General features: G+C 48.1%; 1 protein-coding gene across 1 annotated transcript; it reads right to left on the bottom strand.

The window, feature by feature from the left end:
* Window positions 1–31,659: 31,659 nt before the first annotated feature.
* C7H14orf132 (chromosome 7 C14orf132 homolog) lies at window positions 31,660–85,760 on the bottom strand. The gene is made up of 3 exons (XM_047738863.1): window positions 85,502–85,760; window positions 33,227–38,842; window positions 31,660–33,191 (listed from the first exon to the last, which is right to left on the bottom strand). Exons 1-2 carry the CDS (start codon window positions 85,526–85,528, stop codon window positions 38,618–38,620), a joined length of 252 nt encoding a protein of 83 aa, XP_047594819.1. The 5' UTR covers window positions 85,529–85,760; the 3' UTR covers window positions 31,660–33,191; window positions 33,227–38,617.
* Window positions 85,761–144,179: the final 58,419 nt, after the last annotated feature.

Genomic DNA, 144,179 nt, shown 5'->3' with positions numbered 1-144,179 from the left:
GCCAAGATTAGTGCCTTATTGCCTTCCCGGATCCTGGCCCCACAGGTAGGTCTCTCAAGTGCTTGAAACTGTGTGAACATCTGTTATTCTATTTATGATTTCTGAAACCTTCTATGGCACTTCTCAAACATCTGGACAGAAAGCAGGACAAAGAGAATTGGTCCTCCTAGTGGAACCCTGGGTGGCACTGGAGACCTACAGTTCTCCCCAAATCCTCTCCTCATTGTCTTACTTACATTGCAGTTTGATGGCTGAGAAGATGAGGAAGGAGGGGGGCAGGAGGTTTTCTTTCTAGAAGTCAAGGCCTTTCTATGGCCCCCGTGGGGCTCTTTGTTGCTGATCTCCTTCAGCAGGCCACTGTTTCTTTCCACAGACTCCAGGACTCCTCCTCTGCTTCAGGACACCATCTTCTCTCCCCTTCATGTATCAAGACATCGGGACCTCAAATTTGGCTGGCAATGTCTCTGGGTGCAGCAGGGGGCATCACACACCACCACCCCCAGAGTCACTATGGTCATTCCCAATTGTGTCCTCAGCTCCTGTCAGCAACTTGTCCTTCTGGGGCTTCATGGTAGATCCTTAGCAGTCATGAATTCTACAGACTGCCTACAGACTCTGTATGGACTGGCATTTCTCCCTGCTCATTTTCCTTTTTAAAAAAAATTGAACAAAGAATCACTCTTGGGTGTTTCAGAGTTGGTATTGCCAACTCTCTATCTCTCACACATCTACCATTTCACTTAGGGCAGAGGGAAACCCACATCCGTATGGCTTAAGCTAGAAACAATCTCAATAGTTTGAAATGGAGGCCATGTTGGTTTGGGCTTATTTTTCCAAAAGATGTAAAGACAAACAGAAGGTGACCATGCAGCACACTCTGGCTTTTAATAAGACAGAATGACTTTCTCTCCCCACACTGGTGAAGGAGAATGGTATATGCCACACCATACTATGCCATTTTGGCATATTGATTATTTTGAATTAAAGGAACTTGAGGGGGCACCTGGGTAGCTCAGTTGTTAAGTGTCTGCCTTCGGCTTGGGTTGTGGTCCCAGGCTCCTGAGATTTAGCCCCATGTCAGGCTCCTTGTTCCATAGAGGCCTGCATCTCCTTCCTCTGCTCCTCCCCACTGCTTGTGTGCTCACTCTCTTTCTCTCTGTTAAATAAGTAAATAAAATCTTTAAAACAACAAAACAAAAAAACCTTGAGAAACAACCAGCACAAGAAGGACACCTTGACACTTTCCTTTGTCCCCCGAAAACAGGAGATGGATCCCTCTGTGAGAAGATTCTCCACATCTTCTCTTCTCCGCATACCAGGAGGGTAGAAGGCACCCTTATCACCAGAGGCATGGAATTTAAGAGCTAAAAAAATAAAGCTTATCACTTCACCAATTTACTACCTCCAGGCCCAAACCTTTTTCTTGTCAATATTCCACAGATTCATGGTTTTTTTTGTTTTGTTTTGTTTTGTTTTGTTTTGTTTTTGTCTAAAAGGCATAAAAGCTTACTGCTTTGGTCACCTCTTTGAGCCTCAAAGTAACTGTGTGTATGAAATTAGATTTGTTGTCTCCTATGAATCTGTCTTATGTCAATTCAATTATTAGACCAGCCAAAGAACTTAAAAGGGAGGAGGGAAAAAAATTTCCACCCCTATACTGACGTCCCTTCCGGGGAGTTATTTCTCTAAGATGTTCTTGAATTAATAATGTCCATGATTCTCCTGAGAGAAAACTTCTCACCCCTGTGAAAGGAGCCCATATCAGTAATGCTGGGGATGTGCCTATAGATTTCTGGTACCATAGCCTCTGCTGGGTCTGAAATGAGGAAAGGGAAGAAAGAAGACTTGCGATTAAACTGTTAACACCATGCTTAACACATAGTAGGCACTCAATAAATGTTGTCAACTGGGTGGATGGACCAGCATTAAGACATCACCCAAGAATATGTGACCCAGTGGTGCAAAAACAATGAATACTGTTATGCTGAAAATAAATTAAAAAAAAAAAAATGACATGGAGGGGCCCCTGGGTGGCTCAATGGGTTAAGCCTCTGCCTTTGGCTCCGGTCATGATCCCAGGGTCCTGGGATAGAACCCTGCATTTGGCTTTCTGCTTAGCAGAGAGCCTGCTTCCCTCTTTCTCTCTGTCTGCCTCTCTGCCTACGTGTGATCTCTGTCTGTCAAATAAATAAATAAAATCATTTAAAAAAAAAGAATATGTGACCCAATTTCTTTCTTTTTTTTAAAGATTTTATTATTTATTTATTTATTTATTACCAGTGGGAAGCTGAGCAGAGGGAGGGGGAAAGAGAATCCCAAGCAGACTCCACACTGAACGTGGGGAGCTGAACTTGGGGCTCTATCTTACAACCAGGAGCCAAACCCAAGAGTAAGACACTCAGTCAACTGAGTCACTCGGGTGCTCCATGTGTGATCCAATTTCCAGAGATTTTGTGAAAGGTCCACTCCCCACTCACAAACTTCCTATTACCTTCAGTGGTAAGCCTAGAATTCCTCCATAATTGCTTGTGGCTTAAAACCTTGCTCCTTATTGTATGTTACCAACACTCAAAATGAAGGAAGTCTCCAGAGGACAGGTGGGAGATAGGAGTAATTTTTCTGGGCTTGTTGTGTTTCTTGAAGTCTGCGTTTGGACCAGCGAAGTCCTTTGGGAATAAGAACCAGGTATTTCATCTTTGTGTCCTCTGGGTCTTGCACAGAATATGCTACCCCAAAATATGCCTCGTTGACACATGGATTATTTTGAGAGACAGAAGTTAAAGGCTGTTGAGAGGCAGCAGTTAGAGGCTCTGAAAACAGTAGAAGTTAGTTGTAAAGGATATTTGTTTTTGTAAAAGTAATCCTCATTTGCAAGCCTGTCTCCCTCTCTGTACCAAGAAGAGAAAGGTCATTCTAAATCACAGGATACTCTCCTCACTAGAGCAGGCGTGGCTTCAATGTGAGTAACACCCTTGCCCTTGTTCACCATGCTTTTTCTGGTAACTTTCCATACCTGGCCTCTCCCAAGCCCCTCACCACAAACATGCTTTCCTCTGTCTTTAGTGCCCATGTAATATTTAAGCTGGTGGTGTAGGCCACCTCAGAGGAATGGCTCATTCTTCTGTGAGTTCTCCTATGTCTTTATGAGGTATATGTTAATTATCTTATATTTATTTTCCTCTTGTTAGTCTGTCTTATTGCAGGGGGGTGGTCTCAGTTGAGGGCTCAGAAGGATAGAAAGAAAATTATTTTAATAGGCAGTCAAGAAATGTCCTTTGGTCCCCTGAATAAGTGACAGGGAGAAGGCACTCTTGACTTGTTAGTGGTTAGCATAAGAATTCGTGCACGGTGGGTGGTCACTGAAGGCTTACTCAGTGCAGGGCCAAACAAATGATTTTTCAGAACACTGGGAAGTGAGAAATATTTTGGCCTGGAAAAGTACAGATTCAGGCTGGCTTTTAAACATATTCCACTCACACTCAACTGCTGACGAACTTGCTTCGAAAATGTTAATTTCCTCCCTTTAACTCAGTGCCTCTCTGAGCAGATTAAGATGTTTATCAGTGAATCCTTAGAGGGACCCTGAAGCCAGCACTCAGGGCCTTGGGAGAGAACCAAGGAGTTGTGAAATGTTTGGAACAGGGCAGCTGGAGGCCCTGTGACTCTTGGCCCCTTCTTCCACCTTCTTCATCCCATCAGGGAAAAGGACATTAGACTTTGTTGAGCATTTACTCCACAAGGAATATTCCCTGTAGTATCAAACTTAAACCACACAACCACCCTAGACAGTAGGTATTATTCTCACTTTACAGATGGAAACTAACCATTATGAAGGGTAAATAACTGGCCCCAACTCGTGTGTGTGGGAGGGTAGACGGCAAGGCTGGAGTGCAAACAGAGTCCTAAAGCTTGTGCCTTGCCGCCATGCTGCTTCCTGCAAGCCTGCGGGATGTCAGCCCCACCCACCCCTTTTGCTTAAGCTGCTTTTCTGAGTCCCAGATCTGACCATGCCCGTGCCCATACCAAGCCCTATGACAGCAGCAGCCACTTCTGGAATATATGCTCTTTCCCAAGAGCAAACACAACCAGGAAAGCCATTTACCTTCAAAATTTAAAATTTTTTTTCCTTTTCAAAAAAATTTTTATTTATTTATTTTTATTTCTTTTCGGTGTTCCAGAATTCATTGTTTATGCACCACACCAAGTGCTCCATGCATATGTGCCCTCCATAATACCCACCACCAGGCTCACCCAACCTCCCACCCCCCATTTACCTTCAAAATTTAAAATTTTTTTTCCTTTTCAAAAAAATTTTTATTTATTTATTTTTATTTCTTTTCGGTGTTCCAGAATTCATTGTTTATGCACCACACCAAGTGCTCCATGCATATGTGCCCTCCATAATACTCACCACCAGGCTCACCCAACCTCCCACCCCCCTCCAAAACCCTCAGTTTGTTTCTCAGAGCCCACAGTCTCTCATGGTTCATCTCCCCCTCCGATTTCCCCCAACCCACAAATACCTACTTTTAAGTAAAATGGTCTCTTTTAAAAAATGTAATAAGCACTATTAAAAAACAAAATTCAACTGAGTAAATTTTAAAGATCTTTGTGACTTTGTTCAGACCATTCGTGAATCAGACAGTATCCCAGCAAGAGGATGGACGTTAGCGCCAAGGACTGTACAAATCAGAAGACTCTCAGAGGCAAAAGGGGGCAGGACAAGGAAGTAGCCAGCAAGGACTGGATTATTTCAGCAAGATCACCTTCCTCAGGCAGGTGACCTCCCTGGTGCTGACCAGGTAATTCCAGGTTGATGGGTTGCGATTACATTCCTGGGGGTGGGGGTGGGAGTGGGGCTGAAACTCCAGTTTGGTGACATGGGCTTAGCACAAGTGACTCCATTTTAGGCCTATTATCTCTTTGAAATGAGTCCCCCTTTGGATCAGACTCACAGTTTAACTAGAGGTGTGATCAAAGTGTAAGGCATTAGCACCACGCCTGGCTACAGTTCTGAAGTTCTTGTAGTTTTTGCTGATCCTTGGTGGTATCCATAGGTCATGAGATTTTTTTGCAGAATCTCTATGAACCTCACAGGTCATGACCTCAGGCTCACTTTTTTTTTTTTTTTTTTTTTTGAGATGGTCATTCTCTGTTCCTTTTTTGACATTCCAGTCCTGGGGAGATCATTAGCTTGGTGGTTAGCAGCTGCAAACATGCATCTAAAACTTTTGGGAGAACACAGTACACCAGGGAGAGCATTGTGATCATTATAAGCAGGATCATTCCCAATGTCTGGAGTACACTTTGGAAACACAATCTCCAACACCCAAACCAATCAAAATCAAATAGTCATAAAAATATTCCATTGAAAGAGTCACTTTCTTAAGCCAAATGTCTTGGTCAGTAATATGGTGGAACTGAGTTTAACTCTCCCCAAAGTGTTAACCCAGGTGCAGCAAGTGCTATTGGCCACAACACAGATGTCTCCTTGCTCAGTGAAAAGATAATTAAAGGCTATCATATTATCAAGGTCAACCATGGCTAGGAGTCCAAGGAATTTTGTTGGGCATCTACTGCTTTAGCAGAAGACTGTAATATCTTAGGAGTTATGGAGCAGTTCCTCATTATAGCTTCATTTGCACTCACTCCTAGATGGGGAGGTGGGGAAAGCCAAAGGAAGGGAATCCTGGATCAAAGCTTCTTCATAGGTCCCTTCTAACTCAATGATGTAAGTGCAGGGTTGCTGACTAATGAGGTATTTCAGTTTAATTCTGGACAGCTAGGGGCACAAATAAGTGAAGCTGCCTGGTTGTATGCTAGCTGTCAAGACATTCATGGGTTTAAGAAGAATGATAACCAGCACAGGCAAAGATAAATCCTATTGGGGCATGAACCACTCCTGCTAAGGGGGCACTGTTTTGCATCTGCCCATCCCAGCCAGGGGTCAGTTAGGTTTCTAGCCCTGTCAGGAAGTAAATCTCCTAGGCTGAAATAAAAAGGTGATCTAAATTCCTTGCAAAGATGGGTGCTGCTGGTGAGATCTTTTTGTGACTGGGGGCAGACCTGGTGTAGATAATCATAAGAATATGGGGGTACAAATGTACTATGGTCTACATAGGTATGTGTGTCTAGTTGGGTACAGCTGTAATTAGAGAAAGGTAAAAATGAGGCACTGGGATGTTCTAGTCATAAAAGATTCTGTAAATGGCTTCTGGCACAGGGGGTCAACAGTCGTTTACGGTGACATTGGGAATAGAAGAGAAATTGATAACAAGAAGGGCCAGTAGATCTTTAGCACCATGGACAGATTTGGATGACAAGTTCAGCAACCTGAAGGTTACCCTCATTGGCAATGGCCTGGGATTTAGGGATGATGGCATTATCTTTCCAGGCCAATGCCAGAGTGAAGGAAAGAAAGAGAAGAAGAGAGGGTCTTGTGTTTAGTTCAAGTGTAAAGTTTTGGTATCTTAGGAAGAAGCAGTCTACCTCCACGTCAGCTGCTTGTCTTCCTCATGAATTTGACTTGGAGGTCTCCAGTGTTTGCACAGGATCAGGTAACAGGTGGAAACTTCTTCCTGTGAGTTGTGAACCCAAGGTTCAATGCCTTCTAATTCTGCTACAATGTCAGTGGTCAGGAGCACTTGGTAAAATCCCTTCCAACAGCTCTAGGGCTGTCTTCCTCTGGTGACGTCTCCAGAATGCCTAGCCACTAGGCTCTAGACCATGACCAACAGGATTTTTTTTTTTTTTAAGATTTTATTTGTTTATTGACAGAGAGAGAGAGAGAGAGAGAGTGCATGCAAGCAGGGGGAACAGCAGAGGAAGAACAGGGGGAACAGAGATGAGGAAGCAGACCCCCTGCTGAGCAAGGAGCTTAATGAAGGGCTCTATCCCAGGACCTCAGCTTCATGACCTGAGTTGAATGAAGGCAGACACTTAACCGACTGAGCCACCCAAGCACTGCAACAGAATTTTTTGAATAGGGTTCTGGGGAGGTTTCTTCATCCTGTTGATGATAGATTTTAGCATAAGACATTAAGGACATACAGTAGCAGGTCACATTTGCAGACAACAGATGTTGGTCTACCAGTGATTATCTCATGAGGAGTGAGCTTATGTTTCCTAAAGGGGGTACCTCAAACACTCAGCAAGACCAAAGGCAACACTTTAAACCAACGGAGTCCAATGGTTTCAGCCAGTTTAGGGATTTTGAGTCTGAGGATCCCATCAGTTCTCTTGGCCTTGCCTGAATATGGAGGGTAACAGGGAGGGTAACAGGGACAAGTTTGCAAGGCTTTCCTTTAGGCTTATAGGATTTGCAATGAGGTGAGTGTCCCCATCACTGGACGTGGTGGTAGGTATACCCCAAGTGGGAATCACATTTTCTGAGAGCTTATTTGCCACTGTGAGGGCATCAACCTTGGGACAGGGGAGTTTCAACCCCTTCAGAAAACACACATCCAATAACCGGAACATACTGATAACCCATAGGAAGAACAGTTGAATAAAGTTTGGTTGCAGGCACTCAAAGGGTCCAGAGGGAGGAGGTTGGAGGGCTCTGGGAACACATAATAGTCTTTCCAAGATAATTAGCCTGACTGTCCAGACATCGGTGGCACACTGTCTTGGCGGTTTTAGGAAGTTTCCGCACCAGAGCTTGTTCATAGTTTGAGGGATCTTCAATGCACTGTGGTGGGGAAGATAGCGTCTGCCAGGGAGCCAGGAAGAGGCAAGGGGCTGCCCTGGGTTTCCAATAGCCCTGACTGTTCATTGATTTTATAGCCATTGTTTGCCCCTCATGGTTTCTCTCAGGCAGGAGCAGAATGCTGCCATGTGACAAGGACCAGGGGATGGCAGAAGTCTGGCAACTGGGGATCATTCTCTTGCAGAAGCAGAATGAACTTCATCCACAGGCTCCTCAGGTTTTGGAGATCCTGTGGTTTCCACCTTTGCCTAATAGCCAGGGCATTTCCCTGATATTCAGGCTCAGTTCTTCCAGCGAGAGCCTCAATTTTGATAACAGCAGCTTCAGAAGGTAAGAGAACAGCTGTGAGAAGCTGGTTTAGTGGTCCACTTACGACTGGGGTCCCGGTTGTTTCCACAACATCCCCAAATCATGGACAACCCCAAAGGCAAACCAGCCGTCAAGATAAATAGTAATTCATCCCTCTGATAAGTGGTCTGCTCCGGGGAGGGCACGGGGCTCTGTGGGTGGTGGACTTAGCTTGTGGAAGGTGTCCCCTCTCAGGTTGTTCACACGAGGCAACAGCTAAGGCAGCTCGGTAATTTCCTTTTCTGTCTTTACCGTCTGACCCACCAACAAGCAAAATTGGATCAAGATTAGTCAAAGGGATGCCTTGTAAATCAGGACTCAGTGACACGAAACGGGATGTTATTCACCATCATGGGGCTCGCCTTAGTCAGGCAGGGGTAGGAGAGCCCCAGGATTAAGAATGTTGCAACATCTAAGATAAAATTAGGTGGTGACAGGAGAAGGATCTCAGAGGAGGTCCCTCTGCTTGCCGCGAGACGTTGGGTCCTTTCAGAATTGAGGAGACTGGACAGCAAAGTTTGTAAAACAATGTCACTTCCCAGGGTTAAATAGGCAGAAGCTTCTGTTAACTTTGCAGCTATGGCTCTAGCCAGTTCAGATAGGCTGGAAGGACGGAATCAAGGCCCGTGCCGTAGAAAGTGATAAGCAGATGTTCCAGCTGTCGTATGAGCATCCCCAGGGCCTGCTTGTCTCTTTCCTGCATAAACTAGGTGAAGCGTTTTGAGGAGTTCGGTAGCCCCAGGGCAAGTGGCTCTCAAAGCCCTTATTCTAGTCGTGTAAAGACCGGCTCACCTTCACCTTCCTAAGGAGGGGGCCCAGGGACTGAAAATTTTAGTAAGTTCCCCTAGAGTAGGGAAGCCAGTAGAGAAGCAATGGGAACCTAGAGCTACGATGCCAGCCAGGCCTGGGAATCTGTAAAGCTGCCGTTCCGTAGGGCACCTGCAGAATTCTTGCATTAGCTTCGTTCTCTTCGGAGATACCTGGGTTCTTTCAGCACCGAGATTGTGACCTGGGTAGTGAAAGGTATCTAGAAGCCTTTGGAATTTTGATAGCTTAGAGCTGTTCTGCCCTTTTCAGTAACTTGCAGCAAATGAAGGGAATCTTTTATGGACACCTCTTGGGTAACAGAACACAGAAAGAGGTCATCTATATATTGTAAAAGGGTCGATTTCCCAGAGAACTGGACGTGCTTTGAACTTGGAGGGGCACTTAGGGGAAATAAGAAGGGGCCTCAGGGAACCCTCGAGGCGTGGCTATCCTGGTAGACTGTTAATTGCTCCAAGTCAGGGTGAGTTGGTACTGGCTGTTGGGTCAACAGGGATGCTGAAGAAGGCTGAACACAGGTCCACAGAGCGAACCTCTATGAGCTGGTGGAACTCATGACAAAAGGGTTTCCAGGTTTGGGACAACTGGGAAATGTGGAGCCACTCTCTTGTGAATAGCCCTTAAGTCCTGCACAAACTGTCATCGTGCCCATTAGGTTTCTGGACTGGCCAGTTCGGTGTGTTGGGGGACTGGCTCAGGGGATGATTAGCCCATGGGTGGTAAGGTCTTCTACGACTGGTGTGCACCTTTTGTAGTCCTGGGCTTTAACGGATGTTGAGGCAATCTGAGACAAGGTTTGGTCATGTCTCCCAGAATCTTTAGAGGCTCTGCACTTTTTATTCTTCCAAAGTCAGTGTTAGAAGTAGCCCACAGATTTTAGGTCATCTTGATTCAATTAGAGGACTTTCGCTGGAATTTGTCCTCTTCTACATCAAGGACAGATTGTAAAGCAGATAAAGGATCAGGTTGTTGTTGGTCAGGAAATTCAAAGGTGGGGCTTCCATCAAAGGTAAAACATATTAGTGCTTTTAATTTAGAAAGAAGATCTCAACCTAATCGAGAGCCGAATCACAGCAGAAAGGAAGGTTTTTCAGTGAAAGATACCAAAGTCATTTGTCCTGGTTGAGATAGAAAGTCTCTCTGAATTTTATGAGATACCCCCACTATGGAAACATCATTTTTCACTTCAAGTGATCTGTTGTCCTATCACAGTGGGTTGGAAGTGGAGAATACAGCTGTGGTATCTACCAGAATTGGAAAGGTTTCCCATTAATTTAAATTTTAGTTTCCTCTTGACTACTTAAGGGAATTACTGGTAGGAGTTTACTGGTGGATCCTTCAGGATCCCATCAACTCTGGGGAGGCCCCTGTGGGTGTTAACTTTGGGGGCAGATGGAGGGCATCTGAGTTGATGTATAAGGATTTGCCCAAAACTTTGCAGACAATCGTTTTCCAGCGTCCTAATTGACTACAAAGGGACCATTGACCCTTGGATCAGCATTTCTTAAAATTGACGTAGAATTGTCTCATGATATCCTTTTAGGCTCAGACATACGTCACAGTGTTTGATATTTTTATACACTGCAAAACAATCCCCTTGGCGAGTCTGGTCGTTGTGTGTGGCCATGTAAATTTATTACTGCTGACTATATTCCTTATGCTGTGCACTACATCCCCATGCCTTGTTTATTCTAGAACTGGGAGCTTGCACCCCTAATCCCTTTCGCCCCCTCTGCCTGCCCCCAGCCCCTCCCCACTGGTAGCCAACAGTTTGTTTCCTGAATCTGTACGTCTCTTTCTGCTTTTTCTTTATTCATTTGTTTTGTTGTTTAGATTTCACATATTGGTGGGATCATATGGTATTTATCTTTCTCTCTCTGACTTCTTTCACTTGGGTAATATCCGTTAGGTCCATCCATGCTGTCACGTATGGCAAGACCTCATTCTTTTTTATGGCTGAGTAATATTCCATCGTACATATACCATATATTCTTTATCCATTTTTCCTTCGATGGACACTTAGGTGGCTTCCCCAAGGACAGAAGTTTGATGATGGATCCCTAGAAGGGTGCCATGAAGGAGGCTCAGGTATTATTTGAGGTTTCTTGCCTTGCAGCTGTTACAGTTGTAAGGCTAATAGGTTGGTGATCTAGTTCCCAAGTCTTTCTACGTACTCGGATATGGTCCTGGGTTCAGCCAGACTGATGGCCTCCCACCCTATTTTCTTCCTTTTTATCAATCCACTGATCTCAGGAGATATTCCATGTACAAACAGGGCAGCTAGAACATGTAGAATGACTTCATTTATTATATAAATCCCAGTATGCCACAGGAAGAGAGCTTTCCAGACCGGCTTGAAAACCTGCCTCAGATTCATCTTCCGTGCTGCAGGTTTGAATAACAGACTGATCACCGTGGGCACAGAACTCTAGGAATGGCTTTTGAAAGCTCGATCACTATTCGCTATTTTATGAGCTTTTTCTGGTCCATGAGGGCCACAATCTTGAGTATCATCTTCAGAGTTAGGCCATTCTGCTTCCCACATCCATTTTGGGGCTTCACGGGGTCCTACTAGCAGGTGCACAGCTGATAAAGATCTGGAAACCTGGGGTGATTGACCTCAATAAGGACTCTAAGTTCTCCAGAAAACTTTTGGGGATCCTCCCTGACTTTAGGAAATGCTTTAACTATTCCCTTAGTTTGTTCAGTCTTTGGCCACCGTGTGAAAAATCCCCGAGGAATACCCGAGGAGGATCTCCTACAACCTTGGGTGGATTTATTGGAAGAGGTAACTGTTTCATAGTCTCTTCAGAGTGGAAGCAGTCCTGATAGAGAATTAGTAGACCATGAGTACTCCGGCGGAGGAGGATGGAGGGGAGGGGAGGGAGGGTCACGCCAGCCGTACTGTCTTTGTTTTAGGTACCTCTTGTGTCTTTTTCGTTAGTCCTTTGCAATGTCTTTTAATGAAGCAATTTTGGAATTTTTAAAGTTTGGAAGCTTCCACCTGCTAATTAAAATAGGCATCCCATTCTGTATATTTGATTTGGGAAAGCTTGTTCTCAAGTGAGCTTCTCAGGCCAATTAGATCTTATCTAATTGGAACATTTCCCACAATGACCACGGCCATCTTAGGTTGCTTCTAGTAAGCACTTGCCCTCTTTGTAGATGGCAGTAGCTTCTGGAATTATAGTTCTTGGCCATAAAATAAGTGGGTATGCTGGAAGGTGGCATAACCTACTTTTTGGAATTTAAAGATCCCCCTACCCCTTGCTTTTTTGTGCTCTAACAGTTTTTAAGTACTGGACCATGCCCACTAACATTTGTGGCTTTTGGCCTTCACATTTTCCATCAGCAGTAACATTTACTTCCCATGTTCCGTAACACGTCAGCAGTAAAGGAAGAGATGCTAAGGCCGCCTGGCTGAAAGAAGCCCTCGTGCACCACCAGCAGCTCTCAAGGTGGAAGTGGAGACTGGGGTTCCCCACAATGGCTGAACCACCGGCCATTCCACAGTGTAGGATCTGGGGACTAAACCGAGGGTCAGGGTTTCCGATCAAATGGGGAGTGTGGAGAGCCAATTAGATCAGGAGCTTGAAGCAGGGAGAGTGGAACTCAGAAGCAAGGGGGCTCACTCACAGCCCTCCGAAATAGCAAGAAAGGCAGAGAACTCCAGGGATGTGTGGGTCCCATGCCTGTGTTTCTTGTTGTCCCTGAAACCATCAGAATCTCCTACAGATCCCACTGCTGCCACAGAATCTGTTGAAAACAAACTTCAGCCGAGTACATTTTCCAGGTCTTACTAGCTTTATTCATGATTCATGAATTAGGCAGCTTCCGGCCTTGCGTAGAAAGTAGCTCCAAGGAGCCATGCAAAATGGAACACTCTGAGAGGTAGAAGAGGGCAGGACCAGGAGGTTACCAGCAGAACGGTTTGTTTCAGGCAAGGTCGCCTTCCTTTAAGGGAAGGTGGGGCCTATCAGGTGGGTGATCTCTCTGGTGCTGACCTGGTAATTCCAGTTCCCTCGGAGACTGAAACTACAATTAGGTTCGCTACCAGGTCTTGGTCTGGTGATGTGGGCTTAGCACAAGTGACTCCATCTGGGGCCTCTTGTCCGTTTTTAACAGCATTTACTGAGAGCCCAGCACTGTGGGGAGTGTTGGCACCTACAATGGCCCACACTGGGAGCATCAGTGACCTCACAGACATTGCTCAGTCTGCAGAGGAGGGACTGAATGTTTTCAAAGGCGGGTCTGTCCCCTTTTTCTCATGGTGAGCCCCAGGAAGGGGCTTGTATGAGGAAGGAGTTGGGGTGGGCTGAACAGGGCTGAGACTAGTTCCAAATGGGAACGTATGGTCCGTTGACTCTGGGAGACACTCCAGGATCCATTTGCCTCATCCAACGTGTGATAAAGATTCCTGGAATCAGAAACAGAGTGGGGAATCTGATGTCGGCCCCCAGTGGTGTAACCTGGGGCAAGGTGCTGAACTTTTCTCAACCTCGCTTTCCCCCCGGTCACATGGGCCCCCACACTTCCCTCTGGGCGTTGTGGTAAAGACGAAGGAGTAGATGTGTGCGTGTCCCTGCACACCTGGTCTGTTCCCTCATACAGGAGAGGTCCCTTTAGGGTCCCCTTGGGAGGGACAGGCAGGTGACCCCTGTGACTGGGTTCAGAGTGGGTGGCCCTGAGATGTGCCTTCCCCTCCAGCCCCTTCCTCCAGGGTATGCACAGTGGCCACACCTGTGCCTGACATGTGTTGCCTTCCTGGGGCCCAGAGTCTCCCCAGAAAGCTCCATGGGTGTTAACCCATTTGGTGCTGACAGCAACGCTGGGAGGGAGCTCCACAGTTATCTCTAGTTTACGGGGGCCGGGGGTACTGAGTGCTGGTGAGCTTGAGGGATATGCCAAATGTTACAAGTAAAAGGTGAGACCCAGGGCATGAGCCCAGGTGGCCTGGTGAAAGCACCACCACCGCCAACCACGCTCCACGCTGGGCTCTAAGCCCTAGGGTGGGAGGAGGGGAAGGTGTGGGAATGGGGGGCACCTGGGCACAACCAGGCCAGCCAGGTGGAGCTCCGTTCCCTCTCACTTCTTGGTGTCCTTGAAGTGGTCATGACAGACAATCCCCATCAGTCAAGCTGCCTTCAAACCCTTTCTCTTCCTGTCAAGACGTTGTCTTTTGACTCAAGACCTACCTATTGGGTCAAGCAGTCATTGCCAAACCTATGTCCTCCAAAAGGAGAAATAATAATAACAATAACAATAACAGTAACAATAACAGTAATAACAAAAGGCAGAGACAAGTGGGACTTGAGACTGGCTCTCCGTAGAAATGTGGTATTGAGGGAACTTCCCCTTGAAGTCTGGTTCACCGGGAAGGAGATTCACAAAGTGAATGACAGGTGCGTGCTGAGAAGTTAGGAAAGGAGGGTCACCATCAGCTCCGGGGATATTGCATTTTATGTTTCTACTTATATATCTTTTTATTTATTAAAAATTTTTTTAATTTAAATCTTGTTAGGTACATGCAGTGCAATATTGGTTTCTGGAGTAGAATTCAGTGACTCATCATTTCCATGCAATACCCTGGGATCGTCCCAACAAGGCAGCACTGCTCCTTAAAAGGGACCAGAGAGGTGTCCTAGTCTGCTTAGGCTGCCATCACAAAAGCACAGGCTTGGGGGCTTAGACAACACACGTGTATTTCCCACAGTCCTGGAGTCTCAGAGGTCCTAGATCAAGGTGTGGACCAGTTCAGTTCTGTTCGTCTTCTTGGTGGGCAGACAACCACATTGTGTCCTTACATGGCAGGGAGACAGTGAGCTCTCTGGGGTCTCCTTTTACGAGGAGACAAGTCAGGGCTCCACTGTCGACCTCCTTTAACCTTTATTATTCCCTTGTTCCCAAGGCTGCCCCTTGGAGGTTACAGCCCCACTGTATGGATCCCTGGGTGGGGGTAGGGAGTGGGGTGGGGAGACATAATTCAGCCCATAGCAGGACAGAATCAGCAGCGGTGACATTTCAGACATCTGTACGTGGGTTAAAGTCTTGGAGTCCGCAGGAGAGTTTTCCCTCTTTGACCCCGCCCCCCACCAGGGTACCTCAGTTTCTCCTTCCCTAAAGTGAGATTACACACCTTTCTCACAGGCTTGCTATGAGAACCTAATGAGAACACACACCTAAAATGCTTAGCACAGAACCTGGCACATAGGGGTGTTAGTATTGTTAGCTGGAGAGGGTCCAATTCCCAGCACTGGCACGTGGGCTGGTCTTAGCACTTGCTTTAGCCATGGAATGTGGTAGAAGTGACAAGGTGTGTGTTTCCGAGCCTGCACTTTGAGAGGTGTTGCATCTTTCAACATGATGCTCTTGGAACTCTGACCGCCCGCCCATCCCCTGCCATGGGAAGGAGCCCTGTTGCAGGAGGAGAGCCAGACAGAGAACAAGGTGTCACATACCTGACGCGTGAGTTCCATTCTTCAGGACTTTCTGGTTGCCAGCTGACCACAGACAAATCCAGCAAATGTCAGCCCAGCCGGCCCAGACCAGAAAAGTCACCCAGCTGACCCCAGAGCTGTGAACTAAATCAAATGGCTATGGTTTTAAGCCATATTTTGGAGGGTGTATGTGTGTGTGCGTGTGTGTACCCAATAAAATAAAAGCTAAGCGATAGGGTTCTCGGGCCATCGGAGCGACACCGGGGTGGGTGTGTACCCTGTAAATGGCAGGGATCTTGGCCAATATTTGGGCTTTTGTCTTTATTGTCAAAGTAGACAATGATATCTGAGCTGGGCTGAAGTGTACAAATTGGGGATTGTTCTATCACCTGCGTTTGTTTTTTGTTTTCTTTTCCTCCTAATGTTTAATTATACCAACATAATAATTATGCAGATAAGCCATGTGTAATTGTGTAGAAACTGGAACATCTGAGTCAGGCTGGGGCCTCTGATGGGGCCCTCTCTGCCGGTCTCCTTTCCAGGGGTCCCTGGTACCAGTTCTGTGTCCATGCCTTAAGTCATGTCTACGGACTCGGGGAGACTGGGGTGTGGGGTTTCCCACCTTCTGAATAAGACCATATCACACTTACTTTTCTCCACCTTGGTCTTTTACCCAATGACCCCCTCCTGGAAAATCTTCAGGGCAACTAGACCTCCTTCCTCCTTGTATTTTATTTTTTTAAAAATTAAAAAAAAAATATTGGTGGTGGGTATTATGGAGGGCATGTATTGCATGGAGCACTGGGTGTGGTGCATAAACAATGAATTCTGGAACACTGAAAAGAAATGAAAAAAATAAATAAAATTTTTTAAAAAAGATTGATGTATTTACTTATTTATTAAGAGAAAGCATGAACAGGAGGGGCAGAGGGAGAGGGAGAGAATCTTCCAGGAGACTCTGAGCTGAGCAGGGAGCCCGGTGCGGGACTCGTTCCCATGATCCTGAGATCATGACATGAGCTGAAACCCAAGAGTCTGTTACTCCACTGACGGTGCCACCCAGGCGCCCTCCTTCCTCCTTGTAAACTGTTAGTCCATATTCCATGGATCGATAGACAGTTTACTGCTCTTTCCAATGATGTGGTCATTAAAATGTTGGTCCATGTTTTCCCTGCGTAATGTAGAGCTTTTTCCAGAGGGGTGACTTGAGTTGGAAGCTCTGGGTGATAGGGCTGCGCACATATTTAAGTTTGATAGCTCTTTCAAAGCTGCCCTCAAAGGGGACTATCTAATTATACTTGTCTCCCATTTTCCCATCCCGTTTTTAGTATATGACACAATCTCTAATCTTTGATTATGTATGCCTTGGGGCCATCTCTTCCTGGCATGGGAGGAAGCCTTGGGGAATGGACTCATGGGCAAAAGTGTATCAGTCCGGATTTTCTCCTCATCATACCTACAGCTGGTGAGCTAGTTTATGTGATTATTGTCCTTCCTGCCTGGTGAGTGGCACCCAGCACACACACTCGGGACGTCTTTGCAAAGGGGACTCGAACAGAGAGCGGACGTGACATTGTGATCCCAGTCTGCATAGCACCTACTCAGGCCCAGCTATCTCCCAGGTGCACACAGCCATAGCCACATGGGGAGCCCCAGCAGCCACCCACCCCCCAGGAGCTCCTGAGGGATCCCCCATGCACAGCCTTGCATTCCATGGGAGAATGTACAGGACTTGGAAGCTCACAGTCATTGCCAAGAACCCCAGCATTAGTGTGCTTGCAAGTTGGGGAACTGGAAAGATAATTTTCATGACTTGGGGCAGGGGTATCTGGAGGGTCAAAGCTGGTGTGCACTGGCCTTTACAAGTGCACCCCGGAGCCTCATCTGGGTCTGGACTGGGGGCTTCTCAGCTGTTCCGTCCGGTTCACGTCCACGCACAGTTGCGGCCTGGTGTGAAATCTCAGTAGAGATCATTTTTGAGGACGGGTCTGTGTCTAGGTGACCTGAAAAACAGGCAGCCTATACTCCCTTGAGCTTCTGCTGCGTCCTTCAGCAGCTAGATCAGTGCACCAAATGGGGGCCTGTCTCCATGCACACCTGGTAAATGTCATGCAGGCTGTCATCTGCCCAGAGTCACATGGAGAGTTGTGATGATGAAGGACCCAGACGCCGTGGCTTCTCCCTCCTTCCCTCTCTCTTCCCTCCCTCTCTCCTTCCTCCCTTCCTCCCCTCCATCCTTCAAAAAAATATTTAGGGGCGCCTGGATGGCTCAGTCATTGAAGCATCTGCCTTTGACGCAGGTCGTGATCCGGGGATTCCGGGATCGAGCAGGTGTCCGGCTTCATGCTCAGCGAGGAGTCTCCTTCTCCCTCTGCCTCTGCCCCTCTCCCTCACTCGGGCTCTCTCTCTCCCTTAAATAATAAAATACAAAAATAAAATCTTAAAAAAAAATTTGCTGAGTGCCAACTGTGTGTGAGGCACTTTGGTGGGTACTGAGGGTTCGAGGTGACTAAAGCAGAAATCTAGGAAGGGAGACACACAGATGTAATTGCGAGGTGAGTTAAGGCTTATGACAGAAAGACACAGAAGCAGTGATAGCCGCAAGGTGGGCTTTGTCCCAGACAAGGTGGTCAGGGCCTTGGGCCGGCTGTGACGAATGAGTGGAAGAGGGTTCTGGGCACAGGGTCAGCCACTGCATTCACGGGACCCAGAGGAAACGAGGGTATCCTGTGTGCAGCAAGGGACCCCCAGTGCAGCAGGAGCCCCTGGGGGGGGCACAGAGTTGGGCTGAGTCAGGTGACCACCTGTCCCAGTTTGCAGGGTTCTGGGGACTTCCTTGGCCATGGGACCTTCAGCACTAGAACCTGGAAAGTCCCTGGCTGATGGGGAGGAATTGGTCGCTCTGGGGGGGCAGGGACCAGGCAAAGCCAGGGCAGCAGGGAGGGCTGGTGCAGTGCCGGAAGGGGTGGGGGCCAGCCTGCCGAGGGAAAGTGTACATGGGGTGACTTTGTTCCTGTGTGTTGTTTGTGGAGGGAATGGTCTGGCCTGCCGGTCACTGATGACCAGTCTGAAAATAACTCTTGCTTTTTCTCTGCCTTCTCTCCTTGAAACCTCTTTTGCAAGCCAAGCCTGTAAGTGATGACTTCAAGGCCATCCTGCCTCCCGTGGTCCGGCAGCTCTGGAAGGGACCAGAGGTGCACTTACTGTAATCTCTACCATCTGGCCGTCTTGGCCTCCTGCCCTTCCTCGTGTGGTCAGAGGCCACCCCTTATCTTCCCCCGGGGGCCTCCTGGGACAGCAGCTGTCTCTGGGACCAGGAGGGGTGGCAGGGAGGGCAGGGTAGAGTAAGGAGGCTAGGTCACCCTGCGGCAGCTCCCCCATGGGAGGAATGTTCAGAGGCACCGTCTCTGTTCTTAAAACCAGCCTCCTCTGGCTGCCAGAACAGGTGAACGCATGTAGGGGCTGCGACCAGCACAGTTCTGGAACGAGAAGTCCAAAAGCAGTCTCCCTGGGCTGAAGTCAAGTTGTCAGCAGGGCTGGCTCCTTCTGGAAGCTCCAGGGGGAAGAACCCTTCTCCCTGCCTTCTCTAGCCCCTAGGGGTGCCCACGTGCCTTAGCTGGGGGCCCCTTCCTGCATTACCCCAACCGCTTGCTTCCAGCTTTCCCTCTTACTGCTCGCTCCAACTCTCTGCTCCTCTGAGGACCCCTCTGATGACCTTGGGCTCACCCGGATAATTCAGGATCCTCTCCCCAGCTCAGGATCTTTAACCCAATCATGATGCAACATCCTGTTTGCCACACAGGTGACCCAGTCATGGGTCCTCGGGCCTAGGATCACACATCTCTGAAAGGCCTCTAGCATCCCAGCACTCGCTCTCTCTCTCCCTCTTATTTTTTTTTTAAAGATCTTATTTATTTATTTATTTATTTGAGAGATAGACAGAGAGAGTGAGCAAAGGAGGGAGCACCATCAGGGAGAGCAGCAGAGGGAGAGGGAGAAGAAGGCTCCCTACTGAGCAGGGACCCTGTTATGGGGCTCGATCCCAGGACCCTGGGATCATGACCTGAGCCAAAGACAGAACGTTTCACCAACTGGGCTCCCCAGGTGACCCCTAGCACTGCTCTTGTTGCCATTTTACAGGTGAGGAGACTGAGGCTCGGAGGATTTGTGTCTCTTGTCCAAGGTCAGGGCCAGGACCCGAATCAAAAGCCAGTCCCCCCCCACCGGCTCATGCAGGTCGTAGGCACCTTTATGAGAATTCAGAGGTGCCCTTTCCCCTGGGAAGGTGTAGCCCACGCCAGACACAGAGCCTGCTGGGCGGCACATTTGGACATCAGACTCCGGAAGCCCCGAGGCCAGACCCCTCTGTGTGGTGACACCCTGCATAGCCGCAGGCGGCCGCCAAGCCTGTCTTCATGTCTGCTCCCTCTTAACCCAAGGGCTGATGGGCGGGCTCCTTGGGGAGAAAGCTGGAAGCAGTGGCAGCAAGTGGATGTGGGGCCGCGCCAGGCACTCCTTCCTCCTAAGCTCCATGGAGGGGTTGCTGTTCCCAGAGACGACCAAGAGGAGTGCCAGGAGGAGGGGGCCTCCTGTTTGGTTGGCCAGGTGGACCTACCAGCTCTTTAGGAAGGGCTAACTCGGCCTGACCTTTTAATGCGGAGTTGGCAAACTTTTTCTGAAAAAGGCCAGAGAGTCGATGTTTCCCACTCCACCAGCCACGAAGTATCCATGGCAATGCTCACCTGTTCTGGTGGTGCTTGAACAGCTGTAGACAAGGTAGACACAGATGGGCATGCTCTGTCTCAATAAAACTTTATTCATAAAAACCAGCAGGGGCCGCTGTTGGCCCCCTCTCCTAGGGCATTTTCTGCTCTCTTGCCTCCCCTTGGAACACTAGCCAAAGTTCCCTGATGAACTTTAAGGCAGAACAGCCCCTGCCCCAACCCCTCTTATCAAGAGAGAACAGTTTTAAAGGGAGGCTGGGCTGAGCTGTTGAGCCTGGAGTCCTCAGAATGGTAGTGGCAGCTAGTGTCTGTGAATGTGAACCTCACATGAGGCCTGCTGTTGACATCATCTAAGGAAATCCATGGGACACTCCTGCATCCTATTCCCCAGAAATGGAGCCGTGAGCAACCTCACTGCTCCAGCCTCCACACCCAACACAATGGGAAGGGAGCAGGGCCTTGAAGGCAGCTTATCTATGGTCACAAGGCGAGGTCCGGTCTGACAGCAGGATGCAGGCTGCTAATTCCATCCTCCCCTACCCTTTTCCAAACTGATGTGTCTTCAATCGAGGGTTGCAAACCCAGTGCCTGGAGGGGTCAGTGGGTAAGGTGAGACTGAAGTTGGCTGCTATGAGACAATCTGGAGTGGTGGGCAGATTGCCCTTAAGACAGGCACACCAGACCAAAACATTTGTACCAACAAAGCCCATGTGCCATGTCCAAGTATGTAAAAGCTATAAACCAGCTAGTTAACTGTTGAATAAAATCTATCTTATTTTTCTCTCTTGACAGCTACACCTTCACAACAACCTAGAAGGATTTGATACAGACTTGAATACAGACTTCTTGGACCCTATTATGGTTAATTTTACGTGTCCATTTGGTTAGGTTATGGTGACCCAGTCATGTGGACGAACAGTGGTCTTGATGTTGCTGTGAAGGTATTTTGTAGATGTGCCTAACATCCAAATCAATAGACTTTGAATAAAGCAGATTGCCCTCTGAACTATGGGTGGGTCTTGTCTAATCAGTTGAAGGCCACAAGGACAAGGACTGAGGTAGACTCTTCTCTGAAAAGGCAGGAATCCTCCAGACTACAGCCTAGAAACCCTGCCTGAGTGTCCAGCCTGCTGCCCTGCAGAGTATGAAGTCAAGATGATGACATCGAGGCTCTTACCTGAATTTCCGGACCAACAGCCTACTTGGCAGAGTGTAGAACTGCCAGCCTGCATAATGGCGTGAGCGAATTCCTCTAAATAAATCCTTTTTCTCTATATGTGTATATCCTATTTGCTCTGTTTCTCTGGAGAGCCCTGCCTAGTATGGACTCTGTGGGGTTCTCTGCTGAAATGTAGTTCCCCTGAGAGAACTGGTTCTGACTTGGGGCCTGTCCCCGTGTTCTGCCCCCCACTACCTGCATATCTGAGCTCCATTCAATGCTCTCTTTCCCATCTCGGAAACAGCTGCCCCTTGGCCTGTCTGGGGCCTAAAAGCCAGTTCTCAAAACCTACAAATGGCCTAGGCCTTGAGGAGGGCAAGAATTCTGGTGTCCTGAGTCATGCAGTCTGACTCGAAGGAAGAGTGAAGGGTCCTTCTGGACACATGGCCTCTTGGGTCCCCCACCCTACAGGAAAGGGCCTGCAGAGGATGGGGAGGTGCCCTTTAAAATGTGTGGCCAAGGACCCTTCTGGCCTGGGCCTGATACGGACTAACAAGTCCATACTTCCCATAGTGCCTGCAGCCAACCTCACCTCCCCTCACTGCTGCAGGCAGACAGTCCCATGTTGGTCTTTCCATTTTGTCTGGACATCCAGATTTTTCTACTGCCGTTCTTGGCAATGAATAGAAATGAATCTTGCAACATTGTACAGACTGAAGGGGTTTTCTGGATGAGCTGAGGACATGTGGTCATGGACCTGAGTCCTTGGTTCATGGGTGTGATGATTTGGAAAAAATTCATGCAACCATACACATATGTGGGGTCTCCTGTCTGTACGTAGTACTTTAATAAGAAGGTTTATTGACAAAAGACAGAGCCAGGCCCAGGCCCATGGGAAGAGGGCTGAGGGCTGGCCTTGGGCCGTGGCCCACCAGTTTGGATCCCGGCTTTCACTCTGTAAGGCAGGATCTGGGTACATAACAGGGAGTTCTGCTCAATTTCCTCTGCAGTTTAGGGCTCCTCCCTGTTTGGGAACATAAACTCCTGATAAGAATCGGCAAGTCATGGTGCCCTCTGGGGGCAATTTTGGGGAATGAATTAATGCTCCGGAGTTTTCTGGGCAAAGCAGGAGTTTGAATGTGGGTTTTCAGGGGGTTGAAAAGTGTTAGCATAGGTGCAGACACACATAGGTCCTCCTTTCCTGCGGGAGGGGGCCGCCCGTGGGGGTGGGGGTCTGGAGAGGGAGTCGTGCCTCTTGCCAAACACTCCGGGGAAGGAGAATCACATTCCATGACAAGGTCATCCCAGGTCCGCATGCCCGGAACCAACCATCGGCAATGACACTCTATTTTCATCTTTATTTTCACCAAATAATGCTCCTGCCTCCTCTCCCCTCCCTGGCTAGAAGCAGAGTAAACTGAAACAGGAGGGGCAGGAGGAGAAGACTTGAGTGGACACAAGGAAATCTTCCTAAGTGGCTTTGTAACAAGAATGTTTTCGCCCCCTAAGTTAATGGAAACAAGTTTTCATTATGCAGCTTTTAAATACAGAAAATTAAATCTCTTTTTATTCTCTGTACAGCAAATACATAGTATTTGTGCTTTGTCCATCTTCAATGCCCTTTGTCATAGAACATATGGTTTTTAAACTCTACGCAAATGGAATTCTTAATCCCTTGGACCTTCCTGTGTATGCATAACAGATGAGTGCAATAAGATTGGCAAATCCTAAACTTTCCTCGGCTTCTAAATCACACGGGTTTGAACTGTGCGGTGTGCGAGACAGAGTTTTTCCAATAAATACAGTCCAGCTCTGCAAATGTCCTTTCTCTTCCTTATGATTTTCTTAATAACATTTTCTCCTCTCTGGCTTACTTCATTGTAAGAATCCAGAACACAATACACACGACACACAAAATATGCATCAGGTGATGGTTTATGTTATCGGTTGGGCTCAGTCGATGGTAGGCTATCAGGGGTTAAATTTGGGGGGAGTCAGAAGATGTATGCAGATTTCCAGCTGTGGGTGGGGTTGGTGCCCTTCACCCCTGTGGTGTTCAAAGGGCACCTGAATATTGATGATTTAGCATTCCTTTTTTTTCCCTTTTAGTTACTTATTCTTCGTTTGTGGTTTTTAGAAATAACACATTCACCTAAGACATGCTGATCGCTTGGCTTTGACTCGACATGCATGATGCCACAAAATGGACACTTCGTGAACGTTGGTTCATATCGACAAGATGGTTCAGATCCACAGGCTGAAGATTCGACTTCAACACTGACGCCTGTGGCATCTCTCTGCCTGGGAAGCAGTCACAGCTGCGCCCGTGTCCTGGGACGGCTGCTGTGTATCGGTGCCCTTCAGGGGTCTAGAAAGGGACGGGTGATGGTGTCCATCTCAGGAGCCACACTACTGACTCATGAAACAAGGAACCGGATGCGGGGCTATGACTGCTGATGGTAGAGATCCACAATGAATCGGGACCACAGAGAGCTCCCTGAGGCTCTGGCCATGAACGTGAAGCTGGGGGGTCCATAGTGCCTGCAGACCACTGTGACATGCACCGTGATGTGACAGGACAGAACACGCTGAAGCCTAGCTTATGGGGACTGGCCGTGGGTGGCAGCTTCGGGTGCCTCATTGATCCATGCAGGAAGAGGCTGCGTAGGTTGTGGGGTCCAGAAGAAGTGGGTTTGAGCTAGCTGTGTGACATTGGACAAGTCACCTAACCTCTCTGAGCCGCAACTTTCCCATCTGTACGATGGAAGCGAACGGATCTAGCTCCCAGGGCAGTTAGGGTGAAGGCTTAAGATGTGTTCCCCAGAAACTGACCCGAGACAAGGTTCATGTGCAAGTGATTTATGAAGGAAGTTCTTCTGGGCATGTTGGGAGACTTGGGAGGAAGACGGGGAAGTGCAGAAAACAAAGCCAGGGGCGCCTGGGTGGCTCAGTGGGTTAAGCCTCTGCCTTCAGCTCAGGTCATGATCCCAGGGTCCTGGGATCGAGCCCCGCATCGGGCTCTCTGCTCCGCAGGGAGCCTGCCTCCACCTCTCTCTCTCTACCTGCCTCTCTGCCTACTTGTGATCTCTGTCTGTCAAATAAATAAATAAAATCTTTAAAAAAAAAAAAAAGAAAGAAAGAAAGAAAACAAAGCCAGGGTAGCAGTTTCAGGCAAAGCCCTGCAGAGGGCAGTCTCGGCCTGATCCTGCAGGGAGCTTGGACATGTAATTTCTCTCTCTGGTTAGAGGGGAAGGAGCAGCACCTGTCAGTCACAGGTTAAGGGCCACCCCAGGGGTGGGCATCGGGGAAGCAGGCTCAGGCTTTTCCAGCTGCTCTCTCCAAGTGGGCGAAGCCACTTAGACGGCAGGAGGCTGGTGTCACAGTGGGTGGGGGCCAAAGCATCCTGCATGGGGACAAGCCAAAGTATGCAAATGCTGGGAGGGATTCCTGGCAGAGCGGCTCAGGGGTGTGACAAGATCAGATCAGAAAATGTAGGTCAAGGAACTCTGTAAACTATGGAGCACTGGGCATGTGCTGGTTTCGTTAGGCTTCAGAAAGCAACAGTGATTACACGGGACTGTGTTGGGGCGGCTTCCCCTCCCCCGCTGCAACACTCTACTGATGAGGGAAAATAGGGAGGGTGCTGTCTGACAGGTTGTCATTCTTCTGGGGCCTGACCCAAAGGAATGCTATAACACGCTGAGACCAGGGTCAGGCCCTAGGTGCTGGGAACTCATTGGTGGGCCATACCTGGGGCCATCAGAGGCCAATGGACAAGACTAAGGCCAGGGGTGATGTGTCAAGCCAGAAAAGCTGAGCCTGTGGTCAGACACAGAGTGCAAGCCACCAGATAAAAGGGGAGCCAGGCGGGAGCAGAAACAGGTGGCAGCAAGGCCAGAGAGTCCAGGATGGTTGATGTTGAATAGGATGGGGCCCCTGGAGCTTGTCACCTTAGGGGTTGGCCCACTGTCATGGGGGTTAAAAGACAGACTGCAGAGAGAGTGTGTCAGTGAAGACTATTACAAGGGGCAGAACCCCAACTCAAACCAGTTCAGACATACAGGGAATTTATTAGTTCATGCAGCTGAGAATCCTGAAGGGCAACTTTCAGGAATGGCTTGATCCAGGAGTCCAGTCAGACCCATCAGGAACCATTGTTTTTCATGTCTGGGTTCTGTGTCCTCTGTGTCATTCTTTGATGGTTCTCCTTGTGGGGGCAATATGGCAGGTGGCCAGTGCAGACTCATGTCCTCATGACTCTCTGCGCAGCAGAGAATCTTCCTGGTGTTCCCTTACGAGTCAAGTGACCATTCTGCCTACTTGTGCTTGGTTGCATGACCATCGCTGACCCAGTCACTGGGGCCAGGGTTATAAAGTGTCACAGTGGGCTGGGCTAGAGCCCCGTGCCCACCCTGCATGTGTCACTGTGGCCATGGGGCCTGGGATGAACCCAATGCACAGATGGAGAGGGAGCTATGCTAAAAGGGGGGCGGCAGATGTAGGCAGTCCATGGGCACACACCTGCCCCGGAACCCAGCAGGGGAGCTTGAAGGCTGGAGGTGCTCCCTCCCAGGGACACCTGCCAGAGTCATGCAGGGTGGCCCTCTCTACTTAGAAGAGGCCAACAAGGTAAGGGGCCCCACCAGGCATGCAGCCAAGACATCACTCCCTGTCCCGTCTCCCACACATGTGGACCCCGCTGGTAATAAGGTGCTTGAAGATGCTCGAGCAGAGGCTTGATTTTGGGGGGCTGGGGGGTGGGAGCTGGGGCATGTCTCTGAGTAGGACTTCAGAACCTTCAGTGAGGGCCCTGGCAGCCCCTTGGGGGACGTACGTAGTCTGGCGTGTCTAGCTCAGCTTGGGGGCTTGCTGAACGCTTGTGGAACGAACGGAGGAAGGGTGTCATTTCCGAAGGCCCTTCTGGGACCAGACCGCACTTTGTCGGAACTGAGTCCAAAACCCTTCTCCCCCAGCTCCCCAGGGTGGTGGGCACCTCAGGTTGCTGGTGTGAACTGTCGTCTTAGGCTGAGCCAGCTCCACACCTGTCCCCTGCAAGCTGGAGTTTTGAGAACAGCAAACAGCTCTCTTGGCCCTGGCTGGCTCTGTTCAAAGCCCCACCCTGAGAGACTTCCCATGGTCTCCAGCAGCCAAAGGCTGGTCCCCAGGGTCCTCCAGCTCCCTTTGGATTCCTATCTGGAAAAGCTCGGGGCTGCCCGAAGAACTGTCTTTCTACCCAACACCTGACATGGGCCCCTCACCTCCTTTTCTTAAAAACATTTACTAAAAAGGTGGGGGGACTTACACCGTGAACCCTCCCTGTGTCTCTGCACGACCTACAACTTCAGAGAACCTTTCTCAAGGCTTAGAGCCATTTCCCCAGAAATGTCATCGTGGGGAAGGACGGGGCCTCTGTTGCGGGGTCTCTGTGGGAGGGGAACTTTGGAGAGTCGCCAGCTGGCAGACACCCCTGGCCTGTGGAGGAGTTCCCCCACTTGGAGTTCTCCCAACCCTCTAGTTGAGGGATTCTGTGGTGTGTCTTGGAGCAGGCAGGATGGATTCCTTATCTCTAGCCTCTGAGCTTCCCCCAGAGGATGGGGGTAGGGCTGAAAGCTCCAAGGTCAAGGGCTTTCCAGTGACCAGCCCCCACCCAGGAGGCCGGGGGAGTGCCCCTGGAGTCACCTTATTAGAGTAAAGGCGCTGCTATCACCCAGGAAATTGCTCTGGAGAGGAGGTCCTGCCTTGTTCCCTGGGACCGTCAGCGCCCCGTCCAGACCAGACCGAGGTGTGGCCGAAGCAGGTGGATGTTGGATGGGAGGGGCCCACACTGGAGCGGCACCCCCTCCCCTTCCACCCCGAAGATCAATGCTGGGTGGGAAAGAGCTTTGCAAATCCCCAGAGCAGCTCCTGGCAAGTGCGGTTACCATGGTGGTTAATGGGATTTGTGTTCTTTGCAGAAAAGGCCCCCACAGCTTGACTTGTATGAATATTCATCATTAGCCGTTTCTGCTGCCCGGGTCAGGCTTGCACTCCGAAGCACCCGACTTTAGAGGCTAGCCCTGGCCAAACGGAAAATCACCAGGGAGGGCAGGCTTCGGAGCTAGGCCACAGGAACAGGCAGGGCTCCAGCCAGAATCCCCGGGGAGGGGGCCCCACCACCATCCCAGGAATTGTCCCTCCCCCCATCTGCTTCTCCCTCTTCCCTTCTCAGCTCAGACAGCCCCGGGGTGATGCTGACACCCAAGGGCGATGTGTTTTTTCATTCCATCTGCTCTAGTTTATTTATTCACCCGCTGGTGTGAAGTATGACACGGTGGCGTGTCTGGGCTGGGCACTGGCGGGGGGACACAAGGGTAAGCCAAAGGGGACAGGCTGGCTTACCCAGGAGAAGGGAGCACGCCTTCCCCACCAACTCAGCAACCGACTGGCTCCTGGACGGGAGAGCGGTGCCCATTGGAACGTTAATTTCTTTTCGGCCCGATGTTGGATATGTTCACATTCGGAACCAGCAAACCCATCTCAAACCATCAAAATCACAAGACGGATTGGGAGCAGTCAAATAGAATGCAAACCTATGTATTTACAAACCAAATTTGTAAAACCAAAACTTTAGTATAAACGTTAAAGCGTGGCAGCGGTGGGGGCGGGGAGCAGGGCACATTTTCCCTATGGGCGCGCTTGGCAGTGGACTCTTGAAACAGAAATACAGCAGTGCTGGGCTGTGGCTGCCACCTTCTTTTCATTAGAAACCTTGCTGTGGCTTTCTTAGTGGTTCCTAAGTGATGTATCTCTTCAGTTCTTGAGAACAGGGTCACTGGGCTGCGGGAAGGCCTGTGCCATCTTTGCCATCTGTGCACGCTGTTTGATGGGGACAAAGACTCAAGGCTTTGGCCAGAGGCAAGAAGGCAGGGTTGGGGTGTGTGTGGGGGGCTGGTACCAAGAAGATAGCTGGAGGAGCTGGTTTGAGACAAAATCAATAGTCACTTCCCAGCTCCTTGCTGCCTTCCTTTTCCAGACACTGTGTCCCCTCCCCTCCGAGGACCAGCCCTGCGTGGGGACAGTTGATGGCAGCCCACTGCCTACCATGACCCCCCAACCCTGACATTCAGGGCCCCTTCAAGCTGGCTTTATCTGCCTATCAGCCTTATTCCCATTATTGCTTTGACCTCCAGGATCCATCCTGGCCTCCCAACCCACCCCCCCAGCAGCCATGTACCCCTCTGCTGTGCACCTGCTTCTTCTTGTGATGAGGGAACAGAAGGCCAGTGGAAGACAAAGCAGAACCTGACACAACCCTCCCCATGGCATCTCGGTGACATTCCTCATGCGCTCTGAGTGCCTGAAGCTAAGGAAAGGAAAAACAAATAGTTAAACTTACAGAGATGACAATCCTGCAAGACAGGAGTCTCCCTCGGAAGCATTGTACCAGTAACCCAGCTTCCAGAAGGAAATGCAGATACAATTAAAGCCTTTATAACCTGCAGCCACTGACAGACAATTGAAGCGGGCAGAGGGCAAAGTTGGGCAGAGGGCAAAGTTCCTCCAGGAAGCTCCCAACTATCTCAGTATTAATGTCTTACTAGCAGGGTAAACAACCTGAACTCCACAATGGCAAGGCCTCCAGTATCTGGCAGGTCTGGTCTAGCATATGAAAGTTCTTTTGAAAACCTCCCTTCTTCCTTACCTCCCCCAACCCCATGGTGTATAATTAGCCACCCATCACAACTCCTGGGCCGCAGCTCTCTCTGCCCACGGGTCCTGTCCCTGTGCTTTAATAAACCACCATTTTGCAACAAAGATGTCTCATGGGCCCCGGAGTCTGCCCCACCAAACCTCACCGATATTCCCAAACCACAGCACACGTGAGGTTGCGCTTGTCTCCTCCTGGCAGCCTTCAGTGATCTATTTGACTGACTTGCTGCCTAGGGAACCCTGTCCAGCACCTTCTTTTCCTTGAATCTCTCCCCTCCACTGGCTCACTTCCCCCATCTAGCAGGCGAGCCTTGGCTAGACCTGGCCCAGGATTTCAAAGTCATCAAGACGGGAAACAGAGGGCGCCTGGGTGGCTCAGTCGGTTAAGTGTCTGCCTTTGGCTCAGGTCATGATCCTGGGGTCCTGGGATTGAGTCCTGCATTGGGCTCCCTGCTCAGTGGGGAACCTGCTTCTCCCTCTGCCTCTTAGTCTCTCTCTCATGAAGAAATAAATAAAATCTTGAAAAAAAAAAAAAAGACGGGAAATGGCAAGCCTTCTCTCTCTCTCTCTCTCTTTTTTTAAAGGAGGTTCCATGACCAACCAGCATGGAGCCCAACACAGGGCCTGAACTCACGACCCTGGGATCGACACCTGACCTGAGATCAAGAGCTGGAAACATCACTGAATGAGCCCCCCAGGCGCCCCAGCACAGCAACCTGTCAGCCTTCCCGAGGCTTACGCCCAGGACTGGATCAACGTCAGTCCTGCCCAAACCTCTTGGTCGACACAGGTCACAAGGCCAGCCCCAAGGGACAGATATTGGGAGACAGGCTCCACCTCCGCATGGGGGAACCTCAAAGCCACAGTGCCAAAGGAGCCGGCATGCAGGAATGAGAACGTTTTCTGGTCCTTTCTGTTTCTTCCCCAGCAGTCGGCATGAATTCTCCCAAAAAGCACGTTGGGAGAGAACACGGTACCATGTGGCATGGAGTGTGTCGCCCTCCCCCTCTCTTCCCCTGGCTTCGTGGCTCTGAGCGGTGGCAGCTAGGGCTGCTTTGTGGGCCTGTGACCTGTCCCGTGGCAGGGGTCCCTGCATTCAGAAGAGCCCGACGCTGGGTTTGATATCCTGCGGTCACCATCTCGAAATTCTTCAGAACATTGAACAACAGCTCCGCGTTCTCGTTTTATCCTGGGTCCCACAGATTAGTGGCAGGGACTGACTGAAGACGCGCCCAGCACAGGAAGCCGCCTGCTCTGGGAGCCCTAACGATGTCCCTGACAGAAGGGACTACAAGCGCTGGAACCGGTTTGAGACTGCAGTTACAGGTGGGAGGTGTGTGCATGTCGGGGGCACAGGGTCGGCAGCCCAAGATTTCATGGTCATAAAGCCCTCGACACCTGACACATGGATATTTTGACCGGCACATTCCCTCCTGCACCTGCCTCCTACTTTTGAGGATGACCAGACTTTAAGTTGACCAGGGCTTGGGATATAAGCTCGCATTAGTCATCAGCGATTGCCCGAGTCACTGATCCAATCAGTTCCTTGCAGGGCTCCTACCTCAGTGGGACCAGGGTGCACCTCCTCTGGGGCCTGATATGGGTCCTTTGTTTTTTAAAGATTTTTATTTATTTATTTGTCAGAGAGAGAGAGCAAGTGACCACAGGCAGGGGGAGCGGTAGGCAGGGGGAGAAGCAGGCTCCCAGCCAAGCTGAGAGTCTGATGTGGGGTTCGAACCCACAACCCTGGGATCACGACTGAGCGAAAGGCAGCCGCTTAATCAACTGAGCCCCCTGGTGCCCTGCTATGGATCCCTTGGTGGGGACCCTGCTGCAGAACCCAGCATGTGGTCCCTTATCACTCTGGTATGTAACCCTGACAGTGACACTCTTTGTGCCTCTCGCCCCCTCAAGCATGTGTTTGAGGACAGAGGCTGCTCGCTGGCCCAGCATCCCTGAGTCCTTGTGCCAGGAGCAGGGATGCTGGGCCAGCGAGCAGCCTCTGTCCTCAAACACATGCTCAAACAGAAGGCACTTACCAGGTTTCTGGGTTCTGCAGCAGGGTCCCCACTAAGGGAATCCAGGCTGGGCTGAGTCACATTCTAATAGCTGTAAATGCCCCCCATTTGTTGAGCACTCTGAGCCCAGCCTGGATTCTGGTCCTGGTCCTGCCACTTGCCAGCTACAACGCCTTGGGCCAAGAAACGCCTCCTGCCTCCCATTTCCCCTTTTGCAAAACCAGAAACAGGATAACAACAGTACCTACTTCCTACAGTTGCTGTGGAGGCTACGTGAGTTAATACAGAGGTAAAGAGCTCAGACCTGCGCAGAAACCTGTCTCTGTTTGCTTTCTGTTTGCTCTTACCGGTGAATGAATGAAACTGTTAAGTGCAGGCTCACCGTCTGGTGTTGTGTGGAAATGTATTCGGCTGGTCTTCCAGATATCATTCACTCATCCCCTGAATGTCGGGTGTTTACCGTGAGCCAGGCACAGTGCTAGGTGCGGGGGAATTAAAAACTTGAGTAAGATACACCTTGCTCTGGGAGGACATACCTGGGGAGGGCTCCTGATGTTAGGTAAATGAACACAGCTCTGGTGATCTGCTCCCCACTGTAGGGGTGAGGCTGGGGAGGAGTGTGGGGAAGAGGGGGGTCATCCTGCCTCCAGTGGGGGCAGGAGCACCAGGATGGAGGTGCCCTAGAGCTGAGCGTCACTGCGATGAACAGACAGCATCCTTGCGTAAAGCACAGGCTGGATTCAAACACTTAGGCGTTAAAGTTTTGTTTTTAATGATCATCATAGAAAAGGACAAAATCAAACAGTGCTAACAAAGGGACACGATTCCACAGCCACAGTTTTACGTCCATCAAGGTCAGATACTTCTCAAAGAGCACACTGAAGCCTCACATTAAGAAATCGCCTTTTCACTGTAGTAAAAGTTAGTGATCTCATCGTGAAACCAGGGGGCTTGAGTAGCAAAGAATTACAAGAATAGTTAAAATACCTTTTATTATTATTATTATTATTATTATTAAGTAAACTACTTACAAGTTGATTATGAAAACGTTCGTCAGACCCAGAAACATCTCTGATTCTCTCTGCAGGAAGAACTGATCTATGGAAAACAGTTTGTAACCAGAATAAGGTTCCCGTAAAACTTTAAATAGTAGAAAGTGTGAATATGCCTTCAAGCCGGTGGAGGGAGGGGGGCAGGGAACAGGGTGGGATATGTGGAAAAGAGTCACAAACAAGGTTAAGATGCAGGTTTGCCCAAAGAGAGTGAGGCGGCCCCTCCCATCCTCATCCTGTCTAAGCTCCCCTCCGCCCACCACCCCAGCCCACTCCCCCATCCCAGCAGTGCGGCTCACATGTCTGGTGGAGGTCAGGTCCCTCCAGGTCCCAGAGACCAAGTTACCTGGACAAGTTCAAGTTCAGCCCCGCCTTCCCATTCACTTTGTAGGGCTTCCTCCATCCAGGCCGTGTCTCCCCTTGAAAGCCCAAGATGGTGGGGATGGAGGGTCCGTGGGTGCCCAAAGGACTCGGCAGGCAGCAGACCACTGCCCTCCGCTGGGATTACCGGGACACGGGGCCACAGCCATGATCACTGCTGTTGCCCAGAGGAGCTCTGGTTTATTCCAGGACTCGCAAACGGGGAAAAGTGGAACTCTGGAGAACTCCCATACTTTTGGATTCAGAGACAGCATTGCCTGGCGCCAGGTTTCCCCACCTCGGTGCTGTTGGTGCTTGGGGCCACATCATGAATTCTTTGTTGCTGGGGAAGCTCAGCAGCATCGTGGCTTCTATCCACCAGACGCCAGTAGAACATCAACCCCCAACAAGTTGTGAAAATCAAAATTGTCTCCGCACATCGCCGAAGGTCCCCCGGACAGAATTTTCCCAGGTTGAGAACCACTGGCCTAATTGTTCAGAAACGTTGCTACACAGATGCTCTGGGCTCAGGACTCCGCCCTCCTGCCGACTGGCCTGAGCCGGCAAACTCCCCCAAACCCCTCAGACACTCCATCCCCTCAAGTGTGAAAGTCTGGGACTTCCTTCCTACCAGTTTACAGGGCCGTGGTCGGAATCGCCTGGGTTGCTTGATTCTCTCGTTCCTGAAGCCCCCCCCCCCCCCCCGTGGGACAGACACTGGGGTCACTGGTAGCTGCTTACCCACATGGGGGGGGCTCCATGAAGAATAACGCTCTGGATTTCCCCAACTGTTGTGTGCACAAGTTCCCTGCAAATATACCTTGTGTATCTGTCAGGATTTATTCCCAAGGCAGGAAGGGCCTCAGCCCTCCTTCTGGGAAGGCAGGAGGTCGCCTGGTGAAGGACCCAGAGGTGAAGGCCGGAGCCTCATTAAAGCATCTGGACAGATGCTGGCAGGTGCAAACCTGGACCATGGCCGAAGGATGGGCGTGGCGTACGTCCCAGGTACTGTGCACCCTGTCCCCCCCTCCAAAGGCTTCCTCTGATTTTATTCCCTTTTGATTAAAAAAAAATACATACGACTTTCCCAGTGACTCAGAAGAACAGCACAGACTTACATTCCAAAATTGATGCAATTTCCCAAAGTTTCGATTACGTTCCTGGAAGCTGCCCTTTTTTCACTCTGGGGAACTTCTTCCTCTCTTCAGTCCCTGTGGTTTGCACTATTTTGTCCCCAGCAACACCCCCTCCCCAAAAAGGGGAAAGAAAATGTCCAATGTCTAATCTTAGAAGTGACTTTCTGGAGACATCTGACTGCTGCTTGATGCTGATGACCTGGGTTTCTCGGAGAGGCTCCTTTTTCCACTTGGAGATTATGAGCTCCATTCCTCTGGGCTCCCAGCTCTCAGCTCAGCCAGCCTGTCCCTTGTCCCTGTCACTGAATGATGGATGGGGTGGGAGAGGTAGAGCAGGCCACTACAGAACATTCCGGCTCCGACTGCTCCCTTTGGCCCTCTGAGCACAGCCCCTTAGTTGTCCCATCAGGGCATCCCAGCCCACCTAGGGCCTGCTCTAGGGATGCTCAAAGGGCAGGTACCAGGACATGGCAGAGGGGGGTGACAGCTGGCAGAGAGCACGGGGCCTGTCCTGGGGCTGGCGCTGGTAATCCAGGGCCATCCCTGCACTCCCCAGTGAATTCCCAGCAGGCTGGGAGATGATGTCCTGGACCAGGCAGCCGGAGACTTGCCAGGTCTCCCCTCCTTTCCCGTGTGGCCCCATTTGCCCTTCCTAATATTACAGGTCCTGACTGGAAGCTCCTAACACCTCCTACTGCTGTGAGGCTCTCAGACTGCTAAACATGTGCGCACCACTCCTGCCCCCCTTCCAGACCTACTGTGATCCAGGACCCAAAAAGCCCAGCCTCGGAGTCCCCGTTCCTGGGATGGCCCATTCCAGAGGGCTCACGGTGCAGAGCAGGGAGACACAGGGCATCCATCCAGCCTCGAGAGCCAGCAGGTGGATCAGAATCCCAGCTCTGTAGATGTGAGTTCTCAGTTTTCCACCAGAAAAATGGGATCATAATAACACGCACTTTTCCGCACCTCACTTCTTCCTCCGAGGGGTGAGCTGACAAGTAAACGGAATAGGAACAGAGCACAACACAAGGAAGATGCACGATAAATAAGATAATCATCATCAATGATTTCACTGCTAATGATGAACGGAGGTCATGCTCTTTGGAGGAGGACAGGAGCATGTCTGGAAGGAGTCGGGCGGCAGAGCAGACGACAGCTGAGTGTTCGCAGTCTCCAGGGAGGGATTCTGACATATGTTAGTGGTCTGGCTGGCATCCAGGCCTTCCATTTAGAACAAGCTGGACAATGGCCTATCGCCTCTCCAGCCAAGTGGTACTAGCCTGCTCTCCCTTTCTCCCTCGGATCCCAGGGATCTCCCGAAAGGAGATAACCGTATCTCTCTCTGGAGGGTACGGGGGGTTAGGGGAATTTCATCTGCCCCCTTGACCCAGATCTCAGGAGGAGGGAGGGACAGCAGAGCAATGATGTCGCCCAGGCCCACCCAAGAGCTGGAATCCGCTCGGAACACGGCAGGCTACCGTGTCCTCTGGCCTCTCCTCCAGAGCTCGGGGGACATGGGTCCAGCCCCCTAAATCAGGTGTGGTTCTGTTCGGTGGAGTATCCCACATGCAGACGAACGGTATGGGACCCCTATGGCTTGTGGAGGGAAGACGGGGAGGCATGTGGATGGCCAGGCATGGAGAACTTTCCAGCAAACGCAGGACTCTTCTCTGAAGAGCAGCTACGGAAGAAGCTTCTTCCTCAACGCTGGCCCATTACGTCCGGGTGGGCTCTGGGCCAACCTCACCCAGGAGAAGCCGGATGGGAGCCTCAGGCTGGGGTTTGCCAGAGGAACACCGTCCTGCCTGCTGGGAGAGTCCGGGCTCAACAGGACGCCTGAGCCTGGGCTGGAGCCTCCCCCACCACACGGACCGTCCCGACTGTCCTTGGCAGTCTGGCTGCGCGAGCCTCACTTCTCGTGTGGGCCCCTCTGTTGGGCTCCGGGTCGGAGCCGGGGGTCTTCTGCACGTGTCCCAAGAAATCTGCTTTCTGGTTACATTTCTGGCCACAAAAAACCACTTGTGCTCAGCTTTAAGGAGAGGGGCAGGTGACAGGGACCACCATCCTTGAAGCTTGGACAGAGACGGGGCAACGGGCAGGGGACGAGCGTGCCGCATTCTGAGGACGGTTAGACTTCTGCCTGTGGAGGAAGCCAGACCTGGCCCCGGGTCACACCATGACATGGGACCTTGGGGAATGGCCTCTGTAGACCCAGAGCCTGGCTTAAATGAGGCCTGGAGGTGCCACCGCAGCCACTGAAGGTAGCACGGAGTGGCAGAAAGAGGCTGCCGCTAGAGGCGGAGGGTCAGCCTCAAGTCCCAGCTTGTCACATTCACACTGTGTGGCCCTGGGCAAGTTACTCTGCTCCTCTGAGCTTCTGGTTCTCCATGTATAGGAGCAACGATGCTGTAAGGTAATCGTACGGATTAAACGTGCGCGAGGGGGTCTAGCTTGGCGCCTGGACGCAAGGCTCAGAGAGCGCCTCCTGCCGGTTACCTAACGTCCACGACAGAGCTCAGCTGAGGAAGGCAGGAGGGACAGCACAGCGCCCCCTCTGGCTGGAAGCCCGTCCTTTACCCTTCAGGGTACGTCTACCTTCCCTGTCATCCAGGTGATGCGGGGAAGAAACCAGATCAAAACACTGTAGGAGACCGGGAGGGAGTGACCCTGAGCAGGTCACTAGAATCGCCCAATGCCGAGGTTGGACAAGCTGGGCCTTAAGCTCCAGGCGGTGTGTCTGCGGCCCTGACCCAAGAGGGAGAATCCTTGAAAGTTGAATTTAACTGGCCTTTATGCCAGGGGAAAAGAAAGCCTTCATGGGGGAGACCCCCTGTGCCCAGAATTTCCCAGAACCCCTGGCCCGCTAGGGCTGGCCTAGCTGCTCTGAGCCGGGACCACAGGCTCCACCCCTCCCTGGTCACAGCACACGGAAGCCCCAGAGCCCCGACGGCCATCACTGCAAGCCATTTGCAGAGCAGAGAGTGGTCACCTGCCTCTCTACGGGGCTCCTTTGGAGATGTAGGGTCAGAAGGTAAGGACTCAGAATATCTGGGCTGCACTGACCCCCACAAAGATGCCAAGCATCACCTTGGTCCCTTTCCACCCCAGCTCTGGACCTCCTCCTTGAGTTCTCATGAGGACACCTGTCTCAGAAAACCCTTGCTCATGGGGCGCACGTGGGGGGCTTGAGACAGGGAAGAGTTTGCTCAAGAAGCATCTGGGATGACCAGCATGCAAAGGCTGACCACCTAGCCCAGCCCAGCCCCTGTCCCTGCCACCCTGACCCTGCCACCCTGACCACTCGTCCTGCCGAGAGCATGGCCCTGTCAGTGATTCCAGAAGGAGCCCAGGCCGAAGGTCCCCCATCCCTTCTCCCTCTCTGCAAAGGTCATGCCAGCTCTGCACTCATGGCCTCCACTGGAGCTGAAGCCTTCGTGGGTGGATGTGTGCACGGCTGCAGGGACAGACATGACTACTAGGAGGTGGCAGCCGTCTGCGGGCGCGGTCTGGGGGTTGGGCTGCTAATCCTGTTGCAGCAGCTCAGCACCAAGCCCGCAGATGAGTGGCTGCCTCAGGACAATTAAGATGTCCCTTTGCCTGTCATTAGGAACAGCCATGTCTCCCGAGACCACAGGGACACAGTACACGTTTTTGCAATTGTCCCCAGACAGCACCAGGGCTTCCCACCCAGTCTTTTAAGTTTCCCCACCACAGAGGGGAAGTTTGGACCATTTATTTTCTTTTGCACAGCACGGGGAGAAAGCAAGGACAGCACTGCTCCTGGCCCGCCAGCGAGGGAGGCTGCGTGTAAGCTTCCCCTACTCTGCTCGGCACAGGGCAGCTATCTGGGGAAGGGGGCTACCGGGCGGAAGCCTTTCCTAAGGACAGAAGTAGAGCAAGTCCTTCCCCATGCTGCCCCCTCCCCCAGGGCATGCCATCCTGGGCTGGTCTGCACGGGAGTCTCCCTTGCTGGCCAGAAACCACCCCCACTCCCCCAACCCACCCCGCCCCGCCTCGAGCCACTGACTTGGAGGAAGGTTAAGGAGGCTGACTCGGACAGAGCACATCCAGGTCTGCAAGAGAACGTGGAGCCAGACCCAGTGTAAAATGCAGGTGTCTGAGCACCCTGTGCACCCCTCGACCCCAAACAGCTTCCAGACCCTCTGGGCATTCTCCGAGAGAGCAGCTGAGAAGCAGGGATTTGCTTAAGAGAGTGCTTCACTGGGGCCCGACCCCCTGCTCTGACAGTGCCAGTCACGTGCTCTGTGATCACGGGCAAATCAGGCAAATCGTGCCTCTCCCTCCCGCTGTCAGAAGATCAGGTGGGCGTGAGGCCGCCATCTCTAAAATCCTTAAGTTCTCAGAGAGGAAAGAGCATCTGCTGGCAGCTGGTCTGAACTCGACCGCTCTGCCCAACTCTAGTCTGAAGGTCCTTCTTCTCTTTTGAAAAAGAAGAGCAGGTCTGTTCGGCCGAGAGCCCCCCACCCCTGGAAATCCTACCCCATCACCAGTCACCTCCTGTCCTTGGATTTCCTCATCCATCTGGGTCTCAAAAGGGGCCAAATGTCTGGTGACGAAGGTGCCCTGTCCACGTCAAACAAAGAACATTCTATGGCCCAGGTCACACCACCCGTATTCCAAAGGGCTGAGGGGGAGGACCACGGCTGGGCTGGAAACACTCCAGTTCTGATAGCTGCTCCTGCCGGGCACCCCACACACCAGGTGCAGCAACTTGGCATAAAAACAAGACACATAGTGATTATTTACTGTCAGCAAGGGATCGTCCCACCATGTCCATATTTCACACCTAACCGGCTATTTCCTCTGGTCTTACGTTCTCGGAATATAGGTTCAAAAAGTCCCCACTTGGCTCCTTGCAAAGGCTTTGCCCCATCGCGCCTCCAGGGGCCGGAGGCTCACCCGCCCATGTCTTCTGGATCAGCTTGATCACAGCCCAGAACACTGGAAATCGGGGCTGTTTGGGGGAACTCCTGATGCACGGTCGCTGCCCCCGGAGAGGCCATGCGCGTGGTCAGAGCTCCTGGTTCCAGAAGGTAGGACCAGCCAAAGGCCAACAGCACCAGTGTCCCCAGCAAAGCCTGGCCCTGCTGTGAGCCCAGCTCGGGCTGAGCCGGCTCGGAGCTGGTGGGTGCCGCGTACCTCAGAAGGTGAAGGCATACACCACCCCAACCACCACAATGTTCCCCAGGGTCGCTATGATGGCAATCCAGAGCAGGACCGCGTCGTTGGAGGACCGCGGAGACTCCTCCAGCTGGCCCTGGCCACTGGAGGCCGCGTGGACGTTGGTGGAAGAGTTAAAGAGGGAGTACTCTGTGCTGAAGTCTTCGTTGGGCGAGTCCATGAAGGCGCCTCCCATCATGGGCAGCTGCAGAGAGGGAGAGAGAGAATTAATCTGGGCACACGGGGCTGGAGAGGAGCCTGGTCTGGTCTGGTCTGGTCAAGCCACTGGGTGCTGGGACACAGCATCTCACGGGCTCTCCTCCTGTTTGTTATCATGGATGGTGCTGCTACAAAAGGTCATAGAGATGGTAATGCTTGGAGGAAGACGCCCTCGTGCCCATTTCACAGATGGAACTGTTAAGGCACACAGCTCGTCCACAGCTGTGGGCAGTCCCTCCACACCAGCTTCCTTCTTCTTCTCTTTGCAAAGTCGTGATACCCAACACAGACCATTAAGGAAAGAGAAAAGAGGAAAAAGAAAAAGTAAGAATCAGCCTCGCTGCTTTAGGATAATGGCTGCTAACACGGTGATATTTCTCTTTTGCACTTTTTTCAGTGTGAGTCCGTATGTGTGTGTGAGAGACACAGAGAGAAAACATGTTTGAACACGTGGTTTTATATAAGATTCTGTATAAAAATTCCATCAGAACACCATTTTACCCATTGTATACTATTCAACCACAAATAAAACCCCAATTTAACCATCCCCTACAACTGGAGATTCAGGAATTTTTTTTTTTTTTTTTTTTGCTTTTATAAAGAATGCAGTCAGGGGTGCCTAGGTGGCTCAGTCGTTAAGCATCTGCCTTCCGCTCAGGTCATGATCCCAAGGTCCTGTGATCAAGCCCCGCATCAGGCTCCCTGCTTGGCAGGAAGCCTGCTTCTCTTTTTCCCACTCCCTCTGTTTGTGTTTCCTCTCTCACTGTGTCTCTTTCTGTCAAATAAATAAATAAAATCTTGAAAAAAATTAAATAAGTAAGTAATTAAGTAAATAAATAAATAAATAAAGCAGTCAGAACGGCTAATTAACAAGTCAGGAAATGGCAGATGCTGGCCAGGATGCGGAGAAAGGGGAACCCTCCTACACTGTCGGTGGGAATGCAAGCTGGTGCAGCCACTCTGGAAAACAGCATGGAGGTTCCTCAAAAAGTTGAAAATAGAGCTACCCTATGACCCAGCAATTGCACTGCTGGGTATTTACCCTAAAGACACAAATGTAGTGAAAAAAGGGGCACATGCACCCGAATGTTTATAGCAGCAATGTCCACAATAGCCAAACTGTGGTAAGAACTTAAATGTCCATCAACAGACGAATGGATAAAGAAGATGTGGTGTGTATATATACCATGGAATACTATGCAGCCATCCAAAGAAATGAAATCTTGCCATTTGCAATGACGTGGATGGAACTAGAGGGTATCATGCTTAGCGAAATAAGTCAGTTAGAGAAAGACAACTATCATATGATCTCCCTGATAGGTGAAATTTAAGAAACAAGACAGAGGATCACAGGGGAAGAGAGGAAAAAATGAAGCAAGATGAAACCAGAGAGGGAGACAAACCATGAGACTCTTAATCTCAGGAAACAAACTGAGGGCTGCTGGAGGGGAGGTGGGCGGGAGGGAGGGGGTGGCTGGGTTATGGACATTGGGGAGGGTGTGTGCTATGGTGAACTCTGTGAATTGTGTAGGACTGATGATTCACAGACTGTACCCCTGAAGCAAATAATACATTGTATGTTAATAATAAAAAATTTTTTAAAAATAATGCACCGATCGAGACCCTAGCTATCTATCCCTGCCCTTGGGCGTACATATGTGCTTCTATGTGCATTTGTCTTCATTGCTGCAGACTCCCGGGCAGGGAGCTTCTGAGTCTATGGGTACGAGCACTTCAGAGCTCCTGGGGCACAGGGACGCCCTCCGTAGAAGAGTGATTTTAACTCCCAAGCCTCACATACAAGGATGGGCGCACGTTCGCGCTCCAGAGGTTGGAGTAAAGGCTCCAGGTTCCAGGCTCGGGGAGGGGACATGGGCTGCTCAAAGGAGGGGGTGACCCTCCATACAGCCACAAGGAGACCTTTCCTGCTCCAGGTCTTCTGGGCCCTTCCAGAAGTCCCCGGAGACTGATGTCTCCAGGGCTGGCCCCCGAATCTGTTAGGCCCACGGTGTGTGTTTTGGATGGCACCAGGGAGAATGAACAGTGAACAGTTACGCTCTCCTTCTGCACACACTTCCCGAGTCCTTATTACCACCAGCATGGAGGTCCGGCCACACCCAGGGGGTGTGCAGGAGATTTCAAGACTCACCACTTAGCTCTCCTGTTGGAGGGACCACTGTATCCCCATTTCACAGATGGGTAAGCAGAGGTCAAGGCTACATGGCAAGTTCATGGTGGGGTCAGGGTTGAGAGCTTCTCGCTCTGCATGCAGTCACCCCGACTCCGGGCTCGGACTCCATGTTGGGGCTTGTTAATGTCAAGATCACTGTCCCCAGGAAGTCTTGGACCCCAGGGGAGCAAATCGGGTGCCACTTCACTCCCCCATTCTTCCGACAAATAAGTTTGAAGGGTGCATGGATTAGGTTCCCGGGTTCCAGACTCTGGATACAGCAGCGAGCAAGACAGACGGGTCCACACTCCAGTAGGGGGATGAGAGCAGGGAGGAGAAAAAGAGGCCAGAGGGGCGCAGGGAGGGACGAAGACAGGGACCATGTGTGGGGGGAACGTGAACCATTGGGATCGACACAGGGAGGCTACTTTCGGGCAGCTCTGTGCTTGGCCACCCACATCCCAGCAGCCTCCGCAGAGCACCTGCTTGGCCAAGAAGCACAGCGTCTCTGGGCTCGCTCAGAGAAGCCCGACATTTCATCCACGACACAGCTCTGCCCTTTATCTGGTGGGGACCCGCCAGCTATCACAACCTGGGGGTGTAGGGACAGCAGGGCTCCTGGGGATCTCGGGACCGGCCGGGGCCCAGCCTGGGGGGCCGCTGCCCACAGCCGCATGCTCACGGCATGAAGATCCCGCCAGCGCTGCGTGTGTATGTGTGTCCCTTCTGACACGCCTATCACGGTTTAGCCGTATATTAAATTAAGACGTTGAGTTCAATGAACATGTTTAGTGCGTGTGAATAGCCATCAGGACGAACACAAGTGAGGAGACCAATTGACCCGCTGCGGTCTGGGGCGAGACCTGTGCCCCCCTCACCTGTCTCTGGGGTAGGGCCGGTCTCTCTGGGTATTTGCATCAAATCACTAGGGAAAAGGTGGAAGGGTGCTGGGTGGAGAGCCGGTGGACCGCAGTGGCCCTGGGCAGGGTGGTGGCGGCAGGGCCATGTGCCCTGCTCTCTGGGGCTGCTCTCTCTTCCCCGCCCAGAAGCTCTGCCCAGTGTCCTCCTTTTCCCTAGTGATTTGACCAATTGACATGCATCCTATGAGAAGTACAATTAAGAGTTTAAAGAAGCGAGCCGGGACCCCCTCTTGGCCCCAAGCTGGTGACGCAGATGGGATGGGTCACAGCCTCATCAGGCATAGGCAGCCCAAGGGGGGCTGAGCGGCTGGTGCGGCTGGGCGGGCGGTGGAGCCTCTGAGTCCAGGGCCTTCCCATGAAACTCATTCCTGCTTTGGGTCTCAGCCAATGGTCCTCTCCCCTGGAGCCCTCCCTCCTGTGTGCCCCATCCTCGCCTCACGGCCTCCCGTTTTGAGACACAGCTCCTCCTGTCTGCTTCCCCAGTGGCCTGGAAGTTCCAGGAGGCGGGACCAGATCCACTTATTCTCCTCATGGGGTTCCAAGAGCATTGCATAGGTATGGCATACAGTGGTGCCTAATAAAAACCTGACTGCTGCTGATGAATGATGGTCTCTCTCAGCTCAAGGGCTGTCACTCCTACGTTGGCTAACGGCCTCTCTGGCCTCTCCTGATGGCCCACACGTCCACCTGCCACCTGCGGGGTTCACGGAGGGCAGTGGGTTCCTCTCCCCCCACCCCCCACCACAGCCGGCACTCCAGGCACTCCACAGCCTGCCCTTCTCTAGGGTCTTCCTCTGGCAGCCCACAGCGGAAGCAGGACTGTGGTGAGGCCCCAGAAACTCTGCTGGTAGCATCTTAGCGGGGGGCTCAGGCCAGGACTCCCCATGTACCTGGACTTGGTCTGCAGCTGCCTCCCCTAGACCTGCTGGGCCCCCCAGAGTTAGGGAAAAGGAGGACACTGGGCAGAGCTTCTGGGCGGGGAAGAGAGAGCAGCCCCAAAGAGCAGGGCACATGGCCCTGCTGCCACCACCCTGCCCAGGGCCACTGCGGTCCACCAGCTCTCCACCCAGCACCCTTCCACCCTGCTTCCTGTGCTCTGCTCCCCTGCACGTAGTTAGTGTCCCTGTGTTAGTTTCCTATGGTGGCCTTAGCGAGTTGCCACGAATGATGACACACATTTATTCTCTTCCAGACCCAGAGGTCGGAGGTCTGACATGGGTCTCCAAGGCCTGCCAGCCAGGTGTTCACTGTGCTGCTGCCTCTTCTGGCTTCCAAAGGCGCCCACATTGGCCTGTGGCTCCTTCCTCTGTCTCCCAAGCACGCACTGTGCTATCTTCCAACCTCTCTCAGATCCTCCCTCTTCCCCAGTATGGGGACCTGGTGATTACCCTGGGCTCACTTGGATAATCCAAGATCATCTCTGATCTCAAGACTTTTTTTTTTTAAAAAGATTTATTCATTTGAGAGAGGGAGAGAGAGCACATAGTGGGGGAGGGCAGAGGCAGTGGGAGAGAGAGAGAATCTCAAGCAGACTCCCCGCTGGGCATGGAACCCGAGGTGGGGCTCAATCTCTCCACCCTGAGATCATGACCTGAGCCAAAACCAAGAGTTAGATGCTTAACCTACCACACCACCCAGTCACCCCTGATCTCAAGATCCTTAACCTTAATCATACCTGCGTAGTCTCTTTGCCCCATCAGGTAACCATCCAGAGGCTCACCTAATTGGAGGTTGGTCTCCGCTACACAGGGAACTCTCTGGAAAGTAAGCCTTGTAACCTACACACCTCAAGCTCTCTCGGCCCCACTGTTAATGTAAAAAAGGTGACAAACCTGACCCTGTGGAATTAATGACCTGACGTCAGCAGAAGTTCTCCCCACCAGCTATGCTCCATCAACCCAGTCCCATAGACCCCCTCGGGGGGACAGTGTGTTCTCCAGACAGTGAGCTCCTCTCTGCCCTGCATCTGCCACAACAGAGAGCTCGGCACTGTGCCAGGGACCACGGCTGTTGTCAGATCCATACTGTCCCTCTGAGGGTGGGGACAGGGGTGGGTTCCAGTTCAAGACAGACTTGGGGGTGAATCCGTATAGTAAAGCCAGGTGGGTCCTTCAACCCACTTGCCTGTAAATAGTGAAGATAATTCACTATCTTCAGTGGAACCAGCAGGATTCTTGCAAGGAGGAGATAAAGCCATAGGTGATAAAATGTGGCCCAAGACATTCACTCAGTAATTCCTGATATTTTCTCCTTTTATCGTTCTTTGCAGAAATTCAAAAGCAGGAGCTTGCATTCCTCTCTTATCCAACTACTTAAGCTGAAGGGAGGGAAGGGGGACCCTGGCATTTCCAGATGTGCATTTTATGCGAACCATTAATCAGGCACTCTCTTGCAGGTGCAACAGACCGCCCCCCTGCTCCCCAACTTATGTTCAGGCTGAGAGATGCTCCAAGTCTGGCCAGGGCTGTCATTTGATCCATCTGTCTAAGGTGTTTGGTTGTTCTGATTTTTTTTTTTCCCTTTGTAAAACAGAGTCCACATTCAAAGTGTCCATAGATGTGAAAACAAGTTTAAATGGCGAAATCTCATGAATAGAAAACAACAAACAAAAAGGTCAGCCTCAATTGCATTATTGGGAAATTGGGAACGGCTGACCAGGAGGACTCACGGTCAGAGTGACGGGCCGTAGCTGGAGTCACCCCAGAGACAGATGGTGAGAGAAGCATCTGGAAGGTCTCTTAGAGATGCCCCTCCTCCCCTACCGGTGACAACCGGGCCTTCTCACGCCAGTGGGCAGATGTGGTCACTGGGCCCCTGGGAGTGGAACCCTTGTATGAGGTTTCAACTCAGAGCAGATCTGGGGGTGAAGACTTCTAACTTCCCACCCTGAAGAAGCGAGAGGCCCATGGAGGCAGAACCAGATCCCGGGCATTTGAGGCTGAGTCACAGGGTGGGGCGTTGGCAGGAGGAGCGGGGAGCTCGTTTCCCCAGCAGAGGAGGTGGTTACAGCCAGCCAGCCGGGTCAGAAAGAAGCCCGTTGGCTTGTTAAAGAGGGGACACCAGCACAGGTCAACATTCAAGGTCCTTGCTGTCGATCAAGGCTGTGCTTCTTGACGGTACCTTTCAGGAGAGCAAGAGCCTTCCTGGTTTCCCGCAGCATCCCCAGGGCCCAGAACAGAGCTGATGCTCAGAAGACAGAGGGGAAGCAAAGGAACTCCAGGTCCATCGGCCAAGAATTCCGAAGGCATGCTGAGCCAGCGCTTCCTGGCTGGGTGATCCGGGCCCGCTTCCTAACCTAACCTGTCCAAGCTCAGGTTTCCTCCGGAAACCCAAGGGCAAATGCCAGACACTGCCTCCCAGATGAGGGCTGCCAGGAGTGGCAAAACGCTGTCTGCGGTGGGAGGTGGCTAAGGGGAAGTCACCAAATAAACTCAGAGAGCATCTCCGGCACTAAAAGCGAAGTCAAGGATGATCATGTGGGGGCCAGACTCAGCAGTGCACCTGTTCCGGAGGAAAAGGGCGGGGGCAAAGGAGACTGGTTTTGCCCATAACATTTTACTCTAAGAAAAGATGAGCAAACAGGATGAGCTATTAGAAAGAGTCTCTTCCAGTCACAGGGCACTCTTCAGTATTTTCAACCTCTAATGTTAAGAGCAAGGCTTAAACAACAGGAGTGGGTCACAGACAGGGTGGGTTCTAATCAGCACTGTGGGCTGGCGGCTCCCCCGGGGAACCCCGGCCCTCGGTGCTGGAGACCAGAATGGTGTGGAAGGGTTCCAGGAAAGTGTAGATGTGCGGACCCCAAGGTTCCAACCGTGGAAATTCACATGGTTCCCACCCCATCCCCCTCTCCCTGCACACAGCAGAGCTGCTGTGAGGAGGACCAGGGAGGAGGCCCGCCTCCGGGTCCCCATCTGTTCCTGCCAAGAAGAGGGAGGTTAGATAAGTCTCCCCTAGGCTGGGCCTCTCCAGAGGAAGGAACAGAAGATGCTTTCAAAGGAAAATCTTCAAAGAGATGGCTCTGGCAGAAGTTCCCAAAATAATGCCCACGCTTCAGGGGAGGGGACACCAGAGACAATGGGTGTCTGTTGTTGGAGGCTCTGGGAAGTGGGCTTGCGGGCCTCGTGCTGGGTCCTACCAGACCCTTCTCCCCACGAAGGCCGTCCATCCACAGGGCCCCTGCAGCATCTCAGCCACACATAGGATCTGATCCTCTCCTGGACTGTGGATTTCAAAGCTAAACTTATACAAGGGTAGAAACATCCATACTGTCCCCGTCTCCAGTGGGTGGGGACATTCTAGTGCCTCTTAACGGCTGACACACCCGGCCCTGCTTCCCTCTCTGAGCCTCGCTTACCTAGGAGCTGTTCAGAGGAGTGACGGCCAAGGCCAAGCTTGGGGCTCAGAAGCCCTTGCCAGACTCTAAGAAAGCCAGGGTCAGGTGTAGACGGTCCTCAAGTGAGGGTTGCGTGGTGAGGGCTGGGAGATAGGCCTTTGGGTAAAATCCGCACCCCCTCCCAGTGCAATCTGAATTTCAGAGAAACAATAACAAAACCATTTAAAAAAAAATTTTTTTTTTAAGATTTTATTTATTTATCAGAGAGAGAGAGAGGGAGAGAGAGCGAGCACAGGCAGACAGAATAGCAGGCAGAGGGAGAAGCAGGCTCCCTGCAGAGCAAGGAGCCCGATGTGGGACTCGATCCCAGGACACCGGGATCATGACCTGAGCTGAAGGCAGCTGCTTAACCAACTGAGCCACCCAGGCGTCCCACCATTTTTGATGTAAGTATATCCCAAGTATTTCACTGGACCTACTTAGAGAAAAAAAATCTTACTGAAAAATGATCTGACATTTAAATTTAACTGGGCCTCCTGCATTTTTATTTGCTAAATCTGGCAACTCTGTGTGCGGCCACTCTGAGAAAGAGCTGCAATTTCAGAATTTGTGCGAGGGGCCACGCCTTCGGGTCTGTCTCTCCAGAGCCCGCCATCTGTAGCCAGGCCTCTCTGGGTGACCTCGTTCCCTGGAAAATTCCAGGAGGCCTCTGGCCGACCTACAAACATTATAAAGCCAATTTCTTCCCTTACTACCTTCTCGCAGGATCTCTGTGGTCCAAATATAAAGGCTGGACAGGCTGAGAGTGCCATCCATCCATTTATTAGTCATTCAACAAACACTGAGGGCCTACTGGACACCTGGAGGCACTGGACTGACTCTAGGGGTTCCCAGGGGAGACCCTGAAGGGCTTAACATTTAAAATGAATACAGATAAGCTCTCAGCCATAAAACGGCATTTAGGGCACTTTAACAGAGATGAGAACCAAGCAATGGGGTTCTCACAGCATGAAAGTGGGCAGGCTGTTTTTAATCCCTTGAACCAAAGAATCAGGCATAAGGCTGAGCCCTGGTTCTGTTCCTTTCTGGCTGTGTGCCTTGAGCCAGTGACTGACCCTCTCTGGGCCTCTGTTTCCTTTCTGTCCGAGGAGGATAATAGCAGGGACCACTCTGTAGGGTGCTGTGGGGGTGAAGTACCATGTCCCGGCTCTAAGGAGCCAATAGCCGGGGCCCCTGATTGTTAGTATCATCCCCGCTGTCATCGCTGGGTGGGCACAGAGCCAGGCCTGCTCCCCTCTCATGGCCTCACCGTCGTGGGGCTTTTGTGATTTTCTCCATTTTCCACCTTGAAGACACAGGCCTGGTGAGCTTCCTGGCATCCTCCCTCCTGTCTTCCAGCGTCGATAGCTAAAGCCCTACAGAACTCCCCTCTTTGTAAACAGAGGGCAGGGAAGAGGGGCTCCCGGGACCCAGAGAATTTGGGGGAATCCCTAATTTCTTTCTCTTTTCTCTCTCTGGCTGCCCTGGGGCCAGCCACAGTTGCTGGGTGCTCTTCTGTGGCAGTGGTGGGCAGTGGCAGGGACGGGGGACCTAAAGTGTAAGACAAAACTGAAGAAAGGGCCCTTGCAGTTTGAGATGTGTCGGGGAGTTAGTTCTTATCCCTCATCTCTCACTCTCTTGCTCTCTTGTCTCCTGCTTTGCCCTGCGGGCATCGTGACAGTTCAGACCTGTGGAACACACAGGGCAATAAAGTCGACAGACTCCCAATTGGAGGGTTAGGGAAGAAGGTCCCTGGGAGCCAAGGAGTATCCCAGGGGGAGAGAGCGCAGAAAGGATCCCCTAGTTCTGCACAGAACCTGTGCACATTCTGGGCTCGCTCTGGGCCATACAGGCATGTGAGCAACCCAAAGAAGCCTCATGAAACCTTGGATAAGTCCAGACGCACCCCTGAAAGAGACCCGTGCTGGGCAGAGTTGGACAGCATCGCCACGCTGTTACCAACAGACCCACGCTGGGACCACCACTTGCAGAAGGTGAGGCAAAAATCTCCCGAACAAAAGAAATACCAAATGGTCTCACTGAGTCATTCTGCCAAACACGCAAGGAAGAATAATACCAACTCCTCACAATCTCCTCCAGAAAATAGAAGAAGGAAGGTCACTTTTTAACTCTTTTTGTGGAATGTTTCCCAAATCAGGTTAATAAAGCCAGCGCAACCCTGCTACCAAAATCAGAGATATGACAAGAAAAGAAAATGGAAGATCAATATCCTAATTAAACGTAGACAAAAAGTAGAATGAGAGATACTAGCGAACCGAATCCAGCAATACATAAAAAGATACTGTATTTTTTGTTGCCTGGGTCAACATTCAAAGATCGGTTAATGTAATTCATTACCCTCACAGAAGTAAAAAGAAACAAAACATAATCGTATCCATAGACACAGAAAAATCATTTGACAAAATTAAACATTGACTCATGGTAAAAATTCTTGGCAAGCTACAAATAGAAGAGAACTCCCTAAGTCTGATCAAGATCATCTACAAAAACCAAAAACCATCACCAAAAAACAGCTTAAAGCTAACATCATACCTAGACTATTAAACAAATCAATTGGTTGTCTATAGTCAAATAATCAACAATTGGAAGGTGACGACAGCGTAGCATTTGCAAAAGAGATACACAGATCAATGAGACAGAACAGAGCATCCAGAGCTAGATTCACATAAATATGGTCAATTGAATTAAAAAAAAAAAACTCAGAAGAAATTCAGTGAAGAAAGGGTAGTCTTTTCAACTAATGATGCTAGAACACTTGGTTACCGATGTGCCAAAAAGATAAATAAATAAAAATGTTCCTGGAACATGATCTCTTATATAAAAATTACCCCCCAAGGCCCCACCCTCATGCTTTACACAAAAATTAACCCAAAATGGACCACAGACCTAAATGAAAATGAAAAAGTATAATACTTATAGGAAAATACAGAGAAGAATGTCTGTGACCTTGAGTTAGGTAAGCAAAGAATTCTCAAATCCAACACCAAAAGTGCAATTCATACAAGAAAACATTGGTAACCGAGATTTCATCAAAATTAGAAACATCTCCTCTGTGAAAGGCACTGATAAGAGAATGAAAAGACAAACCATCGACTGAAGGAAAATATTTACAAATCATGTATCTGACAAGGGACTTGTAACGAGAATATATAAAGAACTCTGAAGAATCAACAATAGGAAAACAGTTTGAGAAATGAGCAAAATTTTGAATGGTCACTGCACAGGAGATACGCAGAAGGCAGAACAACACGTGAAAACTTGTTCAACGTCATCAGTTATTAGGGAAATACAAGATAAAACCATCACGAGATACCACTATATGCCTATTATAATGGTTAGTTTTTCTTTTTCTTTTCCTTTCTTTCTTTCTTTCTTTCTTTCTTTCTTTCTTTCTTTCTTTCTTTTTTTTTTTTTATCATTACTTAGTTCTGGCAAGAATGTGGACCAGCTGGAACTCAAATATAAGGCAGGTGGGAAAGTAAAATGGTACAGTCGTTCTGGAAAATTTCGCAGTTTCTCATAAGCATACATTTGCCGAACGACTTGGAAATCTTGGTCCCATGTATTTGCTCCCCCCAAAATGAAAACGTACAGTCATAGAAAAATCTGGGCAAATGTTTACAATAGCTTTATTCATAACTACCCCAAACTGGAAGCAATGCAGATTGTCTTTCAACAGCACAGAATAAAACAAAACCAAAAAACAGCGATACGATCACTCAGTAAAATACTAGTCAGCATGCAAAATAGATCAGCTCCTGATGGACAGCAGCACGGGGGACTCTCCAGCGTGTGAATAAGTGAGACAGAAAAGGCTTCGCACTGTGTGATTCCATCCCCGTGACGATCTGGATGAGGGAGAAATGACAGGGTGACGGCGGGAGCGGGTGTGGTTATGGGGTGAACAGGAGGGCAGCGGCAGGAAGTGTTTGGGGTGAGGGAGGGGACTGTGGTTGCGGTCCCAGGACTCTGCATTTGTGAGAACTTACAGAGCTGTATGTATGACCGGGAGGGGGTGTATGTTGGAAAGGAAATTACAGCACACCTTGAAGGCCACTGCTGTTTCTGTAGCCCATGGGAGCCGTGGTGTTCTCCATGCCCTGGAAGGCAGGGGGGAGGTGGGAGGGGAGGGAAACACCGGCATTCCCACTGTACCGGCGGGCCGGAGCTGAGGCTCCCCCTGCAGAACTGGGCTGGGGAGGCTGGGGGAGGCTGGGGAGGCTGCCTAACCTTCATAGGGCCCTGAAGCCTGGGCTCTTTCCACGGCCCCCAGATTTTCCTGCATGTATGGCCAAGGCAGGTAGGGAAACTGAGCCACGTGGTCCATGGCAGAGGTCACAGTGACATCTCCACGGGCTGGCTGAGGGCTTAGGACCCTGACCTGAGGAAGTACTAAGCACCCTGCCTGTTCGGCCTCCTGGTAGCCGCTCACACCTTTCCCGGACCAGGAAGCCCATCCCAGACCTCCGTGTACCAAAATGCCACCCAACTTTCCAGGTCCAGCTACTATTTCTGGAACCTTCCCTTGAAGTTTCAACTTCCTTTGGTTCTCAGAGCATTTTATTTGTGGCTCTTCTGCCGTCTCCCCACTGCCAGAACACTGCGAACTGCATTCATAAGATACGGGGTGTGTACCCACACACATGCACACGTGCTACCATCTGTCATCTGACCCCTGGGGCTGGTCTCCCTCTGGACATTTGGGGCTTTCATTCCCACAGGCATGGAGCACAGCTCCCCAAGTTGAGGGGTGCCACCTCCCAGGCCTGGCTACAGGGCTGGGTCAACAGGCTTTCCCCTCCCCCCGGGCCCCACCTGGAGGCAGGGCATGGGCTGTGGCCGGCTGGTCAATGGCTGAGGGTCCCCACGGGGCTGTGTGGGGAGTGAAAATGGCTTCAGCGGAGTGATGGCAGTAGATGGTGGAGCTCGGGACACTGAGGTTTATGCCGCCAGGTCCGGGGGAGGCTGAAGGGGTTGGTGAGGAAGTCCCTTTAGGAGGCAGGCACGGAGGCCAATGGCCACTGGAGGGAAAGGAAGCAAAAGACCTCACAAAGCAGATTGCACACCCAACACACATGCAAATACGTGTTCACCAAAACACGTGTGCACACGTGTCCATACAGCATCACTCAGAAGAGCCCCAAACCGGAAACAGCACAATTGCCCATCAGCTGGAGAATAGATATGTCGACTGTGGCGTATTCACACAATGGAATCCTCAATGAGAACCATGAGCCACAAACATAACGACCCGAAAAACCCAGACTCAAATAAGAACGTACTCTGTGGTCCCATTTATTTCAGCGGTTCTCAACTGGGAGTAATTCTGCACCCCCTGGGGACTTTCGGCGATGTCTGGAGACAGTTTTGATTGTTACAACCGAAGGGGAGGGCACGCTACTGACTACCTAGTGGGTGGAGACCAGGGCTGAGGCTGACCATCCCACAGTGCCCGGGACATCCCCCCCACAGCACAGAGTGATCCAGTCCAGTATCAACAGATGTCGACTGAAAAATCCTGATTTTTATAAAGGTCATGACCAGGCAAAACTAGTATCTGGTGTCAGATTCAGCCTATGGCTTCTGCTGGAAGGGGTGAAGGCTGGGAAGAGGGACAAGGGTGTTTCAGGGTAGAAGGCTGGCTGTTCTGATCTGGGTGCTGGTTATGGGCGCTCCCTTAAAAAACACCCATCAAGCTGTACACGGTCCTGTGTGTCTCCTACTTCAAAAGTTTTCCTTTAAGAAGGTGGAGGGAACAACTAAACTTGCCCAGGAATCTCGGATTTGATTTCAATGACGTTTGAGATGGAACCTCTACTCGGAATATCCACAACTTATGGGATGTTTTTCCCCTTCCTGGCACACGAGGCAGGGCTCAGAGTGAGCTCACCTGTCTGCAAAGTGCAGACAAGAGCATCCTGATGTGGCCATCATCACCCCACACTTGTGGGGCTGCCTGCAGGGGTGGAGGGGAGATATGGTGACCCAGGGGCATCCTGAGGGTGGCATCACAGCAGGATGTAGGGCAGGCAGCTTAGTCCCTGGCACGCCTTCAGGTTGGACCTTCAGAATGGCCAATGGCCCAGCTGGGGCGCTTGTCTTCCTTCACGCCTTCCAAAAAGGACGCAGAATCTGCCTGTGGGAAGAGGGAAGGACTTTGCCCAGGGTCAGTCCCTCAGCTGGCAAAGGACAAGAATTGGAAGGTAAGCGTGAGCACGTGAGCTTGGAAGTACATGTGTGAGAGAGAGAGGAAGGAGAGGGAATGTACGAACGAGAGAATTCACGTGCACAGGGGAATGAAACTTTGTAATCCACACACCAGTTCAGACTTGGAACCTGGGTTACTGGTGACAAGTCCTGGATGTCTCCTCCTCCCAGAGTCCTGGCATTTCTGCAAATATGGTTTGCAGTTTATGTGCCCAAGGCTTCCCCAGGGGGAGAGACGGGAGAGGCTGTGGTGGTGCAGAGAGCCGAGTGAGGACCGAACTGGCCCCAGATGGACAAGGTGGGCTGGGTTCCTCTCCAGGGACCCAAAAAACAGCCACTGTCCGTGCTTCGTGGGACACAAACAGGGAAACCAGTTATTTTAAAAATAAATGACCAGGTGAAGAGTGTAGGGTTCTGGGCACTGAGAGTTAATCACCAAGGTAAATGGACAATCCTCGAAGGACTCCCAGAGTGCCCTCCACATGGAAAACCCTTTTTTGGTCAAAGGGCCCACGCCTCATGGGCTTCCGGCCCAGTTTGGGAGCCAGGTGGTATGTGGGCCAATTGTCCTGGCTCAGTACTGAAGTCGACTCCCATCCTGAGAGCAGGGCTCTGGAGCGTGGGGTCTTAAGTGGAAGCAGGACTCCATCTGGCTCTGTGAGATTCCTCCCTGGGACCTGGGAATGTGCTGGAAGAAATGCTAATGAGCACAGGTGTGAAGACTTCTCCTCAATGAGGGGTTTGTGCCAAAGGCCCCATATCAACTCCAGGTTGTGAGAACACAGGTCAGCATGGCACAAGGCGGCCTCCCAAATAAAGAGAGCCTTTCCCTCTAAACGATTAACATTTACACCCCCTACAACGTAAGAGAGGCAGCATTTCACAGAGCTCAGCTCAACATCCTTAGTGCCCTTGACCTCCACCTCGAGCCTGATTCACAAAGCAGTGGTCAGTCATCAGCCTCTGAGCCCCGGGGCCTTTGAGGACAGTGAAGGGGGCTGAAACCTTCAAAGGCTACCCACCTCCCCAGGCCAGTTGCCCTGGCCCCATGGGGGACACCACGTGTCCCTCTCATGTTACTTTGCTCCTTGACTGTCCCATACCTGCCCTGGTTAGACAGACTGCCTCTCAGGGAGGTGGGATTTCCCCATCTTAGGGATGGTAAAACCAAGGCTTGGATAGGTTAGACATTCCCGAAGTTCCAGAGGCTGAATTCAAAATGCCTATTACAGGGTTCCTGGCAACATTCCAGGATGATTCTTATGGAAATCAATAGTCTGAGTATTAGGGGGTTCGCAGCAGTATTACAGGATGATTCTTATGGAAACTATGTCCCTGTGCTCAGCGGCTGGAACAGAAGGTGTAAAGGCAGCAAGGTGTCAGCGGACAGAAACCTCGCACAGAAGCCCGACGGATGGGCTCTGCTGAGGAACGCGCCTGCGACCTGCTCACCCTCTCCGCGAGCCGTGCCAGCCGGCTGTGCTCCAGACACCAGCCGCACACTTGCTCCCCCGGAGGCAGAAATGAAGAGTGCAATCGGATCCTGCTTCGGTCTCTTTTGGAAGTGGGAATTCCATTTCTCCTCCCCAAGAGGGTATCAGCAAGGGGCTCTGCCTCCTTCTACAGATGTTGAGGCTACAGACCCGAGTCCACACCGGCCTCGGCAGTGAGCCCCCCCCCCCCCCCCGGCCGCGAGCTTCAGGCATCCTGCCTACGAACACTCCCCTGGGCATCCCGCCAACACCCCAAACCCCCGAGAGTCCTGTCACGAAGTCACCCAGCCCCAAGCTACTCTGGAACGCTGTCCTTCAGAGAACTGGCCTCCAACTTGGCTAACTTGTTGAAAGAGCACAAGGATAAAGGCAGTTCTGCTCTTTCATCAAATCGACCACACGCTAGCCAGCCACCCACCGGGCTGTGTCTTCCTTCTTGTCGGCTCTGGTCAAGGGCAATGCAGCCGCCTGATGCTAACACTTGCCATTCGTGTTGGCTCCTGTTCACGTTGCTAATGAAAGAGTTGCTAATGAAGAGTTGCTAATGAAAAACAGCATAGGAAATAAAAATAAAAGCTAATATTTATGGAGAGCCTGCTCTGCACCAGGGACGTGTTGGGTTCTTTTAGGACACAATCGCATTTTGTCACCAACAGCCCCATGAGCTGGGTACTGTCCCCATGCCTGTGGGCAGAGGAAGAAAGGAAGGCACAGAGTGAAAGGAGGATGGGGAGGTTATCGCCCCACAGTCCTTTCTGTGGCCACAATGATTGGACACCTCCATGAGCCAGTGGACACTTCCTTCTCTTGTGGGGTGTCTAAACAGGCCAGGAAGGCAGAGGTGACACTCGGGACACTCACGAAGGTGACAGGGCACCGTGACATCAGGACCAGCACTGAGCACACACAGGGAGCCTTTAGAGTGACATCTGTGTTCATTTCAGTGCCTCCTCGAGGAGCACTGTGACATCAATCTCCTTTAGCAGCCAGGGGTGGCAATGGGTCAGAGACCACACTGCCTGCCCCCCACCTCCTGACTGGATGTGCTGGGTGTTTCCACCCAGCCCCCTCGCTGCTCAGGTGGCCGCCTCTGCTTCATGCTGGACTGTCTGTCCACTGCCTGCGGGTCCTCTCCTGAGTGTCTCCCGAGCCTCTCCAGAGCTGGCCAGTGGGAATGAGCAGGAATTCACCAAAAGGGGCTGCTCTGGATGCTGTCACTCTATGGTACAGCCTCCATCTCGCCCCAGCCCAGCAGGAGGTGGGTGACTAGGGGCTCAGAGGGGTGTAGTCATTTCCCTGAGCTTGCACAGTTCCAAGTGACTGACTAGGAATCAAAATCCACACGTGCCAACCCCTCACTCCTGTCGTTGCTCTAGGCTGCATTACAGCTTTCTCTGCTGGGTTCCCATAAAACTTTGTTCCTACAACCGATAGAACTTTTAATACATAGTCTTAGATTTATGACTTTACATGATATTTATTATATTATTATACTATGTTACATTAGGTGATGTTGTTGTATTACATTTTTATAGTTCGCGGTGTACTAACATGTTATGTCACTTTATATTATGGTTAGCTGTGCACTTGAATGATGTGACATTACATAATGTTACATTATATTCCAGTCGGCTGTATCCTAACATTATGTTATTTTGTTGCAGTGTGTGATGCTATCTTAGATTACATTGTATTATAGCTGTGAACTAAGATTACATCATAGTACATCGTTAAGTCCCATTATAGTAAATTGTATTACAATTAGCTGAGTTTTGATCTATCTTTCTTAGGGAATGTGAGCTTCCTCAGAATAAGAACAGAGTCTAATCTCCCTTTGGATTCCCAGTGCCTAGCATGTCAACTCGCACAGAACATTTTTTTTAAAAGAACCTGCTCGATCGGTGGCTGTACCTTGTGCTATTTGAGACGATATCTGTAGGATGCATAAGGTTCTACTCGTGACTAAACACGTGTAGACCCAGGAAAAACCTAGGACCCAGGAAAACAAGGATATTTTTGGCAAGGCTCAGAGCACTACTGAATTAAAAGGAAAAAGCAAATTCACCACTTTTGAAACCGTTGCCATAGAAACTCAGTACAACACAGCAGGAGAAAATGCTGGCGTGGTCAGAACACACATCAACTCTGATTACCAGTAATGGAGGGAACGCTTGCCTTGGGGGACAGAAATGCCAGGCGGCGGGGTTCCAGGGCTCCCAGGACCCTGTCCTCCATGGTGTGTCCATGGTCCTCCATGAGAATCAGGGGGTCAATGCTTATTTTGGAAAACGCTGGCTGAGAACCTGGAGGAGAAGCCGCCAAGACCTGGTGGGGAAGCTGCCATCCTCCCTGATGGCACCTACCAGCCTCTCTAAGGCCTGGGCTTCCTGGGGTGGCAGGGCCGCCATGCCTCTGTTGGTTCAGCTTCAAAAAGCTCCTGTCACTATCACTGGGTATGAACAGTTGAGCACACCCAAAACAATAGGGAGTTTTAAAGTTTTCCCCCTAGGAAGCAGTGGGCAAAAGATGTCTTAGGTTAGTACTTATTCTGCCCCAACTCATTCACGAATATCTCTGGGATGATTCAATAGTGGGACTAGTCCCCTGTGTGCGCCCACATCCTCCTGACCATACTAAACTCCCTTTCCCTGGCGCAGTGGACTTTCAAGGCCTTGGGGCGAAGGCTGGGAAATTTGTTTGTTCAACTGGTCATTCATTCACCGGCCGGACAAAGCAGCTACTACGTGCCAGGGAGACTGGCTGGAAGCCAGAAGTGCAAGGAGAAAACCCATGTGCTCTTTACTTTGGAGGAAGAGGGAGAAAGAAAGGAAAAGAGAGGGGGAGGAGCGGGAGAGCGGGAGGGAGAGAGGGTAGAGAACAGAACTAACAAATGAAATTAACGGGAACAGAGCATCACTGTCTGCCATGGCGAAGGCCCTAGAGGGAAGGGAGGTAGGGCCATGACCTACCCAGCATGCTTACCTCCCGACGTGGAGGCTTTTGGATCTTTTTTCTTTTCTTTTCTTTTCTTTTTTTAAGGTGAGGAAAGATGTCATTTGAAAGTATTCTTGCCATACAATACAATGGCACTAAATTCATATCTCTCAGTACTTACCCTGAATGTTAATGGGCTAAATGCCCCAATCAAAAGACACAGGGTATCAGAATGGATAAAAAAACAAAACCCATCTATATGTTGCCTACAAGAAACTCATCTTAAACCCAAAGACACCTCCAGGTTTAAAGTGAGGGGGTGGAAAAGAATTTACCATGCTAATGGACATCAGAAGAAAGCAGGAGTGGCAATCCTTATATCAGATCAATTAGATTTTAAGCCAAAGACTATAATAAGAGATGAGGAAGGACACTATATCATACTCAAAGGAACTGTCCAACAAGAAGATCTAACAATTTTAAATATCTATGCCCCTAACGTGGGAGCAGCCAACTATATAAACCAATTAATAACAAAATCAAAGAAACACATCGACAAGAATACAATAATAGTAGGGGATTTTAACACTCCCCTCACTGAAATGGACAGATCATCCAAGCAAAAGATCAACAAGGAAATCAAGGCCTTAAATGACACACTGGACCAGATGGACATCACAGATATATTCAGAACATTTCATCCCAAAGCAACAGAATACACATTCTTCTCTAGTGCACATGGAACATTCTCCAGAATACATCACATTCTTGGTCCTAAATCAAGTCTCAACCGGTATCAAAAGATTGGGATCATTCCCTGCATATTTTCAGACCACAATGCTCTAAAGCTAGAACTCAATCACAAGAGGAAATTTGGAAAGAACCCAAATACATGGAGACTAAACAGCATCCTTCTAAAGAATGAATGGGTCAACCAGGAAATTAAAGAAGAATTGAAAAAATTTATGGAAACAAATGATAATGAAAACACAACGGTTCAGAATCTGTGGGACACAACAAAGGCAGTCCTGAGAGGAAAATATATAGCGGTACAAGCCTTTCTCAAGAAACAAGAAAGGTCTCAGGTACACAACCTAACCCTACACCTAAAGGAGCTGGAGAAAGAACAAGAAAGAAACCCTAAACCCAGCAGGAGAAGAGAAATCATAAAGATCAGAGCAGAAATCAATGAAATAGAAACCAAAAAAACAATAGAACAAATCAACGAAACTAGGAGCTGGTTCTTTGAAAGAATTAATAAGATTGATAAACCCCTGGCCAGACTTATCAAAAAGAAAAGAGAAAGGACCCAAATCAATAAAATCATGAATGAAAGAGGAAAGATCACAACTAACACCAAAGAAATACAGACAATTATAAGAACATACTATGAGCAACTCTACGCCAACAAATTTGACAATCTGGAAGAAATGGATGCATTCCTAGAGACATATAAACTACCACAACTGAACCAGGAAGAAATAGAAAGCCTGAACAGACCCATAACCAGTAAGGAGATTGAAACAGTCATCAAAAATCTCCAAACAAACAAAAGCCCAGGGCCAGACGGCTTCCCGGGGGAATTCTACCAAACATTTAAAGAAGAACTAATTCCTATTCTCCTGAAACTGTTCCAAAAAAATAGAAATAGAAGGAAAACTTCCAAACTCATTTTATGAGGCCAGCATCACCTTGATCCCAAAACCAGACAAGGATCCCAACAAAAAAGAGAACTACAGACCAATATCCTTGATGAACACAGATGCAAAAATTCTCGCCAAAATACTAGCCAATAGGATTCAACAGTACGTTAAAAGGATTATTCACCACGACCAAGTGGGATTTATTCCAGGGCTGCAAGGTTGGTTCAACATCCGCAAATCAATCAATGTGATACAACACATTAATAAAAGAAAGAACAAGAACCATATGATACTCTCCATAGATGCTGAAAAAGCGTTTGACAAAGTACAGCATCCCTTCCTGATCAAAACTCTTCAAAGTGTAGGGATAGACGGCACATACCTCAATATTATCAAAGCCATCTATGAAAAACCCACCGCAAATATCATTCTCAATGGAGAAAAACTGAAAGCTTTTCCGCTAAGGTCAGGAACACGGCAGGGATGTCCGTTATCACCACTGCTATTCAACATAGTACTAGAAGTCCTAGCCTCAGCAATCAGACAACAAAAGGAAATTAAAGGCATCCAAATCGGCAAAGAAGAAGTCAAACTATCACTCTTCGCAGATGATATGATACTCTATGTGGAAAACCCAAAAGACTCCACTCCAAAACTGCTAGAACTTGTACAGGAATTCAGTAAAGTGTCAGGATATAAAATCAATGCACAGAAATCAGTTGCACTTCTCTACACCAACCACAAGACAGAAGAAAGAGAAATTAAGGAGTCCATCCCATTTACAACTGCACCCAAAACTATAAGATACCTAGGAATAAACCTAACCAAAGAGACTAAGAATCTATACACAGAAAACTATAAAGTACTCATGAAAGAAATTGAGGAAGACACAAAGAAATGGAAAAATGTTCCATGCTCCTGGATTGGAAGAATAAATATTGTGAAAATGTCTATGCTACCTAAAGCAATCTACACATTTAATGCAATTCCTATCAAAGTACCATCCATTTTTTTCAAAGAAATGGAACAAATAATCCTAAAATTTATATGGAACCAGAAAAGACCTCAAATAGCCAAAGGAATATTGAAAAAGAAAGCCAAAGTTGGTGGCATCACAATTCCGGACTTCAAGCTCTATTACAAAGCTGTCATCATCAAGACAGCATGGTACTGGCACAAAAACAGACACATAGACCAATGGAACAGAATAGAGAGCCCAGAAATAGACCCTCAACTCTATGGTCAACTCATCTTCGACAAAGCAGGAAAGAATGTCCAATGGAAAAAAGACAGCCTCTTCAATAAATGGTGTTGGGAAAATTGGACAGCCACATGCAGAAAAATGAAATTGGATCATTTCCTTACACCACACACGAAAATAGACTAAAAATGGATGAAGGATCTCAATGTGAGAAAGGAATCCATCGAAATCCTCAAGGAGAACACAGGCAGCAACCTCTTCGACGTCAGCCGCAGCAACATCTTCCTAGGAACATCACCAAAGGCAAGGGAAGCAAGGGCAAAAATGAACTTTTGGGATTTTATCAAGATCAAAAGCTTTTGCACAGCAAAGGAAACAGTGAACAAAACCAAAAGACAACTGACAGAATGGGAGAAGATATGTGCAAATGACATATCAGATAAAGGGCTAGTGTCCAAAATCTATAAAGAACTTAGCAAACTCAACACCCAAAGAACAAATAATCCAATCAAGAAATGGGCAGAGGACATGAACAGACATTTCTGCAAAGAAGACATCCAGATGGCCAACAGACACATGAAAAAGTGCTCCATATCACTCGGCATCAGGGAAATACAAATCAAAACCACCATGAGATATCACCTCACAGCAGTCAGAATGGCTAAAATTAACAAGTCAGGAAATGACAGATGCTGGCGAGGATGCAGAGAAAGGGGAACCCTCCTACACTGTTGGTGGGAATGCAAGCTGGTGCAACCACTCTGGAAAACAGCATGGAGGTTCCTCAAAATGTTGAAAATAGAACTACCCTATGACCCAGCAATTGCACTGCTGGGTATTTACCCTAAAGATACAAACGTAGTGATCCGAAGGGGCAAGTGCACCTGAATGTTTATAGCAGCAATGTCTACAATAGCCAAACTATGGAAAGAACCTAGATGTCCATCAACAGACGAATGGATAAAGAAGAGGTGGTATATATACACAATGGAATACTATGCAGCCATCAAAAGAAATGAAATCTTGCCATTTGCGACGACAAGGATGGAACTAGAGGGTGTCATGCTTAGCGAAATAAGTCAATCGGAGAAAGACAACTATCATATGATCTCCCTGATATGAGGGAGAGGAGATGCAACATGGGGGGTTGAGGGGGTAGGAGAAGAGTAAATGAAACAAGATGGGATTGGGAGGGAGACAAACCATAAGTGACTCTTAATCTCACAAAACAAACTGAGGGTTGATGGGGGGAGGGGGTTGGGAGAGGGGGTGGGGTTATGGATATTGGGGAGGGTATGTGCTATGGTGAGTGTTGTGAAGTGTGTAAACCTGGCGATTCGCAGACCTGTACCCCTGGGGATAAAAATATATGTTTATAAAGCTGTAAAAAAAAAAAAAAAAGAAAGAAAGAAAGGATGAATCCCCAACTTTTGTAGCAACATGGACGGGACTGGAAGAGATTATGCTGAGTGAAATAAGTCAAGCAGAGAGAGTCAATTATCATATGGTTTCACTTATTTGTGGCGCATAACAAATAGCATGGAGGACAAGGGGAGATGGAGAGGAGAAGGGAGTTGAGGGAAATTGGAAGGGGAGGTGAACCATGAGAGACTATGGACTCTGAAAAACGATCTGAGAATTTTGAAGGGGTGGGGGGTGGGAGGTTGGGGGCACCAGGTGGTGGGTATTGTAGAGGGCACGGATTGCATGGAGCACTGGGTGTGGTGCAAAAATAATGAATACTGTTATGCTGAAAAAAAAATAAAAATTAAAAAAAAAATAAAATGAAAGGTTTCAAAGATTAAAAAAAAAAAAAAAGTATTCTTGCCATTAAGTGGAGGGTGACTACCGCCATAAGAAAATGTCTGGGTCATTTTTTTATCTCCCTTCCTCTGCACCACAAAATCATTTTCAGTAGTCACTGTGGCGTGAGACAAATGACAAGAACAGAAGGCCAGGCACTCTCCACTGCGGGGGACCATCGGGACCTCCAGGGGAACGTTTTTAGTACACCGGTCTCCTCCTGGTGATGATGGTCCTGGTGAATGTGCCGTGCCCCTCCTCCACAGGGACACCTGTGTCAACAGGAGAAGAGACAGGACACAAGGGAGGGAATAACTAATGTCCTAGGAAGCTTCCAGAAGGTCTCCATGCAGGGGTGTCTCTTGAGATAGGTCCTAATAGATGTACAGAAGATCTGTGGGCAGACGGGGGCATTGTTCGTCCACTACTTGCTGATACTGGGAGCCGGGAGCTGGTGAGAAGCAATCTCTTCCCATCTGTGGCTGGCCACAGTTACTGTGTCAGGAAGCTGGCCATTGTCAATCCAAGCTGGCTCAGAACACGTGATGTACACTCACTGGTGTTTCTTTTTTTTCATTTGTTCATTTAAGATTTAGGCACCTCAGGGGCTCAGTCAGTTAAGCAGCTGCCTTCAGCTCAGGTCACCATCCCAGGGTCCTGGGATCGAGCCCTGCATGGGGCTCCCTGCTCAGCGGGGAGCCTGCTTCTCCCCTGCCTGCCATTCCCCCTGCTTATGCTTGCTCTCGCTCTCTCCCTCTCCCTTGCTCTGTGTCAAATAAGTAAATAAAATCTTTTTAAAAATTCATTAAAAAAAGATTTATTTGAGAGAGAGAGAGAGAGCAGGGGGCGGGGCAGAGGGACGGGGAAAAGGAAAGAATCCCAAGCAGACTCCGTGCTGAGCAAGGAACCTGACATAGGGCTCGATCCCAGGACCCTGAGATCATGACCTGAGCCAAATTCAAGAGTTGGACACTTAAAATGACTGAGTCCTCCAGGCACCCCTGCACTCACAGGTGTTTCTGCAAACCCTGCTGGGTTGGAAGTCAGAGGAAGAATCTCCCCCATCCGTGTTCATGAAGCCACGTCACAGTCCCTTGCATGTCCATGGGAGGGAAATCCAGCCCATGTGTCATAAAGAAAACAGGGCCAGAGAAATAAAGGAGGCTGGAGCCCTGGGCAGTCCCTGCCAGAGAGAAAGGCCAGTCCCCGGAGCTGGCACGGAAGCAGGGTCCCAGCGTGGAAAAAGCCAAGTGCCAAAAAAGCAAAGAGAGACTGGGCTAGGACTCTCGTGATTCCTCAGGAGGACCTCAGAGTCCCACTCCTCAGGTCAAGAGTGCTTTTAAAGAGCAGGATTCCTCTGCCACTGACGTTCCCCTTCACAACCTGGTCTGAGCGTAGCCATCCACCAGCAGGGGCTTGGCCAGGGGTGAGGAGAGTGGAGAGTTAACTCACAGCTGCAAATCAGCAGGGGCTAAACAAAAAAATCTTCCTGGTCTCAGCTTCCAAACCTCAAACAGACACACCGTGATGATCCCGACCTCCTCCACCTTCCAGATATTTTGCAAGGGTCAGATGAAATGATTTTTCCTGCTATGTGATGAAAGTCAGAGCTTTACCATTTTACCATGTACTGATGTTTGTTTTATGACTCAGGACCGTGAAGAGCCGAGTTGTCACCTTTGATCCTGAGTGCACACAGTAGGTCCTCACTCTGTGCTCCCAGGCTTGTCTGGGCTAAATCAAGTCTGTATTATGCTCCGCAGGAAACCTGCCTGTTGGAGAGAATTCATCTCAGAAACAAGGCTATATTCTCCTCAAGAGTATTTAGGGCTAACGAGGCTCCAGGCGCCCCAGGAAGGATGTGCTTGAAGAGCCCAGGAACAAAGAAAGCGCTTCAATCCTCTGTTGGTCCGGTCTGGTTTCAGCTGCAAAGTTTGGAAAAGGGATGTGGGCCTGTCCCCTGGGTGGTCTGGCAAGGATGCCGCTCACAAAAGTGGTCTTGAGGGTACCCGATCGTTACCAGCGGCTGGCAGGGCTCTGGGGAGGAGGCATTTTCTCCTAGAAGACTTGGAAAAATGCCTACTTTCTAAGTGATAATGACCAGTCCCAGAGTTGCAAAGGATTAGGGTAGAGATGCACGTGGCGGGGGGGCTATGAAATCGATGTCTGCTTTTGCAAAAGGCAGGGAAGAAAGAAGAAGGAATAAAGGAGAGGGTAATACAAAGATCCACTAGTCCTTTGGCTTTTCTTCCTTCCTCTTTCCCTCCCCCCTTCTTTTCTTCCCTTCTTCCCTCCTTCCTCCCTTCCTCCTTCCTCCCTTCCTCCTTCCTCCCCTCCCGACTGGAAGCACTCAGCAGCTGTAATGCTCATCACACCGTGGCTGTGGGCTCAGGCCTCTCCCCCTGTGGCCACGGACCCCTACTTCATCCCGAGCCCACCTTCTTCATCTGACCCAGGGGACATCAGCCCAGCTGTCAGACTGGAGTGGGGGGAAGGCAGGTTCAGAGACAGTGGGCGCCTGCTGCAGGCACTTGATAAGCACAGGGACTTTCTGAGAAAAGCTGAGCGCAGATAACAAAGTGGACGGCGAGGGCTCTGACTTCAAAACATGCCAAGGCTCCGGGCCGGTAGATAGAGGATTTCTCCCCACAGACGTGGATTAACTCCTTATTAGGGTGGGACGTGGTTACCAAGAGAGAAAACCGAGCATCAGAATAACATCCCTTTGAGGATGATGCTGATGTGTTTATTTTTTTAAACCCTGCTCAGTCAGGGGCACCTGGGGGGCTCAGGTCATGATCTCAGGGTCCTGGGATGGAGCCCCACACTGAGCTCCCTGCCTCTGAGCTCCTGTCCCACACAGAAGTCTCCCTCTGCCTTTCCCTCTGCCCCTCCCTCCAACTCCTGCTCTCTCTCCCTCTCTCAAATAAATAAAATCTTTACATAAATAAATAAATATCGCTCAGCAAAAGGCATCATCTCTTACGTACTAGTCATAGGGCCACTAACGTGTTCTACCAGAAAGGAAACACAGTAAATTCAACACACGCACACACCCCGACCCTACTTCCTGCTGTAGCAGGTGTCCACCACACCCAGCCCCAGCAATCGCACTGGGCTCTCCTGGTGGCCGCCTTTGCTGTTCTGCAAACACCTGAATAAGGGCAGGTGGCTCCCCGAGTGAACTTATGGATGGTAAACACAGGGCGACAACACTTAGGTCTGGTGACAACAAGTCATACCACACCCCCGCTACTCCCACGGGGAGAAAAGCAGGGATTGGGAGCTGGACCATCCCTGTCTGTCCACCGTCTGATGTGGTCACCAGGGAGCTGTGTGACCAGGGACCCATCCCTCACCCTCCCTAAGCCTTCCTCTTCACATCTGCACAGAGGCTAACGAGAACACCCTCACTGGGGAGCCGTGAGGACTTCCTGGACCAACAGGTGTAAAGCCCTTAAGCTCAGTGCCCGGCACATGGTGTTAAGGTGGGTAATAATTTAATAAGCTACCTTATTCCTTAATGTTACTAGTCGTAATAGTGGTAGGAGGTTGTGGTGACAGTGTCTTTATTTTTATTACTTTAAGGTGATGCATGCTCTGGAAAGAACATTTGCAAACTCTGGAGTTCGAGCTCAATGTTTCTTGCAACTCAAGAGTCTATAGCAAGTAAGCCACGAAGGGAAGGGCCAGGAGGGGACTCAGGGCACCCACCCGGTCAGAGGCGCCCACAGCGGTCTAGGAGAGACGGTCTTGTGGGGCTGCAGGAATTTGTAGACAGGTGTGTGTGTGTGTGTGTGTGTGTGTGTGTGTGTGTGTGTGTAAGATTTTATTTATTTATTTGAAAGAGAGAGAGAGAGATCACAAGTAGGCAGAGAGGCAGGCAGAGAGAGAGAGGAGGAAGCAGGCTCCCTGCTGAGCAGAGAGCCCGATGCGGGGCTCGATCCCAGGACCCTGAGACCATGACCTGAGCCAAAAGCAGAGGCTTAACTCACTGAGCCGCCCTGGTGCCCCGGGTGTTTGTGTGTTAAGAAACACCCCATCCCGAAGGGAGTTGAGGGAAATTGGAAGGGGAGGTGAACCATGAGAGACTATGGACTCTGAAAAACGATCTGAGAATTTTGAAGGGGTGGGGGGTGGGAGGTTGGGGGCACCAGGTGGTGGGTATTGTAGAGGGCACGGATTGCATGGAGCACTGGGTGTGGTGCAAAAATAATGAATACTGTTATGCTGAAAAAAATAAAAATTAAAAAAAAAAAAAAAAGAAACACCCCATCCCATTAGGGGCCCCCAGGTTAAGCAATATCCTGCACTTCATGCTGCATCTGACAGGTGGGCTTGGCAGGGCAGTGGGAGACGAGTAAGCTGCCAGCTGCCCTCAGCCTGGCCACCAGCAGCCCGCCAGCTGTGTCCCAGAGCCTCCCCTCCCCCACTGAGAGATGCTGGGCCACATCTCGGAACTCCGTGAAGGTCAGTCTTCCTGGCCCCCTGTTAACTTCTGTCCTGTTGATGCAAAGTGTGTCCCATTTGTTCTCTTGCTTTCAAATGTCATTTATAAATAAAAGTACGTACACATACAGTTTAACCCAGTGTGCTGCACTGGTTCCACTGTGTGCCCAGTATTTACCCACGGCCTCTACATGCAGGGAGAGGTGGCCAAGGACAGAAGGTTTTGGCATGAACCCCGCCCACCTCCCTCTGGCTTCCAGGAGGGAAACTCTGGAGGGACCTTGAGTCTGGCACCAAAAACATGTGGTAAGAAAGATGGATCCTATTTATCCACAAACAAATGTGAACAGGAACTGATCAGGGTATTTCATTCCATCAAACTGGGCTCTGGAATCTGCATGGCTCTGTGTTGATTTCAGGAACCTCATTCCCATATCACTGGAAATACATGGGTCTCTCGAGAGTTTCCATGAAAATGAATTACACAGGAGAAGAGTTAAAAGTATTTCATTGCATCAATGCAAGATCCATCGGTATTTCAGAATCCTGTTGTTTCAAGGGATTAAATTGTTTTAACCCTATTGCCGCTATTTGCAGATTTTGACTTTTTGCTACTGATCCTGGCCAACATGGTGGGTGCAAACTGAGCCCTTTCTGTCTCTCCTTCAGCTAGGACTATGGAAAGCCTGTCAATCCCCGAGAGGACCCTGATCCCTCTGGGGAGGACAGCAGCCTGCTGGGTGCTGTCCTTGATCCCCCTAAGCTCTCTGCTTGAGAGAAGAGACTCTCTGAAGCATTTCCCCGAGTCAGCTGTCAAGCTCTACCATACGTTCGAGGTGCGGCCGTGTGGGAAAACCCACCACATTAGCCCCCATTCAACATTGTTCTGATGAACAACGTCCATGAGAAAAAATGTTCTCAGATCCGGGGTTGGAATCGGAGCTTATTAAAAGTCTCCGGCAAGAAAGTAGACTATGAAACCCCCCAGGAGCATTCTAATAACAGACATCATTATAATAAGCCACTATTCACAAGACTTTTTAAAGTAGAACGGGGAGGAAAGTTCTGGGGGTCAGGGAACAGGCTCAGTAGAAATGATGTCATTAAGGAACATTCTGGTGGATAAAACACTGCTGGGTCAGAAGCAGCTATTTTCAGGAGACAAAAAGATGCATTTGTGAGTAAGCTGTGCGAAAAAAAAAAAAAAAACAATTCTGTATGCAACCAGAGCTGCCTCCGGAGGAGTGACCAGGGAAAGATGCTCCCCGAGGCCTGGCAGGGATGGGGGGACAGGGAGAGCGAGATGGGGAGCAGGTGCTGGCTGCAGGAGGGCATCTTTAGGGGGAAAACGATCTACTTCTGGACCCAGATGGCACTCACAGGGGCGCTCACATGTATATGTTGGGCCCCGAGCCTACCCCAGGTTCAATGATGCCCTGGGGAGACTCATGGCCCCCTAGCCACACCCTGCAGTAGGGCTGGGATCCAGCCTGGGGTAGGGTTACCCACTTCTGCTCTCTGCACCTGGGGTTCCGGTTTTGGAAGCAGAGGTGCTGACCCGCGCTCCCGTATCAGACCTGGCTCTGAGGCTTATGGCAAATCTAAAAGCACAGTGGCAACATGAGGGATGCCTGTCACTGCCAGTCTTCCAAGTCCCTACTTGGGCTGAGCTCAGATCTAGCAACATGTCCACCACACGGGAAGGCCACTGCCCCCAGGGAGGGCGGTGAGGACATGGTGGGCACTGCACAGTGACCCTAAGGACCGATGGCAGTTGGAGGCCAACTTGTCCACCACTGTGACATGAATCAAGCCAGAAGGGGCCCTGGGATCTTCACGTTCCTCTCCACAATGGATCCCGGGAATGGAGGCCTGCAGATTCCTCCCCAGAATATCCCTTCGCACCACGGAACTTTCCTGACCGAAAGTATAGAGAATGGGCTCCACCTCAGAGTGCCCAGCAGGAGGCAGCTGAGCAGACTTTTCTTTTGCACAAGGCATTGTTCCTTCCTGTCCGCCCAGGGGACTGTCCACCCTGCTTGCCACAGGGGTATGAAGAGCTGGGCGGGGGGGTGCATGGGGGTCCATCAGCCCAAGCTGCTCCAGATGATGTCCTGAGGACTAAGCCTTGGTTTGGGATGAAACGATGGGCACTCCAGCCACTGGGACCGTGTGCAGCCCACTTCGAGACTCCTACCTGCTCTGGCCCCAAGGAGGACTCCAAGTCTGGTACCTTCCTCCTGGCGATGGCCCCTGATAGAGGGGCTCTCTGGGACCAGCAGCCCTGCTGAGGAACAAGCTCAGAAGTGAGAGGCACCCTGACCACCGACCCAGCTCCCGGGCCAGGTGTGGTGACTAGCACTTTTGTCATATGTGGAGAAGGAGGTGGGATCAGCCGCTGCTATGGAGGGTGCGCAGGGAAGGGACAGAACCTGTCCAGGTCACACATAACCAGGAAGAATCTGAGGAACATCTGGACCAAGGTTTGCTCACCTCGACTCCGGGAGTCTTTCCATGTCCCCACGCAGTAAGAGGTCCTGTGGTCCACTCCCACCGGCCCCGTTTTGCAGACCCAGACCCAGAAAATGCAGCATCACAATAGGCACCCTTAAGTGGCTGGGCTCTGCTCATATCTGCTCACATCTGGCCTCTGCTCACAACAGCTCCATGAGGCAGGAAAAGTCATCACCCCCACTTTACAGATAAGGACACCGAGGCCGAGGAAGATACACCGCCTTGTTTGAATCTCACAGCCATTTTCCAATTCAGGATTTGAACCCCATCTGTCTGACTCTTGGACTCCAGCCCTCAACCACCACGCTACGTGGAGGCCCTAAATGGAGCCTAAGGAGGGGAACATTGTTACCCAGGGTCACACAGTGTGTAAGCAGCATTGCAGAGACCAGACAGCAGGTGTCGGGGGCCCGAGGTACACCGGCTTCTCGAGCCCATGGGACGACAGCTGGTTCAGTTCTGTGTTCCCTACACAGGAGACTCATGAGGGCCCTGCCACGCAGATGCCCCTCACGCGGAGCAGTCTGCAAGGTTTGCAAAACCAGCTCACGCCCCGCGGCCCCCTTGGAGGTGGTTCTCTTCCGCATCAGTTTTCTCCAGGGAGCGGCTGGCGTGGCCACCTTTCCCAGCAGGTAGGGAACGTGCGTCTTCACCCTCATACTGTGTTCCGGGAAGCTCAGACCCCAGGAACAGCACCGTCACGGCCCTGCTGAGCACTTGTCTCACGCGGGAATGCTCCAAACGCGCTTACCCCCTCCTTTCATTTGTTCCTAAATCCCAGGAGGCAGGTTCTATGACATGGATGAAGAGGTTGAGACTCGGAAAAGCTGGGCAGGAGCCAGGCTCTGTGCATTCTGCTTGGAGCCTCCAGAGCCCAGCTTTTAGGCACTCACCCTGGCCGTGGGGCTCAGGGCCAGGATGGAGACTGGGCCCATCTGACAGGAGAGAAGGGGCAGGAGCATGAGCACCAGGTCTGAGAGGGGTGGTGGAGACACAGGGGCGAGAATCAAGTGATGGAAAGATGAGTTTCCTATCATGGTGATGGCGGCTCCGCTGCCTCCTCTCCTCGACCCGCTGGGTACCCGCACAGCCAGCACGCTTCTAGAAGGCGATTCCTAAGGACGCCTCACAGCACTTCTACTTCAGGCTGCAGAAACAGAGGACCAGAGAGGCTAGTGCTTTGCCCGAAGTGACACAGATCAGGAGTAGCCAAGGGAGACCCGGGCCCGTATCGGTGCACCACGGTCCGCGGGAGAAGCCGGAAGACCATTCTCCATGCGCCTCCCACGCGCCTTCTCGGCAAAAGAATCGGTGGCTTTTCGTCTGAGACTGTCTTTTGTTTGTTTAAGATTTATTTATTTATTTTACAGAGAGAGAGAATGAGCTGGGGAGGGGCAGAGGGCGAGAAGAGAGAGAATCTGAAGCAGACTCCCTGCTGAGCGTGGAGCCCGTCATGGGGCCTGAACCCACAACCCTGAGACCATGACCTGAGCTAACATCGAGGGTCAGACACCTAACCGACTGAGCCATCCAGGCACCCCGCTTCAGACTATCTTTTAAGGACGTTTGCAGAGCAAACTGCCCCGAACAAAGATGATGTTCCCTGTGCGGCTGAGGGCACATCTGTCTCCTGACCGGGGTGACTCCCTCGGAGACAAAGGTGGGGCAGGTTTGCTAGCAGCTCCCTTGAAAAGGGCAGGTTTCCCTAAGCATGGGGTTTCTTGGCTGTTCCACAAACCCAGGGAGCACGCAGAGAGAGTCTCCCCAGGGCAGCTCAGCATCACCCCCCTGGGGCTCGTGCAGTAGGGTGTACTGATGAGAACATGAAGCTCACACTGCTGGCTGCGCTCTGAGTCATAGAGTTCTCTATCTAGGAGCCTCACGTCTTCTGCCAGCATCATTTAAATTATAGCAGGCAAACTTACAAACTGGGTAGAATTTCAGATGCCTCGCACCTCTTGACATATCTGTGCTAAGGTTCAAAAAGATCAATTGTACACATTCTGGAAACCAGAACTGGCTACACAGCACTCGGAAAAGAGATGCCTCTCATCAGTAGGAGTCAAAGGTACAGCATCACGGGAGGCAAGATATGGCTCTCAATGGCCACATTAACGGGTGTATCAGGGTTAGATCCGAGGAGGTGATGGATTCTTCTGGGGCATCATGTCATATTTTAAGAAAATGGATTTATAAGAACACTGCCTGACCTGGTGAAGATTTCAGAGAGAGTAGTCATTTGGGAAGACAGTTGAGGGAAATAGCTACACTTAGTCCAAAAAAGGAATGGTACCAAGGGAGGATAAAGGAGGATGGCCCAAATGGAGTAATAATTACTGGTATTCGTGCACTAAGGTGTACTTTTACAACCATCATCTCATTTCATTCCCCTGCCCACATCATGAGCTAGGTGTTACTGCACCCATTTAACAGAGACACGGAGGCTACAAGTTAAGTATCTTACTCCAAATCATTCGTGGCAGAGCCAGACCTGGGACTCAGGCCTTCTGCCCACCTGCCCCCTCCCCCCAGGGTGCTCTCTGTGGTCCCCCTGTGCAATCACAGAAGAGCCCATCATGTGCAAGCAGGATTAGACTCGGTGCCCGGGACCAAGGGCAGATGATTTTTTACTCAAAGGAGGAAGTCTGTTGTGAATAATTCCCATTCACTGACACTTAGTAGGAGCCACATTCCCACTGGTAAGCCTCAAAATCTTGAGCTTGATCATAATTTATCACAACTGCCATGACTCCACTGCACCCTGAGCATTCAGGGGCTTGGAGAGAGGAAGTGATTTCCCTGCTGCACAGTGAAATCATGGTCTTGCCAGGTGGTGAGTTCCCTGTCCATGCAGATACACAGGCCACTTCACAAGGCATGCTGGGAGGGATTTCTGGCATTACAGTAGGTCTTTCTGGGGATCTGGTCCTAGAGTAAGGCAAACATGGGAATCAGAGTTCACTTTCCAGTTCCCTGACTTGGGGGGTCACTCTATTCCATGGCTACTATGGTAGGCCAGGTCCCGGGGTTCCAAAGAGGAATAAGGCACAGCTTGTCCCGTTAACCTCTGAGGGCCCCTTGGACAGAGAGGGGAGGCAGACATGTGTGTAAAGGGGAATGACTGTAAGGCTTTGGTGTATGGAAGGGTGCAACTTCGGTTTGCTGTGAGAGCTTTCCACCAACGCTTCCTGACTCTAGCAGTGCTATCTTCTTTTGGCATTTCTTCCCCAGATGGGCTTCTGGGGACCAACAGGGCGAGCCACACTCCAGGTTAGGTGTGCTCCCGTAAGTGTTCCAGACCCGCAGGAGGCTTCTGGATGATGGGTGGCCAGTGGGAGACAGAAGGACTGAGGGCAGCCAGGCAAACCAGCTTCCCCAAACCTTGGGATTTATTTCCTGGAGGTGGGCTCTAGTCTCCTAGTGAGATCACCACCAGGCCTGGGGCACCCAGCAGGGCTAGGACCAGAGAAGAAAAGAGTACACAGCCTAAGCAGCCCAAGGGAGTCAGCTCCTGGGGCCAGGGGTGTGAGGGGCCCTGTTTGCCCTCTGCCACCTTCCTGATGAAGCCACAGGGGTAGACAGTTTCTGGACACCCCGCCGGGTGGCCTGTCTGCTCTCCGGGGCCTTGGTCACCTCTCATGGGAGAGGCCATTACTGATTATAACCAGCTGTATATGTGTTCACCTGTACATTCATTATCTGTCCCCATGCAGATAGCATGGACCTTAGCACTTGTCCCCCACCTTGTGCCTAGACCAGTATCTAATCTATACCAGGTGCCTATGACATATCTGAGAAATCAATGGGCCACGGGAAGGTGCTAATTCCACCAGCCCCATTCATTTGTAAGAAGCACGAGCTCTAGTGAACTCCACAGTGAGGGGCAGTTCACTCTGTAAGAACATCTCTGCCATCCCCGAGGGATCCCAAGAGCCCTTCTGACCCCCAGCGGACTTGTGAGAGGGGTGACCCACCCTCCTGGTTTGCCAGGGGGTCTCCGGGGGTCAGCACTTAAAGGCCCGCACCCTGAGAAGCCTCTCAGTCCTGGGCAGACGTGGACAGTGGGCGGCTCACCCCTGAGCCAGCGCTGTGATGCTGAGGTATGGAGGTTGCAGAGGGACCAGCCCTCTAGGCAAACGCCAGTCCCAACAGCTCCCGGCTGCAGAGGTTTCCGTCTCTCTCGGTGGGACAGCCACCATGAGACTGTTCAGAGGACGGGACAAAATACTGCATGCAAAGCCCTAGTCCCGGGCTGCACCGTGCCAGACACTCTGTGGGGGCAGGGGAGGGTGCTGGGGAGTCCTGCACAGGTGGCAGGACTGGGTATGGTCGGTAACTGGGGGCCTCGGGGGAAGAAAGCTGTGACCCAGACCCCAACAGGAAGTGATGCAAGGCGACACAAGGCGCGGTTTTCTATCTGGCTTTTCTTGTGCTTCTCGGGGTCCCTGGCCCTCTCAGTTCATTGATTCAGTATGTTCCCTGTCTGGCCCTGGTCTGGGCAGTGGTGATCCCAGCATAAAGGAGACAGGAACCCCGACCTCAGGGAATGCCAGGATTCTCTGGTGTTCTGATGGAGGAGAAGGGAGAGGACCTCTTCCAGAGCAGCTCCCCCTGCTGCAGCCCTGCACTCCGCCCCCACCCCCCACCCCCTTTAGCCTTCTGTGGGCCTCTGGCCAGCCTCTGGCACCAGCCTGTCTGGGCTCTGGAACAACTCCCTGCAGCTACAGTCCCCTGTGCAAACACAGGCTCTAGGGAGGGAGACTGGCTAACAGAAGGTTGTGACAAAGAACCATGCTGGTCCGGGGCTTGGGGTGCCCTGGAGGCCCACTGTGGCACAGCAACCCGTTAGCTGCTCCCCACCTGGCACCTGGGCCCTGGCTCAGACCCAGCCCCATCTTACCCCTTCCTCCCTGGGTGACTTTGGGCCAGAAACACAGGCTCTCAGAGCCTCGATCTCCCTGTGTGTGACATGGGCGTGCAGTGGAATTGTCCTCGCTGGGTAGTTGTGCAGCATGGAGCCCATCCTCAAGGAGCTCAAGATTCATCCACACTACCCGCCCCCTCTCCCACCAGGGTGGGCTCCTGCCTCACCCGTCTGTGTGCCTGAGAGGGACGTTCTGTAGGTAATCTGTGCTCACACAATGTTGATCAGGGTGACAATGATGACGGAGCCTGGTTATAGCTCCTTTTTAGCTCCTAGACATCCCCCCAACACAGCTTGGGGGAGGGTGCTCTGTGTGGCGTGTTGCCTGCAAGTCCACCCTGCCTGCTAGGTTACTGGGATGTATGGCGAGGCCGCAGCAGGATCTCCATGGGAGAAAGAAGAGTGGCAGGACCTCAGAGAGGAGGCAGGACATGCCAACAACACTGCCAGGCTCAGGAGAGGCGGGGGTGCAGGGGTCTGGGAGAGCAATTAGTTACCTCCCTGAGGTTCCCCCTCCCCCACAAAGCTGCTGGAGGCCAAGTTAACTGCATTTCTCACCAGCTCCCACAGCTCCGTGCTGAGGGAATGGATGAGGGGAGGTTGCAGGGTCTGGAGAGGACACACGGAGTCCCACTGCTGCCTGCCAGCCTGCTCCACCCTTCACTTCCATCCCTCTGGGCACCGAGCCTCCCCACGGTGCAGGAGCCTGGAGGGAGGCCTCAGGGAACATACTCCTGCTCACTAAGCCACCTGACACCTGCGGCACAGCACTGGCTCTCTCCATGTCCTCTACGTCCTGTCCCAGGGCACCTGAAAAAAAACTCACATGGCAAGGTAGCATGGAAAGGAACTTGCCCAGTCTGTGCAGTTTGGCTTCCTAACCCTGGCATCCGAGAGTCACCTGTGAGATTAAGTGCGTACCCCCACCCACATTTTATAACATTCAGAAGATTCCAAGATGTGCCAGACCAAGCAAGGGGCCAGGGCTGGGAGTTGGCGGGGGGAGAGAGTTGGCCAGAGTCAGACTCAGGTCTTAGGTCCCCTTCCCCATAATGCAGGAAAGGAGGAAGGTGGGAACATAGTTGTTGAAAATACCTATGAATATTCTGCTTCCAGCCAAGAGGAGTAACAGGGACTGGATCTACCCTTCCAAATGAAACAATAATAAAAAAGTACAAAATACATGAAAATGGGTTGCAAGACATTGGACATCAGGCAGCAAAGAGTACTGACTTTTGAGAGACAGGAAACAAACTAGGTGATCCCTCCAAGTGACTCAGTTGCCTACCTGAGGAGAGTTTCCAGGTTGTGGAACAGGACAGGGAAAGCTGGCAGAGACCAGTAGGTTCCTTGATGGAAAAGATGGGACTGAAAGTCCGGGGAGACCAGTGCAGCTGGAGACAATGAGGCAGAGCATGGAGGGGAAAGAGCTATACACAGAGAGAATCCTGGGGGTCTGCAGAAGGACCCTTCAGATATCCAGGAGAGGACTGATGGGTGCATGTGTGTCAGGGAAGCAATGGAGGCACCCAAAAGGATGACAGGGAATAGTGCCCAACATCCACACAGGCTGGAAACAGTCCCTGTTTCCAACAGTCACTTTGAAAATTTTGCAATCCACAGGCACTGGGTAAATTACTCAGAACTGCCTGCCTCGCCAGCAGGAAAGAATGGCTCTTTGACTAAAGATGGTTCCAGTCTGACCTCACAAATCTTAAAAGCAAGACCCCAAAGGATCAAACTGTTTCCAAGTAACATCACTGCATCCTAGAATAAAGCTCAAGAATATTTATAGGGATAAAAGAATATCGAGCATCCCACAATGTAAAATTCACAATGTTTGGCATCTAATCAAAAATTATCAGGCATGCCAAGCAGCAGCAAATATGACTCGTAATGAGGAGAAAGCAGTCAATCAAAATCAGCCAGAACTGAGGCAGAATTAGAAGTAGCCAATGAGGGCCGAGGGGGCAGTTGTTCTAACTACTCCACAAACTCAGAAAGCTAAAGAAACACTGAGCATGCTAAGACAATTGAAAATATAAAGAAAGACACAAATCAAGCTTCTAGACATAAAAACTACCATGCCTGAGATAAAAAATACACTGCATGGGATTCACAGAGATTAGAGGTTCAAGAAAAACAGTGGTGAACTTGAAGACACATCCATACTAGTTACCCTAAATGAAACACAAACAGAAAAGGAGACTCCCCCAAAATGAATAAACACCAGGGAGCTGGGAGACACCTGTAGGCAGCTGGATGTATGTGTAAATGGAGTCTCCAAAGGAGAGGAAAGGCGGGAACAAAAAAGCTATGTAAAGAAATAATGCAAAACTCATGTGACGCAAGAGAAAAAACCCAAAGAACCCAGATAGAAAGTGGGCAGAGGATGCGAATTGGAGTTTTTCCAAAGAAGACGTTCAGAAGACCTAACAGGTGCATGAAAAGGTGCTCGACATGACTTATCATCAGGGAAATGCAAAACAAACCCGCAATGAGCTGTTGCCTCACACCTGTCCGAGGGGCCAGCATCAAGAAGAAGACAAAAAAGAACTAGGGCTGGTGAGGACACGGATGGAAGGCAAGCCTCATGCACTGCTGGTGGGAGTGTAAATTGGTGTAACTACTGTGGAAAGCGGTGTGGAGGTTCAAAAATTCAATTAAAAATTAAAAAATATAGAACTGCCATGTGATCCAGCAATTTTACTTTTGGGTATATAGCCAAAGAAAATGGAATCCCTGTCCGAAGAGCATTCTGTACCCTTATGCTCACTGCAGCATTACTTAGAACAGCCAGGACACTGAGACAACCTAGTGTGTATCAATGGATGAATGGATAAAGATGTGATACACATGCACATGTGCACACACACACACACACATACACACACACCAGAATATTATTCAGCCAGAAGAATGAAAGAAATCTTGCCATGTGCACCACGATGGATGGACCTTGAGGGCTTTATGCTAACTGAAATAAGTCAGAAAGAAAAACAAATACTGTATGTTCTCACTTATATGCAGAATCTAAAAAAATCCAGATTCATAGAAACAAAGACCACATGGATGGTTGCCAGGGGCAGGGGTGGAGGAATTGGGTGAAGATAATCAAAAGGTACAAATTTCCAGTGACAAGATAAAAAAAGTTCTAGGGATATAATGTACAGGACAGTGACTATAGTTAAAAAGTACTCTACTGTATAATTTGAAAGTTATTGAGAGAATAGATCTTAAAAGTTCTTCCTACAAGAAAAAAAAATGTAACTATATGAGCTAAGGATATGGTAATCATTTTGTGATAGACACACACACCAAATCACCGTGTTGTAGACCTTAAACTTACAAACCCACAGATGGGAAAGCTCCCAGATCCTAAGCACAAGAAACATGGGAAAAACAAACAAAACAAAACAAAAAAACTGCAATAAGCCACATTATAAGCAAAGTTCCCAAAATCAATAAGGAGAAAGCTGTTAAAGCAGCCAAAGGAAAAAAGACACATTATGTTTAGGGCCAAAATCCAATGGCAGCAGATTTCTCAGTGGAAACACTGCAAGCTAGATGTTGGAGGAACAATATCTTCACTGAAAAACAAACTGTCGACCTAGAGTTCCATGCCGAGTAAAAATTAACTTTCAAAAATGACAGTTAAAAAAAAGAGAGAGAGACTCTTCCCAGCCAGACATATAAAAGTTGGAAGAATTCATTGCCAGCACTTGTGCACACTAAAAATGTTAAAGTCCTTCAGGCAGAATGAAAATGATACCACATTTGTGATCTACACAAAGGAATAAAGAACACTGGAAATAATAATCCTATGAGAATATATAGAAGACTTTTTTCTTACTATTTAAATTGCTCTAAAAGATCCTTGAATTTTAACAAAAATAATAATGTAGCACGAGGCTTATAACACACAGAAGTGAAATGTGTAACAATAACAGCACAACAGCTGAGAGGAGACAATAGTGTGAAGTGGTATAATATCATTGCAGCTCGGCTGTGATAACTTAATGATCCATACTAGAAATCCTAAAGCAACTGCTAAAATAACAAAACAGTTAGAGCTAGTAAACCAACAAAGGAGATCATATGGAACAACAAAAGTTTCCTTAACCAAAGCAAGGCGAAAAAGAAGGGAAAGGGAACAAAGAACAGATGGGACCAACAGGCAACAATGAGATAGTAGATATAAATCCAACCACATCAAGAAATCACACTACATAAACGGCTTAAAGACTCTAAGCAGAAGGCAGAGACTGTGAGATTGCATTTAAAAAAAAAAAAAGCTGACATGGCAGAGAGATCTGGGTTTGAATCTCAGTTGTGTGTGCCCTAAGCCTGTTTCCTCATCTGTAAAATGGATTTTAAAATTGCCTATTCCAGAGACCTGTCATAAAGGATTTAATGAGATTCTGTGTGTTGCACACAGGGCCTGCCTGGTGCCCCCCTAAGAATTTGATAAATGGCAGTTATGATGGGAAGGTACAGGGACATCTTGAGGGGACAGAATGAGGGGGCAGTGAAGAGGTGAGTCTCCATCATCTCAGAAGAGAAGGAATTGGGGTTCAGTTCCTAAAAGCAGAGTGAGGAGAGTTCAGCACACAGGAGCTGCTCCATAAACACTCAAGTATTTGATTGGAGACTTGCAACTCACCTCTGGATGCCCCAGTTCTCTTAGCTCTGTGACATGGAGTGTCTTGACTCCCAAAATGCTGTCTAGAAATCTGGTCTACAAAAAGTACCATGAATTTTGAGTCTTCCTTAACCACTCATTACGCCCCTGCAAAAATGTAGCATTATATTCTCTCTTGAAGCAGGTCTAATTACAAAGATAAAATATTTAAATCTTTTAAATGAAAATTGGAAGTATAACAAGACAGGCCCTACAGTTAAAAACATTTGAGATAAATAGACAATTTGTATTTTAATGATAAATCTTGTTTTAAGAAAAGAGAGCAATTGCTGGCTGGGGAAAACATTCTTTAAGTAGGAGGTTGCCAGACTCCCTAGAATTCTATTTTTCTGGGCAGTGCTGCATTCTTCTGGGGAGAGAAAATTTCTGCTGGTGTCTTGTAGATCTTTTGGAAACATCCCAAAAGCCCATGCCTGTAGGGACGGCCATTTCAAGACATAACAGAATAACCTCTTCAGCACTACTGGATTCTTTTGTGGATTTTTCCCTCTCCATGAAAAATGATTAAAATGCAAATTAACTGTGAGGCCCCCAAGGTCTAGGGGGGAGGAAAGGGCAGGGGATGAGGGACCGGCGGCTGATGCACCTCAGCCATGATTAGACCACACAGGCTGTCTTCCGGAAAGACCTGCCCACTACCAACACAATGTTCCAGGAGTGACTGTGTCCTCCCACCAGCAAGGTCAAGGTTCTGAAAGCCCAGCTGAGGGGAGAAGTGTGTGTGTGTGTGTGTCTTGGGGTTGGGGTGGGGAGACCCCCCCTATCTTCAAACACAGGAAGCCCCCTCAGGTTTCCCCAGCAGGTAATGATCCCCCTCCCCATGTCTCCTCCACTCCTTTCCTCCATAACTCAAGAACTTACTGTCTTACCAGCTAGCACCAATTAGGCTGAACTATATGAAATTGTCAGGTAAAATGGCCACGGATTAGCAACTTGGTGCAGTTCAGCCTAATGACATCATGGCCTACCTCCTTAGCAGTAATTTATTTCTCTCTTGGAGTTGGCAGTTCACAAGGTTTGGCCAAGTTCTACACACATCCCACTCGTCTAGGGCAAATGCGTGGGCAGCCCCAGGACCAATCCCACACCTGCCGGGTTTGGCCCCCAGAGCAGCCAGTCCCCAAAGATATCTATTCCTTCCGTGCCTCCTGGATGTGCACGCTGTTCCCCACACAGAGGTGGAACCTGATCCCTTCCCCTGAAACTGGGTCTGGCCTTCGGGCTTTCTTGGCCACATGAACAGAGTTACTGACATTCTGGGACTTCCGAGCCTCATTTATAGGAAACCTCGCAGCTTCTACCCAGGAATGCCCATTCAGGGGGAAGGCAGCGTGGCACAAGGAGACCACCGCACTGGGAGGAAACCCCAGCTGCCCGAAGAAACTTCGGCAAGACGAAAGGCCAAGTGGTGAGAATGGTCAAGTTGAACAGAGTCGCCAGACGTGTGTACAATGCTGGAAGTCTTGACTCCAGGCCCTGCTGCCACTGAGCAGAGACAAATGGCCAAGCTGAATCCTTCCCAAATTCTGGTCCCACAAAATCGTGAGCAAAGCAAATGATTGCTTTAGGTCACTAAGTAGCTGAAATAAAAAGCATTAAGTAACTGTAATGGTTCACAGCATGGGTGGCTGGCTTACCAAAAATTTTTAATGAGTGGCCAAATTTAAAAATCCAGACTGCATGTAAAACCCCAAATTTTCAGTTTTCTTGAAAACCTGGAAGAACCCACAGCCCTGGACCTGTGTGTCTGTGGGGCACAAGTTAGGGGCTAGAGATGCCTGTGCCCTCTTCTAGGCCAGCCCTCTGCTCTGTGGGTCACCCCACCCCATTCTCCTCCACGGCATGAGGTCAGCTATCTGGCCCTAGTCTCCCACTCCCTCCCCACCTCTCCCCCCACCAGCCAAATGCCCTGACTTGCAAACCCCACACCCAACAGGAGACACTATTTCAAGCTCTATTCCATTCAACCCTTGTGCATGCTAATCCCTCTGCCTAAATGTCCTCCCTCCTTCTTTGTCTACGTAACAGCTAGGCATCCCTCGGACAGCTCAAATCAAACTTCCAGAACCCTTCCCTGACCTGTGGGTTAGGTACCTTGTCTGGCCCTTTACCCAAACCATGTCACATATCACACAGCAGGCCCATGGCCTTCTCCTCCCCAGAGCTCCGGGTCTGGCCTGCAGGAAGCTGAAGGACTACGTGAACAGTTCCACTGGGAAGGCGATTTTGTGCCCATTTCACAGATGATGAAACTAAGGTGTAGAGAAGTGATCTGCCTCCTGCCTCTCAAAGACCGGAGGCCACTAACCCAAGAATCAAGATTCGGATTCTTTGTGGGTGTTCAGATGTTATTATGGGGTAAACTGTGTCTCCCCACAAAACATGCTCTTGAAACCCTAACTCCTGATACTTGTGAGTATGACCTCCTTTCAAACTAGGTTCTCTGCAGGTATAGTCAAATTAAACGGAGGTCATCAGAGTGGACCCTAACCCAGTATGCCGGCATCTTTCTAAGCAGAGAAGAGACACAGAGACACACCGGGCGGGTGCCAGGTTTGCTGAGGGAGAGATCGGAGAGATGCAGCCACAGGCAAGGGGCCACCAAGGGCCACGGGCAACTCTGTGAGGCTGAGAGAGGCCTGGAATGGATTCTCCCCTGGGGCCAAGCCACTCGGTGCCCCTTTTTTAGGGCAGGAAACTAATAGAGTCCTCCTTAGGAACATGTTTAAAAATGGACATAGGGGCGCCTGTGTGGCTCAGTTGGTTAAGCCACTGCCTTCGCTCAGGTTGTGATCCCAGAGTCCCCGGATCTAGTCTCGCATTGGGGGTCCCAGCTCAGAAAGGAGTCTGCTTCTCCCTCTGACCTTCCTCCCTCTCGTGTTCTTTCTCTCTCTCTCTCTCTCTCTCAGATAAATAAATAAAATCTTAAAAAAAAAATGGACATAAACATGGGGCCCTTGGGTAGCTCGGTCAGTTAAGTGTCTGACTTGGGCTCAGGTCAAGATTTCAGGGTCCCGGGACTGAGTCCCACGTTGGGATCCCTGCTAGGTGGGGAGTCTGCTTGTCCCTCTCCCTCTGCCCCTCCCCCTGCTCATGCTCTCTCTCTCTCTCTCTCAAATAAACAATCTTAAAAAAAAAATGGACATAAGCACAACACTCTGTGTTCAGGGACTGAGGATCCCCTGGGGCTGCTCCATGGCAGGGCTCTGGGTTCCCCCCGCACCCCCGCACCCTGTCACTGGGTCTGCTCTGAGAGCTGGTGAACCCACATGCAGGACAGCCGTGGGGTTTGGGCTCCACACCTGGTCCTCCGCTTGCTGGCTGAGCCATCCTGGCGCTCCCCTTCTTTCCTGTCTGCATGACGGGACTCGCAGAGCCACCTCCCCGACTACGGGTCTCCCACATGTGGCAGGTATGGGCAGGAGGAAGGGGGAACCTCAATTCTGGAGCAAGTCTCCACATTATCATTCTGGGTCTTCCTTTTTAAGTTGCTGAATCCATACTCAGTTGACTTCTGGGGACCACAGGATCTTTTGTGACCTGAAAGGGACCAGGGAGCCAAGGACCTGTTCCATCCAGAGGAGGGGGAGGGAGACAGCCCTAAGTGTGGTTTTAGCTTTGAGCCCCCAACCAGACCACACACTGGAATCTTCTGGGGAATGGCAGAAAATACTGACGTCCGATTCCAGCTGAGACTCTGAGGGGAGCACTGGTGGGGGGGCACAGGTCTTCCAAGCTCCCAGGGGATCCTCATGGCAGTAACGTTGGGAACTCCTGAGTTTAGACTAGTCACCGTAGGGGTGGCACAGAACAAACACAGGACTGAGCTCGTGTGTCCTGTGTGTGCTCATTCAACCCGGCCTTATAGCCTCGAGCACTCCTCACCCTCTTGTTCATTTCTGCCCACGTGGCAGGTCCCTTAAATGTTCACTCTCTCGTCTCATCGCAGAGGTCTCAGGCTCTCTGCATTTCCCCTAGAGCAAGCATTCTAGGAGTCATCAGTGGACACTGCAGTCTCCTTAAAAGCTAATCTCGGAGATTCCAGAATGCCACTCACACTGCCTTCTCCTGGTCAAGAAAGTCACTGATGTCAACCCAGATTTAAGGGCAGAGGAACCATGATGGGGAGGGAGGGAACAGGGCCATCTTTGGAGTAAGAGCCACCCCACCAATGACACAGGGATTTGGGGCTCAGTCCTCAATGTCTGTGCTGTCCTCCTCATCCCCAGCTCCCTGGGCATCTGCACAGCCCTGCCCTTCTGGCCACCACTGACCATAGAGAAATTGGTGCTCAACCTGCCAGAGGGTCTGGGGACCCAGGAACTGTGCAGAGAGGGGCTAGGGTGTGTCCAGGGTGGAGGAAAGGGTGGCTGAGCACCTCCGGGGCTCAGGGGTGAGGTTGGGTCCACAGCTTCTTCCCTGCCCCCTCACACAGCCCCACGCACCCCGCCAGTGAGGGCGGATCTGCGGCTGGGGAGTTGCGGGAGAACTGGTGTCCACTCCCTCCATCCATAAAGCATGTCTTTGTAATGCTTAGTGTTTGAGAGGCCACTCTTTCTGAAATGGCTTATATCCTCTGGGCCCTTTAAAGCCAGGAGCAGGAATCACAGTCCACAACCCTGAGGAGGGGGAGGAGCTCTTGGAGTCCCAGGGAGCTGGCTTCATTCCCTCAATTAATCAAGCTGGTGGGTGCTTCTGGCTCCACTAATGCCTCCAGCCTCTCTGCTCCACCGGGGCTGGGATCTTCCCAAAGTACTGTTTCAATTATAAACCATTCCCTGTTCAATGACCTGCAATGGCTCCCACAGCCCACTGATTCATGTGAACTTCCCAGAGTTGGAACCTCTGTGACCAGGCTCCAGTCCCCCTCTCCCAGATGTCCTCTGCTCCTACCTTCCCCCTTTCTGAAGGAGTCTGTGACTATATTCTGGGCCTCCCTCCTCCTGCCTCTCTGCCTAGAGCCCACCAGGGGAGATCTGCCTGAAGTTCTACTCCGTCCAAGTTCAAGTTCTCCAAATCCTGACGATGACAGGTGTTTGGCGGGGAGGGGCATCCAACACAACAAAGGCACTGTTTTCCTGTTCTTGCCTTTTCACAATACACACCCATCTGGTCTCACCCCCATCCAATCACCTAACAGAAACTTGCCGAAGGCCTACTATGTGCCAAGCGTCTTGGTTGGCTCTGATCCCCTGATCCATTCCCCCTGCTGGGGATGGCCTGGCCCATCACTTCTCCAGTCCTCTGTAAGTACCCAGAAAGAAAACCTACATACATCCCCTTTCACTTTGTCGCCAGCACCCCGTCCCACCCCATATGCCCGGCACGGAGCTTGGCATGAGCTTTTCAGCACTTTTGCCAAACAAGTAGATGGAGGCATTAATATTTCCCTGTCAAACTGTCCACTGGTGATGTGCGGGGACATGCACTGTGCTGGCAAATTATTTAATCTTGTTTCATATCCTGATCTCTGAAAGAGGGAATAACAGTGCCCATGTCACAGACTTGTCCGGATTTACTATAATACAGTGTGCAAATGGTGGGCACACAGCAGGCGCTCCATAAACCTCAGGCTTTCTCCCTAGGATGGCTCGTTGTGTTTCTGTTCCTTGCAACTGACTCGGGACTGAGCATGTCACCAATGCCCAAATATCTGTTGGCAGGAATACACTGAGCACACAAAACTTGAGAGTAAACAAAAAAGAGAGACAGAGAAAAAAGAACCCAATCTCTGTGCGGGCTCTGCCTACAGATGGTGGAAAGTCCTATGTTTATTTTGTCGGGTTACCATAGCAACCTCCAATGCTCCAGCCAGCCCCAGGGTTAGCGCTGATCAATTTATCTCATCTCGTAACCATGGATGCAAGCTGTTTGGTGGGATCCAGAGGAGGCAGGCAGAGACAGGTGTGTGTGAACTCCTGTCTCCCTAGACATAAATCTGGTGAGGCCACTCCAGTTAACCCTTAGCTAAAGTCACCACTGTCTACAATGATGCCCACATGACAATATTTATAAACAAGGGTTTAGGAACAGGAGACAGAAAATTAGGCAAAGAAAGACCAGTGTTGCTGACTGGAGCAAGGCACATTTTGGAAAACTAAACAAGAGGCTGCCTAGAACTGGGATCTGGAACCATCCTGGGGATTCCCACATCCTTCCATGACTGTGTTCGCGATCTTGTTGTCCATACAGCCTGGATTTTGCTATTACTTTTTCAAGAGGTTTCCACGGGGGGCGGGGGGGGGGACTTGGGGGGTGGGAAAAGAAAGTGTTCTCTTCAAATCCATCCCCTGGAAAATTAAACAGCAGCGGGGCCCCTGCTACACATGCAGGGGACAGAGGGACCCCCGGTGGCCTTCCTTCCTCTGGGCTCCCAACATAAGCAACTCATAGAAGGGGCAAGGTCCGAACGTGGTATACTGGGATTTACTCGTTTAGACCCAATGCGGTCTTCCCTGGAGCCAGACGGTCCTCGGCACTGGGTCCCGGGAGAGGCCACAGGCAGCTCTGCAAAGGGGGTGTCTGCCTGTCTTTGTTCTAGCTCAGGAGAGCTGAGCACGAAAACATAAAGACCCAACGCTCAGAACTCCAGGGGACTCTCTTTCAGCAGGGATCAAGTGATGAGAGGTCATCTGTTTTTTTCCTGACATTGGCAACCTGTTTTGTGTCAAGGGAAGAGTTACGGTCGCGTTGGGCACTGATGCCTACAGACTCCCTACAAAGGAAAAAGAAGGATAAAAGGATAGTGGCGCTCTGGAGCTTGGTTGGTCACAGAGCGGGTCTCACCTCCTTCCTCAGGCTGCGGGGGCTGTTGTCTCCACTTAATGGGGGAGACTGAGTGGGGGGCGCCCGAGGTCTCCCGCGTCTCGGGAGGATAGGGAATGGAGAACAGCGAGGGTGCCCGCCCACCCGGGTTTGCACGGATCTGGGCTGCACGGCTCTGAGGGAAAGGCCCGGGTCCTGGAGAGGAGACGGCAGGTAGGGGATGGGCCGGGAGGGGTCGCCTCGCAACGCCCAGACCCCTAGCAGTCTGGGAAGAGCTCGGCCCTGCGCTCTCAGGACGCACGGCCGGCCCCACCCCCCGGGAGCCGCGCTCTATGCCTCGGACGCGAGAGATCAGGTCGGGGATGCCCGGCTCCGGACAAAGGACTGGGACGTAGATCCCCGGCGGGCGCCGCCGCCCGGCTCGAAGCCTCCCCGCGCCGCCAGCGGTGCAGACAGGGCGAGCCCGTGGCCCCGAACCTCCCCAAACTTGCAACCCAGGGAGCGTGGGGAAGCCTCCCCGTTACCTGTGCGGCCATAAAGGACAGATCCATGGTGTCGCCGCTGCCGCCCGCGCTCGAGTCCTCGCTGCTGCCGCTGCTGCTGCTGCTGCTGCGGGTCCAGCCGCCTGCACAGCTGCCCGGGAACGCGCGGAGCCGCGAGCAGACACCTCGGATCCTGCGGCCCCACGGACCTCAGCAGCCTTGGCGTGGCGGCCTCGGTGGGCTCTGCGCGCTCCGCTCCAGACCCAGACCCAGCAGAGGCAGGGAGCGGGGCGGGGCTCGGGGGCCCGGGAGCCCCTCCACGTGACCGCCCCCAGCCCCACCCCGAGGGCGGAGCCCGGCGGAACCCCCCGCGCGTCCCACATCCTCTCCTGCGTGGGGGGCCAAGGGGGGAAACTGAGGCCGGGGTCGCCCAGCTGATGGGAGTAAGAACTTGGGCCTGGACCCCAAGTACAACGCTGTTGGCGCCCCGTAGGGGCTGGCGTGTCTTGCTTGGGGTTTGAGGGTCAGGGTGACCCAGCTTTCCTTGCCAGCTCTGTGCCCAGAGTTCAGTGTGCCTCAGGCCCTGGAGCTGGGCGCAAGGAGATTTAAAAACTAGCTTGGCTTGTTCTTTATTTCCTTGCCTTGCCTCACTTTCTGAGCAGAACTAACTCTAGGATCCGTAGGAGTAGTGAGAGCCGACGGCCATGGTCATGGCTTCTCCCGGAGCCCCTGGAGGGGAGGTGGGCAATGATGGAGGTGCAGAGACCTGCCCAAGGTGGTCCTCTCTGCTTGTTGAAGACTGTACCCCGGGATGGGGGGAGTGGGCAGACCACTGGGCATCTCACCTAGAAGACGCTCTGCAGACCTAGGGTTTGGACAATTGCCCACCTGGCGGGCCTGGCCTTGCTGGGGTGGTAGAGGGTGGGAGGCATCCTGACCTCACCCCAGACTCAGTTGTGAAGGAAAACAGACAGGACAAGAAAAGAGGGATTGGTGGACTGGCATCTGTCTCTGCTTGTTTAGGTTTTTCTAAAACCCAAAATTCCCCCTGAGCAACACCTTGTAGTGCATACTACAAGTACCAGTACAGGGCTGTGTATCCTTGGACAAGAGTCTCCCCTCTCTCTGGGCCCCAGTTCCCTCATGCACTGCAATTTCCTGAGTCCATTCTTGTTTTCTTTTCTTTTCTTTCTTTCTTTTTTTTTTTAAGATTTTATTTTATTTGAGAGAGAGTGAGAGCAAGAGAGATCACAGAGGCAGAGGCAGAGGGAGAAGCAGACTCTCCTCTGAGCAGGGAGCCCAGTGTGGGGCTCCATCCCAGGACCCTGGGATCATGACCTGAGCTGAAGGCAGACGCTTAATAGACTGAGCCACTCAGGCGCACCCCCTGAAGTCCATTTTTAATGCTCATTATGTCCTTGCCCTGAACCAAACTCTTTAACTACAATGTCCTTGAATAGAAGAAACATTCTAATGTTACCACACTCTCTGAGTAACAAGGAGGACCAGAGGATTTAAAAGGCTGTCAACAAAATCTTGAATGGAGGTATTTAACTCACCCTATTGATGTATAATTTACATAAATGTATCTATTTTACAGGTCCATGTCAATGAGTCTTGATACATATATACACCTTGTAACCAGAACTATAATCAAGATACAGAACATTCCACTCATCCCTCCAAGTTCCCTCTTGTTCTCTTAGGGTCAATACCCACCATCCATTGCCAGCCTCAGGTAAACATTGATCAGGTTTCTAGCACTACAGTAAGATTTATCTTTTCTAGATTTCTATATAGATGGGATCATACCAATTATTGTTTTTCTTTGTCTGGCTTTGGGGTTCAGCCATGGAGACTCATTCATGGTGTGGCATATGTAGATAGTTACATTGTGATTACTGAATACAGACCCTGTGTATATGGACCAGTCTTGTTTGTATCTTTTCTCCTGCTGATGGACACTTGAATTGTCTCCAATGTTTTGGCTATCATGACTAAAACACTGAACATTGGCTACAGGTCTTTGTTTCCATTTTCAAAGGGCAATGGCTTAGTTGTGTATTGGTAATAGGCCGCCAAACTGTTACAAAGTGTTTGTACATTTTATATACCCACCAGCAGTGTAGGAGAATTTCGGTTGCTTTGTGTTCTCACGGAACACTTGGCATTGTTATTAACAGAAGCCGTTCTAGTGGGTGGAAAGTAGTACTTCATTATGGTTTCCATTTGCATTTTCCTGATGACAAGGATCTTGAACATCACTTTAACTTACTCACTCTTGGATGTTCATATATTTTCTTTTGCGAAGGGTTGGATCCAGCCTTTTACCCACTGAAAAAAAATTGGATAAATTGTCCTTTTATTAGTAAGTTGTAAGAGTTCCTTATGTGTTTTGGAAACAAGTTCTATGTCAGATATATATACCGTACACAGTCTCTCTGGGCCTCTGGTGTTTTAATCTTCTTAATGGTGTTTTGTTGTTGTTGTTGTTCTGTTTTGTTTTTTTCCTGAAGAAAAATTCTTAGTTTTGATGAAATCCAATTGATTTTTTTTTCTCTTTTATGGTTCATGCTTTCTGTAGCCTAAGCAATCTTTGCCTACCCCAAGGTCATGAAGGTTTTCTCTGTTTTTTTTTTTTTTCTCTTCCCGAAAGTTTCATACTTCTAGCTTTTATGTTTAGGTCTCTGACCTATTTTTGTTTTTATATACAGTGTGAAGGGAAGTGTGAGGTTTTTTTCTTTTTCTTTACCAAATGAGTGTCCAAGTGGGCCAACACCATTTGTTGTTAGACTACCTTTTCTCCATTGAATTACACAGGATGGAACTAGATTTAAGAAGACACAAATTTTAAGGTGGTACTCACTCTCAAATGCCAGCTCTGCACTTATGTGATCCTGCGAAGGAGTATCTCCTTAATTTTGATTTCTGAGCACCTTGTTGACATCTCCCATGGACTCCTAAGCACCTCACAGGCAGACCTGGCTGTCCCCGGACTGCCTCATCCAAGTGTGTGATGATCCAGTGAGGACACCCAGATCTCTGCCCTGAGTTCCAGGTGGGCATATCCACCTGTCTACTCAGCAACTTCTCCTGGTGGCTAATGGTATCTCGAATTTAACCTGGCCAGCACTGAGCTATGATTTCCCCCTTCTGTCCAGCTCCATCACAGACAACTAATGGCACTCCCCAGGTCCTCCATGTACAGTTCTGCATGTTGCACACTGCACAAAGGTGCCTGGCAGACAGGCAAGTAGGGGTTAAAATTCAGCTATGTTCCTCTCATAGAATCTTGTGGATGGATAAGGGGTTATGTCTATCCAGAAGAGGGTTACCTTTGCTCTTTTCCCCAGAGGCCTCATGAGGGCCAGTAGATCCAGTCTTCTGTCTTCCTTATACCCCACTAATCCTCTCATTCACTGTGCTCTGGCCACACTGAGTTTCTTTCTGTCCTAGGAACACACCAAGTATGATTCCCTGCAGGCATTCCTTCTGTTTGCAATTGTCTTTGTTATTCCTTCTGTTTGCAATTGTCTTTCTCCAGATCTTTCTTTTGATGGTTCAGGTTTCATTTCAAAAGCTACTTCCTCCAGGAAGCATTCCCTAGCTTAAGTAATCTGTCCTTAAAATAAAACAAACAGGGGGAAAAAAAAACCTTTGTTTTTTTTCCATAACATTTCTCCATTTAAAAAATTTATTTACTTGTTGGGAGAGGCAATCTGCCAGGGCCTTGAGCATCCCAAGTTTGTTTGTTTGTTTGTTTATCTGACAGAGATCACAAGTAGGCAGAGAGGCAGACAGAGAGAGGGGGGGAAGCAGGCTCCCCACTGAGCAGAGAGTCTGATGAGGGGCTCGATCCCAGGACCCTGGGATCATGACCTGAGCTGAAGGCAGAGGCTTAACCCACTGAGCCACTCAGGCACCCCAAGCATCCCAAGTTTTAAGTCACCTGCATGCTCTGGGTCCTGGCAGTTTAGCCTGGGGGAAGGGAATGCATCTATGCATGCTCCACTTAGAGGATTTGGGTCCTGGGGACAGTCTCCAGACTGCCCTTACGCCAATTACTGGTGTAGAATCCATGTGCGAAGACAACTAGGGATCCTGCTAGGGGAAATATTCCATTCCTTAAGAAGCTGTCAGTCTGAAGGCCACACAGGGGGGCCTGACCCTGACATTTGCTTTATCCAGGACCTAGATGGAGAGACCGCAGGGCACCAGAGACCCTGGAGGGGATGCCCTCCCTTCCTGGGAGGCCCTTAAAAGGGTTTAAGAATTCATGAGCTTCTCACTTAGTGGCTTGATCAATTATTCAAGGCCCTTCAGAGGGCAGAGATGGCCCAGGATCCACCTGTCCTTTAGCAGGCAGAGAGAATCCAGGGCAGTGGTGGAGACAGTGAAATGCACAGGAAATCCTTCTGTCCTTTGAGGCCTGGCTCACTATCTCTTCTCTGCAACCTTTGCTGTGAGACCCACTTCTTCTGACCATTCGAATGCTCCAAGGTGATCACTTTCAAAAAGTGATTCCTCAGCGTCTCGCCCCCCGCCCCCCATGTCTGGCACATGAGCTGGATTCTTCCTGAATCTCATTCTCAGGAAGACGGGCTGCAGTTGGGATTATACATGCTTCCTGAATGACTCTGATGCCAGCTTCTTTTATCTTTATCTTAAGCTTTCTCTTCCCCAGCCTCCCCAAGACTCTTATCAAATTGCAATTCAATGCCATTCCATTTAACAGGTGTTTTCTGAGCACCTACACTTTGCTAGGCATAGAATCTCTCATACATTGCTCCCAAACCTCAGAAAACATAGCCCCAGAGAAGTTAAGAACCTCGCTTGGGTCTCTCAGCAAATGTGGGCCAAGGCAGGATTTGAACCCAGATCCAGCTGATTTCAGAGTCCATGTGCCTTCTGTTCCCATCAGGGACCTATATTTTAAACAGGCCAGCATGAAAACAAATCATCATAAAGTGATGAAGAAGTCATTCATTCATTCTCTAATTCAACGAGTATCCTGTTGATCCATTCAGTCTGCATTTCCAGAGCCCCTGCCATGTTCTGGGCCCTATAGCCAGGCAGAGCTTCAACAACAGAGACAAGGAGCTGCCATAGGGTCCCAAGCCCCACATTTAGGAAGGCTGAAGAGTCAGGCTTGCCTCTGGGCTCAGCCACCTGCTGGCTGGAAGCCATCAGGCAAGCGACCTACATTTTCTGACCTACAGTTTACTCATCCCTAAAAATGGAAGGATTGAATGAGATGATGGAAAGAGGGTCTAGCACTATACCTGGCACATAGTAGGTGTGCTGTCAATAGAAGGGGAAAAGGAAGTTTAGTTAAAGTCCACATGTGGTGCCAGGCTGGCTCAGTCGGAGGAACATGCAGCTCTTGATCTTGGGGTTGTGAGTTTCAGCCCATGCTGGATGGAGAGATCATTTAAATAAATAACACTTAAAAAAAAAAGTCCACAGGGGAAAGGGAAAGTGTTAGCCTTATACAAGTGTTGCTCGTTTGCTTGTTTATTCTAGTTTAAACACGGGTTCTGCTAGAACAAGTTCACCAGAGGATTACAGAGCAAGAGATAGGATGGTTTCTTATTTATTCATGAAATGCACCAGCACCTAGCAAAAGCCTAGCTTAAATGAAGTATGCTGGGAACATTCCCTAAATGAACAAACTAATGAGCTAATAAGCATTTATGGTTGAATAAACAAAGGGATGAAATGAAGTCAGGGGCTTTAGGAAGTAAAGTGTCTCGATCTAGGCCCCCTCTCCCCTCCTTGGACTTACCTGCTTTCCTTTGCTGCTCCACACACATGGGGGATGATTTTTAAAATAAGCGAGTGCCAGATGTCGGACCTTTACTTGTTGTGGTACTCTTTCCTCTTTGATGCAGGGTTCCCAGATCATGGGAAAGAAAAGGGAACTTGGGGCAGGATTCCTGGACCATTGCCATGCCCACATCTCCTAGCACCATATCATATTATGGGCAGAGAGACCGTCCCTCATAATGAATCTTTCATCTACTCCAAAACAATGACGAAGCTCCTACCAAGAGCTAGGCACTGTGCCGGGCTCTCTAGAGGGTGAATATGTCCTCCCTGGGTCCTAGTTCCACAGGAGGGAGATGTACCCTGTTGATAAATGAAGATGACTATTTCCTCAATGTAAGCACAAGACAGACCTGCACTGTCCAATACAGTAGCCACTGGTCATGTGCGGCCACTGAGCTCATGAAATATGGCCAGTCAGCACAGCAATCAGACAAGAGAAGTAAAGCAAAGGAGAAGTTTAACTGGCCTTATTTGCAGCTGACATAATACTGTACCTTAAAAAACCCCTAAAGACCGCCCCTCCAATAATTAGAAGTAATAAATGAATTCCGTAAAGTTGCAGGATACGCAATTAATGCCCAGAAATAAGTTGTATTTCTATACATTAATAACAAAATAGTAGAAAGAGAAATTAAGAAAGCAATCTCATTTACAGTTGCACCAGAAAGAGTAAAATAGTTAGGAATTAATTTAACCAAAGAGGTGAAACCACACCTGTACTGTGAATGCTTAAAACAAAGATGAGAGAAATCGAAGAGGACATAAACAAACGGAAGACGGAAGAATATTCTACGCTCATGGACCAGGAGAATGAGTATTGTTAAGATGTCCGTACTCACCAAAGCAGTCTTCGAATTTCATGCAATCCTTATAAAAAGACCAACAGCATTTTTCATAAAACTAGAACTAATAATTCTAAAACTTGTATGGAACCACAAAAGACCCCAAATAGCCAAAGCAATCTTGAGAAAGAAGAGCAAAGCGGGAGGCATCACAATCCCAGTATCATCATCAAAACAGTATGGTTCTGGCACAAAAATAGACACGTAGATCAGTGGAACAGAATGGAGAACCAAGAAGTAAACCCGAAATTATATGGCCAATTAATCTTCAACAAAAGAGCCAAGAGTATACAATGGGGAAAAGCACAGTCTCTTCGATAAATGGTGCTGGGAGAACTGGACAGCTACATGCGAGAGAACGGAGCTGGACTATTTACCATCTACAAAAGTAAATTAAATACAGACTAAAGACCTAAATGTGAGTCCTAAAACCAGAAAACTCCTAGAAAAGAACATAGTAATTTCTCTGCCATCAGAGATAGCAACATTTTTCTAAATTTGTCTCCTAAGACAGGGGAAACCAAAGCAAAAATAAACACTTGGGACTACTTCAAAATAAAAAGCCTCTGTACAGTGAAGGAAACCGTCAACAAAACCAAAAGGCAACCTACTGAATGGGAGAAGACATTTGTAAATGATACATCTGATAAGGGGATAATATCCAAAATATATAAAGAACTGTACACCTCAATGCTAACAAACTAATCTGATTAAATACGGGCAGAGGACCTGAAGACGTCTTTCCAAAGGAGATATACAAGTAGCCAACAGACACATGAAAACATGCTCAATGTCATAAATCAAATCGCACATCAAACCCCAGTGAAATATCACTTTACACCTGTCAGAATGGCTAGAAACAAAAGGACAAGAAATGACAATTATTAGGGAGGATGTGGAGAGAAGGGAACCTGATGCACTGTTGGTGGGAATGGAAATTGGAGCAGCCACTGTGGAAAACAGTATGGAGCTTCCTTAAAAAAAAAAAAAAAGAAAAAAAGAAATACCGTACAATCCAGCAATTCCACTACCAAAGAAAATGAGAACACTAATTCAGAAAGATATATTTCCCCTTATGTTTATTGCATCATAATTTACAAGGGCCAAGATATGGAAACAACCCAAATGTCCATCAATAGATGAATGGATAAGGAACATGTGGTGTGTATGTATACAATGGGATATTAATCAGCCATAAAGAAGAATGAGATCTTGCCACTTGTGATAATCTGGATGGCCTTAAGAGAGTATTCTGTTAAGAGAAATAAGTCAGACAGAGAAAGACAAAGACCATGTGATTTCACTTATACATGCGATCTAAAAGTCAAGACAAGTGAATAAACAAAGAGCAGAATCAGACCTATAATTACAGAGAACAAACTGATGGTTGCCAGGGGCACGGGGACGGGAAACATGGGTGAAGGGAGCTGGGAGAGGCAGGCTTCCAGTTAGGGAATGACTAAGTCCCGGAAATGAAAGACACAGCATAGGGAACATAGTCCACGACACTGTAATAGCGACAGACGGCAGTTATACTTGTGGGAGAGTAGCGTAACGTATCGACATGTTGAATCACCACGTTGTACACTTGACACTAACACAACATTGTGTGTCAACCATCTTGAAAAGAAAAAAGAAAGAAAAGGAAATAGGGCAAGTCTGAATTGAGACATAAGTATAAAATACAGGATTTTGGAGACTTAGTATAAACAACTAATGATTTTCACTATTGATTTCATGTTGGAATGACATTTTTTTGGATCTACCGGGCCAAATAAAATGTATGATTAAGATTGATTTCACTTGTTCCTTTTCGCCTGTTTATGGGGCTGCTAGAAAATGTAAAGTTGTATATGGGTCTTGCGTTCTGTTTCTGGGAACGGAGCTCGTCTGCAGTGGCTGGGGTGGAATGCAGGAGGGTGAAGGGGTCTGAGACAGCTCTGTGGCCTTTAAGGGTGAGCTGGCTGAACAGAGAGGACAGGCAAGGTGGTCCAGCCCAGAGACAAGTTTCACCAAATAAGTCCACAGCTTCCCAAGTTGACAAAACAGAGAGGGATTTCAAATCCGGTCCCAGTTCTTTCCCTGACTGGGGAAGACGGCCACCGGTCCCACCCCAGCATCTCCATCCTCCGCAGGGAGCTGGGATGCAGAATGCCTAGTCAGAAACCCATGCACGGCTGTCCGTGTCTCTCACACACAGAGAGGAAAGTGTCTGCCTCTCCCCAAGCCCCCAGCTCAGTCTGGCCGAGATACCCCCACTTGCTTCCCTTCACAGGAAACATGCCCAGCTCCAGGCACTGCCTCCAGAAGGTAAATGCTGTTTCTGCTTCCACTGTTGGCTGTGCCTCCAGAGGCTGATGAACTGATTTTAATTAAAGCACTGATTGCATTGAGAGGAAGTGGTGGGGACAGTGTGGGTCTGCTGGGGAGGGTGGCAGGGCTGTGCGTCACAGGAGGATGCTTCCTCTACCAGCTCTGCCTGCCCCCGGGCAGCTGCTTCCCATCCTCTCCCCCAGGAAGTCACACGGATGGAATATGTTGATTGGTATCACACAGCCACCAGGCTGCCCCCATTTTCCCGGGCATCCATTGCCCAAGCCCTTTTGTGCCCACTCCTTGGCCACTCCAGGCAGAAGCCCTGCCAGGCCGAGGTGTCTGCATGTGGGAGGCACTGTTCAGGGAGCAGAGCAACTTGCCCAAAGTCATGAGCTAAGAAGCAGAGGGGCGGGACTTGAACTCAGCACCTGGCCTGGTGCTCTGTTGTCTGGCCCCGCTTCATAGCCCAACCCCTAGGGGACTTCCAGGGTCAGAGACCAGCCACGTTTGGCCTCTGATTCTACCTAGACAGCTGTGATCTCTGGGAGCCTCAATTTCTCCATTGTGTCAAATGGGGCTAACATCACTGACTCTGCAGGACGTGAGAATTGGATGGAAACCAGCACCTCTAGCTGAGCCCAGCACATGCCCTCATGTGTGTGGCTCCTGGTGACATCCTGGCCAGCCTCTGAGCTCCTGGGCATGGCTTTCCCACCCTCCTGGGTCTGCCCCTGCCAGCCTATGCAGATTGCTCTTTGCACTTCCTTCTGATCTCTCCGCTCTGGTCCCGAGGAACTGTTTTGACAAATCCAAAGAGCCCAGTTCCCTCTCCCTCCCAACCTTTGTCCTGTCCCTTCTGCCTGGAACCTGTTCCTCCCTCCTGTCCCTGTCCTTCCCTGCCCGCACCCTGCTTATCCCTCATGGCTCCATGCAGACATCCCCTCCTCCAGGAACCTGCCAGGGACTGGGTGATGCCATTTCTGTTTCCACCCTCATCAGAGCACTCATTCCTTACCTTGTGTCTCTCCCTACACCACAAAAGCCCCTGGAGGGTCCACACCAGGCTTCCTCACCTCTGGGATCCCAGCAGCTGTCTCCCAGATCTGAGACCAGAGGGAATAGATGATTCTGGGACCTGGCCTGGCTTGGATGCTGTGGGTTGAATTATGTCCCTCCGAAAGATATACTGAAGTCCTAATCCCCAGTACCTGTGCAAGGGCCCTGACTCCAAAGGAGGGTCTTGGCAGATGTAATTAAGCAAAACATGGTCATTAGGGTGGGCCTTAATCCCATGTGACTGTCCTTGTAAGAAGATATGAAGCCGTGGTCATGTGATGATGGGGCAGAGACAGAGACACCCAGCTGCAAGTCAAGGAAGCTCAAGGACAGCCAGTTGCCACCAGCAACTGGGAAGAGAAAGAGGGGTGTCCACCTAGAGTCTCAGAAGGAGTCCGATTCTGCTGACATGCTGATTTCAGGCTTCCAGCCTCCAAGACTATCAGAGACTCTATTTCTGTTGTTTCAAGCCACGCGGTTTGTGGTTCTTGGTTACAGCAGCGCTGGGAACCTAATAGGGATGCCCGGCCCTGCCGCTGATGGGAGGGTGATGTGCTCATTGCTCCAGTTTCTTACAGTCATTATGGGACTCACCCTGCAGAGTTGGGAGCCATGTAAACGAACAAACAGTGTGAAGCCTGGGAAACACGAGGTACTGTAGAACGCTTAGCTGCTCTTACGCTCTGTAATAACAGGAGCTCAAACATTTATGTTGAAAAAATAAACTGATAAAAGCCACACAGTGGGTGATGCAGAATTGTTCATTCCCCTTTTCTTGCTGCTCCCCTGGGACAGCGGCCACTGAAGTTTGGAAACTGAGAGGGGAGGTATATTGTTTGTGTCTGTTCAGCAGACATTCTCTCTCTTCTGATGACAACATCCCCAGTTTCCTTGGGTCATCCCTGTCCTCAGCTCTCTGTCCACGTGGCCCCTCCAGGACTGATGCCACCCCCAAGCTGCCACAGGAATTTGATTCAGGAGTGAATACGCAATCCCAGGTTGGTCCAATGAGACTTAGCCTTACCGTTCCACCTGGAAAGAGAAGCTGTCTCTCTGTGAAGTTGCTAAGCTGGTAGAATGCAGATCTGGAGGGGCTAGTGGTCATCTTCCTACCCAAGCGCACCCACAGGGAAGCAGAGCTGAGAGATGAAGGAAGAAATTCCCAGGGCCATCATCTGAGCGCCTGGATCCTGTGGTGCCTGAAGGTGCATCTACCTCTGTACTTCCCCGCTCCTGGAGAAAATAAATATGAGTTTTGTGTCCTGAAACCAAAACATCTGGCTCAATATTGAAATTCATAGCAGAAGTGGGATATTGCAGAACCTAAAATGAGGAGTCTGCTGAATGGGAACTGGTGGGAAGCAGAGACAATCTTTCAATCTACAGTGGGGAAGTTATTTGGAGCCAGCAAGCTGGTTGAGAGTCACTTGCCTCTCCTGGGATAAGGGCTGTGTACTTGCTGGTACTCGCTTTAAGAGGAATGGTGGAGAAAGGATATTAGAGCTAGCTTGTCGTGGACTTCAGTAAGTTCTTACAAGAAAGAGATGAGCTTTGCTGGAAGCTGGCCCACCCCAGACATGTTGGGGGAATAAAAGCTGCATTTCCTGAGAGAGTTTTTCTGCCCATGGTTAATAATACAAGTTGACTGAGAGACAGATAAGAGAACAGGGGGAAGCCTGTTTCCCATCTGTAGAATTTGCAATCCATGGCCTGGACGCCAAGACCCCCAGCACAAGCAGAATTCTAACTTTGGCTGCTGATCTGAGGACTTTCCCTGAAACAAACAGACCAGACTCTTAATGAACTTTTCAGGTCATTGGGCTTCTAGAGAAATCCCAGTAGTGGACAACTGAAAGCCTGAGTTGCTTGTCCCTAGAGGCAGTCAGGGGGCCTTGAACCTCCTTGATCAGAAATTGGATTGCCAGAGACATACAGCATTCAAAGGAGCATCCTTCTTGACCCAACAGTGATGGTCAGCACATGAGGAGGATCTCCTCAGAGAACGGACGAGGGACAGCCAGAAGTGACTGCCAAGGACTTGTTCATTGCCAGGAGGGAGTCCCTGTGACCATCCCTAAGGTAAACAATAGGAACTAGTAGTAGTCTTATATTGCTTCTCCTTGTCTTCTTTTCCCAAAGGGAGTTTTGTTGTAATTTTTCTTTTTCTGTCTCCACTGTTGTAGAAGAGATGTGTTAGAAGAGAGATTTAATGTATCATTCAGCCGTACGGTAGCTGGGCATCTGGAGATCATAATCAGATCTAATCGAGATTCATGAAATTCACTCAAGAGTCGTGGATTTGGATCTGGATCTGGATGTGGCTTTAGGTTGTCTCAGGCTGGGAGAAAGGTCAGTGTTGGATTGTACGTGATTTCGTCGCATCCTGTTGGGTGGAGACATTGTGAAGGTGTGGGAAAGCTGTGGTATGTGCAGGTTGGGGACTCAAAGGGCAAGGTGGAGTTGACATGTCGTTTTTACCCTCCCCCATCCATCCTTGCCTTTTCTGCTCTCGGAACCCTGTTTCTCCTGTGGGGAAAAGACCTTCCCAGCCTCACACAGAGTGTCTGATCGGAATGATAGCTTCTCTGCCACCCACCTTCTTAGCCTTTGGGCTCGCTCCGTGATCCAAAACCTAGACAATCCGTGATTACATCCCAGAGTCCTTCAGGGGTAGACATATTAATTCCAACAAAAGTCAAGAGAGTACTTCCTCTGCAACTACTAGGGAAAAGATGTTCCATTTCCCGGAGGCCATGAAGGGGATAGAAGGCAGGTCTAGAGCAGCTGATAGCTTCTTTCTCCTACGAAGGGAGAACCTGCCTGAAGGCAGAGGTCATCAGAATGCAAAGACAGAGTAAGACAGACAGGACAGCAGTCTCTAAGCCCCTGGCACTCTGGAATCCTGGAACCTGCAGCAAAGTGAGCCAGTAAATCTTCTCTTTTGCTAGCCAGCTTGAATTGAGTTTTTGCCATTACAGTTGAAAGAATCTTGACACAGAAGAACTCAAGCTCATTCTTGAGGTGAGGGCATTTGGAATAAAAGAGCCCTGGGAATTTCTCTAGGGTTTAGATCTTCAGTGTTCTTCCCCCTCTGACCCATGTGAATGACTCAGAAAACTCCCCATCACTAACGGCAGTATTTCTACAGCTGTGTGAACCCAACAGAAAAGTGGACCTAGTTAGCCACTGAGGTGTAGAAATCATCACTGTTGGACTGAATTTAGCTTTTCCCCCTCCCATACGGGGTGTATATGAGTGAATATAAGTATCTTTGAGCTCTAGAGGGTTGTTCTTTATTTTGACATCATTTCAAATACCAAAGGGTCATGAGAATACCATGAATCACTACCATATACCACCCAGATTCAACAATGATTAACATTTGGCTGCATTAGCTTTATTATTTCCTCTCTCTAGATATCCAAATCATTAATTTTTTCTTGAACTATCTGACATGAAGGTTTCAGATATTGGGCATCTCTAATCCACAAATAGGTATGGTGTGTTTTTAAGGACAAGACTATTTCTTATAGTATGATGCTCAAAACCAGACAATTTAACATTGATATAATATTATTATTTAATCTATAGGATTTATTCAAATTTCATCATTTGTCTTAATGTCCTTTGGGGTCATTCTTATTCTAATCCAGAACCCCACTTTGGAATTAAGCATTGCTTTTAATTTTCATTGCTTTTTCTTCTCCTTTAGCCTGGAATGTTTCATGAGTTTATCTTTGTTTCTCTGGACACTGGCATTTTTGTTTTGTAGAATGTTCCTTACTTAGCTGGTGTCTTAGTCTGCTTGAGTTGCTGTAACAAAATACCATAGACCCGGTGGCTTATAAATGACAGAAAATTATTTTTCACAGTTATGGAGGCTGGAAGTCCCAGATAGAGGTGTCATCTGATTCTGTCTCTGGCAAGGCTCTGCTTTCTGGGTCACAGATAACTACCTTCTTGTTGTGTCCCCACATGCGGAGAGAGACAGAGAGCGTACTTGGTGTATCTTCCTATAAGAGCATTGATCCCATCATGAAGGCCCATCCTCATGACCTCATCTAAGCCTGATTACCTCTGAAGTCTCTATCTCCTTGGTTTAGGGCCCCAATATACACACTTGAAGGGACATAATTTACTTCATTAATACATTATTACATTATTACATTATTTGTAAAATATTATGTAACTACATTATTTTGATGTTCACATTGTCTCAGATTTCTCCATTGGAAACCCTTTCAAGTTGGTTTACTTTAGTTTCGGTGTCCTTTTTACATTTTCTTTCTTTCTTTCTTTCTAGCACTTATATATTTTTAAGACACAATTTGATGTTATAGACTCATTTCATACTTTTTTTGTCCCAGCTTGAAGACTGACATTTTTCAAAGAAGATTTAGTTTCCTTCAGTGTGATTGGTGTTTAGAAATTAAGATCTAGCAATCTTTGGGCTTCTGAACCCAGAGTGGAGCAACTTTTGAGACTCTCATAAGCTTTCTAGAAGCTCAGAGACCTTGGGGAAGCTCTTGGTCTCTCATCTATAAAATGCAAATATTTTCCAGTGTTTCAACCATTTTATTGTTAGCGACTGGGTGCTCTATTCAAAGAAGCCCAAAGGGGAAAACAGATGTGACAGGGTGAGTCTTTGAGAAATTAGTTGGTTTCTGTTTTTTTGGGGTTGTGGGAAATATCTCAATAAGAGCAAAGAGGGACTTGTCCCCTTCCCTGTCCCAGTAGGATGGGCAGTCAGGCTTTGAGTTCTAAAGTGGGGACTCTCTTGGCTCAAAGAGGATTTAATGGCTTTTGTGTTTCATAATTAAGTTGGTTCTTCTCACAGTGAGAGGGGTTGTTTATTTCTGAGCTTTGAGGAAGGGTATGAAGTGGCCATGAGATTGGAAAGGGGCAGATTTTGCGTGTTCCCAGAGTGGAGATGCCTGAGCTCTGTTCCTAAAAACAGCCTCCATCCACGGGGGTGGTGAATACAGGTGCCACAAAGCAGGGAGCTAGGTGTCTCCCCAAATTGTATGGTTTAAGTAAGCTTTGGGTTTTCTGGTATAACTGAAGGGAGAAGGAAGGAGTCCTCCAGTGTTAGATACCAGACGCTTCTTAGAAACTTTACTGAGAAGAACTCAGAGCTGGATCTGATCTGATTTGATTTGATTTCTTAAATGTGGAATTTTGTGTTTATATGTGTTGGTTGAGAGTTATCAATATTTAGCATATAGATTAAAGGAGAGTTCTCTTGTTGAAGAGGGATATCCAAGGGTGTATGGAATTTTCCATATTCTGTAAATGCTCTGCTGAGTTTTGACATGTGGCATCACCATGCCCACTCCTGGGTGTTGCAGTGGTGACATCTCAGGACCTGGAATCCAAAGTTTTATTTGTAAAGTGAGAATAATGACAGTACATCAGAGGGTTTTTTTATGAATGTTAAATAAGGGGATCCATGAAATGTGCTTCCCATAGAATGTGCTCAATAAATAATACATCTTAGTTTACTAGTTAATTGACTTCTTTTTTATTCATTCATGGGGCTCCAGGTCCTTGCTCTTCTCTAGGTGTTCTTAAAGCACTGGTCTGCTTGATCCACTCCCTGGTCTTTGGCTCAAAGTGTCCTGTAGACAAGGGCCCCAAGTAAATGCCAAGGCCGTCATAAATTGGCCATCTTCAGTTTTTCTATAGGGAGTTCTTGTCTCATCCTCCACACATTTCAACCAACCTTGACATCAACAGGGTGGGGGTAGGCTTGGACATGAGTAGTTCAGCCTTGGGCTCCACCTTGCTTTATTGGCCAGAAAGGTGCCATCTTGCATTGTTCTAGAAAGAGTTCTCTGCCACCTGATGGGGCACAGCTGGGTATTGTTGGCATCCTGCCTTCTCTTGGGGTTGTACACCCCAGGAGGCCTGGGAGAAACAGGCATGTGAAGCAGAAGAGAATCCCAGGACCATGACCTTGATTCCCAGTACTGGATATTAAGCTAACTAGGTAATTGTTTTTCAGGCGGAAAAATCATCACTTTGGGTATCTGCTGATGCATTCAATCCAAGTGAGCCTGCATTATCCCCATGGATGCTTCCATGGACCTGCTGACAGAGGCAGCACATCTGTCCTTTCCACACTAGGCGGGAGTTGTAAGTTTTTAAGATGAGGCCCTGGGGAAGGTTTTGCTGCTAATGAACTGGAAGATAGTGATGTGAGGGTCTGTGTCCACATCACGCCACTGGGACTCAATCCAAAACTGTTTTTCAATTGCCACAGTGGTGACCTAAGCCTCAGAAGTAGCGTGTGGGCAAGAAAAGCAGCTGACATCACAACACCTTTCCAGGTGTTTTCTCTAGACACCCTCAGAGGAGGCTGGTGTGGTAGAAAGATCACCAGCCAGACAAGAGGCTTAGGGCCTCACCCTGCTGTACAGCAGCTGGTCGAGAGGCCCCAGACTTCCTCTTTCTAGTAAGGCTAGGTTAACAGTCAGTGAGCCTTTCAGAGGCAGTACAGAGCCGAGGTCAGGAGTGCCTGAGACCGACTCAGCTGGTCACTGTCTTCTGCCTCTCTGCACTGTACTTTTCTCTCTTGTAAATGGGGATGATCACAGTACCTGTGTCATTGGTAATTTGAGGATAAAGTGAGATGATGAATTAAAGCAAATTGCTCATACATAATTTTTAGGAGCTTTTTCTGCTTTATTTCCTATGCTGTTAACCTGGGCTCCACAAATGGTCTACATTTTCTGCAGAGAGAGTCTGAGGCTATTCTGGAGTTGCTTACCATGTCCTTCCTTTCCATATTACCTCCATAGAGACCCTGTTCCATCCCCAGCTCTGGCACCAGGAGTCCTTGTGATCCTGCCCATAGCTTAATGGATATCTAACTGCAAGGGGGCCCATTAGATGCTCCCTCTCTTAAGAATTTGGCATTAAGGTGAAGGCTGGGTTATCAGTCATGGGGGGCTAGGCAGAGTTAGTCCTGAGGGAGAACACAGATGGCAAGTGGAGAGCAAGATATGAGAAGCCACACAGGCTGGGAGAGATAAATGTAGAGATTGGGTTGAGTTAGAGGTAGAAGGGATAGGGAGTGCAAAATTAGTATGTAAGTTCAGCTGCCATGGTGGAAAACCAAAATAACACCGAATTAAACAAGACTGAAGCATATTTCCTCTCACAAAGTAGTTCAAGTTGGTTGATTTACCTTTACTCACAAAGTTACTTGGGTGTAGGCTCCTTCCATCTTGCTATTGTACCATCTCTTGGTGTTGCCCTTGACCCCATGGTCCAAGACCCCTACCCCCACCCTATGTCTGCCCTCTGACTATCCAGTTGCAAAGAGGAGGTTGACACATTTCCAGTATCCAGGTACTCTCTACCTTTGTTATCCATGACCTTTCCTTTGACTTGAGACCCATATGTATTTTGCCTCTTCTGAATATGTTTCTATTCCTTGTACTCAATATGTCTCTAACACATCCTAATTCTTAGGAAAAAAATAAGTCAAGGGGTCAAATCTTACTTTGTTTAAGTTTCCTCTTTACAATTCAGAATCAGAAATGTACATGCTCTTGTTAAGACTCTCACGGGAATGAAGCACCTTAGCTCAGACATCAGGCTTGTCCTGTCCATTACAAGACTGTGAAAACTGATATTATTTATCTTTATACTGTCAAAAGGATGGCAGATAACATTTTTATATATATATATATATGAATATATATATATATATATGAAACATTTGAAATATATATTTTTTCATTGTAGGTAATTCCTTTTTACCCTACAATCTTTCTACCCCTAAAAGTAGACTAGGTGGCTGAGGCTTATGGCCTCAAGGGAAATTATTGATCTCTGAGAGAACAAAGTTGTCAATGGAGTTTATTATTTTTATAGTCAACGGAGTACATTATTTTTATACTCATAGCTAAGCAACAATCAGAAAAGCCAAGGCTTCAATTGATTATAAAAGCAAGTATCTTGTTTAAGTTCCAAAGGCATCTTTTAAAAGATAACACTGGTACATTAAAAGGATTATTCACCACGACCAAGTGGGATTTATTCCAGGGCTGCAAGGTTGGTTCAATATCCGCAAATCAATCAATGTGATACAACACATTAATAAAAAAAAGAACAAGAATCATATGATACTCTCCATAGATGCTGAAAAAGCATTTGACAAAGTACAGCATCCCTTCCTGATCAAAACTCTTCAAAGTGTAGGGATAGACGGCACATACCTCAATATTATCAAAACCATCTATGAAAAACCCACCGCAAATATCATTCTCAATGGAGAAAAACTGAAAGCTTTTCCGCTAAGGTCAGGAACACGGCAGGGATGTCCGTTATCACCACTGCTATTCAACATAGTACTAGAAGTCCTAGCCTCAGCAATCAGACAACAAAAGGAAATTAAAGGCATCCAAATTGGCAAAGAAGAAGTCAAACTATCACTCTTCGCAGATGATATGATACTCTATGTGGAAAACCCAAAAGACTCCACTCCAAAACTGCTAGAACTTGTAAAGGAATTCAGTAAAGTGTCAGGATATAAAATCAATGCACAGAAATCAGTTGCATTTCTCTACACCAACAACAAGACAGAAGAAAGAGAAATTAAGGAGTCCATCCCATTTACAACTGCACCCAAAACTATAAGATACCTAGGAATAAACCTAACCAAAGAGACTAAGAATCTATACACAGAAAACTATAAAGTACTCATGAAAGAAATTGAGGAAGACACGAAGAAATGGAAAAATGTTCCATGCTCCTGGATTGGAAGAATAAATATTGTGAAAATGTCTATGCTACCTAAAGCAATCTACACATTTAATGCAATTCCTATCAAAGTACCATCCATTTTTTTAAAAAAAATGGAACAAATAATCCTAAAATTTATATGGAACCAGAAAAGGCCTCAAATAGCCAAAGGAATATTGAAAAAGAAAGCCAACGTTGGTGGCATCACAATTCCGGACTTCAAGCTCTATTACAAAGCTGTCATCATCAAGACAGCATGGTACTGGCACAAAAACAGACACGTAGATCAATGGAACAGAATAGAGAGCCCAGAAATAGACCCTCAACTCTATGGTCAACTCATCTTCGACAAAGCAGGAAAGAATGTCCAATGGAAAAAAGACAGCCTCTTCAATAAATGGTGTTGGGAAAATTGGACAGCCCATGCAGAAAAATGAAATTGGATCATTTCCTTACACCACACATGAAAATAGACTCAAAATGGATGAAGGATCTCAATGTGAGAAAGGAATCCATCGAAATCATCGAGGAGAACACAGGCAGCAACCTCTTCGACCTCAGCCGTAGCAACATCTTCCTAGGAACATCACCAAAGGCAAGGGAAGCAAGGGCAAAAATGAACTTTTGGGATTTTATCAAGATCAAAAGCTTTTGCACAGCAAAGGAAACAGTTAACAAAACCAAAAGACTACTGACAGAATGGGAGAAGATATTTGCAAATGACATATCAGATAAAGGGCTAGTGTCCAAAATCTATAAAGAACTTAGCAAACTCAACACCCAAAGAACAAATAATCCAATCAAGAAATGGGCAGAGGACATGAACAGACACTTCTGCAAAGAAGACATCCAGATGGCCAACAGACACATGAAAAAGTGCTCCACATCACTCAGCATCAGGGAAATACAAATCAAAACCACAATGAGATATCACCTCACAGCAGTCAGAATGGCTAAAATTAACAAGCCAGGAAATGACAGATGCTGGCGAGGATGCGGAGAAAGGGGAACCCTCCTACACTGTTGGTGGGAATGCAAGCTGGTGCAACCACTCTGGAAAACAGCATGGGGGTTCCTCAAAATGTTGAAAATAGAACTACCCTATGACCCAGCAATTGCACTGCTGGGTATTTACCCTAAAGATACAAACGTAGTGATCCGAAGGGGCACGTGCACCCGAATGTTTATAGCAGCAATGTCTACAATAGCCAAACTATGGAAAGAACCTAGATGTCCATCAACAGACGAATGGATAAAGAAGAGGTGGTATATATACACAATGGAATACTATGCAGCCATCAAAAGAAATGAAATCTTGCCATTTGCGACGACGTGGATGGAACTAGAGGGTGTCATGCTTAGCGAAATAAGTCAATCGGAGAAAGACAACTCTCATATGATCTCCCTGATATGAGGGAGAGGAGATGCAACATGGGGGGTTGAGGGGGTAGGAGAAGAGTAAATGAAACAAGATGGGATTGGGAGGGAGACAAACCATAAGTGACTCTTAATCTCACAAAACAAACTGAGGGTTGATGGGAGGAAGGGGTTGGGAGAGGGGGTGGGGTTATGGATATTGGGGAGGGTATGTGCTATGGTGAGTGTTGTGAACTGTGTAAACCTGGCGATTCGCAGACCTGTACCCCTGGGGATAAAAATATATGTTTATAAAGCTGTAAAAAAAAAAAAGAAAAAGAAAAAGTAAAAGGAAAGGATGAATACCCAAGTTTTGTAGCAACATGGACGGGACTGGAAGAGATTATGCTGAGTGAAATAAGTCAAGCAGAGAGAGTCAATTATCATATGGTTTCACTTATTTGTGTTGCATAACAAATAGCATGGAGGACAAGGGGAGATGGAGAGGAGAAGGGAGTTGAGGGAAATTGGAAGGGGAGGTGAACCATGAGAGACTATGGACTCTGAAAAACGATCTGAGAATTTTGAAGGGGTGGGGGGTGGGAGGTTGGGGGCACCAGGTGGTGGGTATTGTAGAGGGCACGGATTGCATGGAGCACTGGGTGTGGTGCAAAAATAATGAATATTGTTATGCTGAAAAAATAAAAAAATTAAAAAAAAAAAAAAAGATGATGCTGGGTTTCTGGTATGGCCAACCAAGTGGGTTGTTTTGCCATTTTTGAGGTGAGGACCCTGGGAGAGGAGAAGGGAAGAAGGTGAGATTCCATTGGTAAGCATGATGTTGAGGGGTTGATGCATCATCCCAGTGACAATGTCTGGTAGGCAGGCAGACCTGCAGTTCTAGGGCTCAGAAAAAAATCCCAGAATGGAGAAAGAGAGGTTGAAGTAGGCTCCAGCAGATAGAAGTCTGATTCCAAAGCTCGTGAGCATAGATGCTCATAGACTGGTGAGATGAGACTGAGTTACCTGGAGGGATTGTGTATATATAACATCTACTGCACAAGTCCGGGCATGCCATACACTGTGCTAGATACTGAGTATTCCACAGTTAGTAACTTCATCCATGGTCCCTTCCCTTATGGGTGTAGTGGGTCTTGCCTACTTTCAAGACTCAAGAATCTATGGCTAAATGTGCGTTAAACATATATGTATGTATTTCTGTCATTTTGGGAACGTAATCCTTCCTAGGGATTTCCAATAGGACAGAAAAAGCCTGCATGAATCATCTGTGCATAGCAAATAAAGCCACCAATTGTGGTAACAGGCTCTCCAGCATGGCTTAAAACGTAACAATGTTGCTGTTCAAAAATATCCCATGTAGCTTTGCAATCAAATCTATCACGACCTCATGAAAGACAGGATTGTTGGAAACAAGATAAAGCAACAATGCTGGAGACAAGTGTTTGAGTAAAAAAGTGACCAACCTGGGGCTCCTGGGTGGCTCAGTTCATTAAGACTCGGCCTTTGGCTGAGGTCATGATTTCAGGGTCTGGGATCAAGTCCTACATTAGGATCCCTGCTTAGTGGGAGTCTACTTGTCCCTCTCCCTCTGCTCCTCCACCCACTTGTGCTAGCTCTCTCTCTCTCTCTGTCTCTCACATAAATAAAATCTTAAAAAAATTAGTAACCAATCCTTAGACAATGCTGAGCAGCAGTGCTCAGTATTCAGTCCCATACTGGACCATAGAGGAGACTTTCAAGGCCTCCACTGGGAAGAAGAACTCCTGAGGGTTGTCGATACTCAGCAGAGCACTAAGGGTAAGATGTGACACAGGAATTCCATTCGTATGTGTGTGTCTTTGGAAAATGGAAAATAAAAATATGACGTAAGGAGGCAAGTGCAGAAATACTGATGGAAGCAATGCTAGAATAGGAAAGAAAAGGAAACACACCCAGGCAGAAATACTGATGGAAGCAATGCTAGAATAGGAAAGAAAAGGAAACACACCCAGCGCTCACCAGTTAAGGAATGTATAAATTAACTAGGATATATCCATAGTGCGGTGTGTCTGCAGCACTCTGAAAACAAGGTGGTGTTCCAAACACTGACACGTAAGATTTCTAAGACATTAAAGAAAAATTACTCACATTCTATATTGTTATAAGGCACAGAAAGTCAAATTTATTCTTTTCAGCATACACGTCTGTGAGTTTTGACACGTGTAGGCAGTCGTGGAAACCCCACCACTGTCAAGATCTAGAAGAGTTCCATCATCTCCCCAAAGTACCTCTCACCATGTTCCTTTGTAGACAGCCACTCCCACATCCCCAGTCAGAAGCACCCACAGACCTGTTATCTATCCATACAGTTTTGTCTTTGTAGGAAGGTCCTAGAAATGGAATTCTAGAGTATGCAGCCCTTTGCATCTGGATGCTTTCGCTTCACCTAATGAATCAGGTATAACCATGGTGCTGTGTTTCAGCAGTTCCTTCTGTTTTTAATGGTTGAGAAAAACATTCCACTGCATGCATGTACCAGATTGTTTATCCATTGTCCACCTAAGTAACTTAAAGTGACTGTCCTTCCTTCCTTCCTTCCTTCCTTCCTTCCTTCCTTCCTTCTTTCTGTCTTTCCCCTCACTCTCCCTCTGTCCCTCCTTCTCTCTCTCTCTTTCCTTCTCCTCCTCCTGCTTGGCAATTACAAACAAGCCACTATAAACATTCATGTACAGATGTTTAAAATTGAGCTATAACTCATGTCTCTTAAAATTTACCATATTAAAGCACTCAATTCTGTGGTTTCTTGTGTATTTACAGAATTGTGCAGTCATCATCACCGTCTAATTCCAGAACACTTTTATCACACCCATATGAATTCATTAGCATTCATTATTCATTATTCATTATTCAATAGCATTTGCTCCCAATTTCTTCCTTCTCTCAGCTGTGGCAACCATTAATCTGTTTTCTCCTTCTATGGATTTTCCTATTTAAGACATTTTGTATGAACGGAATCACACACTATATGGCCTTTTGTGTCTGACTTCTTCACTTAATGTTTTCAAGGGCCATCATTGTTGCAGCGTGTATCACTATGATGTTTCTTTTTATGGCTAAAAATATTCCATTGTATGAACAGACCACATTTTGTTTACCTATTCATCAATTGATGGGCATTTGATGTTTTCATTATGGGGCTGTTGTGAGTAATTCTGCTATGAACATTTATGTGTAAATTTTTGTATATATCTATGCTTTCATTTCTCTTAGGGTAGGATTGTTGGCTATGATGGTAACTCTGTGTTTCAATTTTTAGAACTGGCAAACTGTTTTCCAAAGTGGCTGCATCATGGAACAATCTCTAGAATAGATTACATATTAAGCCACAGAACAAGTCTGTACAGATTAAGAAAGACTAAAGTCATACCATGCTTCTCTCTGACCACAATGCTATAAACCTAGAAGTGAACCACAAGAAAAAATCTGGAAAGAGCATAAACACAGAAGTTGAATAACATCCTACTAAACAATGAATGAATCAACTAGGCAATCAAAGAAGAAATAAAAAAATCACAAGGAAACAAATGAAAGTAAAAACAGAACAGTTCAAAATCTTTGGTATGCAGTGAAAGTGGTTCTAAGTGGGAAGTTTATAGCAATACAGGCCTAGCTCAAGAATCAAGAAAAATATATTCTAAAAAAGCAGAAACAGGGGCGCCTGGGTGGCTCAGTGGGTTAAAGCCTCTGCCTTCGGCTCAGGTCATGATCTCAGGGTCCTGGGATCGAGCCCCACATCGGGCTTTCTGTTCAGCAGGGAGCCTGCTTCCCTCTCTCTCTCTCTGCCTGCCTCTCTGCCTACTTGTGATCTCTCTCTCTCTCTGTCAAATAAATAAAATATTTAAAAAAAAAGCAGAAACAAATGATATAGAAATGAAAACAAACAAACAAAAAAACACAATAGGACAGATCAGTGAAACCAGGAGCTGGTTCTTTGGAAAGATCAACAAAACTTATTGTAGAGGGCACGGATTGCATGGAGCACTGGGTGTGGTGCAAAAATAATGAATACTGTTATGCTGAAAAAAATAAAAAAATTAAAAAAAAAAAAAAGATCAACAAAACTGATAAACCTCTCACCAGACTTATAGGGAAAAAAAGAAAAAAGGAAAAAAAAAGGAAAGAGAGAGAGAGAAGACTCAAATAAACAAAATCACAAATGAAAGAGGAGAAATAAAAACCAATACCACAGAAATACAAACAATTGTAATATAATATTATGAAAAATTATATGCTAATAAAATGGAAAACCTAGAAAAAATGGATAAATTCCTAGAAACATATAACCTACCAAAACCGAATCAGGAAGAAATAGAAAATTTGAACAGACTAATTACCAGTAATGAAATTGAATCAGTAATTTAAAAAAAAAACCCAAAACTCCTAATAAATAAAACTCCCAGACCAGATGGCTTCACAGGCAAATTCTACCAAACATTTAAAGAAAAGTTAATACATATTCTTAAACTATTCTGAAAAATAGAAGAGGAAGGAAAACTTCTAAGTCATTCTGTGAGTAACACATTATCCTGTTGCCAAACCAGATAAAAATATCACCAAAAAAGAATATAGGCCAATATCCCTCTGATGAACATAGATACAAAAATCCTAGCAAGTTGAATCCAATGATACATTAAAAAAATTCATTCACAACAATCAAGTGGGATTTATCCCTGGGATGCAAGGGTGGTTCAATATTTGCAAATCAGTCAATGTGCTACATCACATCAATAAGAAAAAGGACAAAAACACACATATGGCTACTTCAATAGAGATAGGAAAAACATTTGACTAAGTGTAACATCCATTCATGACAAAAACTCTCAACAAAGTGGGTTTAGCAGAACATACTTCAACATAATAAAGCCCATCTATGAAAGACCCACACTGGACATCATACTCAATGGGGAAAAACAGAGCTTTTCCTCTAAGGTCAGGAACAAGACAAGGATGTCCACTCTCACAGAACTGGAAGTCCTAGCCACAGCAATCAGATGCAAAGAAATAAAAGACATCTAAATCACTAAGATAGAAGTAAAACTTTCACTATTTGCAGATGATATGAGACTTTCTATAGGAGACCCTGAAAACTCCACCCAAACACTCCACTAAAACACTGTAAATGAATTCAGTCAAGTTTCAGGATACAAACATCAATGCACAGAAATCTGTTGCATTTCTATGCACTAATAATGAAGCACCAGAAAGAGAAATTAAGAAAAAAAATCCCATCTATAATTGCACTAAAAATGATTAAATATCTAAGAATTAACTTAACCAAAGAGGTGAAAGACCTGTATTATGAAAAGTATAAAACAATGATGAAAGAAATTGAAAACAAAACAAAGAAATGGAAAGATATTCCATGCTTATGGATTAGAAGAACAATTATTGTTAAAATGTCTACAAACCAAAGCAATCTACAGATTTAATGCAATCTTTATCAAAACACCTAACATTTTCCACAAAAGTGGAACAAGCAATCCTAAAATTTTTATGGAACCACAAATAGCCAAAGCAATCCTGAAAAACAAAACAAAACAAAACAAAACAAAACTCGAGGTATCACAGTTCCAGACTTCAAATTATATCACAAAGCTATAGTAATCAAAACAGTATAGTACTGACATAAAAATAGACACATAGATCAATGGAACAGAATAGAAAACATAGAAATAAACTCAAAATTATATGGTCAATTACTCTCCCACAAAGGAGGAAGGAATATACAGTGGGAAAAAGGCAGTCTCTTCAAAGTGGTCTTGGGGAAACTGAACAACTACCTGCAAAAGAATGGAACTGGACACATTTTTATACCATATGCAAAAATCCTTAGGTGCATTTATGTTTACAATTGTTGTCTTCTTGATGGATTCACTCTATTCTCACCATATAATGTCTTTCTTTGTCTTAATTACACTTTTTTTGGTCTTGAAGTCCATTTTGTTTGGTATTAGAAGAGGCACTCCAGATGTCTCTTGATTCCACTTTGCATAGCAGATTGCTTTCTATTCTTTTATTGTTAACTTATTTGTGTCTTTGTATCTAAAGTATGTCTCTTGTATATAGAATATACTTGGATGGTGGTTTTTAAATTCATTTTGCCAATCTCTGCCTATTAATTGGAGTGTTTAAAGCATTTACATTTAATGTTGTTACTGATAGGGTAGAATTATGTCTGCTATTTTCGTATTTGCTTTGTCTGTGTCTTAGGTATTTTTTATTCCTTTATTCCTCCATTATTTTGTATTAAATAGATATTTTCTAATCCCATTTTATTTCCCTTGTTTCTTAATATCTATCTATATATATTAGTACTATATATATTGTAATCCAATTCAAATTAATACAAATTTAATTTTTATAGTCCACAAAGTCTTTGCTCCTTTATAGCTCTGTTCACTTTCCTCCTCCCTTGTGCTATTTTTTCCCTCATGCTATTATTATCCTACACATTGCATCTTTATATATTTTATGTCCATAAACACAGATGTACAATTTTTGCTTTGTGCAGTTTTTAAAATCAGATAGAAGGGGAAGAAAGTGACATAAAAAATACATCTTTGTCATCTATTATGGTTACCATAGAGTTATGTTTACCAGTGCTCTTTATTTCTTCATGTGGACATTTGGACTGGGGTTATTGTCTCCTGTCCTTTCCTTTCAGCCAGTCGGATTATCTTTAATATTTCTTGTAGGAAAGGTCTGGTAGCAACCAATTATCTATGTTTTTTATTACCTGAGAATATCTTAATTTCCATATCTATAGTTTGGGATTTTATAGCAAACTATACCCATAGTTTTGCTGGATACAGAGTTCTTATTTGATAGGTTTTAATTTTCATCACTTTGAATATATCATCCTACTGCCTTTAGGGCTCCATGGTTTCTCTGAGAAATCATTGATTAATCTTACTGAAAATTACTTGTATTTTTGCTGCTTTCAAGATTCCCTCTTAGTCTTTGGATGTTGAAAGTTGGATTATGATATATATGTGTAGGCATGGAAAGTTTTGAATTTATCCCCTTGGAGTTTGTTAGGTTTCTTAAATGTACATATTAATGTTTTTCATCAAAATTTACCAAGTATTAAGCCATTCTGTCTTGAAATATACTTTCCGTTCTTTTCTTTATTTTCTCTTCTTCTGCTCCCATTATGTGTATGTTGCCACATTTGATGGTGTTCCACAGTTTTCTGAAGCTTTGTTCATTCACCTTACCTTACTCTCCTTTTAAACTCTTTTTGGGGCACCTGGGTGGCTCAGCCTGGTAAACATCTGCCTTCAGCTCAGGTCATGATCCCAGGGTCCTGGGATTGAATCCTGTATCAGGCTCCCTGTTCAGTGGGGATCCTGCTTCTCCCTCTCCCACTCCTCCTGCTTGTGATCTCTCACTGTCAAATAAATAGGTAAAATCTTTTTAAAAAATAAACTTTTTAAAATTTCTGTTCCTCCGAATAGATAATCTCAATAAAATGATCTAGAAGTTTCCTGTTTCTTTCTTCCATCAGTTATTTGTTACTTCACACTTGTTAGCCTGGTGGCAGGATTAACCATGCAATTAGAAGTGAAAAATGAAAATTTGGGGCACTCTCGTTAAAAAAGTTATTGAAAATTTTAAGCTGGTGTCATCAGAGTGTTAAACCAACTACAGGAACCACAGAACATGTGCCTTCTGTGATGCACACTTCACATGCAGAAGTATCACTTCTGCCTCTGGGGGGTTTGGAAGACTTTTTTTTTTTTTTTTTTTTTTCATTTTGACTAAGCCTTAGTTTTAGGCAAAAGCTCTGTCCCTAGGTCTTGGGTGTGGGGCTTCTCAGTGATCTTGCCTACCTCCAACTGGGTTTGGTCAGTGGACAGTGATCATGCACCTTCCCCAAAAGCAAAGGACTTTTTTCTCCCCCTTTTTCTCCAGCTATAATGGATTTTCACCAGTGCCCCAAAGGTGATGAGGTTTATTGTCCTATGGCAATAATGGGTTGCCCTCTGACCTCAGCTCTCAAGAAAAGTTATGAATTTACAGATTGTCTGACGTTTTTGATGTTGTGAAGATGGAAGCAGTGTTCTTTCCATTTTCCTGTGTCTTAATTGGAGACTGGAAGTCAAGAGTGTCTAAAAAACTTTTAAGTATGGCAAGTTGCAGTTCAATGAACCTTATCATGCAGCTACAGCACCTGTCAATCCCAGAATTCTTGTTTCATCTCAATTCTTCCTACCCCAGTAGAATTATTTTGCAGTAAATCCTATACCTTATCAAATTTTAAACATAATATGTCATTATAAGATATTTTAAGTCAATAAATATATCACAGCAATGACATAATAACTCAGCATGAGCAAATTCTCTCTCTTGCTCTCTCTCTCTCTCTCTCTCTCAAATAAATAAATAAAATCTTTAAAAATAATGAGAAGGAAGGGATTGGGTGGGAGTCCAGGATGACATTAGTTTTATCTTGAATGTCTTTATTAACAATGAGAATATAGTCCTGTATTGTTGTGTAATCTAAAAAGTATGAAAAGGAAACAGGAAATGAAAAGAATAAAGACAGGCTTTGGGATTTGACATGGGTTTGAATCTTAACCCCACTGCTGACCATATATGTATGACCTTGGGTATGTCACATCACCTCTGGGGCTAAGATGTGGGGTGGAGGATAGAGATGGGGAGTTTTGGGGGTCAGATAAGAATCTCTTACAAGATTTAGAGGATTTACTGACCCACCCTATGTAATCTTTCTGACATAAAGCAGGCACTCAAAAAATGTGAGGAACCTAATTTCCTTCTGTGTCTCACCCAATGTAGAATTATGAACAGGTGCAAATGCACTGAAGAATATGAAATCCTAGTTCTAATGGGCTTCTTCTGCCCCTGTGTGGTGTGTTTAAGTTATTGCTGGGATTTTTCTAACCCATGGATAAATGAAAATGAACACTACTTATTTTCCTCTTGAACTAGAATTCAACTGTTTTACCTCTCGGATTCCAAGACCAATTCTGCAGTGTCTTATTTGGGTTTCTGTTACTGACAAGGGCTTACAATATCTCTGTTTCCTCCAGTAGCTTGTAAACCTCTTGAGGTAGGAACTGATTTAATTCTCTTTCTTTTATTCCCACCAAAAAAATGGGATAAAACAATACCAAGCCTGCATGGCTGTCGTGATGTGATGCATTGCCTGAAGTCTGTGAAAACATTTTGTAAATTACAAAGCACTTCCCAGATCTCTTCATCTGCTCTTTCACAAACTTTTAAATAAATTTTTAAAAAAGATTTTATTTATTTATTGAGAGAAAGAGTGAGAGAGAGCATGAGAGGGGAGAAGGTCAATGGGAGAAGCAGACTCCCCATGGAGCTGGGAGCCCGATGCGGGACTCCAGGATCATGACCTGACCTGAAGGCAGTCACTTAACTAACTGAGCCACCCAGGCACCCCTCACAAATTTTGCTAACGATGCACACTGTACAATTAGGAGGGCACAGCTCATTTCCTGAAAGAATTGGTGGCCTCATAGGTGACACAAGAGAACAACTGTTGGAAATCATAGAGACTGTAGTCCAGCTTGTGCAAAGTGCTGCAGGCACCTGGAGGAGGAAGGGAGACTGGCGTTGGGGACAGAGTGCAAGTGAGAAGCTTAAACAGCAGATAGATCTGAGCTGTGTGGAGGCCATAGCAGCAGCTCACTGTGACAGAAATATGATCAGAGAGGAGTAGGAGCCAGGGAGGCATGCCAGGACCATCTCAGGGTCCTGTATGGGGGCACCATGCTGGATGTGGCTGGAGAAGGGTCTGAATGGTAAGAGCTAAGCAAGTACATGAAGAACCTTGAACTGTATTGAGAAATACGGACATAGATCTTCAAGTTTAGCCTGCTGCCTTCCAGGAGGTAGATAATCAACAGTTACCCATGCAGTTGAATTAGATGGATGTGAAGGTAGGAAGCTTCATTGTTTCTAACTTGAACTGTCAGTTGTCTTCCTAGAGGCAATTTTCAAAGTTTCAGCTTCACCATGTCTGTTTTAATGACAGCATTGTCCCCAACACATTTCCTAGACCAACGTGTGAAATGGATATTCATTATAAAGAAAAACCTCATGTCTTAGGAATCCATCAAAATCCTAGAAGAGAACACAGGCAGCAAAGCCTTTGACCTTGGCCACAGCAACTTTTTGCTAGACACAAAGGCAAGGGAAACAAAGGAAAATATAAACTATTGGGACTTCATCAAGATAAAAAGCTTTTGGACAACAAAGGAAACAGTTAGCAAAATCAAAAGACAATTGACAGAATGGGAGAAGATATTTGCAAATGATATATCAGATAAAGGGCTAGTGTCCAAAATCTATAAAGAACTTACCAAACTCAAGGAACAAATAACCTGATCAAGAAATGGACAGAAGACATGAACAGATGTTTCTCCAAAGAAGACATCCAAATGGCCAACAGACATGTGAAAAGGTGTTCAACCATCACTCAGCATCAGGGAAATGCAAATCAAAACCACAAAGAGATACCACTTCACACCATTCAGAATGGCTAAAATTAACAAGTTGGGAAAAACAGGTGTTGGCGAAGATGCAGAGAAAGGGGGAACCCTCCTACTTTGTTGGTGGGAATGCAAGCTGGTACAGCCATTCTCGAAAACAGTATGGAGATTCCTCAAAAAGTCAAAAATAGAGCTACCCTATGACCCAGCAATTGCTTACTGGGTATTCATCCCAAAGATACAAATGTAGTGATTTGAAGGGGCATGTGCACCCCATTTTTGATAGTAGCAATGTCCACAATAGCCAAACTATGGCAAGAGCCCAGATGTTCATTGACAGATGAATGGATAAAAAAGACGTGGTGTGTAGATACAATGGAATACTACTCAGCCATCAAAAATCTTGCCATTTGCAACAACATGGAAAATACTAGAGGATATTTTTCTAAGCAAAATAAATCAATCAGAGAAAGGCAATTATCATATAATTTCACTGATATGTGGAATTTAAGAAACAAAACAGAGGATCATAGGGGAAGAGAAGAAAAAAATAAAAGAGAAAACCAGAGAGGGAGACAAACCATAAGAGACTCTTAATCATAGGAAACAAACTGAGGGTTGCTGGAGGGGATGGGGGTGGTGGGAGGGATGGGGTGGCTGGGTGATGGACATTAAGAAGGGTACATGATGTAATGAGCACTGGGTGTTATGTAAGACTGATGAATCACAAACCTGTACCTCTGAAACGGATAATACCTTATAGGTTAATTAACTGAATTTAAATTAAAAAAAGAAAAAGGAAAAAAAAGAGAAGTCTCATATCTTGACAATGTGATTTTTTTTCTCAGAAAGTGATCCTTAAAAAAATACGGCTTTTTAAAGAGGCTACTACACATGTGTACTTCTTGGTTCACATTCAGATTCAGAGGTCAGACCTAGATTTCTCAACATCTAAAAGCAGAGCGGAATGCTTTTATGCTAGAAGCTAGGTTTCTCTCAGAAGAACTTAGAGTATTATTTTAGAAGTTGACAGTCAGCTTTCACCAGATTTGTTGCCTTGAGGCTTTTAAGAAAAAGGAAGAGAATGGAATCCAAGGGAAACACAGCAGGTTGGAATGGAAAATAAGAATAAATTAGGATGTAAAATACATTTGGTGGGTGGCATAGTCAGTGGCACATCCAATTTGGCTCAGGTCATGATCTCATGGTTGTGAGATCAAGCCCCACGTCAGGCTCCACGCTCAGCACAGAGCCTGCTTGAGATGCTCTCTCTCTGCCTCTGCGGCTCGTATTGGCTCTCAGAAATAAATAAGTGACTCTCAAAAGAAAAGCACATTTAAAGTTTTATGAGTGTGATGGTAGAAGACAGGCTTCCAACTGGCTCCCAAGCTTGGTTTTTATCCGAATGCCCACTTGAGGGAGAAGCCAAGTTTAGTTAGTAGAAAAAGGAGCAAGGGAACTAACATGAGGGGGAATCAGCAAATATATAAACAGAAAGGTGCCCTGATAGTTTAAGACAATATACAATTTTTACTTGTGATATGGGCAGAGGTTTAAAAATATCAGCCATCAGTGTGGCCCAGGGTAAAGGAAATGGGCACAGAAGCTGGGGTAGGGGATGGGAGAGCGTGCCATCCGATTTCCATGGAAGGACAGACGTACTCACTGCCCAGCTGCTAGGACAGTTGGCTGCTGGCAAAAAGCTCACAACCTAATCCCTCCCTGAGCTGTGTTCCCTAGGACTTCTCACAGCCATGACTGGTCCACACAGGGACACAAAAGCCCGAGCCCTTTGCCTGGATTCAGGACAGCTGGAGGCACTGCCCAGTTCTAGAACTACCTGTGAGGTCGTTCATCACACCTCTCTCCAGTCTTGCTTCTCCCACTGCCTCCCCGACAGTTGTCCTCGTGAGAGCCCTTCCAGTAAAATCTCCATCCGTGTCTGTTTCCATCTAAGGCAACTGCCTAGGGAAAATGCACATGTTTCCCCTTGTCAAGCTTACTTGACTTGATTAATACTTGCCCTTATGAGATCTTATTTTGGTTCTATATGTATAAAGTGTTTTCCACCAGGAATCAAATTAATGTGCACCCTATTTTCTTAGTTTTAGTAATTCATACTTCTATATGCAGCTCTAGAATTTTCAACAGGTTTATCTGTGTAGTGGGATCTAATGAAATCTCCCACGGTTGACCACCAGCTCTCATTATCAAATAAGCCACTTTAGTCTTCCGAGGTTTGAATGATACGTGATCTGGTTTCTCAAATAAGAAATCTGAACATCTTCAGTTGGGAGCTTTCCCATTTTAGGAGGTCAGTGAAGACAAGACCATCGCTAGCCATATACAGGCAGCAGGGGGCTCTAGTGCATAAGAAATGGGCCTCTGCCTATGGGCTAAATTCCCCCAATAAATAGTTTGCTTTCTCTGAACAGAATGAACACTAGACTCTCCCCAGCTCGTGGCTGGGGCCCACGGAGGAGAGGCTTCTGTCTGCTACCGACGGTGTAGACAGCCTCAAGTCTGGGGGAGAAGGATTTGAACTCCACCCCGCAGCATCCCCACACAGGATAGTCTGTCTTAAATAGGCATTTCCTGTGCTGGAGGGCTCAGACCAAAGCTCCAGAAACGTTTCTATGAGCGTTCCAGACACCCGAAATCTGATCATCCACCTGCTCAAGGGTGCCCTTACGTAAACGATTGTACTTGACCTTAAAAAGTGCAAAGTACCTAATGATATTCTTTGATGACATTTTCTCAGCAGTGACCCAGTCACTGTTTTGTAATAATTCAAGGCTTAGCAGAAGGACCCTACCTGCCCCCAGCTCTCTCTTGTCCCAGCCTCTGTGCTGACATCACCACAGATGGATTCTGCTGGCTCCCAAGTGCGCTTTATTTGGTGACTATGCTCTATAGGAAGAACAGCAGGGCCCCTCAGCAGACTAGTGCTGGGCCCTGATAGTCAGTCGATAGCCAGAGATGACTTTTCTTCCATCACAGTTTTGTGGAGGTGTGGCCATGGCTATGGCAGTGAGAACAGGGTCAGAACATGGCGGCTTCTTCTTCTTCTTCTTTAATGATCAGTTAGCCACTGTATAGTACATAATTAGTCCTTGATGTAGTGTTCAATGATTCATTAGTTAAGTATAACACCCAGTGCTCGTCACAGCACGTGCCCTCCTCAATACCCATCATCCTGTCACCTGCTCTCTTCATCCTCCTCCCCTCTGAAAGTTGCAGATTATTTCTCAGGGTCCATAGTCTCTCATGGTTCATCTTCTTCTCTGATTTCTCCCCCTTTGGATTTCCCACCTCTCCCCTATGGTCCTCTGTGCTATTGCTTATGTTCCACATATGAGTGAAACGATATGATAATTGTCTTTCTCTGTTTGACTTACTTCACTTAGTGTAATCCCCTCTAGTTCCGTCCATGTCGATACAAATGGTGGGTATTCATCCTTTCTGATGACGGAGTAATATTCCATTTTATGTATGGACCATATCCATTTGTCTGTTGGGTGTCTCGGCTCCTTCCACAGTCTGGCTATTGTGGACATTGCTGCTCTGGACACTGGGGGGCACGTGCCCCTTCTTTTCACCATATCTATATCTTTGGGGTAAATACTGACAAATGCAATTGCTGGATCATAGGGTAGATCTTTTCTTAACTTCTTGAGGAACCTCCATGCTATTCTCCAGGGTGGCTATATCAGCTTGCATTCCCACCAACAGTGCAAGAGTGTTCCCCTTTCTCCACATCTTCACCAACACTTGTTGTTTCCTGTTTATCCAATGGAAAAAAGCTAGTGTCTTCAATAAGTTGCTGGGAAAATTGGGTGGCTACATACAGAAGAATGAAACCGGACCACTCCTTTACACCATACACAAATATAAACTCAAAGTGGATGAAATACCTCAGTGTGAGATAGAAATCCATCAGAACCCTACAGAAGAACATGGGCAGTTACCTATGAAGAGACATTGGCTACAGGAACTTTTTCAAGACACGTCTCCAAGGGAAGTGAAACAAAAGCAAAAATGAACTTTTTGGAACTTCATCAAGATCAAAAGCTTCTGCACAGCAAAGGAAACAGTCAACAAGACTAAAAGGCAGCCCACGGAATGGGAGAAGATATTTGCAAATGACACTACAGACAAAGGGCCAATATCCAAGATCTATAAAGAACTTCTCAAACTCAACACTAAAAACAAATAATGCAGTCAAAAAATGGGCAGAAGACATGAAAAGACACCTCAAAAAAGACATGCAAATGGCTAACACACACATGAAAAAAATGTTCAACATCACATCATAGCCATCAGAGAAATACAAATCAAAACCACAATGAGATACCACCTCACTCCAGTTAGAATGGCAAAAATCAACAAAGCAGAACGTGGCTTCTAATTCCATCTTGGCCCTTGGCAGACTCAGGCTCCAGCTGCAGGGAAACTCCTCCATCTCTGAACATCATCTCATAGCATAAGCCGAGCCCTTGTTTCCTCGGAGGTTCTAAATCTGGATTCTATGAGATGATGGTATGAACACCACTGAACAACACTGAAATTCTGTGGTGCAGTTGGCTCTTGCCTTTCTAAGTGGGAGAATGGGGTCAAGGTGCTGTCTACAGGCTCTGTCTCTTTCAGAACAGGCAGGGCTCCCAGGACCCCATGCACAGGGCTCACCCAGCTGCCTGTTGCTCATGCAGATTCCCTGCCCCCTGCCCAGCCTGGCCAAGCCAGCGCTGCTGGTATGGGCCCTGTGCCCTGCACATAATTGACCCCTGGGGGATTCTGATGCTCAGTAAAATGTGAGACTGCTGCCCACAGGATAGAGCTCTTTCTCTCTCTGGCTCAGCTCACCAGCCTTGCAGAATCAGGCCTCTACCCAGCACACCACCCTGGGTACACTTTTTCCAACAACATGCACACTGCAACCCCCCACCCCATACACTGGAACCTGGCCATCCCCAGCTGCCTGGACTCTGGAGAATGCACCTGAATGATTCATACAGTGATTTTGCTCATGTTGGTTCCTTCTTCACGCCAACCCACCTCTCCTGGAAACATAAGATCAGCTGCTTGTGCTTCATGTTTAATTTGAGCTGTTCCTGAAGCCTCTCTGGAAATAGTAGCCCTCAGAATACATTGACTCCCCCCTCTCTTATAACCTTGTGTCACATCCAACCTCCTTCACCTCACCTGTCATCCTTATGGTGCTTTGGTGTGTACACCTCCCCGTTCCTGGCCTACATTCCATGAAGGCAACACCAGTAGTATTATCTATCATTGTAGCCCCAGGGCCTACACAATGGCATCCAGCTTTTTAAGTGTCTGCTGGATGAATGAATGGATGAGTTGTCTACAGATCTCCTCAGAAGAAAGAGCACAGGACACAGACTGCTGAGTTCTGGGAGCTGGCCTTGGTCAGCTTTGATGAGGAGAAGCGAGAGCCGAACTGGAGAATGGTGGAGAATCATGTGGACACCTTGAATACACTGATATCAGAGAACAGCTTGAGAAGTTTGCAAAAAAAGGAATGTTTGTGGCTGAAGTGGGAAGGGGACATTGACCATCTGGGCTTTTGTCTTACATCGAATGGAGATTAGCCTTGATGATTTAAATGGTCCAAATTTCAGGAAGCTGATTATCTTGCTTTTATTGCATTCTTCTTTGTCATCTGGACTCTTACTAGCTAGTACAGTGCTCGTACATGGTAGCAGAGGGAATGAAATTGGAATGGTGCAGAGTTGACTTCTAACAGGGAAGGGACAGAACAGCAGGTACAAAAATAAACTGGAGGTAGAAACAGCAGGGCCTTTGAAATCCAACAAATCTGGTTTCCAATCCCAGCTCTGCTATTTGCTGTGGATCTTGGGCCAGTCACCTAACTTCTTTGAGCTTCAGATTCCTCCTGTATAAATGGAGGTAGAAACTTCAACCATAAATTGCTTTTGAGATGATTGGAGACATGTTTATGAAGTCCTGGGCAAAGTGAGTGTTTGTAAGCAGTAACTATTGCTTTTTGAAGTTCCTATGGATGTCCATTGAAACAAGGACAGAAGCTCCCCAAAGAGCTCTGAGTCTCAGAAAGGGTAAGACTCTTCTGGCCTAGGTGTCCTGGAACAAAGCTATAGTGGTGTGGAGAGAAACGTTCCAAGAAAACTGGCTCTAGTTGGAGCTGGGAACCCAAGGAGTGAACGGTTACCCAAGCTGGCTGGGCTGAGAAGGGGTGAGGATCATTTTCTGGGTACCCATCACTCTTTCCTGGTAGGATGAGCAGTGAAAGAGGAGCCTTCCTAGGAGAGTCTGGGCCACACAGCTTACTGAAGGGCTAGAGTCAACAAGAGGAGGGAGGACATTGGTTAGGCCTCCAGCCTCTCCCTCATCCCTCAGAAATAACAGCAGAAAAATGAGTCTAATCAAAAGAGATTCCAGAAGTCCAAGGAGCAGCAGCATTCGAATTTGATAAGATTTTGGAATCTTTGTAACAACCTAATTGTGTTACTTTGTTATCCAATGTCTGTTTCTACTCATTGGCTAGAGGAAAGTAACACATAGTAGGAATATTAGTCAGGACAGGCTAGGCTGTGCTGCAGAAACAAACATAATTCTCTGTGATGTAATACAATAAAGTGTGAAATTCAAGGAACTTTGTGTAAAGGTCAGTGTGTTCAGGAGGCCCTCCATGTAGCTATGCCACTTGGTGCATACTCCCTCTGCAAGAGAGAAAGACACATGTGATGTCATTCACAGGCTATTGGTCAGAGCTGGTCACATAGCCCCAACCTAACTGCAAGGGAGGCTGAGAAATGTAGAGAAGCACACAGAATACCGGTGAGTACTATCTCTCCCAAGGGCTCCAAATGTCCCTTTGATGTCTTCTCCCATTCGCCCTTCCCCCCAGCTCATTTAACCCCTCCTCCAAAATCTCTTCCAGTTGCTACATGCAGTTTCAAACTCAGGATTTCCAAATATTGTTCAACCATCTTTACCATCAGGTTTTCATGGTTCCTCTTGGTCTAGAGATCTCTGAACAGAAAAAACAAGTCACTTGCTTAAACCCACTCTCAGTATATACTGGTAGAACTGGAAAAATAGGACCTCAATACATTGCCTCAATGACATTACTCCCTGGGAGATGCTCCTTGTTAATTGTTCTCTGTTAGTCCTGTTTCCACCCTCTGGGTGTTTTTTTTGTTTTTTGTTTTGTTTTGTTTTTTATTTTGTTTTCGTTTAATGAGCCTTCTTGGTAGCATGGAAGTTGGTCACTGAGGAATAATCCCTCTCTGGTGGACTGCTTGGTTCTCTGTCCCACTGGATGTTCTAGAAAATCGGCACAAGGATTGTCTTAAGATCTGAACTGTAAAAGGCTTGCTCTGTCTGGCTGCGTGGTTCCTTTGGTAATATGACCCTCACAAACAGCTCATTTCTGATATATTAGCTTCCAGCTGGGTCCATGCATCAGTAACTGCACCTAAACCTTGTTCTGAAACTAGTTCCCAGTCTGATTCTTTCTTTGCTCCCTTGCCCCATGTCCCTCTCTACTTAATGGAGGTCCCATTAAGGTTATCTGGAGCTGTAGGTTGGCAACCCACACCCTTACTCTGATCTTGGCTGTTAATTTGATCTTTACTGGGAAGTTTGGCTGGACTTTGTACCTTAAAGTCTCTTTTGATTCCATTTCTTCCTGTTTTGGATCTAAAGAGAGTCGGCTTTTTTTTTTTTTCCATCCATGCAAAGCCCCAAATTTCTGGACTCTGTATTTTCTCATTTTTTGTCTGAGTCCATCTCTTCTTATAATATCTTATCAAGTCCAGCCAACAGCAGTGAGCACACATCACTAATGATATTTTTCCAACCCCTGCCCTAGAACTGCCGATTCAGTGAGCCCGTGGTCTGCCTCCCCAATAACTGCAGGCAAGAGTCTCACCATATGCTGTGCTATTTTGTAATAAGCTGAATAGACATATTTCCATCCTGTCTTAATTTTCCTCAATTCCCATCCCCCTACCACTAAGGAAGCATCACATATATCAGGTTTGTTGCTCTGGCAGAATTCCACTTCCAGTCCCAATTTCTGTTATGATAATTAGTGCAGGCAAATTGGTTTGCTATAGCAAACCAACCCTGAAGGTCCTTTTCTTACTGACTATTGGAAGGGCTTGGGCAGCAAAGACCAGAGTCTTAGACTGAGTTCCCTGGAAGCAGGCTCTGAGGATTTGTGTGTGGAAATTTATTGGAGAGTGTTCTTGGAAGATACACCTGTGAGGAAACAAGGAAGGGAGGACTGGGTGGAGGGAGAAGCTGACTTACAATGTGTTGCCTGGAGATCTCAGCCAGTCAGGTGGGGAGCTCTGGATTTGTGATGGCCCTTCATTGTTTTCCCGAACAGGAGCCAGAGAGATAGGCCTTTGTATCCAGGTGTCAAGTCAGTTGCTGGTTAGTGGCCATACCCTTGGAGAGGATATAACCTTGAGTGTGGATTTACCTCACTCGGATGGCAATTCCCAGTGAGACACATAACTGTGAGCTCTCTGTCAGCAGTCGGGAATGTGTATATCATCACTGAAGACAGGGCTTGGGAGGGGACTCTGTGGTGCCCATCAGAGGTAGAACAAAGGTCTAGGTGTTCCGGGGAAGGAACCATCATGGATCCCACTGCCCACAGCACTAGAGCATCCTGACTCCAGTGGACACTGAGGAGAAGGGCATTTGGTACCGATAAACCCAGCCACCTATCTCCAATGTCCCTCAAGTAATAATGGCTTCTTCCCTTTTCCCTTCCATTGTCAGTGGAATCTCTCATTTGTAAAAACTAAATAAGAACCATATTGGAAGGGGATTCTGGGAAATTGCGCCCTGTGCCTTTCCCCTGCAATGAAGGTAGAAGGAGGTGGGGATGCTGCCAAGCTGGACAAGACCCCTGATTGTGTAGAGATGTTCCATAATGGTCAAAGATATGAATGATCCAAAAACTGGGAAAAGCTTTATGCCCAAAGATATCAATTCTGGAATCATTTACAAAAGGAGAAATCTGGACCAACCCAAACATGCAGTAATGGAATATTTGAGTGAGTGTGGGCATGAAATCATGCAGTCAGGCTGCAGGCTCTTTGGAAGCCAAGACAGACCCAGCAGGGTGCCCAGCTCTGACATGCAGTCAGTGCGTGATGGGCAATCTCATGGCCCACTTGCTGGGCCCTTGTGGGTATCGAAAATAACAAGCAGCCATTAAATACAACTGATGATAATTGAGTGGGCATGGTATTGAATGGGAAAGCAGGATTCAATATCTTAAGCTCACAGTGATTAAGATAATTGAAGTTTATATGCAGGGAAAGCAGGCAGGCAGTGAAATGGGAAGGAGAGCCACTCCAAAGGCTCTGGGCAGTGTCTTTGGAGGCTGAGGGGCTTGAGGAATTAGAGAAAGAGTGGGGGGTGGCCTTCCAGAGGGAGGAGGCTGAGGGGAGGGTCAGAGGAACAGAGCAGTGAGCCCCAACACAAATGGTCAGCCAGAGAGATACCTTAGCTCATGGCCAGTCAAGCCAGCTTAGCACAGGAAAGGAGCACACTGTGGGTGGGTGGATGGGTGTATTTGCCTTCTTCATGGGTCCCAGCTGGTTATAAAGGCTTCTCTGGGCCCAGATTTTCCCCAGAGACCTTATGGTGAGTCTGAGGCAGAAATAGACTATCTTTTGGTTCTTAGGATGCATATTGTCTATGTCTCTTGGATGAATAAGGCTCAGGTGGGTGAAACTACTCACTGTAACATGAGGGGAGCAGGATGAGAAGTCAGATATGATGACATCAGGTCTATGTCCTTGTCACTGCACATCTTTGTCTCTCTCCCAACTGAGTATTGTCAGAACAGCACCTGTGGGCATGCCCTGTCTTCATCATGCTGTCCCCATGCCATCAGTATCCTCCTCCCACCCTCTTCATTATCATCCCATCAGTATCATCATATCATGGTCATCTCATCATCATCATAATCACCACCACCATCATCATCATCCCACCACCACCACCACCACTACCACCATCATCATGACCTTCATCATCCCATCATCATCATCATCCTGCTCTCTCCATTTTCATCATTCCTTCATCTTTATCATCTTACCACCAGCAGCAGCAGCATCATCCTACCCTCTCCATCATCCAGTCCTCTTCGTCATCATTATCCTGTCATCGTATAATCACCACCACCACCATCATCATCCCACCACCTTCATCACCACCGTCCCATCATATTCATCATACCATCCAACCTGTCAAAGGCGTTAAGAGTAAAAATCTGAAGTTTCCCAGCGAAGAAATTCCACCATCAGACTGTAGCACCAACTCCTGCCTGAGTCTCTAGCCTGCTGGCCTGCCCTACAGATTTCAGCATCCACACCATTCCTTAAAATAAATCTCTTTATATATCTATATAGATGGATGATAAAGATATATATAAGGAAATAGATATATGGATATGTATATGGATATATATAGATAAGGATTTGTTGATATATAAAGATATATAGGAATATATGATATCTATATGTAGATATAAAAATATATATGAGGGTATATATATAAAATATATAAACATACATTAATATAGAGAGAAGTAAATTATATATATATATATATATATATGTAATCTTATTGGTTTTGTTGCTTCAGTGAACCCTGACTAGTCTAATGCCTTCAAGTGACACATGAGAGACTAATCAGAGAAGGGAAGTAATATACCCAAGGTCACACTGTGAGGTGGCAGCTGGATTCTGCACATCTTGGCCCACAGAGGCTCTTTTTCGCCCTCAGAGGACCGTTTGGGAGCTCTGTAGTGGTGAGAAAGCTGAGCCTTCCATTGCTGTCTTTCATCTCCTTTCAGGTACAACCCTTTCATTATGTGCAGAAGCCATGGGGTTTGGGTTAAAGTGGATTGGTTTTCATGTCTCAGAACCTCAGCATGAGAGGGAAGGAGGGTAGTGTGGAGTGAGGGACATTTTCCCGGATTCTCATTTCCTTGAGATTTTACATAATTTTGGTCATTAACTTTGGGGAGCATTGTCAGACCGTTCAGTTCCCTGGGGAGCAGTAATGATGTCTGTGGTGTGTGAAATGCTGTTCCAGGTAGAAAATTCCAGGCAAAGAGGGCGTTTAGCATTGTGAGTTGACCCAGTTTTTCAAAGAACCCGAGAGGTTTGTTGTGCTTAAAATCCCGCAGTTCCATTGTCCCTTGTCAAAGAAATTTCACCTCATTGTCACTTCTGCCATCCTTGCCCCAGACAGCACATCATGTCCCTGGAAGTCTCACAGCTCTGCTCCCACCCCACACAAGAGCAAAGAGCCGGGGGCCATCCTTTGCTGAGGCGGGAGCACTAGACTGGGAGTCAAGACACCTGAGGTCAGCCCCTGCTGTCTCCTGCCTTGGCTGTGCAATTTTGCTGGAACCATTACCCTCTCTAGTCCTGCCCAACTCAACCCCTTCTTCCCGAGTATCTCACAGGCCATGGTTTATGCTGAAGAGTGGTTGCAGGGTCACACAGTGGAGAGCTCACACTCTGGGCAGAGAGATTCGGTCTGAGTCCCACATGGCACTTATTAGCCCTGTGATCTCTAACTTGTTACTAAGCCTCAATCTTCTCATCTGTAAAATGGGGATATCACAAGTCATGCCCCGGAAGGCTCTTGTGAGAAATGACATAATGCCCTGGTGACTCACAAGCTTTTTGACCCATGATCAGTATTTGGATGTCTCTCTCTCCTACTAAATCATGGGCTCTATAGAGCAGGGTCTAGCTATTTACGTTTTTACCTTTGATCCCTAGCCCGGCACATATGGAATCTTCAAAACGTGTGGAATGAATGCTTAGATAAAATGAAAATACCCATTTGTGGATTAGTAAATGAATGAAAATAGGCATTCATGAACAAACGGAGCTGGATAGGAATATTCTTAGCAACTCCTGTTTTCCAAAGGCATGTTCAGCAGTGCCACTCTGTTGAAATGGAATTGTTTTCAGGAATCTAACACATCAGAAGGGAGAGTAAGGTCCTGAATGAGGGGAGGTGGGGCTTCCTGGATTCTCCCAGCTCAGCCTACCTCTCTCCTCTCACTCTCCCAGGAGCAACAGCGAGCACCACCTCTGGGTTTCTCCTTGAGGACCACAAAGAGGATGCTTATAAAACCCAGCTTTAGCCCAGCCTCTCCCACTCACGCACCCAGTGACCTGTCCATCCATCCTTAGGAAATACTCCCCAAGTAGCAGAACCCCTCTTCATGAAAGTGTTCTCTGTGCTGTTATTTATGGTGGCAGAAATTTGCAAACAACTAAAAAGAAACAGCAGTAGGGATATTTACACCACAAAGTAAATTAGGGAATTCCACTCCGTGGGATAAGCCTCAGCTGATAACAACCATAACTCTGAAAATAATCTGCAACACAGGAGAAGACGAAGTAAAAAGTGATTGGAGCTTTGTAAAAATATGTCTCCATCTGAATAAGGGATGCAGGGGAACGTGGGGGGTGTGAAGACAGAGTTGTGCTGGACTGGAGGGGTTCTGGCTGAACGTATTCCCTTCTCTCTCATTTCCTTTATTGCCAGCATAAAGCTGTGTGCAGTATATACAAATCAGGAGTGAAAGAAAAAAAGGCTTTTTTTTTTTAAACTACAGAAGCATTCACTAGGAAGTTCTGATCGTTTCCTCCCATGTTAAAACTGTTTCATGAGTCCAGCATACACTCAAATGGGAAAAGGTATTAAAATCTGCATTGTATGTGTGTGTGCATGTGGTGTATACATTGTATGTACGTGTGTATGTGTGTGCATATTTGCACACATGTACATTTCATGTATGTGTATGCGTGTCTGCGTGTATGCATGTGCACGTGTATATGTGCATCCATGTGTCCACGTAAACCCACGTGTATGTAAGAGGCTGTACGTACATTGTGCATGCACACACATGTGTGCATGTACATGTGTATAAGCCTGTGTGCAAGTGTCTATGTGTGCATTGTGTGTGCACATGACTGTCTAATGTCTCTCGGAGGCCAGCCCAGGTGATTTCCAGCCCCGCCTCAGCAGAGAGACCACGGGCCTCTCTCTGCCTCCCCTCCCATGTCTCATCCCATGGACTGGGGAAGCTTCACCAGACTGGTGTTTCCAGTTCCGAGCGTCATACACAGATGGTCCCTGGCCTACTCTTAGTTCGGGCAGATTCTAGAGGAAGAAAATAAATTCCTCCCCTGCTCAGGAACAGCAAGTTCCTTCCAAGTAGTGTCACCACAGGGAGAAGCAAATGCTATAAAGCCTCATAAAATAACCAGACACTCCTGGACAGAATGGATTGTTTTTTTCTTAAGAAAAAAAAATTGCAAGAATATCTGTGTTCAGCACGGTGTAGTACAAAGACTATGACCCTTGGAATAAAGGAGTTCTCATCTTTGTCGCTTCTGGCTGTTGGACTTTGAGCAAAATGTTTAATTCCCTTGAGTGTCTCTTCTATAACTGCTTTCTCATCTGTGTTTGGGGTGATGAACTTCATGTTTGTGTTCCAGTCCCCAAATTCATACATTGAAACTATACCCCAATTCTGATGGTATGTGAAGCTGGGGCCTTTGCGAGGTAATCAGTCTTAGATAAGGTCATGAGGGTAGAGCCCCTGCAGTGATTGGTGCCCTCATAAGAAGAAGAAGAGACACTGGAGTTCTCTCTCTCTGCCATGTGAGGACACGGTGAGAAGACAACCATCTGCAAGCCATGGAGAGAGCTCTCTCCAGGAGCTCATCAGCTGGCACCTTGGTCTTGGACTTCCCAGCCCAAGAATGTGTGAACCAAACATCCATTATTTAAGGCACTCAGTCTGTAGGGGGGAGCTAAGACAATTGGGTATAACTATATCTAATTCTAAGGTTGATGGGAGGATAAAATGACATAATATACAAAAACATTGATGTCTGCCTTTAGGCAGATGGTAGATGCTCAATTAATATCCATCCCAAGTTGCTTCACATCTTGATATGTTTCAAAATGCCTCTCCTTTCTTCTCACCTCCCTGTGCCATCCTCCTTCCTTCTAATATTTAATAAATGATGATAAGGATGGAGAATCTGGAAATACGTAAACTGAACAGGCCCTTGTCTCTCCCTTCTCCATTCTATTGGCCACATCTGTGGGGCTCAGGGACAGCTGTGCTCTGGTGGGGCCCTGGATTTTGTGGCAATTACAGGTGTTTTTCCTGTGGGATGGAGCAAGGACCCAGAGACCAGCTTCTGGGAGTTTCAGGGTGAGGGCCGGGCATTTTGAGACGCTTAGTGGGAAGAACTTGGCCTTCAGAGATATCAAGACTTTGGGGGGATAAAGGAGAGGCAGGCATGAGTGGACCTAGTCCCATTGGCCATTAAGTGCTGATGAATTCATCAAACAATGGACTATTTCCCCACTGCCCTTGATGCCAAGGCAGGACAGGGATACTTGTGAGCAGGGTGGCTCCTCCAGCTGAGATTCTTAGCAGGGCTCTGCCTGTTGGTCTGCCACCAGCTCTACTTTCTTACCTGCAATACTTCTGTTCCTTTGAGCATGTTAATAGTCAAATTAAACTAGAGTCCTAAAGAAGGGACAATAACCAATCTTGAAGGCTTTAGAGCCAGAAAGAGGGAGGTAAGTCAGGATACAGAAAGCAAATGTCTCTAACAGAGACATTTTGAATTTTAAGATAAAAGGGTAACATAAAATTATTCAGGAACTAGGATGATTCTGGGACTGAGATGCGTTTTTTCTGAGCTAAAAGAAGTGAGCAGAAGATGGTCATGGTAGAGACCCAAGCTAGTGGTCTCGAGGGACAAGTGTATGAGATAACTGAAATCTCAGAACAAAATCACAGAGACTAAGGATCATGAAAAAAAAGACAAGAGACTAAAAGTAGACACAGGGAAGTTAACACGTGAGCAACATGACTTCCAGAAAAAGAGGGAGTTGGAGGAAAGACGATTAACAAACAAATAGAAGACAATTTTTATGAGCCAAAGAAAAAACAGTTTGTGAATTGAAAGGGTTCACCAAGTTTCAGGCTAGAGTAAGAAAAGACACAGAATTAGGCCCATCTTGCAGGAATCCCCAAACTCTAAACATAAAAAGAAGCTCTTACAAACTTCCCAGCAGAAATAACAAATTACCTATAAATGAGAAAGAATCTGACTGACATTGGACTTTTCCTCTACATTGACTAAAAGACTGGAGATGGTGACAATCCACAGACCGCTGGGTGAAAATAATGAAGATACTGACTCCTAGATTCCACCAGAGGTATTCTTTAGCAAGCGTATCCTGCCAACAGTGTGCATTAAATGAAGAAGCTCGAAGAGGGATTTCAAGATGGGGGAGATAAGGAGCCAGGAAGCAATGGTGAGCAGTGCTGTGTAATAAAATATATTATATATAAATATGTGTGTGCAGTGAAATATAAATGAATGAGGTTATGCTGTTTAGGGTCATGTAATATGTTTGTTCAATAAAGACTTTTGAAGTAAAAAGGAACAGACTATGCCACATGGTTCAAAATTGAAAGCATGTTTGTATTTATTTATATATTTATTTTTGAGAGAGAGAGTGAGAGCACAAGTGTGTGCATGCAGGCGGAGAGATGGAGGGCAGTAGACTCCCCACTGAGCACAGAGCCTGACTTGGGGCTTGATCTCATGACCCTGAGATGGTGACCTGAGCTGAATATTGACCAGATGCTTAACTGACTGAGCCATCCAGACACCCCCAAAGTGGAAGTATATTAAACCATCTCAATGAAAACTCAGAGTTCACAGTAGTGGGGCCAGGAGGAAAAGTAAAAACATCCACATAGTCTTATCCACCGTGGAAGGAGAAGGAGCAAAAAGGAAGAGGAAAGCATCTCCAGCAGTCATCTTCCCAGACAAGGAAGAAATTTGGGCAACATAGAGTGTCTCAATGAGGATGCAATACGTCTTTGGTGGGAAAAATCATAGTTAACATCTCTGCTCCAAATATTTCTAACAAAATATATCCCCGGTGAAGACAGCCGACCGAAGATAAGTAGCACTGAGGGAGTGGAAAACGCTAAAAGAGTTTCCAAATTAACAAAGGGAGAAGAGAAAATGAATAATAGCTTCTTGGTCACGTGACCCCAAGCCCAGAAGACGGAGAAATGACACAGAGTGAAACAAGTAATAAACGTGAGACAAATGATAAGGAATAGAATAAAGTCAATCAGTATTTACACTAAATGTGAATGACTACATTTCCTCCCCTCCTCCCCTCCAGCAATCCTTGGTTTGTTCCCTATGATTAAGAGTCTCTCATAGTTTGTCTCCCTCTCTGGTTTTGTCTTGCTTATTTTTCCCTTCCTTCCCCTATGATCCTCCATTTTGTTTCTTATGCTCCACATATGAGTGAAATCATATGATAATTGTCTTTCTCTGATTGACTTATTTCATTTAGCACAATACCCTCTAGCTCCTTCCAGGATGTTGCAAGTGGTAAGATTTTATCCTTTCTGATGACAGCATAGTAGTCCATTGTTTATATGGACCACATCTTTTTTATCCATTCATCAGCCAATGGACATCTGGGCTCTTTCCACAGTTTGGCTATTATGGACATTGCTGCTATGAACATTGGGGTACAGGTGACTCTTTGGATCACTGTGTTTTTATCTTTGGGGTAAATACCCAGTAGTGCAATTGCTGGGTCGTAGGGTAGCTCTATTTTTGACTTTCTGAGGAACCTCCATGCTGTTTTCCCAAGTAGCTGCACCAACTTGCATTCCCACCAACAGTGTAGGAGGATTCCCCTTTCTCCACATCCTTACCAATACCTGTCATTTCCAGACTTGTTCATTTTAGCCCTTCTGACTGGTGTGAGGTGGTATCTCATTGTGCTTTTGATCTGTATTTCCCTGATGCTGAGTGATGTTCAGTATGCAGACTGTTTTTCAAACTTCAGGTGTACAGGGTTCCCTGAGGGCACATCCACATACAGGCCCTATTCGCTGAAAGTCTGGGATAGGAAATCAGGGCCAAGGCAAGAGGGTTTGTCTTGTTAGCCAACACACAGAAGGTTCTGATGAAGAAGGTCTGCAGACCAGGTTTTGAGAGACAGTGTCCCCAAGTCTAGGTGGACATCCAAAGAGCTTCTCGCTCTGGACTGTCTTGTAGCATGAGGCTAGACTCAGAGTTCTTCTGGGCCCTTGCTATAAATATCAACGGCGTGCACTCTCACATTCACCGCCGTGCTGCTCTTAACAGTCAATATTTCTGGTCCACCAACAGATGGATGGCCAGGTAAAATGTATATATTTTATATATATTTGGACACATGCTCCATCAGGGTGAACTTTGAGGACATCTGCTGAATGGAAGGGATTAGACACGAAAGGACAGCTATCAAATGAGTCCACTGATAAGTGATACCAGGAGCAGCCCAACTCCTAGAGACGGAAAGTAGGCTGGGGGTTCAGGACCTGGGGATGGGGAGTGGGGAGCTGAACGGGGACAGAACTGCATTTGGGTGAGATAAGAACATGTAAAGAACGATGGTACAACAGTGTGTCCGTACATAGCATTTTTGAGCTGTACGCTTCGCTATGGTTAGGATGGCAAATTTTACACTATTTGGATTCTTTTCTTTAAAAACCAGAGTTTAAAACAATAAAACAAGAATGCTATTTACTGAGCATTGACTCTGTGCTTGACACTGACTGCCACATGTGTAATTGCTCTCCTCTTCATAGAAAACCAGACTGGGGCCATTAATTCCATCAGTTCACAGTTCTCAGAAATTATTCATCCATTCCGCACACATGGGAGAAATGTCTTCACTCTCCTGGATGTAGCCTCAAGTAGGAGTGAATAAGGGGACCTCGGGGTTGCTGCCCTCACAGCTTAGACTGTACGCAGGAATAGGAGTCAGGGGACAGAATGAGGTCAAGATTGGTCTGTGCCCTGGGTGATGATAGTCTGATGGCATCATGGCCACTCTGTCTTTCGAGGGAGGGGGCCACTGTTGAGCTCACTGCCACCCGCATCCCTTCTCTGGGCCTCCGCTTCCACCCACCCTGTGGTGAGGCAGGACCAATGCTGTCCCTGCTGCTGTGGTGTCCCAGGATGGGGAGAGTGTGGGCAGGCTTTCATCATGGGGAAGCGGAACAGGGTGCCTGCTGAAAACAACATTCCTCATAGGGTTAGGTGTCCCCTGGGTGCGAGCGGGGGAAGATCTCTAAAAATTCTTCTTCCAGAAGTCCCATTTTCCCCTCAGACTTCTCCTCCCTCCAGACCTGAGGAGAAATAAAATGTGCAGAATGAGCTGCTTCCCTCTGTCCTAAATACCGAGGAGGTTTGCAGTGTTGGTTAAATATCGCGAATGTGGGTAAAAGCCCAGGAATGATGTGACGCAGCACTCCAGGGTCACACAGGGATTTGGGGATGTCTCCTTTGGAGGAGGGTGGCCAGTGGGGAGGGGGAAACGGGACACCTGGCCTCGGGGAAATGCCATCCTTCCATCCCAGGAAGCCTGTCCTCGCCTGGCTTCAACCCCAGCAGCTTGGGAAGTGGCATCTACAGGGGGATTTCTGGTTTGGTTTCATTCCACTTCCTGATCCAATGGCCCTCTCCTTCCATACACACCATGTCACCTGCTGCTTGCCCTTCCAAATGTGTATTTCCCGGTATGTCTCCAGGAAATCCTATAGCATCGTTGGGGGACTAGATGCGTCTCATTGATGAGATGGATCATAGGTTAGATTTCTCTTTCTTTGCATCTGTCACCCACATTTGGGTGAGAAATCAAGCTTACAGCTCTGGGGTTGTGCACACGGCGTGTCCCTTTCCACCACGCCCCCCCCATGGGGGTGGTCCAAGCTGTTTTCGGTCCTTTGCTGCTGCATAAATTACTGTGCAACAAACATCTTTGACTATTGTCTCCTTGGGCGGTGGTGAGAACGTCTCTGGAGCTAGAAGCCCAAGGGGGAGTCGTTACTCATCGAGTAGGAGCGCACCCAGGATGGACAATTTCAGGCGCTGCTCTGCAGACTGGTTTCTCCAAGTCCACACGCATTGGCACCACAAGGGAGACCCCATCTGCTCTCATCCAGGCTCACACTTGCGTGAGCTGATGGGGCTCTCACTGTGCCCCTCTGTGGAAGGCAGGTGATTCATGCTTCCTTGAATACTGAACACTAGCTGTCTCACCCAGAGCTGCCTCTTTCTCCCTTTGTGTCTCAGTTTCCCCATCTTGGGAGGTTGTGGAGGTGCACTGAGTGGAAGCCTATAATGCTCACGCTATGCTTGGCACAGAGTAAGTGCTCGATTGATGTCGGCTAAGCAAAGTCAGTCAAGTGTTTCAGCTTGAATACATCAAGTGATGGGGAGCTCACTACGAAGGTACCATTTACCCAAAGTCAGAGGGCAGCAGGTGGTGGAGTCAGGTTCAAGTCCGGGAGGCCTGCTTTTGAAGGATATGTCCTGCCTTTTGTTCTGATTGAAGAGACGGAAGTCAGCGGGTAGGGTTATAATACATGGCCCCTCCCAGCACCCCACATCTGGCCACAAAGGAGCACAATCCCCTGGGAATTTCAGCCCAGGGGCCACTGATGATGGGCATTGGACCAGAAGGATGGTGTGGATTTGGGGTTTGGTGACTATGGACACTTGTTAAGAGAGAGACAGAGACAGAGAGAAACAGAGAGACAGAAATAGAGACACATGGAGACAGAGACAGAGAGGCAGACAAAGAGAGACAGATGGGCAGAGAGAGAGAGAGAAAGAGAGGGGCGGGGAAGAGGGACAGACAGACAGAGAGAGAGAGACAGATACATAGGGAGAACAAAAAAATGTAAAGAAGGCTCTTAGCTGCTCTCCTGAGACTGGTTGTCTTTTGGTTCCCAAGTATCCCTCTACCCCTACACTAAACTACCCCCCTTTTATTTAAAGATTCGTTTATTTATTTTAGAGAGAGAGAGAGAGCATAAGTGGGAGGGTCAGAGGGAGAAGGAGAGAGAATCCCAAGCACTCAGAGCTCAGCGCAGAGCCAGGTGTACGGCTCAATCTCATGACCCTGAGATCATGACCTTGAGCCAAAATCAAGAGTCGTATGCTTAACCAACTGCGCCAACTAGACACCCCTAAACTCCCCTTTTCTTTAGTTCTGCCACCTTGAGTGAGTTTCAGTCCTTGCAAACAGATGCACCTTGATTGAAACCGATGGGTGGGAGGGACCCAGGATCCCTACTTCTCATTCTTTCCTCTAGTACTTACAAGAAAAGAAAGAAAGAAAGAAAGAAAGAAAGAAAGAAAGAAAGAAAGAAAGAAAAGAAAAGAAAAGAAAGAACGAACTGCCCAGTTAGCCTCCTGAGTAGATGTTCTATCAGTATGACCAGATTATTCTAGTGAGAAGTCAGAGGCGGGCTACACACCCAGCCATCAGAGGCTGCAGAGCCAAGCTATCACCACAGCAGAAAGGATGCAGTCCTGTAAGATGATAAAGGTACTGATGACAGAGACGAGAAGAGACCTGCCTGTCAATGAAAGAGTTAAGCGGAAGAAATGGAGGAAGCAGGAAGTGATATTGATTATAAAAACATCAAACAATGCTGACATGTTGATAATGATCAGCAGAGGCCCCGGAGAGGCATCACTGGTACTTTTGGCAAGATAACAGAATTTTATATTTTTACGTAATGCTGATGCACAAAGCTGATATGAAATCATATTATCTGGGCAAGTATTAAAATGCACCTTTAAAGCCTTTCCTGATAAAACATCTTGCATGTGAAATACACGGTGTGCCCTGATAATGCCCTCCAAGGGGTCTGTGCCAACAGGCAGGACGGTCGGTGGAGAAGAGCTGGGGGCTTGGAGCCAGGGAGACCCAGGGTGAGCACAGGCTCCACAGTTAAGTCTGCCTGAGACTATTGTCATTACCTGCCCTTGGTTCACCCCAGCCTGGTGGGTGATGGACTCACGGTGCTCAGTTGATTTCCCTCGTCTTCCTCATGCCTTGTTCCTTAATCAGACAGGACTTGAGCAGCCAATGTTGAACTCGCATTTCTGCGCAGCTGTCACATTTCCTGTAGGGAGCTGGCTACGGGGACACAAAGGGGAGTACAGTTCAGGTTTCAGCCATGAGCAACAGACCCGGATGGACTTAGCAACCCATAGCATAGTATCATTGGGATGCAGTTTGTCTTGTCTCTCTCTTCTGGCAACCTCCAGGTTGGGTCCACATGGAGGCTGGTTTTCCTCATGGTCAAGGAACCATGGGGCCAGTGTTCTTCCTTACTCATGGCCTGTTGGGGGAAGGACAGGAGAGACACAGAGACTGAGAGAGAGAGAAATCTTTCCTGCCACTCTACAGGCAAAGCTCTTGTCTTCCACAGACTGGATCAGATCTCATGCCTGCTCCTGACCCAGCAACTGTCTCCATGGCGATGTCTTGTGCTGATTGGCTTAGCCCTGGGGTCTGGACCATCACTGCTGAAGAGGATGTGGTGACTTCAATAGCCTGGACTACTACAAGCCCATCCTTAGCCCTGGATCCATTTCTTAATTTTCGTTCTGCTCTACAGTGGGGTGATGGAGTGGGGAAACACTGCGCAGCCAGTGCCCATTGCACAGGCTCTCTGTCCTCAGAACTCACAGCTTGAGGGAGGAATTAAGCAGATCATCTAATACAGGAGCTGGAGGAGGGACACACGGGGCTCCCCTGCAGGCTGCAGAGGAATAATGGATGACTCAGCCTGGGATCTGAAAGACGCCTGGGGATCCGCAGCTGACTGGGTCAGGGGAGGTTGGAAAGCCTTTCCTGACCAGGAAGGGGCAGAGGTAAAAGTACCGAGGTTGGACACGGTTGTGCTACGCGTGCCTAAGTGAACAGCGGCGGTGCCAGAGCCATGGACATGGGTTGGAGTGGTGAATCGCGTGGAAGTCACGTCTGGAGCACAGGACGACCTGTTTGTGGGTGAGCCGGGCACCCGGCTGTGACTCACAGGGGCCCTTCAGCAAACCTGACGATATACCGAGGAGCACATGCCTCCACGGCGGGGAAGTGGCGGCCAGTGACGGATGTGTGCATGCAGAGGTGGTGTCCAGAGCATACACTGGAGGGATGAGGAATGGAATAGATACTTGTCCCGCATCTGGGGTTTGGGGGTGGGGGAGCAGACTGTAAGGGACCCGTGAGGCATGACATTTGCTTCCAGCTTTTGATGGGACTAAATAAAGCACAGGCTTGAATCGGAGCGGGGAGCCTGCCTGCTGCAAGGGCTCATCCTGTGCTCTGTGGGCCAATGAATGATAGCAGGGACTCGGGGATGTCGTGTCCTCCCTCTCTTCTCAGTGTCTGTGGCCTCATGTTTCTGGCTTTCAATGGTTTCCTTCTCTCCCTTGGTCTGTCTCCCTGTCTATCTCTCTCCTCCTTTCTCCCCTTCCTTTCCCTTCCCTTTCCTTCTCTCCCCTTCCCTCCCCTCCCCTCCTCTTCCCTTCTCTCCCCTTCCCTCCCCTCCCCTCCTCTTCCCTTCTCTCCCCCTCCCTCCCCTTTTTCCCTTCCCTTCTCTCCCCTTCCTCCCCTTCTCTCTCCTTCCACCCCAATCTTGGCAGTACTTCATGTGGATACTCCACACATCTGTGCCTGATATTATTAAGGATTCAGAGAATATGAGTTCATAATTCCCAGGTTTATTGTGGAGACAATTTACATAGCTGGAAAAAGTCCACGATAACCCACGGAAGATCTGAAATGAGGCCGTCAGCTCTAAGTGCCGGCTGCTTGACCATGGCTGGGCCTGTGGGGTTATGCCTGGGAGGCTTTGGATGGACAGAAGTCAAACCTGTGTCCGCTGAGCACCTTCTCTGTGGCCGGCCCATGCTGGCTTCTGGAGAGACAGATGAGGGCTGTATAGTCCCCTGTCTTCAGGGAACCCAGGGTCTGGGCTGAGGGATAGGCTCCCAGGTGTGGCAGGCAGCGTGAGTGGCCAGATGCTGCTGGTCCCGAGCATCTGGCCCTAGATGGACACTGGCAGCCCCGCTCCATCCCTGGGATGCGGAGTCCTCATGTGCAAGGACCTCTATGACCTTGCAGACTATCTCAGATCTAGTATCTTTGAGTCTCTGATTTCTATTTTCTGGAACCAGAAGTAATTGCCGCTGTCCATGCTCTGACGAGTGAAGAACACTGGAAGCAGGATGGGAATTTCTGGGAATTGGGGGCCCCAATGTCTGTCTCAGATGCTCTCCATTACGACCTGCCCCCAGCCACCGATCTCTCTTGAGCCGCGCTAGGCTGGGCTAGCCTCGGGGAGGTGCTACTTGCCTGTCTGAAGAGAAGAGCAGGCCCAGGGCTTGGTTCTCCTCTTCACGTGTGGCCTGGGCTCCAGCAGCTGCGGGACCTGGGGGATGGGTCAGGACACGTGGCTCCATGAGACCCGTGGTGGCCTGGGATTTATGGGTCACACACGTGATGCCTTCTGGAATTTCTCAGCCCACCCCCACCCCCACTGCGTTTGTGATTTGGGAATTTCAATTTTGCTTCCCTATTATGCACATATTACCCGGAGGAGCATGGAGATGTCATGTGTAATTACTGCGAATTGTTTAGCAAACAATTAGGGGACGAGAACAAACAAGTCCTGTGTTTCCAAACCTTCTTTAATCACTTTGCATAGCCTCAGAACCTGGAGCAAATATTAAGATAATTAATTGCGGCCAGCCCGTCAGTCCTAAGGACTGCGCTCCCGATTAATTATGCAGAAGTGCTGCTGAGTCCAGGAGCAGACCCAAGTTTTGTTCAAGGTCACGCTCCATTCTGGATCCCTTCTCTGTGGGCAGAGATTCAAGTCAGTTCTGAGGCTCCCTCCAGGATTATCTGTTCCTGGCGTGGCTGTCATCAAAGGTGAATTCCGCACCATCTCGCGCTTTAGCCGAGCACCTTTCATGTGACCTTGTGAACCTTCCATGCTCGGAGCAGGAGGGAGGGACTTCCCAGACATTTTATGGAGATCGGGTTGGGGTGCTTTTGTTACCCATGAGCCATTGGGAGAATCACATGGGTCGGGGAGAGTCAGAGTATCTGGAGGCTGAGTGAGGGAGTGTCAGGAGGCGTTAGTGCCCCCTCCGGGTCTGAGGCTGGTGGCAGAAGGCAGGTGAGTTCTCACTGGGGGCCGAGGGCACAAGGGCAGGCCGCCGGCTGGAGGGGCATGCTGGAGATTCAGCAGCCCTTGTCTGGGGTCCAGCACATGGTGGGAGATAGTAGATGTTAATTTGGATCAATGGATGAGTACACAAATTCAAACTTTATGCCTCAGTCCTCTGTGCAGACCAGGTGTTAAGTTGAATCAAGCTCTTATGCTCCCTTTAGGATTCAGTTTACCTGTTACCTCCTTGGGGAGCTTGCCGTAACCTCTTTTTCTGCATTCGAGGTCCTCCCTGAACTTCCCCTTCCCCCTTCCCCTCCATCCGGGCTCAGACCACGCTTCACAGAGACTGCCTGTGGGGGGCAGGACTGCATCGCTGGGGTCCACTTAGGACTTGGTGCATAATAGGTTTTTGGTCAGTGTGTTTGTTGAGCAAATGGAAGAACCTGAAAATTAGAAACCAGCAAACAAAAAGAGGTAACTGAGTGGAGAGTGGTCGCCCAAACAGGATACAGGGGTCTGCAAACAGAAAAGTGTCCTAGCAATGCCCCAGGGGGCTGGGTGGGGTCTGTGCATAGGGGAGGGAACAGCATAGAGAAGCTCGGAGGCAGAGATAGGCTGTGTACATTCAGTGGTGAGGTGGGCAGGCAGGAGGCTGTGGCTGTGGGGTTGGGCTCTGCCTGTCATGGCGGCTGAGATGGCTCACAGTGCTGTCAGCACTGGGCGGGGAGGGAAGCAGAGGATTTCCTCCTTGGCTGCGAAATCACTGGGGCTCCAGGCCACCACTCCTGGATTGGGTGGCAAGAGCCAAAAGGCTTGACTCTGAGAGAATGAACACATGGTCACAGGTGTTAATTGCCCTGGGTCCCTGGGCTTTGGACCCTGCCCACCATGAGCCCTTGTCTGGCTGTTCTGATCCCAGCTGGCCTGTCTGGGTTCATCCCCCATGGCAGCCGCATGCCCCTGACTCTCTGGGCCTGACTTGGGCTGCCAGGACTCATTCTTAGCATCCTGCCCCTACTGTTTACTGCCACTGCGCTGTGAGATGAGTTTCCTAATCTTTACTGGTAAAATTTACATCAAAGAATGCCTAGTAGGGTCCAATAGAGTCTGGTGAACAATGACAGATTGAACAGACGTGTTTGGCACGGCTCCCTTCTGAAATCCCAACAAAACCACAGTAAAGGCGTTTTTAAGAACTCTTAGCTTCTCAAGGCCAAAGAGGGAAGGAGAGGAGACAGCACATTCACGAACTGGAGCCATGAGCTAGAAGCAGGTGGGTGAGAGGAGATGGCTATGCAGCCTGGGGGCACGATATCCTGAGCCATCCGGACCTGGGAAACAACTGGTAATACAGCTGAAGCCTCGAAGACCAGAAGTGGTGTGCCAGTTTGGGGCTGGAGACAGGAGAATTGGTTGAAAATTCAAAACAAGGTTAGATTAGCTCCCTCTGCCACTTTGTTGGGCATGCCCCCTCCAGCAGAGGATCAGAGCTTTGTTTTCTGGGGAAGTAAAGTGAGGGGGTCTGGACTTAGGATGTCCAGGGTGCAATGTTGGAAAACAGGGGGGTTTGCTGGAGAACGCCACCTGCCAGTGGTCCGTCAAGTCCAAGGGCAGGCAGTGGAAGGGTCTGCCTTGGGCACAGGCAAGAAGGTCCACACTGTCTGTAGAGAAAGTCACGAAAATTATAAAGCTGATTAAAAGTCAGTCTGCTTCACACACATTAGGATGGCTATTATAAAAAACAGAAAATATTAAGTGTTGGCAAGGACCTGGAGAAATTGGAACCCTTACGCCATTATTACCGAAAATAATTTTTCATATAGAGGAGGTGGTTGTCAATATGATCTGTCTTGGAAATAGGCTGGGTATGGCTCTGCTAACAGGATTGAAGGAAATGCTTATCTTTCTCCACTGGCAACTGGAAAGACGTCAGGAGTCTCCCGGAAATGCTACCCGTCTGATCCCAAGATTTGGGATTTCCCAAGGAAAATGCCCAGCCAGATCACCCAATATGAGCATCACAAGAGCTCACCCACCACTTCAGCCACACTTCCCATCAGCTTTTTAACGACTCCTTGTAAATACCACCCATCAGCCAAGAAAATCCGAGGACACATTTAATATATAAAAGCTATCAAAACAAATGAACCGAAGTCACTTGAAAGAAACAGACGCGGTGCAGAGAGGAGTCAAATTCAAATAAATTATCCTCACCGGTCTTAACGATTAGTTTCATTAACATCTTCTCTTGCAGGGAAGAATGCTTTAAACGGAAGGAAGTGTTATACGAAGGACCATTCCAGAGCTGAAAGAGAGCTCTCGGAAATTAAAGGATGTGATTGCAGAAATAAAAATTCCATTAAGGGGTAGCATGATAAAAAGGTGAGAAATCTGGGAAGCAGAGGAAGAGGCAGAGCTGGGAGGGTAGTTCAATGATAAGAAACGTGAGGATGGTTTAGGAGGTCCGATATCTAGATAAAAGCGGCGGCAAAGAAGGAAAAGGAGAGGAGGAATTCATCCATTAAAAAATTCAGGTTGCTTTCCCAGGTTTGAAGGAACTGGGCTTCTGGTCTTTAGAGACCCACCGAGGCCCAGGCCAACAGAGGGAGATAGGGTCACCCACACTGTGGGCAAGGGGGAATCCCACAGGCTTTCAGAGGGGGAACAATTTCCCATGAAGAACTGGGAATCAGAGTGGCTTCAGGCTTCTTAACACCAGCACTGGATGGGAGGTGACAGGGGAGACACGTGTCCCAAATTCTGCAGGAAGACGATTCCCGCCTAGAGCGCCATGCCCAGCCAGACCCTCATCACAGGGTGAGCATGGATGAAAGACAGTTTTACAGTTACAGCTCTTGTACCCCTTCTCGAGAAGCTTCTGGAAGACATGCTGCACCCAATGGGACATATAAGCCAGGGAAGTGGGGAACAGCAAAAGGAAGAGGTAAAGCAGAATCCTCAGGATGCTGGTGAAGGGAGACCCCAAGAAGTCAGCTGGTGGCAGGTGGAGGGAGGTCAAGTTCAGTTGGGGCAGGTCAAAGGTTCCAGGAGAGGCTACTTCATGATGAAATTGACAGATCATCTGGTGTGTTGGGACACATTGGGGAGAGCCTGGCCTATTGGAAGAGTCCAGTGTTGAATTAGTGATGAGCACATAAAAAATCTAGCCAAAGGGTGTGGGGGGAGAAAGAGTGGTTGCCAGGTCCAGGTTTGGAGGACCCCGAGATAGAATGAGGTGTTCAAGAGATGGACTGGGAAGACCCTGTGAAGGACAAAGAGGGAGAGGGTGGAGAAGTCGGGAGAGCCTGACCAGGCCATACGCAGGGCTGACCCAAGAATCTGGGCTGCATGCATTTCCCTGAGAGAAGCATCTGGAATGACGGCAAGGTCTCCAGCCAACGATGCCCATTGGAAGAGCTTTGAGTTTTGTAGGAACAGGCCTGCACTCAGTCACTGGGCTGCAAGGGCGTGGCCTGGAGCACGCATGGCAATGGACCCCGAGGGGCAGCAGCCAGAGCTGCCTGCCAGGCCGAGTCCTGCTGCAGCAAGAGATCTGACAGGTGCATTCCTGGGGCCACCACACCCAAGAAAACAAAACGCACCACGTGCCTCGGCTTGGTTTTGCCTTCCTATTATAATAATGCCGCACCGGCTGTTGTTCTAAACAAAATGATGGATGAACCATGGGAGGGTGAAGGCAGAAAGTGTGTGCATGGGGGGTGTGGGAGGTGGTAAGAGAGAGCCACGTTCCGTAGCAGAAAGTGAATAGATGATGCCCCAAGCCACGCGTGTACCTACGGATGTAAACGTGCAATGGACCAGCGGACAGAATCAGAGGCGGCTGGCCTCGAGGAGCGGGACAGTGGAGAAGG

Source organism: Lutra lutra, chromosome 7 (assembly GCF_902655055.1).
Source record: "Lutra lutra chromosome 7, mLutLut1.2, whole genome shotgun sequence".
Lineage (NCBI taxonomy): Eukaryota > Metazoa > Chordata > Mammalia > Carnivora > Mustelidae > Lutra > Lutra lutra.
The sequence above is the reverse complement of the archived record's forward strand: the minus strand, read 5'-3'. Positions and strand labels throughout refer to the sequence as shown.

Coding starts and splice junctions, on each gene's coding strand:
- C7H14orf132 (XM_047738863.1), bottom strand. CDS start 85,528: ATGGATCTGTCCTTTATGGCCGCACAG. Junction 38,843..85,501: donor TGTCCTTTATGGCCGCACAG/GTAACGGGGAGG, acceptor CCCTCTCTGCAG/CTGCCCATGATGGGAGGCGC.